Genomic DNA, 144,179 nt, shown 5'->3' with positions numbered 1-144,179 from the left:
CGGCTGCACAGCTTAGTATTGTAACACATGAATTTAGTCAGAGCGGGGCTGCGGCTGTGTGATCCAGCCATTGCCCCGCTCCTGAGTCCTGACAAGTGCACGCGCGGTCAGCATGATGTGATGCGACCAGCGCTGCACTAATGATTGCCGGAACTGAAGATAGAACATGGCGGGCGCACTACAAAACACCCCCATGTTCTGTCTTCAGTGCCGGCGCCGCCACCATTAGTGCAGCGCCGGCCGCATCTCCCCATGCGGACTTGTTGTCAGGAGCGGGGCAATGGCTGTATTACACAGCCACAGCCCCGCTCTAACGGCGGATATCAGAGAAACCTCTCATCTCCGCCGCTATTCCCCTCAATGCTGTGATCAAAGCTGACCGCAGAATTTAAGGGGTAAATGAGAAGGGGGATGCCCTTTGAATGCATCACAGGGAATTCCTGTGACGCGATCAAGGGATATACCACATATGGGCAGACAGCCCCGGGTCCATTGAAGGACCCCAGGGCTGTCTTACCATATTTCCTGTTGTTAGGGTATACTTAGTTATGTCCTAATAACTGTGTACTATCAGTATACAGGCTAATGTACTGGCATATAGAAATATGCCAGTACAATAAAGTTTAAAAATTAAAAAGTTTAAAAAAAAAGTAAAACACACACACATTTTTTTTTACAATAAATTACAATAAATACATTTAAATAAGTCTCAATACATCAAATATACACATGTTCGGTATTGTCCGTAATAACAGATTTATAGCGCCATTTATGATGTTTACGCTGTTATAAAATAAAATCTGCTTTCTTTCACTTATTAATGAGGCACGAGGTATTATGAATTTTGAACCTCCATGTGCCTCACATTAATAGTAATTAACCCCATCATGTACCTCACACACTAACCCAATGTTGTTCATTATGACTGTGAGAAACATGATGGGGTTAATTACTATTAATGTAGGTTCAATATTCATCACACCACGTGTCTCACATCAGAAAATGGAAGAATTTTTTTAATTATTATTATTGGCAAAGTATTGTTTTGGTATTGAGTATCGCAATACTACTCGAAGTATCGATTTAGAAGTCCAAATTCTGATATCGTGATAATCCTACTCTATACCTCTATACCACACGAAAGAGCCCTGTCAGCTTTGGAATACCATCTGTTTAAATATTCCAACTATGAAGACCAATTGAAGCAGTATATTCTTATGGCAACGGACTTCCTACTGAAACATAATTTTTCTTCATTTAATAACCAATCTGTTTTACAGTGTGTGGGCTGCTGCCAAATTTCCCCCTCACTAGCGAATATCTATGTGGGACGATGGGAGGAGTCATGAGATTATATATGAGATTATATATGATATATATTAGATTATATATATGAGATGGCATTCCAACACTAACCTAACCAGAGCCAAAAGTATCACGGACACAAAAAGAAGACAACAATATTTGTATCCTTCTAATAATCGAAAGAAATTAGAACACAATAAAATAGTGTTTTCCACAGATTTCAGTGCTGATTATAACAAAGTAGTCGATATTATTAGAAAATACTTACCGGTCCTTTATAGGGATGATTCTTTAGGGAAAATTCTCGATAGGGGATGTGATTGTGTGTCCAGGAACTCCATGTCTATTGGGAAATTGATTTTCCCGAGTGATTTCAATAGCCAAAGTGTTAAATAGGATTCCAGCTGGTTCACAATACATGGTTCACATAAATGTGCATATGGACTGCCCTTTTATTTCTAACATTACTGTATTTTTTTGGACTATAAGACGCACCCAGGAAAACAGAAAATAGGAAAAAATTTCATATTTTACGACTTTTGGAAAGAAAAAAAACTATTGGTTGAAAAAATTATTTGTTCGGTTTCACCACATTCTGAGAGCCATAACTTTTAGGGCAAGGCCCCACGTAGCGGAATTGCTCTGGAATTCCGCTGCGAACACTCCGCAGCGTTAATCCGCAGCGGACCCGTTTCTCCATTGCCTTCCACTGCTTTTTAGTAGTGTTCGTTGAGACGATGTGGAAAATTCCGCTGCGGAGCATAGGCTGCGGTGCGGAATTTGGTGTCCGCAGCATACAATGGTTGTTGCGGAGGTGTGGCCGACTGTTTGCGGACTCATTGCAGAATTTATCCATTGACTTCAATGGACATTCTAAGTTCCGCAATAAAGTCCGTAGATGTAATGTAGATGTTATGTGTGCTGCGGAGCGTATTGTTTTTTTTGTTTTTTTTTAACTCGTTTTATTAAAAGTAACTGTCAGAGTCAAACCATCACATACATCAGGATAACATTATACACTCAATATTACATATGTCAGAAGAATCAATACATACAGAAGGAATACTCGCAGGTACCCATGATGTTAGACCGTGGTTCGCAGACAACATATACATAATACAGATTGATCAAATCATTCTATCAAAACTTTTAATCCTGTACATCACTATAGTATGAATATGCCCCCGGTTCGATATTCTGCACTAACGCACCCATCCTCCTTGTATGACATAAAGCGAAGCACCTGAAAGTGTCCTCCTCCCGACCTCTTTACCCGCTCCCGCCCCCAGCTGATAGCCCTTGGACTGTACAGTGAGTGAGGTTCGATGAGCACCAACCATTCCAGATCAAATCAAATTTAGCCGGTTTCCCCCGGTGTTTATACACTATTTTCTCAAATGAAAGTATGTCATTGACTAATTTACGCTACTGTCGGGGCCCTATCTGCCATTCATCTCATGGCCACCGCCTTCCTTGCCATGAATAGTGTTTCTCTGAGGAAAGTCCTCTCATATATCGACCATTGTTCCTCATTGAGCAGTCCCAGCAGACACACCTTCGGCCTACAAGGTATCGTCCTCCCCAATACCGCTGTCAATAGTGCAACCACCTCCTCCCAAAAGCTAAGAATCCAGTGACAACCCCATATTAGGTGAATAAAATCAGCCCGTATCTCTCCACACCTATGACATTGTGAGGACGCCATTCTTCCCATACGATGTAATCTTATGGGAGTCAAATAACATTGGTGAATAATGAACAGTTGCACTAATTTATTGTTTGCCGCTGGTGAAACCAGCAAATGTGAACCCTGAGCCTCCCTCCATTCCTCCGCTGTGAGTTGTGGAATTAGTGCACGCCACTTATCCTCAGCCATAAGGGGCTCCACTCGCATTTTAGCCTCCAGTAGCAAAGAATAAATTTGAGAAACGGCTCCACGTGTAGACGGCGTGTTCAACCTCATCACCAAGTCGCAGCTAGAGTACGTCACGGAGTTCAGTGGAAATTGTGCTAATAGAGCATGATGGAGTTGTATGCAATATAATTCATCCCCCGGTGGTATATTGAATGCTGCCCGAATCTCACTCACCGTCATGACCAACCCGTCTTCCGTTAGCAATTGTGATAGAGCATCTACCCCTCTAGAGGACCAGTAACGTTTCCCCACCATCCCGTGCAAATGGGAAAAACTCTGATTATCCCACAGCGGACTCTCCGCCACCACCCCCACAACCCCCAGTAGCTCTTTAGCCTGTTGCCAGACTCGTCTGGCCAACTTATGCAAGGGTAACAGGGAGCGGTGTCTAAAATCATGCGGCTCCAATATCGGCCACAGGGTTTTCAAGCCCAACACCCTGGCTAGATGACACTCAGCATTAGTCGTTAGGGGGGGGGGGGGGAGACCCAAGAAGTCAAGTACCTGAGCTGACCCGCCAAGTAATATAGAAAAACATCCGGTAACGCAGCCCCGGCCTCATCTTTAGATCTCTGTAGAATCGACAGCTTGAGTTTAGATCCCCCTCCCCCCATACAAACGGCGCGAACAGCGAGTTTATTATTTTAAAGAATCTTTTAGGCACCAACACATCCATATGCTCCAACACATACAAAAACTTCGGCAGTACTATCATCTTTAATAGATTCACGCGTCCTGCCACTGACAAAGGCAGACCTTTCCACACCTGTATTTTATCCCTTAGGTACGCGACCAAGGGCGCTACATTTAACCCGTACGATCTAGAGCTATCCCTAGCAATGTTAATCCCCAAGTATTTGAACTCTGGTCTTACTGACAATCCGCAGAACTGGGTGCCCCATCCACAGTTATCCTGTCTCAAAGGCATCAAATACGATTTGGACCAATTAATTAATAACCCGGAATACCTTCCAAAAACGTTAATGAGGGATATGGCCCTAGGAAGGGTGGCATTGGGGTTCGCCATAAACAACGCCATGTCATCCGCATATAATCCTATCCGGTCCTCTCTGTCCCCTATTCTAATTCCCATATATGCAGGATCCCTCCTGATGTTAAGAGCCAGTGGTTCAATGGCCAATGCGAAAAGAAGTGGCGAAAGTGGGCACCCCTGCCTCGTGCCCCTATGGAGGCCAAAGGAAGGGAACAAGACCCCATTCACCAGCACCTGCGCTCGTGGAGATTTATATAACAAGGAGACCCAATTAATGAATCCATCCCCAAACCCAAATCTTCGCAGCACTGCCAGCAAATAAGGCCATTCTACCGAGTCAAATGCCTTTGCCGCATCCAAAGATGCCACAGCCCAGTCCTGCTGCTCCTCCCATCCAATCTGCGTCACCACCTGTACCCGTCTAATATTCTCTGAGGTGGACTTGCCAGGCATAAAGCCACACTGGTCTGAGTGAATGATCTCCTTTATCACATTACATAGCCTATTAGCTAGCATTTTAGTCAAAATCTTGTAATCCACTGTCAGCAGTGAGATCGGTCTATATGACCCACATTCATCTGGATCTTTGCCTGGTTTCAGCAGTACAATAATGGTGGCATCACACATGGATTCCGGAAGAGCAGAGCTCCGATAGCTATGCTCAAACAGGGCCAGCAATTGGGGGGCCAGCAGCTCCCCATACTGTAGATATACCTCAAGGGGGATACCATCCGGCCCTGAGGCTTTCCCCTTGGCCATAGACGCCATTCCCTCCAAGATCTCGTCCACCGTAAATGGAGCATCTAGCATTGCCACCCGCTCAGCTAACAATGTAGGAAACGATATTCCATCCAAATACTTCTCCAACTCATCCATCCTGTAATCTACATTTGAAGCATACAACTGATCATAAAACTGTGTGAATTGTTCGAGAACATCCCTCGAGGAGGTGTAGGTTCTATCGCCAGGCCCCACTATACCCATCACCAGGGGAGATCTAGAGCTGTTCCGCACCATATGAGCCAGAATTTTACCCGATTGATTGCCCAACTCAAAATGAGATTGTTTGCTGAAGAATAGACTACGCGAGGTCTTATCCCTCAAGACTTGTAGATACTGTCTACCCAAATCCAGCCAAGCATTCCGGTTAGCTGGTGTGGGATCCTGAACAAATGCCCTTTCCGCCTGTGAACATTTATATGCTAAGTCCTCCTCCTGCAGGGCGGAAGCACGTTTTACATAGGAAATGGAGGATCGGAGACATCCCCTCAAATAGGCTTTGAGGGTATCCCACACCAGCGACCGATTTTCCATCTGCTCATGTGCTTCTATAAATATTGATAGCTGATCCGGTATACGATCGTTTTGTTGAATGAGCTGAAGCCAAAACGGGTGAATTTGACCCTTTCCCCTTCTGCCTGCCTGTGGCCTTTTCAATGTTAGTAAGATCGGGCTGTGATCCGAGATCCCCCTCGGCAGATGATCCACAGAATCTACCTCCTGGAAAACCGCAGATGATCCAAATATATAATCAATTCTGGACAGCGCATTGTATTGTGGGGTGTGGCATGTGTACTCTCTGATCCCTCTATGTGTCGCTCTCCACAGATCAATCCATCCCATTTCCTGTACAAGGAGACTTAACTGTGAGGGCCCTCCAGGACCTCTACTCCCATTCCCCTGAAATCTATCTATTCCAGGGTCCATAACCAAGTTGAGATCCCCCATCATAATCACCCGGGCCCCCGGGTATGCTAACACAAATCGGACGGCTTCCTGGATTATTGCCAGTGAAGCTGGTGGAGGATTATACACTCCCAAGATCACATATGGACATTCATCAAGAACCGCGTGTAGAAAAATGTACCGCCCCTCTGGGTCCATGCTGGATTGTAGCAATTTCCAACGGAGCTCCACATGCACTAAGATGGCCACCCCTCTAGAGTACGAGGTGTGTGAGGCATGTCCCACCCACTGCACCCAGGGCTTACTCAAACTCCTCACAGTATCAGGTGTCATGTGTGTTTCCTGTAGACACGTTAAATGTGGACGCTGTCTCCGCACAGTAGAAAATATCATATGCCTCTTTTCAGGAGACCCCATTCCCTGGACATTCCAGGACATTAACCGTAATCCTGCCATTTCGTACTGCTAACACATTTTGGAGCACCGTAGCCCAGGATCCTATCCACAAGCTCCTGAGTGACCATTATCCCAACCCCGTCTGCAGTTCCCTCTATGTCTCGTAGGTGTACAATATTTATGCCAGTTTCTGCGGTAGTGTGAGTTGACTAAATATTCTTCATAACAACATCAAAAACATACATTGCTCAACAGGAACAAACCTTTGTAGCCAATACTCTAGGGGGTAGTGTCTACGGCTAGCGTATTTTTGCCGCAAACACACTATCTATATAGGTATAGCGTTTCTCCCGACCAGCAGCCTATCCACCAGATATTATAAAACATTTTAAAGCCTGACTCGTATTAACGGTCCCCCATCTCTCTTTTTCAGAACACATAAGGAAGAGATTATGAGGACTAAACTGCCCAGCTTATAACACGGACCTCAGGCCCCCCATAGTAGGTTGCAGATAACATGTTACAACATCACATCATTATCTTATAAGGATACTTTCCACTGGAACTTCTGTACTACATGCAATATGGGGTATCCATGAGTTCCATATATCGGCAATGACCTCCCAGCCCTCACAACCACAGCGATCAGCGTCGAGGAGATCGCCTATGCTTGCTCGTAAGCCATTCTTCCGCCTCATTTGGATCCGTAAAAAATATGGCTCGATCTCCATCCACAACCCGCAATCTAGCCGGATAGGCCATTGAATATGGAATCTGCATGTCCCGGAGTCGGCGCTTGATAGGGACATATGACGCCCTTTGTCGCTGCAAATCAGGAGAAAAGTCTGGATATATGGACACAGAAGCATTTTCAAATCGAATCCCTCCGGCCTTCCGAGCTTCCAACAGAACCGTGTCCCGATCTTTGCAATTCAACATCCCAGCAAGCAGTGGTCTTGGGGGAGCACCTAGAACTGGTAACCGTGCTGGAACCCTGTGCGCCCTTTCCACCGCATACGCCAACGAGAAGGAGGCAGCTCGAAAGATCTCCTTCAGCCATCTTTCCACGAATTCTCCAGGCCTCTGCCCCTCTGCCCTCTCCGGCAATCCCACAATGCGAAGGTTATTGCGGCGCAATCTATTTTCCAAATCGTCGGCTTTCTGGCGCCACAGATCAACTTTACGGTGCAAATCTTGAATAGCCGCCGGCATGTTAGCAGTAAGATCTTCCAAGGTGGAGATCCTGCCCTCCGTCTCCGTGACTCTCTCCCGCACATTTTGCAGATCCTGTCTCAATAGGCCCACGTCCACTCTCACCTCATCAATCTTAGCCGTCAGTGTCGTCCGTGTCTCGAGGATGGCTGTCAGCAGCTTATCCGATGCCTCCTGCAGCGTGATTTCTGCATCCTGTTCCGCGGGAGCATGGGTGGAAGTCCCAGCCACAGCTGCGGCCTGCACAGAAGAACTCCCGCCGGCGCCATCTTGGATCACCACGCGGGCATATGATTTCAGCTTTTCCGCCGCGTCCATCGCTTTAGGCGGGCTCATCTTTTTCCTGGAAGATATCCTCCCCTTCCTACGCAGCTGGTAAGGAATTTTGGCTAATTTCATGGATTACAGCACCGTCAGGAGGATTTTAGACAGGATGCTGGCCCGGAGCTATCGCCACACACGTCCTCTCACATCAGCAGCTGGCCACGCCCCCGCGTATTGGTTTTTTAACTTGAAATTTCTTCATTCTGGCTGGACCTATGTATTTCTAGGTCTACAGCCAGACTGAGGAAGTCAATGGGGCTCCCGTAATTACGGGTGACTACGTGTGTGCACCCATAATTACGGGTGACTACGTGTGTGCACCCGTAATTACGGGAGCGTTGCTAGGCGACGTCAGTAAATAGTCACTGTCCAGGGTGCTGAAAGAGTTAAGCGATCGGCAGTAACTGTTTCAGCACCCTGGACAGTGACTACCGATCACAATATACATCAACCTGTAAAAAAAATAGAAGCTCATACTTACCGAAAACTCCCTGCTTCTTCCTCCAGTTCGGCTTCCCAGGATGACGTTTCAGTCTAAGTGACGGCTGCAGCCAATCACAGGCTGCAGCAGTCACATGGACTGCCGCGTCATCCAGGGAGGTCGGGCTGGATGCCGAAAGAGGGACGCGTCACCAAGACAACGGCCGGTAAGTATGAAATTATTTTACTTTCACTAGGGAAAGTGCTGTCCGTTCTCTCTATCCTGCACTGATAGAGAGAAGGGAAGTACTTTCACCTCAATACGCAGCGGCTAGTCCGCATCAATTTATTTCCCATTTTGGGCAGATCCGCAACAGAATCTGTAACGCAGAGTCTGTGCGGCATTGATGCGGACAGTTGCGGAAGAATTCTGCCACGTGTGGCCATGCCCTTATGTTTTTTGATCGTTTGAGTGATGTGAGGGCTTATTTTTTTGCGGGACGAGCTGTAGTTTTTATTAGCACCATTTTTTGGTACATATGATTTTTTTATCCTTTTTTATTTCATTCTTTTTAGCGATATAGTGACCAAAAAATCAACGATTCTGGGGTGTTAAATTATAATTTTTTTTGCGCCGTTCACTGTGCGTGTCAAATAATGCTATATTGTAATAGTTTCGAACTTTTATGTATGCAGCGATACCAATTTCTTTTATTTTTACATTGTGCTTGGGGAAAAATGGGAAAAGGTTTTTTTTTTTACTTTTAATATATTTTTACACTCCTGAAAATGTATCTAAACTTTTTTACACATTTTATTAGATCACTGGTACAGAGGGGCGTGGCTTTGGCATGGCGGTGTGAGGACGCATCTTCTTGAGGCTCCGGACTCGGCTTACATAAAATCGGCCAAAAGGGCTCATTTACCTGGTCTTTGTGTGCGATGACGAAGGGGAGGCATCGTAAGAGTCTCTCGGCCACTCCTGGCACCTCTTCCATCGGCAGGTTCCTTTGTTCCAGGCAGGACGGAACATCTTCGCGGCGCTCCACCATTCCTCCTTCAGGCCGCAGTCGGACGCCGCCAGCACGTGGGCTCTCGCCGACCTCCTGCTCCTCCGGGCCGGCAAGTATCAGCTGCTGCTCCCAAGTCCATATTCCTGACATGGCGACTCCGGAGGTAGGTCAGAGCTCAGATGCCATGCCTGGGTCGGCTCCACCGGCCCTGGCAGATGACTTTCCTCCTCTCCAGCCCCAGTCTGCACCACGGTTGTATGCAGTTGTATGGTAAGTTGTATGGTCTAACCCCCATCATTGGGGCCTGGGTCACTGTTTGAATGTTACTTGTGCTTATTCTTCCTTTGCAGTGTTCTTCAAGAGATGCAGCTGTTGGTATTGGTGGTGATCCTGAACGGGACATTCTGCACAGTATGCTGGCTAGGGGGTGGATCTGCACCTGTTTAGCTAATCAGGGGCTGGGAGGTCTCCACAGTAGTTAGCCGGTTGAGTCCGGAGTTTCCTTGAGCTCAATTTGATAATCCTAGTCTATTTTGTAATTCTTTGAGGATCTGTTTCTTTCGCACCGCTGTCATTCTACGTTCCCCATTAGGGTCCCGTGTCGTTGTGTCGTGGTCGGAGGGTGTTTTTCCATCTGAGGACGACATAACACACGACGAGTTGTTGAGGGGTTTTGTACTCTGCTTTTAGAAGGGCTGTTTGGTTCCATTGCTCTGATACTTCTGTCCCTTTTAAGGGGTGTTTTTCTTTCTAACTTTCCTTCCTCTCCCATTATGTCTAACATTACCATTGTTTCCCTAAATGCACAGGGTCTGAACTTCACGGAAAAGAGGTCCTACATTCTCCGTCTTCTCTGGAAGAAAAAAGCGCAAGTGGCATTTCTTCAGGAGACCAACTTCCGGGCTGATTGTATACCGAAGCTTACGTACTCCCATTATACGGATGGGTATCATAGTGTGTCCCCAGATTCTAAGACTAAAGGGGTCGCCATCCTGATTTCACGCTCTCTCCCTTGGGAACATGTGGAGACTCGCACGGATGGAGCGGGAAGGTATCTCTTCATGAAAGGTAGGCTGGCTAACACTCTGTTCACGCTGGCCTCGTATTATCTCCCTAACTCTGGTCAGGTTGCCTTTCTGGAGCGGGTTCTGGTGGAGTTGGATGACTTTCTGGAAGGTACTCTAATACTGGGTGGGGATTTGAAATGTCCCCTTGGACCCCACATTAGAGGGCACTCGTCTTTATCTAGGTCAGCGCATCGTCGTATACGTCGGCTGTTGCATGAGCACCAATTAGTTGATATGTGGCGGCTCATGCATCCGTCGACAAAAGACTATACTTTCTTTTCGGCCCCCCATAACTCATATTCCAGATTAGACTATTTCTTTCTACGTCATACACATCTTTCCGGACTCACATCAGCCTCCATAGATGATATCACCCTTTCTGATCATGCTCTTATCACACTTACTCTCTCCCACCCAACGGTCCACCCTCGCCCCTGGCAGGGGCGCTTGAATGAATCGCTCCTGCAGGATTTGACGGTGGTGTCGGACATATGCAGAGACCTCCAGGAGTCTTTTGCCACAAATGTCTCTCCGGAGCTTGAACCACTTTGCATTTGGGAGGCGCATAAGTGTGTAGTTTGCGGTTCCTTCATTCGCATTGGTTCTAAACTAAAGAAGGAGCGGACTGCACACTTGTTGGATCTCTTGTCCCACATACATCTGTTGGAACAGTCCCATAAGGCCTCCCTGGACCGGGTTGTGGGGACGGAGCTGGGGCAGCTGAGGGTTCAGGTTCGTTCGCTTTGCCTTTCCAAGGCTAGGGCTTCCTAGGCTAAATGCAGGCGGCATTTTTATGAATTCAGTAACAAACCGGGTAGGACCCTGGCACAGGCACTTAGGAAAACCCGTTCTCGTACTTATGTTCCTCATATTCAAGCTTCCCACAATAGGCGTTGCAACTTCCCCATGACATTTCGGAGGCCTTTCGTGCCTACTACCACTCTCTCTATAATCTCCCTCTGGCCTCTTCATGCCCGGATGGAGGGAGCCATTTGGAGAAGATTGATGTCACGGTCACAGGGTATGTGGACCAACTAGGCCACTCCGCCGTAGCAGAGTGGCAGCTGACCAGGTCACAGTCTATACAAAAGTCTATAGTAGTTAGTAACACTTGGGTACCTGAACTAGTCCAGACAGTGGCTGTGGCTTCAGCACGGATGGAGGTCGGTGCAGCAGGTAGCACCAGACGTGGTGGGCAGTATCCGATGTGGCAGAAGACACTGGACGTGGCAGAAGACACTGGACGTGGCAGAAGACACTGGACGTGGCAGAAGACACTGGACGTAGCAAACAACAGCAGGTGCAGTAGACACGACTCCAACACTAGTAGGCACAGGCACAAGAACAGCACGGGATACAGGAACAGGTAACAGGGCACGGGTAACAACTGGAACGGGAAACACTAAGGGACCATTTGCAAGACAGACTTGGGATAAACTAACAACGCTCAGGCAAGGATCAGAACGGCTGGGGCCTTCTTATAGACCAGGAAATCATGTGGTTGATTATGATGATTGTTTTACAGGTGCGCGCGCTGGCTCATTAAGAGCGGGCACGAACGTGTGTGCGCACCCTATGGGACATAGCAGAGCGGAGCGGAAGTGAGCGCTGGCGTCTCCTAGGAAGGAGATGGGGACCAGCGCTCATGGCTTCGGGCATCGGGAGGTGAGTAAACCCGACGGCCCGTGGCCATGGACGCTACAATTATGTCATATCTTCGGAACTCTGGAGGCTCCTATTTCGTCGGATGAGTTGTCGTGGGCATTGAAGGACTCGCCAGCGGGGAAGACTCCGGGCCCTGATGGCCTCCCTTTGCAATATTATAAGGCCTGTTCGGACCGGCTCTCTCCCCATTTCCTACACGCCTTCAACTCACTTACTGAGGGGAGTTCCCTTCCCCAAGATACGCTGAGGGCTTACATTACGGTGATACCCAAAGAGGGGAAGGACCCTTCCATGTGCCAAAATTACCGCCCCATTTCTTTGTTAAACGTAGATCTAAAGTTGTTTGCGAAAATCCTGGCTCATAGGATGACTCCGCTTCTACAAAATGTTATACATAATGACCAGGTGGGTTTTATGCCTTTTAGGGAAGCTCGGGACAATACCACATGGGCAATTAATTGAATATATCAAGCTGCTGCCTCGGCTCTGCCCACTTTCTTTCTGTCCACGGATGCGGAGAAGGCCTTTGACAGGGTCAACTGAGACTTTATGCTGGCCACCTTACGGCATATTGGACTAGGCACTCATATGATGCAATGGATTTCGAGTCTCTACTCCTCCCCCTCGGCCCGGGTTAAGGTTAATGGTCATTTCTCCTCCTCCCTCGCTATTTCAAATGGTATGAGGCAAGATTGTCCCTTGTCCTCCTTAATTTTCATTTTATGCTTGGAGCCCTTCTTGTGCCATATTCGTTCCAATCCAGACATAACGGGGGTATCTTTGGGAGGAAGGTCCCATAAGGTCGCAGCATATGCAGATGACCTCCTCTTTTTTCTTACTGCACCCAGGATTTCCTTGCCCAATCTGATGTTGGAGACGAGTAGATACTCGATATTGTCCAATTTCAAGATTAACTACCAGAAGTCGGAGGCTCTCGATATCTCGTTGTCACAGTCTCTGGTGGAGGTCCTGTCTGAGTCCTTCTCCTTTAAATGGGCTAGGGATTTGCTTAAATATTTGGGGGTCCGGCTTTCCAGTGATCTGTCTTGCCTTTATGCGGTGAACTACCCTCCGCTTCTTCAACGTGTGAAGAGCGATTTGGATTCCTGGATGACGGGCACCTTTACCTGGTTTGGTAGGTGTGCAATATTTAAAATGAATGTTTTACCGCTGATTTTGTACCTCTTCCAAGCTCTGCCGGTTCACATCCCCCGCCCCTTCTTTCAAGCCCTGCTGTCCTTACTCCATAGATTCATATGGGTGGGGAAACCAGCCCGTATTGCCCGCTCCATGCTTTTTCGTGCTAAGTGTGAGGGCGGTGTTGGCCTTCCGGACTTTGTTTCCTACTATCAGGTCTCACATTTGTCACAAATTTTGGACTGGTTTAGACATACTGAGGTTAAACAGTGGTTGTCAATGGAACAGACCTTCCTTGCTGTCCCACTGCAGGCACTGACTTGGTTGAGCAAACACATTCCTCTACCGGCACGGACACTCCCGACTATTGGACCAACCTTGGCGGTTGCGTCCCTGCTCTTTCCCCAGAAGGAGATCTCCCTATCTACCTCCCCCTTGTTTCCTATCCTGGCCAATCCCGCGTTCCCCCTGGGACAAGAACGGGGTCCCTTCCAGCAGTGGTTGAGGGCAGGTAGGGGACATGCTGCTCATTTTAAACAGGGTGGGAATTGGATGTCTAGCCCACAGTTAGCGTCTTTGACAGACCCTCACTCCTTTACCTCCTGGCAGGTAGCTCAGTTGAGACATTTCCTCATGTCCTTACCTAACTCGTCGGAATACTCGCGGGATAGTTCCCCTTTCGAGCTTCTTTGCACCGGCACGGGCACAGTGCTTCATTCGCTGTCTAGACTTTATGCTCTCCTGATCTCTCCATCTAATCTTTCCACCCCTTTTTATTTGCTTAGTTGGGAGAGGGACTTGGGTCTAACATTTACAGCGGGACATAAGGAGAGTTTGTTTACAATGACACATAAATCCTCCGTGGCTAGCAGATTTCAGGAGGCTAAGATTTTGTCGCGATGGTAAAGAGTGCCTTCCAGAATGCATGCGATGATCCCTGCGGTCTCACCGTTGTGTTGGAGATGTGGAGACCATGTGGGCACAATTTAACACATCTTTTGTGAATGCCCGCAGTTGACAGACTTCTGGTCAGACGTGTGGCGCATCTTCTCCAAATTTACGGATTTCCCCCTTCCGTGTTCTTCGGCCTTGTTCCTGCTCTATCTGTGTGATGTTCCATTATCTATGTACAGATGCTCAGTGGTTCGTCATCTGGTGAATGCAGCTAGAGCATGCGTTCCCGCGCTGTGGAGACAATCTGTTGGCATATGGTTCGGCAAGATCCAGAAGATTATGAGAATGGAGGATCTCACGGCATCCATGAGAGGGACCCATGCTAAATTCCTCAAAACGTGGTATGATTGGATTAGATTTCAATCTTCTGTGGAGTTTAGCACCATTATTGCCTCCTGAGTTTAATTCCTAGGCCTGGTGTGTTATGTCAGTTCTCTACCCTTCCTTTTTTCCCTCAGCCCCCCTTTTCTTCGCTTCTCTCTCTCTTTATGTCCAGTTTTCTTACAGGTGGCTGCAGGTTCAGGATGCATAGGATGTCTTTTTTTTTTATAACGTTTTCATCTGCGCGTTGTTGTTTTTCTCGCATGTACTGTATTTACATATACCGGCCTGTGATCCATTGTCTGTGGTGCTCATGTCTGCACTATCTTATCTTATCTTATGTGTGTTTTTGAAAATGGAAAATAAAAGAATTTGAAAAAAAAAGATCGCTGGTACAATACACTGCAATACATGGATGAGTAACGGAAACAGCGTAACTCGCTGAGCTACGCTGTTTCCGTAGCTCTCTTAGTAGTGAATGGCAGTTACAGAAGCAGCGTAGCATGCTATGCTGTTTCCGTAACTACTATTCAGTTCTATGGGAGTTCCGGAAACAGCGTAGTTTAGCGAGTTACGCTGTTTCTGTAACTCTACCATGTACGCTGTTTTCGTAGCTACCGAGTTCCGGAAACAGCGTAGCTCACGGTGCTATGCTGTTTCTGTAACTCCCATTCACTTCTATGGGAGTTCCGAAAACAGCGTAGCTCAGCGAGCACTCTGCTATTTCCATAAGTCTCGACCCCCTAACCAGGAAGTGGCCGGGGGACAGCGGAGCTGGGTAAGATAGAACGGGGTTTAGAGGGCCCCATTCTAGAGATAGGTGCGGGTCCCAGAGGTGGGACACGCACCTATCTGACGTTTGACATATCCTGTGGATATGGCATAAATGTCCTTCATGGAAAGACCCCTATAAATAATGCGGTCGCTATTGACCGCGGAATTTAACTAGTTAAATGGCCAGGAACAGCGCCATCGCTGTTCCTAGCCGTTAGAGCTGCGTTTCAGCTGTAAAACACAGCTGACACCTGCAATGTATGGAGCGGGCTCAGCGCGTGAGCCCGCACCAAACATCATCCGCTCCCCGCTCCATGATGTGCCGGCGCATCATGTGTCAGGAAGTGGTTAAGTAAGACGCAGTCAGGGGGCCTGGCGCTGCCGGATCCCTTGACTGCCGACTATAAGACGCATGCACTTTTTAGCAAGATTTATTCTTGCTAAAAACTGCATCTTATAGTCCGAAAAATACGGTACTTCTTTCCACTCTTATGCCAATAATCAACAATATACCATAAAAACTTTCATTAACTGTAATACAACATATTGTAATGCCCATGGCCGCGGGCCGCAAGGTTTACTTACCTCCTGACCACCACAGCCATGGATCATTGAGCGCTGGAGCCCATCTCCTCCTCAGCGCGCGCACCTGAGTTAAAGCACCAAATTAGCCCATGAGCACCCTGGACTATAAAAGGATCTAGCCCCTTCCTGCATTGCCTGAGCATTGTTGTCGTTACCTATGTTTGCCTCTGCAAATGGTCCCTTAACCCCTTAACCCCTTAACGCTCCAGGACATACTATTATGTCATGGTAAGTGCATCGCTCGCGCTCCATGACATAATAGTATGTCATGGAGTAAACACGGCGCCGTTCGCGCGTGGCGCGTTCATGAGCTGTGATAGCTGCTGTTTCCGACAGCAGGCTATCACAGCTCAATGTGCAGGGACCGATCGCGGTGGTCCCCGCAGATTAACCCCTCAGAAGCCGCGTTCAATAGCGATCGCGGCTTCTTAGGGGTTAAGCTGCCATCGCCGGCCTGCTACACGATAGCTGCCGGCAATTGTGACTATGGCAACCGGACACCAAACAATGGCGTCCGGCTATGCCATCGACGGAATCCTAGTGGGTCCTGACAGAGTGAGGACCCACTATGCTTGCTGTCAGTGAGTAGCTGACATTTCTAATACACTGCACTACGCATGTAGTGCAGTGTATTAGAATAGCGATCAGGGCCTCCTGCCCTCATGTCCCCTAGTGGGACAAAGTAAAAAAGTTAAACAAAAGTAAAAAAAAGTTGTGTAAAAATAAGAAAATCAAAGTTTTAAAAGTGATAAAAGTAAAAATCCCCCATTTTCCCTTATCAGTCCATTATTGTTAATAAAAATATATAAACAAACAAATAAACTATACATAATTGATATCGCCGCGTCCGTAACGGCCTGAACTACAAAATTATGTCGTTATTTATCCCGCACGGTGAACACCATAAAAGAAAATAATAATAAACCGTACCAGAATCACAATTGTTTGGTCACTTCACCTCCTAAAAAATTGAATAAAAAGAGATTAAAAAGTCGCATGTACCTAAAAATGGTACTGATCGAAACTACATTTCGTTACGCAAAAAATAACTCCTCGCACGGCTTTCTTGATTGAAAAATAAAAAAGTTCTGGCTCTTAGAATAAGGTAACACAAAAAGTGAATGATTTTTTACAAAATGTATTTTGTTGTGCAAACGCCATAAGACATAAAAAAACTATAAACATCTGGTATCGCCGTAATCGTATCACCCCGCAGAATAAAGTGAATATGTCATTTATAGCGCACGGTGAACGCTGTAAAAAAAATAGATTAAAAAACAATACTAGAATTGCTGTTTTTTTAGTCACCACGCCACTTAAAAATAGAATAAAAACTGATCAAAAAGCCGCATGCACCCCAAGAAAACTACAATGAATTCCTCAAGGGATCTAGTTTCCAAAATGGGGTCACTTTTGGGGGGTTTCCACTGTTTTGGCATCACAAGACCTCTTCAAACCGGACATGGTGCCTAATAAAAAGGAGGGCTCAAAATCCACTAGGTGCACCTTTGCTTCTGAGGCCAGTGCTTCAGTCCATTACCGCACTAGCGCCACATGTGGGATATTTCTCAAAACTGCAGAATCTGGGCAATAAGTATTAAGTTGCGTTTCTCTGGTAAAACCTTCTGTTTTACAGAAAAAAGTGTAATAAAAAGGATTTTCTGACAAAAAAAAAAGTAAATTTCACCGCTACTTTGCTCTAAATTCCTGTGAAACACCTAAAGGGTTAATAAACTTTCTATATGCTGTTGTGAATACTTTGAGGGGTCTAGTTTCTAAAATGGGGTGTTTGATAGGGGTGTCTAATATATGGGCCCCTCAAAGCAACTTCAGAACTGAACTGTAACCTAAAAAAAAAAAAAAATGTGGCTATACTTCGCTTCTTACATTATACTGATAATGAGCAGCGCCCACCCCGAAATGACCCCAATTTTAACCGTTTGTATTAACTGAGACCCCTATTAGACCGTTTCAGTGCCCGGTTTTCCCAAGCATACACCCCCTGGAATTGTATTTCTATTGATGAGTCCTTGGTACATTTTAAACGGAGGCTTCAATTCCGCCAGTACCTGCCGAGTAAGAAGGTGAATATATTTTTTTTTTGAGGGGGTTATTTTAGAGACCCAGTAATGCAGCTGAAAGTTAGAGAGAATATGCGTAGGGGGGCCCAAACTGAACTTTTGCACCTGGGCCCATGAGCCTTTAGCTACGCCCCTGGGGAAGGGGGTTAATGTTTCCAAGTTCCCAGCATTCCCGTTCCTGCTTCCCGTATCCTGTGACCCATGCTATTCAGAACCAAGTGCCGTATAGAGTTGGAGTCGTGCTGCGCTAAGTACTACTGTCCTGTTACACCACACCTGGTGTCTGCCTGCTGCCAAAGTCTCATTTGAGCCTGTCTTGCTGCTGTCCACAGGTACACCTATTGAACTATAGACTTTGACCTGTGCCCTGTTGGCCAGCTGCCATACCGTTAAGGCGGTACGGCCTAGTGGGTCCACGCACCCAACCTGACACATACGTTGTCTATGTTGTCCATTGTGATACATGTAGACTTCAATACATAGAGTGTACGACGAGACCTTTGAAAAAACGCATTGGGGAACATTTGACAGACATTTATCACCCAAAAACGCAATGTTTCTGGAGCTTCAAAACACTTTTCAGAAGTACACCATGGGAATGTAACGTCTATTAAAGTTTTTCCCATAGAGAAGGTATTGAAACCAAAAAGAGGTGGGGATTGGAGGAAAATCTTATTGAACAGGGAAGCTATGTGGATCCTTATGTAGCGTCCACGGCCGTGGACCGTCGTTCCTACTCATCCCTAGATGTGCCCTATCGCCTGTATCCCGTGCTGTACTTGTTCTTTTCTTGTGCCATCTCTAGTGTGGAGTCGCGTTGTGCTATCTATTACGCCTGCTGTGTTACGCGAAAGATCCTGTCTATGCCTAGCTGTTACTACTGTCTGGACTATCACAGGTACCCTTGTGCTTGGTCTAATTAATATATATATATATATATATATATATATATATATATATATATATATATATATATATATATATATATATATATAAATAAATAAAAAAATATATATATATCTATATGTATATATAAAAATATATTTGTTAACTCAGTAAACTGTTGTCTGGCCAGCTGCCATCCCGGTGCGGCACAGTGCGTCCGCACACCCACCGATCATAACGCCTTAAAATAGACACAAGATTCCCTAGGGGCTTAAAGGGGTTTTACGGAAGCAATTAACTAATTTCTATTTCACTGCACGTATAAAAATAATGTAATTTGTAACATACTTACATTTTGATTTAATTTTCCAACACCCGATTCCAGCGCTGGTCACGTGATGCGTCTCCAGTAGCAAAATCCTTACTTCCGGTGCTAGCCCGTCCATGATCTGAGTTCTGTTTTCCGGCTGGCTCAATGTACAGGTACACTACTGTTCAAAAGTTTGGGGTCACCCAGACAATTTTGTGTTTTCCATGAAAACTCACACTTATATTTATCAAATGAGTTGCAAAATTACTAGAAAATATAGTCAAGACATTGACAAGGTTAGAAATAATGATTTTTATTTGAAATAATAATTTTCTCCTTCAAACTTTGCTTTCGTCAAAGAATGCTCCATTTGCAGCAATTACAGCATTGCAGCTGTTAATTTGCTGAGGTAATATGGAGAAATTTCACCCCATGCTTCCAGAAGCCCCTCCCACAAGTTGGATTGGCTTGATGGGCACTTCTTGCGTACCATACGGTCAAGCTGCTCCCACAACAGCTCTATGGGGTTGAGATCTGGTGACTGCGCTGGCCACTCCATTACAGATAGAATACCAGCTTCTTCCCTAAATAGTTCTTGCATAATTTGGAGAATTAAGAACAAGAATAGACTGTCGAGTTTCACATGAAAGCTCTCTTTTTCTAGCCATTTTGAGAGTTTAATCTAACCCACAAATGTAATGCTTCAGATTCTCAACTAGCTCAAAGGAAGGTCAGTTTTATAGCTCCTCTAAACAGCAAAACTGTTTACAGCGGTGCTAACATAATTGCACAAGGGTTTTCAAGTGTTTTCTAATCATCCATTAGCCTTCTAACACAGTTAGCAAACACAATGTACCATTAGAACACTGGAGTGATGTTTGCTGGAAATGGGCCTCTATACACCTATGTAGATATTGCATTAAAAACCAGACGTTTGCAGCTAGAATAGTCATTTAGCACATTAACAATGTATAGAGTGTATTTCTGATTAATTTAATGTTATCTTCATTGAAAAAAACTGTGCTTATCTTTCAAAAATAAGGACATTTCTAAGTGACCCTAAACTTTTGAACGGTAGTGTACGTCATTCCTGATGGCACTGTACACTGAGGGAAGTGGTGGACCGGATTCTCCCTTTCTTCTGATAGTTTCCGGTCTGCTGCTAGGGAAGAGAAACACTGCTAGTCTCTGAGCATGCGTGGCAAACACTGCCAGTTTCTCAGAGCATGAGTGGGTTCTACACTAGCAGTGTTTACCATGCATGCCCACTCCTGCGCTATCACAGCGCCTGCACGTCATTTTCTCCCCCCCTAGTAGAAGCCCGGAAACTATCAGAAGAATTCAGATATCAGGAGCCAGTTGCTCTGACAAGGACTCCGGCGCTGGGATTAGGGGATTACACAGAGACCCGGAGCATAGCCTATACTAGCGCTCTGCCCAGGACTCTGGCTCTGGGGAAGCCCCTGACGACACTCTCCATATATGGACAGTGATGTCAGGGGATTCCAAAGTCTCGGAGCTAAGCCTATACTAGCGCTCTGCCTGGGGAAGACCCTGACAATACTGTCCATATATGGACAGTGATGTCTGGGGATTCCACAGAGTCCCGGAGCAGAGCCTATACTAGCGCTCTGCCCGGGACTTTGGCTCTTGGGAAGACCTAGACAACACTGTCCATGTATGGATAGTAATATATGGACAGTGATGTCAGGGAATTCCATAGAGTCCCAGAGCAGAACCTATACTAGCGCTCTTGTCACGGTCACAGGGTATGTGGACCCACTAGGCCGCTCCGCCGTAGCGGAGAGGCAGCTGACCAGGTCACAGTCTATACGAAAGTCAATAGTAGATAGTAACGCTTGGGTACCTGAACTAGTCCAGACGGTGACTGTGGCTTCAGCATGGATGGAGGACGGTGCAGCAGGTAGCGCCAGACGTGGCGGACAGTATCCGATGTGGCAGAATACACTGGACGTGGCTGAAGACACTGGACGTGGCTGAAGACACTGGACGTGGCTGAAGACACTGGACGTGGCAGAAGACACTGGTCGTGGCAGAAGAAACTGGACGTGGCAAACGACAGCAGGTGCAGTAGACACGACTCCAACACTAGTAGGCACAGGAACAAGAACAGAATGGGATACAGGAACAGGTAACAGGGTATGGGTAACAACTGGAATGGGAAACACTAAGGGACCATTTGCAAGACAAACTGGGATAAACTAACAACGCTCAGGCAAGGATCAGAAGGGCTGGGGCCTTCTTATAGACCAGGAAATCATGGGCCGTTGATGATGATGATTTACTGATGTGCGCTCTCTGGCCCTACGGGACACAGCAGAACGGAGCGGAAGTGAGCGCTGGCGTCTCTTAGGAAAGAGATGGGGACCAGTGCTCACAGATCCATGGCTGCGGGCGTCGGGAGGTGAGTAAACCCGACGGCCCGTGGCCATGGACGCTACAGTATCCTCCCTCTTATGCCCCCTCTTCTTGGGGCCAGAGCGAGAGAGGAATTTTTTAATAAGAGCAGGAGCACTGAGGTTCTCTTCCGGCTCCCAGGACCTCTCCTCAGGACCAAACCCTCTCCAGTCCACCAAATAGAAAGTCCTTCCTCCTACCCTTTTGCAGTCCATGATCTCCCTCACCTCGAATATATCAGAAGAACCGCTGGGAGCAACTGTGGAACTAGAAGTCTTGCTGTAGCGGTTCAGGACCACGGGTTTCAGGAGGGACACATGAAAGGAGTTGCGGATTCTGAGGGTAGGAGGCAGCCGCAGCTTATAGGAGACCGGGTTTATCTGTTGCAGAATCTCGAAAGGACCAAGGAACCTGGGAGCAAACTTGTATGAGGGTACCTTCAGAAGTACCCTCAAGCGAATGTTCCGAGAGGACAGCCAGACTTTAGTACTCGGAAGATACTGAGGCGGCTCTCTTCTCTTTGTATCTGCCTTTCGCTTCATGCGATCGACTGACAGCAAAATAGAGGACCGGGTCTGTTACCAGATTTGCAGAAAGTCCCCATATGCAGAGTCAGCAACGGGTACCTGGGATGAAGTCGACACTGGAAGAGGGACTTTAGGATGTTGACTGCACACAATGTGAAATGGAGTAGAGGTGGTAGATTCACTTGTGTGGCTGTTGTACGAGAACTCGGCCCATGGAAGAAGTTGTACCCAATTATCGTGCTGTGAAGAGATGAAGTGGCGGAGATAATTCTCCGTGATCTGGTTGATCCTCTCAACTTGCCCATTGGACTGGGTGTGCTAGGCTGAGAAAAAGTCCAATCTCACATCCAGGAGTTTACAGAGGGCTCTCCAGAACTTTGAGGTAAACTTAACCCCCCGGTCGGACACAATGTGAAGAGGCAAGTCATGCAAACGAAAGATGTGTTGAATAAAGAGACTCGCCAGTCGGGGAGCAGAACGTAGGCCGGTCAGTGGGATAAAATGTGCCATCTTAGACCGTGACAGTGTTGCATCCTGCTGTAGGGGGAAGGTCTGTGACAAATTCCATTGCAATGTGCTGCCAGTGGGCATTGGGTACAGGCAGAGGTTGAAGCAGGCCGGCCAGCTTGGAGTGAGTAACTTTGTTAGAAGCACACACCGTGCAAGAAGAGACAAAGTCCAGAACATCTTTAGGTAACGTGGACCACCAGAAGTGACGAGCAATTAGGTCTCGGGTTTTATGCACACCAGCGTGCCCAGCTAGTTTAGCACTGTGTCCCCAGTGGAGAATTCTTCTCCTGTCTGCCAACCAAACAAAAGTCCTCCACGGAGGGATGTCTCTAACCTGCAGAGGATTAGCAGTGACAATGCAGGACGGGTCTATGATAGTCTGAAGGGACTCCACCGTGTCTTCCATCCCAAACGATCTGGACAGGGCATCGGCCCTCACATTCTTGTCAGCGGGACGGTAGTGGAGCAGAAATTGGAAACGGGTGAAGAACAGCGGCCACCTGGCTTGACGAGGATTTAGTCGTTGAGCGGACTGAAGGTAGGTAAGGTTTTTGTGGTTGGTGTAGATCAAGATGTCTCCACTCCTCCAGAGCCAATTTGATGGCCAGTAGCTCCCGATCTCCAATAGAGTAATTGCGCTCAGCAGAAGAAAAAGTCTTGAGTAGTAGCCACATACTACTGCCTTTCCTTTAGAGCTCCTCTGGAACAGAAGTGCACCAGCACCAACAGAGGAAGCTTCCACCTCCAATGAGAACTGCCGAGATACGTCAGAATGATGGAGGATCGAAGCTGAAGTGAAGGCTTTCCTGAGGCTAATGAATGCGGACTCTGCCTCTGGAGTACATACCTTGGCATTCACACCCTTCTTGGTAAGGGTAGAGATGAGAGCCCTCAGAGATGAAAAGTTTGGAATAAACTGGCGGTAGAAATTGGCGAATCCCAGGAACCGTTGTATGGCCCTTAGGCCTTGAGAACGTGGCTATTCCAGGACAGACTTTAGTTTCTCAGGATTCATTTTAAGACCTTGATCCGAGATGATGTAGCCCAGGAAGGGCAAAGACTTATTTTCAAAGACGCACTTCTCCAACTTGGCATATAATAGCGATCCTCTCTTAGTCGCAGAAGAACTTGACGGACATGCCTCCGATGGGTCATCAGATCTGGGGAGATAATTAAAATATCATCGAGATAAACTACAACACATATATAGAGGAGATCTCGGAAAATATCATTGACGAATTCATGAAACACTGCGGGAGCTTTACACAATCCGAAGGGCATCACTAGGTTCGTAGTGCCCATCACGGGTGTTAAATGCCGTCTTCCATTCGTCACCCCGGCGAATCCGGATTAGGTTATAAGCCCCGCGCAGATCCAGCTTAGAAGATATTTTGGCTCCTCGTATGCGATCAAACAGCTCGGATATAAGTGGCAATGGGTATTTATTCTTGACCGTGATTTGGTTGAGACCACGGTAGTCAATGCTGGGTCGAAGAGATCCATCTTTCTTCTTAACAAAGAAGAAGCCGGCCCCAGCCGGAGAGGAAGATTTTCGAATAAAACCCTCTCCAAATTCTCCTTGATATAGGCTGACATAGATAAAGTCTCTGGCAAGGAGAGAGGATATACCCATCCACGGGGAAAAGAAGCATTAGGAACCAGTTCAATGGGACAGTCATAATTCCGATGTGGAGGCAACGTCTCAGCTTCTTGTTTGCAGAAGACATCCGCAAAACTGGCATACTGAGATTGTAGACCGGAGAGTGATTGAGGCAGAGGGGGCATATCAGGACGGTCCTGTGACAGGCAATGGCTATGGCATCTGGAACCCCATTGAAGAACTTCTCCGGAACTCCATTCAAGAACCGTGCGTGTAGGCGGAGCCATGGCAGACCCAGCAAGATAGGATTGATAGCTTTAGGTAGTACCAGGAAGGTGATCTGCTCCGAGTGAAGAGCTCAGACCCGTAGTGTCAACGGCTCCGTGATGAGTATAATCGGATCGGGCAATGGTAGACCATTCACAGAGGCAACAGCCAGGGGTCTCTCCAGACGGACTGTGGGTAGACGTAAACGGTCCACTAGATCCTTTGGATGAAATTAGCGGCCGCTCCAGAGTCAAGATAGGCGGAGGATGTGACGTGTCTCTGGAGACGATGGCCACAGGAATCGATAATTTGGGAGAGGTTTTAACATTTGGAGACATTCCACCTAGAGTTGCCTCTCCAACCAACCCTAGGTACTGGAGTTTCCCGGTTTCTGTGGGCATTGGCGCTCAAAATGACCCTTAAGGCCACAATACATACATAGTCCAGAGGAGCGTCTGCGCTGCTTCTCCTGTTCAGATAATCAAACTCTGTCTACCTGCATTGGTTCTTCAGGTAGCGTACTAGGGGAAGGCAATAGTGGTCTCTGGACCGAGGGTGCTAGTCTGTGGACCCGGCTCTCCTGTTGAACCTCTTGAGTGCGCTCCCAGACTCTCATATCAAACCGGGTGGCTAACAAGATGAGGGCATCCAAGGTAGAAGGAAGATCGCGGGCTGCCAGTTCATCCTTGATGTGAGAGGACAGTCCCTGCTAGAAGGTCACCACCAATGCCTCATTGTTCCATGCCAGCTCGGCTGCCAGGGTACATAAGAAGATGGCATACTCCCCTACTGTGGAACCCTTTTGCTTGAGAGTGAACAGAGTAGCTGTGGCAGAGGATGTTCGACCCGGCTCCTCGAACATGGCACAAAAGGACTTCTGGAACAAGGCTAGGTCCGAGGATACAGGTCCTTGTTGCTCTAGATTGGGTTCGCCCATCGAGGGCCTTGCCAGGAAGAAGGGAGATGATAAATGCTACCTTGGCCTCCTCGGAGGGGAAGAGATGAGCCCGTAGCCTAAAATCAACTGTTCATTGATTAATAAATCCTCTACATGCTCTGGGATCACCGTCGTAGCGAGGAGGAAGAGGCAGAGAAACTGTGGATCTGGAACAAACAGGAGGAGCAACGGGCAGTTGCACAGCAACAGCCTCAGGAGGAAGAACCGGAGGTGGAACAGTGAGTAGATCCAGACGGACCAAGATAGAATTCACAGCCTCAAGGAGTTGATCCTGACGTGTGCGTAGGTCATGCATCTCCGTCTGTATCTTCTGGACTGCGGTCTTGGGCTGGCCAGCGGGTTACATGTCCTGAGCGTACTGTCACGGTCACAGGGTACGTGGACCCACTAGGCCGCTCCGCCGTAGCGGAGAGGCAGCTGACCAGGTCACAGTCTATATGAAAGTCAATAGTAGATAGTAACGCTTGGGTACCTGAACTAGTCCAGACGGTGGCTGTGGCTTCAGCACGGATGGAGGCCGGTACAGCAGGTAGTGCCAGACGTGGCGGGCAGTATCCGATGTGGCAGAAGACACTGGACATGACTGAAGACACTGAACGTGGCAAACGACAGCAGGTGCAGTAGACACGACTCCAACACTAGTAGGCACAGGAACAAGTACAGAACAGGATACAGGAACAGGTAACAGGGCACGGGTAACAACTGGAATGGGAAACACTAAGGGACCATTTCCAAGACAGACTGGGATAAACTAGCAACGCTCAGGCAAGGATCAGAAGGGCTGGGGCCTTCTTATAGACCAGGAAATCATGGGCCGTTGATGATGATGATTTCCTGATGTGCGCGCGCTGGCCCTTTAAGGCCGGGCACGAGTTTGCGCGCACCCTACGGGACACAGCGGAACGGAGCGGAAGTGAGCGCTGGCATCTTCTAGGAAGGAGATGGGGACCAGCACTCACGGATCCATGGCTGCGGACGTCGGGAGGTGAGTAAACCCGACGGCCTGTGGCCATGGACGCTACAGCTCTGCCTGGTTCTCTGCTCTGAGGAAGGCACTGACAACTGTCCATATATGGGCAGTGATGTCAGGGGATTCCACAGAGTTCCAGAGCAGATCCTATACTAGCGCTCTGCCCGGGACTCCGATCTGGGGAAGACCCTGACCATATATGTACAGTGATAACAGGGGATTCAACACAGTCCATGTATGGACAGTGATGTTAGGGGATTCCAGAGTCCCGGAGCAGAGCCTATACTAGCGCTCTGGGGAAGACCTTGACAACACTGTCCATATATGGACAGTGATGTCAGAGGATTCCACACACTGTCCATATAGGGACAGTGATGTCAGGGGATTCCACAGAGTCACGGAACAGAGCCTATACTAGCGGTCTAACCGGGACTCCGGCTCTGGAGAAGACCCTGACAACACTGTCCATATATGGACAGTGATGTCAGGGGATTCCACACACTATCCATATATGGACAGTGATGTCAGGGGATTCCACACACTGTCCATATATGGACAGTGATGTCAGGGGATTCAAAAGTCCCGGAGCAGAGCCTATACTAGCGCTCTGCCCGGGACTCCACTCTGGGGAGGACCCTGACAACACTGTCCGTATATGGATAGTAATGTCAGGGGATTCCACACACTGTCCATATATGGATAGTGATGTCAGGGGATTCCACAGATTCCCGGAGTAGAGCCTATACTAGTGCTCTGCACGGGACTCCGGCTCTGGGGTCAAATGAAGTTTTTTTTTTACCACTATGTAAGAGAGTGTTGCTTGGTACAGAACTGTTATGTTGTAGGTTTATCGTTATCTCTCACTGATCTAATGAGAGCATTAAAATGGCAACGAAGATTGTTTAAAGCTGGGTGTAGTAGGTGTGAGGAGTCCCTGTTGCTGGCGCATTGCACGTTGGGACACAAGCGGTGCATGCCGGGAACTGTATGATCGGAAGAGCAAGACAACGAACACACAGAGGTAAACAAACCTCTCAATGTAAACGAAAGGGAATAATGGTAAATTAAAAAATAAAAATATAGATAACGATATTCAGGAGGCATTAATAGATAAATTGAGAAGCGTTGCATTGATTAAAAAAAAAAGTCTTAAAGGGGGTTTAAGCCCTTCCCGCCCAATCACGTACAGTAACGTGATGGAAACTGGTGTCTTAACGCCTTTTCACGTAACTGTACGTGAAGGAGATGGAGTTAGCTCAGGAGCTGAGCCTGCACCATCACCGCCGGGTGACAGCTGTATGTTACAGCTGGCACCCTGAGGTATCGGCCAGGTCCGGAGCTAGCATCCGATCCGGCCGATTAACCCCTCAGATTCTGCATTCAATAGAGATTGCAGCATGTGAGGAGTTTTTAGCCACCGGCACCCTAGCAACGTGATCGCTAGGTTGATGGTGGCTGCAAAGGCGATCGGAGGCTTAATACTAACTGCCAGCAACGGAAGCCTCCTATGCCCCGCTCGGCGGCGGGGCATAAAATAGTTCCGATGACATCGGCAAGATGGCGACGGCTCAGCTTCCGGCTCAGAAGCTGAGCCGGCTTCATCAGCAGCGGGTGTCCGCTGTATGTTACAGCGCACACCCCGTTCTATCGGCAGGAACCGGAGCTAGCTCCGATTTCTGCCATTAACCCCTTCGATGCAGCAATCCATTGCGATCACTGTTTCCTAGAGATTTGTAGCAAATCGGCAGCCTGCCATGCGATGATAAGGCTGGCGACTGCTACTATGGCAACAGGAGCCATAACAATGGCCTCCTGTCTGCAATTACGGAAGCTGATTAGGCCCCGCCCAGAGGCGGAGCCTGATTGGCTTGCTGTCAGTGAACAACTGACAGTTCCCATACATTGCACTACATAGGTAGTGCAATGTATTAGAACATCAAACAAACAGTTGGACCTTCAAGTCCCCTAGTGGGACTAAAGAAAAGTGTAAAAAAAAGTGTAAAAAAAAGTAAAATAAAAGTTGTAAAACATACAATAAAAGTTTCAAGTAATAAAATAAAACACAATCTCCCCCTTTTTCCCTTATCAAGCCATTTATTATTGAAAAAAATAATAAACGGAGGGCGTGGCTTGGACATGGCGCTGACCAGACGTGCTGCTTGAGAGCTCCGTCCCGCCACTTCCCTAACCCGATCATAAGCACTGTTAGAAGCTGGAGTACATATACCTGATGGTGAGGAAATCCAAGGCAACCTCTGGGACCCCATATCAGACGAGACAGATGTCGTCGACCGGCTCAATTCAGCGTTTCCTCACGGACACGGCTGCTGGAGCTCCTTCCAAGATGGCGCCGCCGGAGGGGAGACAAGACAGCGTGGGGGACTCCGCTTGTTGAGGGGCTTTCATCTGTGTCCACCGCTGCTGCTCCAGGTACCGGTTGTACCCTCTCTTCTCCCTGTGGTCCTGTGGGACAGTTTCCACCCATGCTGGCTGGGGGTGAGCAATGTTCTCTTGGGACTGTCATGGCGTTTCCCGCTCTGGAGCGCTCGCCACATGGTGCCTGTCATGGCGGCCGGGTCTCACCTACTTTCTCCTCTTCTATGTCGGGGCCTTCATCATTACCCCCCATCTCCTTCAGCAATACAGCAGGCCACTCGTCTCACAGTCTCGCTGCCCCAGGGGATGATTTACAGGGATTGAGGCTACAGTTGTCTGCTCTACCCACTAAACAGGACATGGAGCGTTATATTAATCGCCTGGAGACCTCTTATAAATCTGAGATTCAATCGCTCACTAATAATCTCTCTCATTTGTCTGATCAAGTACAGCGTATGGATGGCAATATCTCCTCTGTCTCAGTGCAACAGGCTTCACATGCTGATCGTTTGGAGCAACACTCCCACCAGATTCACATGCTTTTTAATCTGTCGGAAGACCATGAAAACCGGAACCGTCGTAACAATATTAGACTCCGGGGTATTCCTGAGGATGTCTCCCCTGGGCAACTTATACCCACTCTACAGTCTATGTTTAACTCCTTACTGGAGCGCCCCGCTGATGATCCTCTGGAGTTGGATAGAGCTCACAGAACTCTCGGTCCTCGTAATCCGGATCCTGACAGACCTAGAGATGTTTTATGCCGAGTTCACTTCTTCGGTCTCAAAGAACGGATCATGAGGAAGGCCCGTGATAAAGGCGACGTTTTATTGAATGGTGTCAAGATCCAATTCATGTCTGATTTGTCTAGGATGACTTTAGACAAGCGAAGAGTGCTGCGTCCTTTGTTGGATGTGCTAAGAGAGCATGAAATTTCTTACTCGTGGGGACACCCCTTTCAGTTACAGGTTCGAAAAGATGGCGGGTGTCACGACTGGTTCGTGGACCCACTGGGCCGTACCGTCTTGGCGGTATGGCAGCTGGCCAACAGGACGCAGGTAAATGTTTATAGTTCGTATAGGGTACCTGTGGCAGCTCAGATAGTAGCGAGGCAGGCTAGGCAGGAACTTGGCAGCAGGTGGACGTCAGGTGTGGAGAGACAGGTCATGCGTAGATTACAGTACAGCACGGCTACAGCAAGCACGACACTAGATTCAGGATACAAGAACAGGAAACAGGAACAGGAAAACACTGGGAGCAGGAAACACTAGGGGGCCATTTGCAAGACAGACTAGGGATACAACAACAAGGCTCAGGCGTAGGAGGATGGGGCTGGGACCTTCTTATAGCCCAGGGTGCTCTGGAGCAATTAGCTCAAATCACCAACATGCTTCTTAAAGGAACAGTGTCGCCCAAATTTTTTTTTTCATGTCAGTTTTATGTTAGTGTTTTATTAAAAACGTTTTTATTTATTTGTGTGTTTGTGTGTTACTTTTTTCTATTTTTACACTTTTTCTTCCCTATGGGGGCTGCCATTTTTTTTTCCATTTCTGTATGTGCCGATTAACGACACATACAGACATGGAATACGGCAGCCACAGTCCCATAGGGACTGCGAACGGGCCCGTCCCATCCACTTCTGTGTACGCCGTCTGTGTGGGAACGGCGCATGCGCCGCTCCCACACAGACCAATTTGAAATGCGCGCCGTCCGGCGCCATTTTCTTGTGGACCGGAAGTCGCGCCCGGACATTAAGATTACTACTTCCGGTCGCGGCTTCCGGACTTGTGCACATGAAGCAGCGGCAGCAGACGGAGCGGACGGGCCGGAAGGAGCCGCGGCGGCAGGAGCAGGTAAGAGATTTCTATGTATGTTCGTGTTTACTACTGTATGTAAACCTACTACACTGTGTGTTAGCTCAAAAAATGGCGACACACAGTGTAGGAGGTTAGACAGTTCAATACCCTCGTTTCTCCCGGCACTAGCCAGGATAAAGGAGGGGGGGATTCTCAGAGCTCACTAGAGCGAGTTATTTTATCCCAATTTTGCAGCAAAAAGCAATGTGGTTGCTTTACCACATGCAATGCTGCAATTTTGGGAATAGCTCCATCTAGTGACCAGCGCTGGGAAATATTATAAATTAGAATCTAATTTATAATATTTCCTGACTCGTGAAAAAATAAAAAAAATTTGAACAATGTTTAATCACCTACACACTAACTGTTTAACTAAAAAAAAAAAAACATGTTTTGCTGGCAACACATTCCCTTTAAGTCTGGACTGAGCTCGTGAGCGCACCCTGGTGGTCATAGTGGAGCAGGACGGCCGTATGTGCAGACATCTCTTGAGAGAAGGGCGTCGACTGGATGGAAGGAGTTGGTGGTCAGCGACCATGGACGTTACAGCGGGTTGCTGATTGTTTGAGATCCCGGGGATATTCCGGATTTTTGTGCTGCTCTTCATTTGTTGCGAGTCTCTATACCTGAATGGCCTTATGTTCCTCAGCCGCCCTCGCGTCCACGATACCAAAGACGTGGCCGCTCCCCTGCCTCTCCTGTGACGCATAATGGTGGTCGGGATGCTGCTCCATTATGAGTCCTTCCTGCGGTATATTGTGAAGTCTGCTGTTGGTTCTTCAATTCGGCCTACGCCCTGTGAGGCTGTTGTTTGCTGCTCACATGTTCCTATGATGCACCTGTTGCCTGCTTAAAGGAACAGTGTCATCACAATTTTTTTTTTAATATGTTAAAGATGTTAGTGCTTTATTAAAAACGTTTATATTTATTTGTGTGTTTGTGTTTTACTTTTTCTTATTTTTACACTTTTTCTTCTCTATGGGGGCTGCCATTTTTTGTTCCATTTCTGTATGTGTCGATTAACGACACATACAGACATGGAATACGGCAGCCACAGTCCCATAGAGACTGCGAACGGGTCCCGTCCCATCCACTGTGTACGCCGTCTGTGTGGGAACTGCGCATGCGCCGCTCCCACACAGTCCAACTTGAAATTGGCGCCGTCCGGCGCCATATTCCTGTGGACCGGAAGTCGCGGCCGGACAGTAATATTACTACTTCCGGTCGCGGCTTCCGGACTTGTGCACTTGGACCAGCGGCAGCAGACGGAGCGGACGGGCCGGAGGGAGCCGCGGCGGCAGGAGAAGGTAAGAGATTTCAATGTATGTTCGTGTTTGTGTGTGTTTACTACTGTATGTAAACCTTCTACACTGTGTGTTAGCTCAAAAAATGGCGACACACAGTGTAGGAGGTTAGACCGTTCAAACCCCTCGTTTATCCCGGCACTAGCCAGGATAAAGGAGGGGGGGGGGTGCTGAGAGCTCACTAGAGCGAGGGCTTTTTACCCAATTTTGCAATGCTGCAATTTTGGGAATAGCTCCATCTAGTGACCAGCAATGGGAAATATTATAAATTAGAATTAATTTATAATATTTCCTGACTCGTGAAAAAAACAAACATGTTTTTCTGGCAACACATTACCTTTAATTTTCTTTTTCTTTTAGGTGGACTTTATGTTTTTTGCCATTTCTTGCTAATTTACAGCTCCTGCTGGGCTATCGACATTAATCCCATATGAATGTTTACTTCATATTTTTGAATGCCTAAATGTACATGTATGTTGTCAATAACTATATGGTGGGTGGTTCTTTATTGGGGTACTCTGCCTTTTTCTGACTGGGTCATGTACCTTATGCTATATGCTCTCTGTCCTTGGTCTTTGGCCCTAATATTTCGTTACCTGGTTTCCCTTCCTTTTCCTTTTCTTTTTCATTTCCTTCATCATTTCTTTCTTATCAATTCAGCTATATTTTATATTATTGCTGGGTTGGCGGGTGCAGGGTGCTGGCTAGACCTTGTCCTGACACTTCTCCTCTTAGGGACCCACTGGTTGTATCCAGTGTTTACTGTATTTGGATTGTTTCTCCTTGATTAGTTCAGGGAGTGGGTGATCATTTCACCCGTTTTGTTTGTCTTTGTTGTCGTGTTATCCCTTCCTGGTTTGTCTTGTCTCTGTCCCTGGTACGATAGTACACAGTATTGGCTTGCTCATTCTGACTACGGCGATATGGCACAGTTGAAAGTCTGTACCCTTAATGTTAGAGGGTTTAATGTCCCTGAAAAACGCTCACAGGTACTATATCACATGCACAAAGAGCGGATGCAGATCCTGTTTCTACAGGAAACTCATTTTCAGGTGGGCCATACCCCTCAGTTTACTAACCGGTATTATCCGGTTTGGTTTCACAGTGCCAACCCGGACGGTAAATCCAAAGGGGCTAGTATATGTGTCAATAAATCACTTGCTCATAAGACCATTGATATTCTGATCGACCCAGGTGGTCGGTTTGTCTTTCTTAAGCTGTCTATTAAGAATAAGATTTTCACATTGGCTAACTTTTATCTTCCTAATCAGGACCCGGCTCGGGTGTGTCGTGTATTTCTCAGGAAATTAGAGGAGTTTTCGGAAGGTGTTTAACTTGTGGGAGGTGACTTTAATTTAACTTTTGACTCCAGGCTTGATACCTCCTCGGGCAGGTCTGCTGTTCCTAAGACACAATTGGCAGCCTTGAAGACTACGATGCACTCTATGCAATTGATTGACGTGTGGAGGGTTCTCCATCCTCAGGTACGAGAATATACTTATTTCTCTCCACTGCACAATATGTAGTCGTTTAGATGCCTTTCTTTTTAGCCATCACTTGCTTACCTGGCGCCCTACTTCTGAGGTGGGCCCCATGTTTTGGTTGGACCATGCCCCGGTCTTTTTGTCCCTTACCTTCCCTGACTCGGCGCCTACGTTCCAGTCTCGGAAGCTTAATGATAATCTCTTACGTGATACGGTGTGTATGTCTGCCCTTAAAGATACGCTCAGCTTTTTTTTCGCGGTGCACGCCCATGACTCTACTCCGCTACCTTTACAGTGGGAGGCATTGAAGTGCGTGTTTAGGGGTGTCCTGATTCAGAACGGGGCTTGTTTGAAAAGGGAAAAAGGGGTAGCTATTGCGCGGCTCTTGGAGCGGATACAAGAGTTGGAGTCATGTCATAAGCGTGCTCCTTCCTCCTCACAGGTTTTTCTGAACTCACTACGATGCGAGAATCTCTGCGTTCTTTGCTAGACTAGTCGCATGCTAGATTTCGGGATCGGATGCGCAAACACTCCTACGAATTTGCAGATAAATGTGGTCGGACTTTAGCCCGGATTTTACATCCCCGTACGCAAGCATCGTATATTCCTTAAATTGCGTCTCCCACTGGCGGAGAGATTCATGACCCAGTCGGTATCACTGAATGTTTTAGGCAATATTACTCCACTTTGTATAATCTCAAAGGTCATTTTCAGGACATGCAGGCTGATGCGTTACGAGAAAAAAATTGATCAGTATGTGCAAGACACGGCCTTGCCGTCTTTGGAGGCTGGGGACGCCTTGGGACTTGAGGAAGAATTTTTGGAATCCGAAGTCTTACAGGCGATTGGAGATTCTCCTTTGGGCAAAAGTCCAGGACCTGATGGGTTCAACAATAGATTTTATAAGACGTTCAAGGATCAACTTGCTCCCTTTTTGACGAAAGTCTTTAACTCTGTGTCTTCCTCTTGTCCCTTTGCGCCTCAGTCTCTTGAGGCTCATATTACTCTCCTACCGAAACCGGGTAAGGACCCCACGACGTGTGCAAATTTTCGGTCCATCTCATTGATTAATGTAGATGTTAAAATCTTTGCGAAATTAATTGCAGCCAGACTTTCTCCGCTATTTCCGGGATTGGTCACGGATGATCAGGTAGGGTTTGTGCGTGGTAGAGAAGCCCGGGACAATACTAACAAGACCCTGCTTTTAGCATCTTATTGTCAGTCACGCAAGATACTGATGTGTCTACTTTCTGTCGATGACGAAAAGGCTTTTGATAGGGTACACTGGGTGTTTCTCCGCAGTGTCTTGAATCAGGTCGGCCTTGGCTCTACCATGGTGGCGCTATATCACAGGCCTACAGCTCGGGTACGAGTTAATGGTCTCTTGTCTGATTCTTTGCCTATTACAAATGGAACAAGACAGGGGTGTCTACTTTCACCTCTGTTATATGTGTTAGTCATGGAACATCTGGCCGTGACACTGCGGAATAACCCCAACATTCAGGGCGTTTGCATCGGGGCTCAACATCACAAGTTAGCACTGTACGCTGATGATCTTCTAGTGTACCTCACGACTCCAATGATTTCTTTGCCGTCTTTGACGGGGGAGTTTGAGCGATTTGGTCACTTGAGTAACTTCAAGGTCAATTATTCTAAATCGGAGGCGCTGAATGTATCTCTAGCTGCCCATCTTGCTCGGGTTTTCCCGTTTAAGTGGCAAACTGCATCTTTAAAATATTTAGGGATACATATCCCCACACAAATGTCTGACCTGTTTGCCCTGAACTACACACCTCTCTTACAGAATACCTTGCGAGAGTTGGAGGCATATGAGGGTAGGCGCATGTCGTGGTTCGGACGTATCAACGCGGTCAAAATGGATATTTTACATACATTTTTGTACATATTTCAAACTGTCCCCATTGTGGTTCCTGCGTCCTTCTTTAAGACCTTGCATAGGGCCATAACCAAATTTGTATGGGGCTCTTCTCGGCCTCGGCTTAGATTTTCTACTCTCAGTAGGCCCAAGGTGGAGGGAGGTGCGGGCTTGCCGGACTTTAAACACTACCATCATGCTGCGATTCTCATGAGGTTGGTGGACTGGTACCGTGCGGCTGCGGGTAATCAATGGGTGCGAATCGAGAATAAAATGTCCTCTCTTGCATCGTCCTCTTTACCTTGGTTGTCTGGTTTCCAGCGACCAACGTCCTCCCTGCCTTTCCGCACACGTCAGTTTCTTGCGGTATGGGAGCGGATCATTGGTACCCTGAACATTGCTCATCGTCCGGGCCTTTGACTCCTCTGTTTGATAATCCTTCCTTCCCTCCGGCGGTGGGTGTGGACACATTCCTCTGTTGGGGGAGACAGGACGGAGGATACTTGGAACAGACCCTTACATCTGAGGGTACAATTTTGTCGCTTGCTGCTGTTTCTGAGGCCTGCCCGGGGAGACTATCAATATGGTGGTCCTATTTTCAGCTGCGTTCCTATCTCTCTTCCATGGGTGATTATCTTGTGTTACTGCAGGGTAAGACTCCTCTGGAACATTATCTGTCTTTGACTTCTGCTCCTTCTCATGTGCTGTCCTATTTACATGGGATCCTCCAACCTGATTACTCCTCCTCCCAATTAACATTCACCACAGCTTGGGATGAGGAAATGGGGGTTTGACATTCTCAGGAGGATTGGGGAACTTCTTTCTTCCTGGCCCATAAGTTACCAACTTACTGTTTTGCTCAGGAGAAAAACTATAAAATACTTACCAGATGGTACCGTTTTCCATAGGATATTTCCTGATGTGTCTGCAGCTTGTTGGAGGTGTGGGGAGGCTCCTGGAACCATGTTGCACATTTGGTGGGATTGCCCCAAGCTCCGCTCCTTCTGGGAATTTTTTTTTTAATCTTGGCAACAAGCTTTTTGGTACTGACGTTCCTACCTCGTCTTCTGTTGGATTGCTTTCCATGGTCCCTGGATCACTCCCACACCTCAAAAATTGGATTTTTAGACATTTTCTGACTGCAGCTAGAACTGTCATTCCACGTCATTGGAAGTCTAGTACCGTGCCTTCCTTGAAGGTATGGGTAACGGAACTGAATGGGATTATGAGGATGGAGGAGTTAATGTCTGCTGATCGTGGTAAGTCCGAGGTTTTTGTTCGAACTTGGTCAGTATGGTCCGAATTCCGGGGGGGTCCTGATATGCCTCTTTGGTTGGATGGCCTCTATTGAACACTCATTTTGCCAAATTCTGTGTGCTTTTGTCCGTCTGTGTTTCCCTCCGTTGTCTTGTGTATATGTAATTTTGTGTTAGAATTTGCACTTAAACGTGTCATTACTAATCGTCTTTGGGACTGGTTTCCCTAAATATTGCACTACTTTTGCTGTAGTTATGGTATTGTTACTTAACATTAGATTTTATTATTTAGTTCCTCTTACTTTGATGTTTGGGAGGCTACTTCCTACCATTACTCATATGTTTTTGTAATATTTCTTACAATTTGACTTTCTTGTATTGCACTATGTGCCAACTTTTGCAATTTTTTGTAATGTTTTATCTGCTTTGTTTATTTTCTAATAAAAAATGTTTTAATAATGAAGAAAAGGAAAAAAATAATAAACCATACATATTTTGTATCACTGCGACCGTAAAAGTGATCAAAAAGTCGCATGTATCCAAAAATGGTGCCTATAAAATCTGTAACTCGTCTCGCAAAAAACAAGCCCTCATATAGCTCCATTGACGAAAAAATAAAAAAGTTATGGCTCTCACAACATGGCGACAGAAAAAATACAATAAAATTACTGTGGAAAAAGTTATAAAAAAGTGCTATAAATTAGGTATCGCCGGTATTGTATTGGCCCGCAGAATAAAGGTAACATGTAGTTTATAACGCATGGTGAACGCTGTATAAAAAAACCCTAAAAAACTATGCCAGAATTGCTGTTTTTTGGTCCCTTGACTCCCAAAATAAGGATAACAAGTGATCAAAAAGTCGCATGTACCCCAATATGGTACCAGTAAAAACGACAGCTCGTCCCGCAAAAAAACAGCCCTCATACCACTACGTCTATGAAAAAATAAAATAAGTTAAGGCTCCAATAAGTCAGGAAAGAAAAATATCCATTTGTGCAGCCTGATGGGAACATTTCTTCTGTTTCAAAAGGCGATGTATCAAGGCACTAAAATTAGGGAACCGGGGAGGGCCCAAACATATCTGCTGGAAACGAGGGTGCCCGAATTATACCAGGCCAACACTTTCCCGGCAAAATTCCCCAAACTGCAAAGGTGCGGAGTGTGGACCAAAAGGGGGATAAGGAAGAACATTTATCAGTGCGACACTGACCGGTGCAGAAAGGATTGTGTCACAGCATAACACACATCTATGGATTATTTTTTTTTTTTACCTTATTATTATACCACCTGATTATGCCCCTGATGTACTCTGCCCAGCTAACAGAATGCCCCACATTATAAACGGAAACACCAGTAAGACTCCAAACAAAACTATTAGCAAGCAAAATCCACGCTCCAAAAGCCAAATGGCGCTTCCCCCCTTCTGAGCCCTACAGTGTGCCCAAACAGCTGTTTACTTCCACATATATGGCATCGCAATACCCGGGAGAACCCTTTTAACAATTTTTGGGTGTCTCCCCCCAGTGGCACAAGCTGGGCACGACATATTTGCCACTGGATTGGCATATCTAGGAAAAAAATTTAATTTGCACCTTCAGCAGCGCAATCATTTATGGAAAAGACACATGGGGTGAAAATGCTCACTACACCCCTTATTAAATGCCTTGAGGGGTCCAGTTTCCAAAATGGGGTCACTTGTCAGGGGTTTCTTTTATTATTTCACATCAGAGCTTCTGCAATTATGAACCAATACTTTCTATGTCGCCAAATTAGGCCTCAATTTTACATAGTGCTCTTTCACTCCTGAGCCCTGTCGAATGTCCAGGCAAAAGATTAGCGCCACCTGTAGGGTGATTCTAAAACAGGGAAACACAGCATAACAATTGAGAGCTGTCATGTTATGGGGCACAAGCTGGGCACCACATATTGGCATATCTATGGAGAAAATCCAATTTTCACTCTCCCACATCGTGTGCACACGAATTTCTGCAAAACACCTGTGGGGTTAACATGCTCACTACACCCCTAGGTGAATACCTTGAGGGTGTTGTTTCCAAAATGGGGTCACTTCTGGGGGGGATCCACTGTTTTGGTCCCACAGGGACTTTGCAAATGCGACATAGCGACCAGAAACCAAATGAAGCAAAATCTGTACTCCAAAAGCAAATGGCACTTCTTCCCTTCTGATCCTTGCCGTGTGCCCAAACAGCAGTTTATGACCACGTGTGGGGTATTGCCGTACTCCAGAGAAGTTGCTTTACAAATGTTGGGGTTCTTTTTTTCTTTATTTGTTGAGAAAATGAAAAATTTTGAGCTAAAGCTACATCTTATTGAAGAAAAAGGATTTTTTTTATTTTCATTGCCCAATTCTAATAAAATCTATGAAACACCTGTGGGGTCAAAATGCTCACTACACCCCTAGATGGATTCCTCAAGGGGTGTCGTTTTCTCAATGGAGTAACTTTTTGGGCGTTTTCACTGTTTTGGTCCCTTAGGGGTTTTGCAAATGTGACCAGGCCTCCGCAAACCATTCCTGCTAAATTTGAGCTCCAAAAGCCAAATGGCACTCTTTCCCTTCTAAGCTCCACCGTGTGTCCAAACAGCCGTATATTACCACATGTGGGGTATTGTTTTACTCGGGAGAAATTGCTTTACAAATGTTGTGGTGCTTTTTCTCCTTTAGACCTTGTGGAAATTATAAAAAATTAGCTAAACCTACATTTTCTTTGAAAGAATGTAGATTTTCATTTTCACGGACCATTTTCAATAATTTCTGCAAAAAACCTGCGGGGTCAAAATGTTCACTATACCCCTAGATAATTTCCTCAAATGGGGTCACTTTTGGTGGATTTCCACTGTTTTGGCACCGCAAGAGCCCTTCAAAATCCGACATGGTGCCTAAAATATTTTCTAATAAAAAGGAGGCCCCAAAATCCACTAGGTGCTCCTTTGCTTCAGTCCATTGCACACTAGGGCCACATGTGGGATATTTCAATTTTGTGTGGTATAACTGCCCGTTTTACAAGCAGATACATTTAAATTTAGAAAAATGCACATTTTTGCAATTTTTCACTACATTTTGTTGTTTTTCACTAATAAATATTGAATTTATCGACCAAATTTTTCCACTATCATAAAGTACAATAAGTCACGAGTAAACAATCTCAGAATCGCTTTGATAGGTGAAAGCATTCCCAAGTCATTACCACATAAAGTGACATGTCAGATTTGAAAAAAATGGGTCTGGTCCTGAAGGCCAAAATGAGCTTGGTCCTCAAGGGGTTAAACTACAGGACAGACCTGATGTATATTTACTAATGGGTATTTCCAACGGCTATGGTTTGATCCTTAACCCCTTCCCGCGATTGGGCGTAACTGTACGTCCAAATTCCAAGTGATTTCCCGCTGCAATGGCTGTTACAGCCGATCGCAGCCATTTAACCCCTTCAATGCGGCTGTCAATGACGTCCGCCGCATTGAAGTGGTTTACAGAGGGAGGGAGCTCCCTCTGTACCCCCAGGGCCTCCCCGGGATGGATCGCGGGTGGCGATTGTTGCTATGGCAACCAGGAAGCCGTTACTAGGCTTCCTGGTTGCCAAGGTACGGTAGCCTATTAGGTCCTGCCCGAGGCAGGACCTAATCGGCTAACTGTCAAATGAAAAATGACAGTTACGATGCACTACACTACATAAGTAGTGCAGTGCATCGTAGCAGGGATCAGAAGACCAGATCTTCAAGTCCCCAGGTCAGTGTAAAAGAAAAAGTAAAAAATGTAAAAAAAAAATGTGAAAGAAAAATAAATAAATTAATAAATAATAAATAAATAAATAATAAAAACAACACTTGCCCTGTTTCCCTGATCAACTCCTTTATTATTAGAAAAAACATGAAAATATGAAAAAAAACTATACATAATAGGTATCGCCGCGTTCGGAATGGCCCGATCTATAAAAATATCACATTATTTTTACCGCACGGTGAACACCGTAAAATTTTATAATAAAAACCAATGACAGTATTTTATTTTTTGGTCATCTTGTCTCAAATTTTTTTTAATAAAAAGTGATCAAAAAGTTGCAAGTAACGCAAAATGGTACCAATGTAAACTACAGTTCGTCACACATAAAACAAGCCGTCCCGCAGCGATATCAACTAAAAAATAAAAAAGTTATGGCTGTCAGAATATGGCGACACTAAAACATGATTTTTTTTAGAAAAGAGTATTTTTATTGTGGGAACGTAGTGAAACGTAAAAAACGATATAAATTTGGTGTCGCTGTAATCGTATCGACCCACAGAATAAAGTTAACATGTTGTTTATACTGCACGGTGAACACTGTAAAAAAAACCAAAAAAGAAACGTGCTGAAATGGCTGTTTTTTGGTTTCCTCATCTCCCAAAAAATGGAATAAATAGTGATAAAAAAATCTCATGTCCCCCAAAATGGAACCAATAAAAATTACAGCTCGTTCCACAAAAAACGCGCCCTCACACACGCCCTAACGGAAAAATAACACGTTATGACTCTCAAAACGCAATGATGCAAAATGATTCTAAATGACGGCCCAGACTAACTTTTAGGTCCAGTAGAATTTCACTAAACACCTCACATCATCATTTGCTGGACCCCCCAGGTGGACCCCATGGACACAGCGGTGATGAGGAAACTTTAGGGCCTTGTGCGGCTTATAGGGCTGGTGAAGAAGTCAAAGATTAGGCAATAAGTGAGCGCAGATATTTTGTATAATACCCAATAAACCCGGGCTGTGCATAAAGGATTGGTTCAAAGCGTACCACACCAATCCATGGATTATTCATTCACCCCATTATTACATCATCCTATTATGACCTGATGCACTCCGCTCAGCTTATATATACCCTGATGTACTCCGCCCAGTTTACATATACCCTGATGTACTCCGCACAGATTACATATACCCTGATGTACTCCGCCGAGTTTACATATAGCCTTATGTACTCTGCACAGATTACATATACCCTGATGTACCCGCACATATTACATATACCCTGATGTACTCCACAGATTACATATACCCTGATGTACTCAGCCCAGTTTACATATACCCTGATGTTCTCCGCACACATTACACATATCCTGATGTACTCCGCCCAGCTTACATATACCCTGATGTACTCCGCCCAGCTTACATATACCCTGATATACTCCGCCCAGCTTACATATACCCTGACGTACTCCGCCCAGCTTACATATACCCTTGATGTACTCCGCCCAGCTCACATATGCCCCCACATTATAAGATAAAATACCACTAAAACACCAGGCAAAATCTGCGCTTCAAAAGCCAAATGGTGGTCCAACTGAGCCTGGTCGTGTAGACAAACGGAAATTTATGACCACATATGGGGTATTACTGTATTCTGGAGAACCCACTTAACAATTTATGGGATGTGTGTCTACGGTGGTACAAGCTGGGCACAACACATTGGGCACTGAAATGGCATATCTGTGGAAAACAGCAATTTTCAATCTGCAACATCTATTGTTTACTCATTTTTGCAAAACACTTGTGCGGTCAAAATGCTCACTACACCCCTAGATAAATTCTTTGAGGGATCTAGTTTCCAAAACGGGGTAATTTATCGGGGGTACCACTGTACTGATACTATAGCTCAATGCAACATGGGGTCAAAAAACGAATCTTGTAAAATCTCCACTCCAAATACTAAATGGCGCTCCTTCCCTTTAGAGCCTTGCTGTGTGTCCAAATAGCAGTTTATGACCACATGTGGGGTATTTCCGTACTCTGAAGAAGTTGCTTTACAAATGTTATGGTGCTTTTTCTCCTTTATTTGATGAGAAAATGAAAGATTTTGAACCAATGCTGCATCTTATTGGAAAATAATGTAATTTTTGTCATTTTCACTGCCCATTTCTAATAAAATTATATGAGACACCTGTGGGGTCAAAATGCTCACTACACCCCTAGATGAATTCCTCAATGGGTGTAGTTTGTCAAATGGAGTAACTTTTTTTGCACTGTACTGGTACCTTAGGAGCTTTACAAATGCGACATGGTGCCGAGAAATCAAACCAGCAAAATCTGTACTCCAAAAGCTAAATGGCGTGCCTTCCCTTCTGAGTCCTGCTGCTTGCCAAAACAGCAGTTTATGACCACATGTTGGGTATTTCCGTACTCTGGAGAAGTTGCTTTACAAATGTTATGGTGCTTTTCATCATTTATTTGTTGAAAAAAATAAAAATTTTTTTGAGGTAAAGCTACATCTTATTGGAAAATAATGTGATTTTTCATTTTCACTGCCCAATTCTAATGAAATCTATGAAACACCTGTGGGGTCAAAATGCTAACTACACCCCTAGATTAATTCCTCAATGGGTGTAGTTTGCCAAATGGAGTCACTTTTGGGTAGTTTCCACTGTACTGCTACCTAAGGGGCTTTGCAAAAGCGACATGGCGCAGAAAAACCAATCCAGCAAAATCTGCTCTCCAAAAGCCAAATGGCGCTCCTTCCCTTCTGAGCCGTGATGTGTATTCATACAGTACTTTATTACCACATATGGGGTATTTCCGTACTCTGGAGAAGTTGCTTTACAAATGTTACAGTGATTTTTCTCCTTTATTTGATGAGAAAATGAAAAATTTTTACCTAAAGCCATGCCTTAGTGGAAAAAAAAATGACATTTTTCATGTTTACTGCCCAATTCTAAGGAAATCTATGAAACACCTGGGGGGTCAAAATGCTCACTACACCCCTAGTTGAATTCCTTTAGGGGTGTAGTTTCCCAAATGGAGTCACTTTTGGGGGGTTTCCACTGTACTGGTACCTTAGGAGCTTTACAAATGCGACATGGTGCAGAGAAACCAATCCAGCAAAATCAGCGCTCCAAAAGCTAAATGGCGTGCCTTCCCTTCCGAGTCCTGCCGCTTGCCCAAACAGCAGTTTATGACCATATGTTTGGTATATCTGTACTCTGGAGAAGTTGCTTTACAAATGTTGGGGTGCTTTTCATCATTTATTTGTTGAAAAAAATGAAAAATTTTGCGTTAAAGCTACATCTTATTGGAAAATAATGTAATTTTTCATTTTCACTGCCAAATTCTAATGAAATCTATGAAACACCTGTGGGGTCAAAATGCTCACTACACCCCTAGATGAATTCCTCAAGCGGTGTAGTTTCCAAAATGGGGTCTTTTTTGGGGTGTTTCCGTTATTTTTGCACCACAAGACCTCTTCTAACCTGACATGGTGCCTGAAATATAATTTAAGAAAAGGAAGGCCCAAAAATCCTCTAGGTGCTCCTTTGTTCTGGGGCTTTTGTTTCAGGCCCGTAGCACACTAGGGCCACATGTGGGATATTACTAAAAACTTCAGAATCAGGGCAATAAATATTCAGTTGTGTTTCTCTGGTAAAAACCTTCAGTATTACAGGAAAAATTGATTAAAATGGAATTTCTGCAAAAAAAAAAATGAAATTTGCAAATGTCCCTCCACTTTGTTTTAATTCCTGTGAAACGCATAAAGGGTTAAGAAACTTTCTAAATGCTGTTTTGAATACTTTAAGGGGTGCAGTTTTTAAAATGGGGTGATTTGTGGGGTTCCTAATATATAAGGCCCTCAAAGTCACTTCAGAACTGAACTAATCCCTAAAAAAATAGGCTTTTGAAATTTTCTTGAAAATTTGAGAAATTGCTGCTAAACTTATAAGCCTTGTAACGTCCTAGAAAAATAAAAGTATGTTCAAAAAATGATGCCAATCTAAAGTAGACATATGGGAAATGTTAGCTAGTAACTATTTTGTGTGGTATAACCATCTGTCTTACAAGCAGATACATTTGAATTTAGAAAATGCTAATTTTTTGCAAATTTTCTCTAAATTTTGGTGTTTTTTACACAAAAATATTGAATATATCGACCAAATTTTTTCACTAACTTAAAGTACAATATGTCACGAGAAAACAATGTCAGAATCGCTTGGATAGGTAAAAGCATTCCCAAGTTATTACCACATATAGTAACACACGTCAGATTTAAAAAATGAGGCTGTGTCATTTGGTCCAAAAGCGGCTGGGTCCTGAAGGGGTTAAAGTTTCCGATAACAGCCCTTGGTTATACCTATTGTCCTATACATCTTTGCCATTTTCGTTTATGTCACAGCTACATAGCTTTTTGTATTTTCCCTATGATCTGTGTGGGACTATCTTCTCGGATGTTGGGTAATATAGTGTACGCCATCATAAAATTAAAAACATGGAATAATCCACCCGAGGTAAAAAAAATTACCCTCGATCCGTGCCTGACTACCACTACAAACTAAGGAACAACTTTGTAGTAAATTAAAAACTTCAGAAAGATTTATCATGAAATCTAATCGTAAAAAGCACCATATTCGTGGATAAATTGTATCAATTACATTTAAAAGTTCCTAGTTTTCCAATTACTAATGTAGAAACATAAATGTAGATTATAAATGACTAAAGAAATTAACTATGCATTACCCGTGTAATGGCCACGTAGAGGTTAATCTTTCTTCCATGGCCACACACCTTTTCAACTCTGGATCTATAAATTGGACCTCCCACAATAGGAGAGTAGAAATGACTAAGAACCGAGAGGTTCGAAACGGGTAAGCGCTCTCTGCCCGGGATTTTATTTATTTGATACCAATAAAGCAGCATTGTATTTTTACATTTCCTCGTGTGCCAGACCCATCTCTATATTTCTTGGATCCTTGCCTAACTCCGACATAGATCTCTTGTCCGAGCACCGATCAATACAAGGATGTGGTGTTTCTACTTTGCATCAGTGGTGAGCGGACCAACATTTTCTTGTGTTTATTATTAATAGAATGGTTTGGTGCTAACTAGCAATCTGGACACCTCGCAAAGTTTAGGTGGTCTTCTTCTGGTCATATATTATTCCTTCTCCTGCCCCGCCTTCATCTACCTGTGTCTGTTACGGTTTGTACACCACGTGTCTTTGTCTTTCTTGCAATTATAATCAAAATTAGCTAGAAGATATGCTTCTTTTCTACCTGATTTTTGGACAAAAATGAAACCAAAAAAACATGTTTAATAAAGTGAAAATTCGTATTTTATTAGTTTTATTTTTTTTATAATGTTATGAAAATTATACATATTAGAGTCTACAGAATGATGCATAAATCACAACTTTGCTTTCTTTTGGAAGAAACGAATGATTGCATTCATGCACTCCTCTGATAACCAGCGTTCCCTGAGGCGTTCACACTCTTGAACATTCACGGCATGTAGCTTTTCCTTTTCAGTCTCGCGAATCAGCTGCTTGGAGAAAGCCAAGGACTAGAGGAAAATGTCAGACGTAACAGTAAATTAGGATTATATAGAGATATATTATTTATAACCGGTATAATAAGCTATTTTTTTTTAAAAGCACATACATCTAAAATTATAGTCATTACCTACCGCATGCATAATGATTACTTGCTATTTTTTTTTCTATTGTCCGCCCAGACCAGAGCAATGATCATTGACAGCAGCTGATCTGCATTGCCTAATGGGATAATAGGGTAGTTTGAAATTCGCCTTCTCTTTCATCAGGCTGCGGTCTAGCCCCGCCTCCATCCTTTAATCCGCAGCTCTGCTTGGTCAGATTGGCTACCAAGTATAAGCAAAACCCTACCACAATCTCATCAGTGCATGTAAAGGCTTTCTCGATTATGTGATGCGCAGAATGAGTATAGACTACAAACAACTAAACTACCAGTGAAAAGATTAGCAGGTAAACGGTCACACATTCCGGATCGAATGTAGAATTAAATAACTCTACAGTGTGAATGTAATAATTTGATATTTAGTAAAGAATCAAGTGAAAATTTGTGCTATATCACAGGATTACCCCCTTGGCATATTTATGCTGTTTTTGTGTGTTCTGAAAGGCTGCCTTCTTAGGGTATATGTTCACACGAGGTCATTACGTCCGTAATAGACGGACGTATTTCGGCCGCAAGTACCGGACCGAACACAGTGCAGGGAGCCGGGCTCCTAGCATCATAGTTATGTACGATGCTAGGAGTCCCTGCCACGCTGCCCGACAACGGTCTCGTACTGTAATCATGTTTTCAGTACGAGACAGTTGTTGGGCAGCAAGGCAGGGACTCCTAGCGTCGTACATAACTATGATGCTAGGAGCCCGGTTCCCTGCACTGTGTTCGGTCCGGTACTTGCGGCCGAAATACGTCCGTCAATTACGGACGTAATGACCTCGTGTGAACATACCCTTAGGGTAAGCTCACACAGCTTTTTTCATGCAGAAAATTCTGCCTGGAAAAAATCAGCGCCGGTTTTTTGAGGTGTTATTGTTGGCTATTTCTTTAACCCCTTAATGACCAGCCTATTTTAAACCTTAATGACCAAGCCATTTTTTAAGTTTTTCCATCGTCGCATTCCAAGAGCTATAACCTTTTTATTTTTGCGTCGACATAGCTGTATAAGGTCTTGTTTTTTGCGGGACAAGTTGTATTTTTTAATAGCACCATTTTGGGGGACATATTATTTATTGATTAACTTTTATTAACTTTTATTTGGGGGGAAATAGAAAAAACCCTGAAATTTCGCCACTCTTTTTCGCGTCTTAAATCTACGCCGTTTACCGTGTGATATAAATAACACAATAACTTTATTCAGCGGGTTGTTACGATTGCAACGATACCAAATTTGTATAGATTTTGTATGTTTTACTACTTTTACACAGTAAAAACGCTTTTTGTTCAAAATTATTTGTTTTTGTGTCTCCATATTTGAAGAGCCGTAACATTTTTATTTTTTCGCCGATGCGGTTGTATGAGGGCTTTTTTTTTGCGGGAATACTTGTAGTTTTTATTGGTACCATTTTGGAGTAGATGCGACTTTTTGATCACTTTTGATCACATTTTTTTAAAGTCAGTATTCACAGAAAACAGCAATTTTTCCATAGTTTTTTTATAAAAAAATTTACGGCGTTCACTGTGCGGGTTAAATAATGTTATAGATTTATAGTCGGGGTCGTTACGGACGCGGCGATACCAAATATGTGTAACTTTTTAACTTTATTTAGTTTTTTTTAATAGTAAAGCATTTTGTATGGGGAAAAGCTGGGTTTTTCAGTTTTTTTTAAATTAACTTTATTAAACTTTTTTTTCACTTTTTTACTAGTCCCACTAGGGGACTTTAATATGCGATTCTGCGATCGCATTTATAATACACTGCAATACTTTTGTATTGCAGTGTATTACTGCCTGTCCGTTTAACACGGACAGGCATCTGCTAGGTCATGCCTGCGGCATGATCTAGCAGGCATTCACTCCAGGCAGACCTGGGGGCCTTTATTAGACCCCCGGCTGCCATTGGAGACACAGACACTCGGCGATCGTATCGCCGGGTGTCGGTGGGGAAGAGAGGGAGCTCCCTCCCTCTCTCCAAAACCACTCAGATGCGGTGCACACTATTGTGCACCGCATCTGAGGGGTTAAACGGGTGAGATCGATACTAATATCGATCTCACCCGGCAGAGCAGGGACGCTCCCTGCCCTCAGCTGCCTCTGGCAGCTGAGAGCAGGGAGATTTGACAGCTCCCTGCTCTGTTTACTTATTCCGATGCCGCGACGTAAAAAGTCTATGGCATTGGAATAAGGCCCGTTAGTGACCGACGTAGAAACACGATGGGCCGGTCACTAACGGGTTAACAGACAGAGGGAATAACCACGAGCGTTTTTTGGGTGAAAAACGCGTCGAAAAGCTCGTAAAAAAAAGTTTTTCCTGTCTCCCATTGATTTCAATGGGGTTTTTGAGGCGGAAAACGCCTAAAGATAGGGCATGTCGCTTCTTTTTCCCGTGAGCATTTAAAAAAAAAAAATCAATAGGAGGCAATTTCGGACGTTTTTTTGCCGTGGTTTCCGTGGCCTACTTTTTATTTGCATTGTTTTTTTGAACAATCTTTTTTTAGTTTTCTAGGACATTACAAGGCTTAGAACTTTAGCAGCAATTTCTCATATTTTCATGAAAATTTCAAAAGGCTATTTTTTCAGGGACCAGTTCAGTTCTGAAGTGGCTTTGAGGGCCTTATATATTCGAAAGTCCCCATATATCACACTATTTTGAAAACGGCACCCCTAAAAGTATTCAAAACCGCATTCAGAAAGGGTTTTAACCCTTTAGGCGTTTCACAGGAATTAAGGCAAAGTAGAGGTGAAATTTACACATTTTATTTTTGTCAAAATTCATTTGTAATACATTTTTTTCTGTACCACAGAAGGTTTTACCCACAGCTCAATATTTATTGCCGAGATTCTGCAGTTTTTAGAAATATCCCACATGTGGCCCTAGTGTGCTAATGGACTGAAACACAGGCCTCAGAAGCAAGGAGCACCGTGGATTTTGGGGCCTCCTTTTTTTTTTTTTATATATATATTTTAGGCACCATGTCAGGTTTGAAGAGGTCTTATGGTGCCAAAACAGTAAAGACCCCCCCAAAAGTGACCCATTTTGGAAACTACACCCCTCAATGAATTTATCTAGGGGTATAGTTAGCATTTTTAACCCATTTCTCCCGATTATAGCAATACCCCATATGTGGTATTAAACTGCTGTTTGGACCCACAACAGGGCTCAGAATAGAAGGAGCACCATTTGGATTTTGGATTTCTGATTTTGCTTTAATTCATTGGAATTAGTCTATAAATGTGAAAATCTACTTTATTTTGGGGAAAAAACTTAGAAATATTTCATTTTTACATGGAATAAAGGAGAAAAAGCACCCCAACATTTGTAAAACAATTTCTCCCGATTACAGAAATACGCCATATGTGGTAATAAACTGCTGTTTGGACACACGGCAGGGCTCAGAAGAGAAGGAGCACCATTTGGATTTTGGATTTCTGATTTTGCTTTAATTCATTGGAATTAGTCTATAAATCTGAAAATCTACTTTTTTGGGGGGAAAAAACGTAGAAATATTTCATTTTTACAAGGAATAAAGGAGAAAAAGCACCCCAACATTTGTAAAACAATTTCTCTCGATTACGGAAATACACCATATGTGGTAATAAACTGCTGTTTGGACACACGGCAGGGCTCAGAAGGGAAGGAGCGCTATTTGGCATCTGGAGCTCAAATTTAGCTGAAATGGTTTTCGGGTGCCATGTCGAATTTGCAAATCCCCTGAGAGGCCAAAACAGTGGAAACGCCCCAAAAGTGAACCCATTTGGGAAACTACACCACTTAAGGAATCTATTTAGGGGTATAGTGAGCATTTAGACCCCACAGGTCTTTTGCAGAATTTATTAGAATTAGGCCGTGAAAATGAATATCAACATTATTTCCACTAAAATGTTGAATTTTTTCAATTTCACAAAGGATAAAGGAGGAAAAAGCACCCCAACATTTGCAAAGCAATTTCTCCTGAGTACAGCAATACCCTACATGTGGTCATAAGTGTTTTTTCATTAGAATTAACCCTTTCCATTTTTTGTTTTTTCCTTTTCGTTTTTTTCCCTCCCCGCTTTCCAAGATCCATAACTTTTTTATTTTTCCGTCAATAGAGTGGTGTGAGCGCTTATTTTTTTGCCGGACGAGCTGTAGTTTTTATTGGTACCATTTTCTGGTACATACAACTTTTTGAGCACTTTTTATTACATTTTTTGGTAGAGCCAAGGTGACCAAAAAACTGTGATTTTGCAGTTTTAAACTCTTTATTTTTAATGGCGTTCACCGTGCGAGTTAAATAATGGTATATTGTAATAGTTTGGACAAACACCGATACCAATTTTGTGTATTTTTTTTTTACATTACTTTCGAGAAAAAATGGGAAAAGTTTTTTGTTTTGACATTAAATATTTTATTTTTTTCACTAATAATAACTATTTACTTTTGTTTTTACACATTTTATTAGTCCTCCTAGAGGACTTGAACCAGCAATCAGTAGATAGCTGTTACAATACACTGCAATTCTAATGTATTGCAGTATATTGTCATTTTTACAGGCTCCTGTAACAGCGCGATCGCTGTTCCTGTCCTTTAGCCCCGTGTGTCAGCCGTAATACACAGCTGACACACGCAGCGTATGGCACGGGCTCAGCGCGCGAGCCCGCTCCATACATCATCCCCCGCACCATGACGTGCTATTAAGTCGTGGTGCGCGAAGGAGTTCATGCGCAGCGGATGGTGCAGAGTGAAAATTAAAATTTTCCACGGATATGCCATTTTAGTGAAAAATATGTTATGCCTAGTTTGTGCCACTGAAGACAAATACCTCATAAAATATTAACCGGGTTCTCCCGGGTATGGCGATGCCCTATCGGTGGATGTAAACTGCTGTTTGGGCACGCTATGGGGCTCAGAAGGGAGGGAGCGGCATTTGGCTTTTGGAGCACAGATTTAGATTGGTAGTAGTTCTGTTTCGCGTTTTGTTATAATGTGGGGGGGCATATGTAATCTGTGCAAAGTACATCAGGGCATAATAAGAGGGTATAATAATGGGATAAATAAATAATAATCCGCAGATATGTGGCCAGTGTCGCACTGATAAATGGTGCCCAATCTTATCAGCTTTTGGAACACTGCACATTTTGCATTGCCATATTCTGAGAGCCAGAACGTCTTTATTTTTTTTCCAACGTTGCTGTGTGAGGGCTTATTTGTTGCGGGACAATCTGTAGTTTCCATTGGTACCATTTTGGGGTACATGCGATTTTTTTTGATCACTTTTTATTCAATTTTTTGGCAAGCAAGGTGACCCAAAACCATCAACTGACAATGTTTTTTATTCTTTCTTTTATAGCGTTCAACCTGGGCTATAAATGACACTCTACTTTAGTCTGCGGGTCGGTACGATTACGGCGATACCATAAGTATATCTGTTTTTTATGTTTTGCAGCGTTTTCACAATAAAATCACTTATTTATAAAATAAATTATTTTTTGTATCATTCTGAGAGCCATAACCTTTTTATTTTTCAGTCAAAAAAGCTGTGTAAGGGTTGTTTTTTTACGGGACGTGTTGTCGTTTTTATTGGTACTATTTTGGCGTACATGCGATTTTTTGATCACTTTTTATTCTATATTTTGGGAGGGGTGGTGACCAAAAAATAGTGATTCTAGCGTTGCTTTTTTGCTTATTTTTTTTGCGGTGTTCACCGTGCGGGAAAAATAACATAGTTTGGGTCGTTACAAACGCGGTGATACAAAATATGTGTACTATTTTTAACGTGTTCATTTTTTTCCTATAATAAAAGACTTATTATAGGAAAAAAGCATTTTTTGTTTATGTAACATATAACTTTTATTTTTACACTTTTTTAAAACATTTTTATTATCTTTTTTTTACTTGTCCAACTAGGGGACATTTAGTCTTGCAGCTCTGATCACTGCTGGAATACATTACATTACCTACGTAGTGTAATGCATTCCAACTGTCATTGTGACGTTACAGTCACTCTGACAGGAAGCCTAGGAGGACCAGCTTCCGGCTGGTCCTCAAAGGCTTCCGTACATGGCAGCACGGAGGCCATTGTCTGGCCTCCGGTTTCTGTGACAAGGATCGCCAGCCTCCGCAAATGCATGTGGGGGCTGCCGATCTGCTCTTAAACCTCTCAAATGTGGCAATCGCAAACGACCGCCGCATTTGAGGGGTCAATTGCCGAAATCAGCGGCGATGGGGCGCTCATCGGCAACACGGAGAGCAGGGCAAACACCCTACGCAGTTAACCGCCTCTGCAGTGTAGCGCCGCACGGCGGTTAACTGTTAAAGCGCGGACGTAACTGCACGCCCAGGTGCGCGAAGTTACTGCTCACCTGGACGTGCGGGAAGGGGTTAATGCACATTGGTGGATGCAGATCGCAGCACGGAAGCTGCCAGCCAATTAAAAAGGACAAAGCTAAATTTGTTGATCAGGATACACAGAATGTTCTTTGTTTGAGATGTCCTTTGCATAACATTCGATTATACACATGTGTTTCATTGCATAGCAAAGCAATGTTCTAATTGAACTTATTAAGATATAACACAATAATGTTTTTTTTCCTACAGGTTGGATGCAACGAGACCGCACAGAAAACGCTACTTGTGTTACATTTACTTATCCTTTGATTATTAGCTAATGTCCTCTCACTTACATTTTTGGGTAGCTCACCAAAAGCCCTGAGTCTCTCCCACACCTCCTTCTGGAAAGTGCCATCTGTAAAAACTTCAGTGACCAGTCCAAGCTTGCAAGCTTCATGTGCTGTCAGCAACTTATTAAAAAGAAGTACTTCTACAGCCTGTTAAAAACACATAGGACACCAATATTAGAAATATGACATTCTCATATTTCATTTGTAAATCCCCACTCTTCTTTTAGAGGCTCTGAAGTTTAACATCATGGACAAGTCAGTAATGTTGAACCATTAAGAAAGGGGTATATCCAATCTTTTAACACTTGTAGAATGCAATAAACCTGTTTATTTACCATCATGATTTCATTTTACATGCCTCTAGTTTGAGCCAAAATATAAATGATTTCAACCATCTGGATCATTTTCAGATTTGAGGATTTGCACATCAAGTAAAAGCTTAAGTGACTGTATAGAAGTTTAATAATCTGCACAGACTTACTATTTGTGTAATATATAAGAGGTATCATTTATCTAGCATCTGTTCATTCTTTGAAGTACTGTAAACCTTGGCAAGAAAGAAAGTTTCTGATATGTATATAGTGCCTGAAGGGATAGGCCTACCTCAAAATGATGCATAAGCTTTATATTGCATTTGCCTGCTGGGAATTTTTAATTTGAGGCTCAACGTAGGATTATCTTCAGTAGAATCTTGTTTTTTACTATGTTAATCTCCAGCATGTGGGAACTGAGATCATAAAGACTTTCAGGGGACATACATTTCTTTGGTTAAAGCATTTTTATTCTTCGCATCATTTTATAAATAAAAAATAAACTGATAACCTGGTAGAAAAAAATCATGTTGCCATCTGACTGTAATTAATATGCATCGAAAATCAAGATTTCAATTGAAAACCTCAAAGGACATTTACCATACTCAATGTACATTTACTATCAAATGTCTGTCCTATTTCTACTAAAGATTTTTAATTGCAGAATTCCTCTACTCATTATCACCATTACTCACCTTACTTAGACCCATAATACGTGGAAATGTATATGATGAACAACCCTCTGGGCTTTGTCCTAGCTGGCTAAAGGGAGTGTGAAAAGTGGCCTGCCAAAAGAAAAAAAAAAAGTGAGCAATATTTTTAGCATGGAAATAGAGAAAGCATAATACAAAATAAATTAGTAACAATAGAATTGGGAAAAAACGAAACATATTCTATGCACTAATAATAGTTCTTGTATAACATAAATAATTTGAACCAGCTGCAATATTCAACCTCCCATCAATTTCAATGGGAGTCGAACGCTTCTTTTTCCCGCTAGATGATTTTTTCAGCTAGCGGCAAAAAGAAGCCTCCTGCCCAATCTTTGGGAGGATGCTGCCTGAACCTCTCTGCCGACGGCAGGAATAATTTCACAGTGGATTTTGTGGCAGGACCCGCCAACCAAAATACGCCGTGTGAACTGACCCTACGAGATGTTGACACTTTATGTTTTTAAACATATATTTTTTTAGGTATTTAACGATAGTAGGTGTCTGCCTTAGCGCTGCGGTCAATGAAATCCACATTCCCACAAGTGATTGAGTGGGCATAAAAGCTGTGCCAGCATGATCAGAGTGACGTGAAGATACATCAAAATGTGGACATTTTTGAAAATATTTACACATTACATGAGCATTACAAACAATTCTACAAGAGGAAACTACACAATAGTAAGCCTCGATATGGATTAAGGATTAAAACAATGTAGCCCTAAACTAATTTACCTAAATCTCATTTACTTGATAGCACATCACAGAGTTGCATTTCCTAAGTTATTTTCTAATTATTCTAGAGATGCACAAAGCAAAGCAAAATGTGTTAAAAAAATTTACCAATAAAAAAAATCCACAGAAAATATTTTAAATGTACGTTTTCTGATGTGTTTGCCCTATCATGACCATCATAAAACATATGAAACTTACCCTGTCAGTGGCGTAGACTAAGTCAAACAATCCTAATATAGTCACTGAGATACCAACTGCAGGCCCATTTATAACAGCAATAAGAGGCTTAGGAAAATCAATAAATTTTCTGACAAATGCCCTACAAATGATAAATGGAATAAGCAAGAAAAAAAAAAAAGTATTAACAGATTACACAATAGTTTCAGAACAAAATAACATTATACAGTCTGAGCTCTCATGTCACTTAATTATTTTTTTTAATTATATTTCTGTCAAAATCTTTTAGGGATTTTTTTTTCCCTCAAAATATTTTACATTCATACTTATTCAACTCCTTCCAACTCCTTTCTTCTGGCTAGTTCACCAACTAAGTAATCTTTTACATCTTACAATATAATCTAGGAATTGTTGAGAAACCTTCGTCTGTATAACGAAATATATATAAATTATCAGCTGGTGCCATTTTATGTATATTGTAAATCACATGCTGCAAACATTACTTCATGCACTACATTTTATACCTGGACTATAACATATTTAAAGGGGTATTCCGGAACTAAAAAATTACATTTATTTAAATAAAACAATGAAAAAGATATAACTTTCCAATGTACTTACGTTTCATCAGATGGCTGTAGCGTCGTATATCCTCCTCCGTCGCCGTCCCCTTAGCAATGCAAAATCTGCACTTCCTGTGCAGACCCGTCCATTTGGTCTTCTGCCTTGCTTCCGGTTTCCGGCTTTCACACTGTACGGTTACGTCAAAAATGACGTAACCGTACCACGTGCTTCTTTATTGAATTAGAGCATGCGTGGTGAACACACTCCACCGCGCATGCTCTGTGAAATTATGTGGCTGCGTCTTCAGCGGCCGTGTATATTACACTGCGCATGCGCAAGGTTGAAGGTGTGTAGCGGTGTGTATACGAAGTTGCAGGAATAACGGCCGTTTCGGCCGTCTTCCCGACAGGTGCAGGAGCTGTGACAGCTGCTGTCTCGTACAGCAGCTGCCGCAGCTCCTACAGCGGGGACCGATCGCTGTGTCCCCGCTGTCTAACCCCTTAAAAGCCGCGTTCTATAGAGATCGCGGGTTTTTAGGGGTTAAGTTACCATCGCCGGCCTGCTACACGATAGCGGCCGGCGATGGTTACTATGGCAACCGGACACCAAACAAAGGCGTCCGGCTATGCCATCGACGGAAGCCTAGTGGGTCCTGACAAAGTCAGGACCCACTATGCTTGCTGTCAGTGAATAGCTGACAGTTCTAATACACTGCACTACGGATGTAGTGCAGTGTATTAGAATAGCGATCAGGGCCTCCTGCCCTCAAGTCCCCTAGTGGGACAAAGTAATAAAGTAAAAAAAAAAGTTAAAAAAGATGTGTAAAAATAAGAAATTAAAAGTTAAAAAAATCCCCCTTTTTTTCCCTTATCAGTCATTTTTTATTAATAAAAATATATAAATAAACGATACATAATTGGTATCACCGCGTCCGTAACGGCCTGAACTACAAAATTATTTCGTTATTTATCCCGCGCGGTGAACGCCGTAAAAGAAAATAATAATATACCGTACCAAAATCACAATTGTTTGGTCACTTCACCTCCCAAAAAATGTATTAAAAATAGATCAAAAAGTTGCATTTACCGAAAAATGGTCCTGATCGAAACTACAGTTCGTTACGCAAAAAATAAGTCCTCGCACGGCTTTATTGATGGAAAAATTATAAAGTTCTGGCTCTTAGAATAAGGTAACAAAAAGTGAATGATTTTTTACAAAACGTATTTTATTGTGCAAACGCCATAAGACATAAAAAAACTATAAACATCTGGTGTCACCGTAAGGCCGAGTTTACACGAGCGTGTGCGTTTTGTGCAAGCAAAAAGCGCGGCGTTTTGCGTGCGCAAAAAGCACTTAACAGCTCCGTGTGTCAGCCCTTTATGATGCGCGGCTGCGTGCTTTTCGCGCAGCCGCCATCATTATGACACTCCGTTTGGATGTTTGTAAACAGAAAAGAACGTGGTGCTTTTCCGTTTTCATTCATCCTTTACAGTGCTGTTGCGTGAATCACGCGCGTCCCACGGAATTGCTTCCGTGCGACATGCGTGGTTTTCACACACCCATTGACTTCAATGGGTGCGTGATGCGCGAACAGCGCACAAATATAGGACGTCGTGCGTTTCACGCAGCGGACATACGCTGCGTGAAAATCACGTACCTGTCTGCACGGCCCCATAGAGTAACATAGGTCCCTGCGACGCGCGTTGCAAAAACGTATAATACGCTCGTGTAAATGAGCCCTAATCGTATCGCCCCATAGAATAAAGTGAATATGTCATTTATAGCGCACGGTGAACGCTGTAACAAAAATAGAATTAAAAAACAATAGAATTGCTGTTTTTTAGTCACCGCGCCACTTAAAAATAGAATAAAAACTGATCAAAAAGCTGCATGCACCCCAAGAAAACTACAATGTATTCCTCAAGTGGTCTAGTTTCCAAAATGGGATCACCTTTTGGGGGTTTCCACTATTTTGGTACCACAAGACCTATTCAAACCGGACATGGTGCCTAATAAAAAGGCGGCCTCAAAATCCACTAGGTGCTCCTTTGCTTCTGAGGCCGGTGCTTCAGTCCATTACCGCCCGAGGGCCACATGTGGGATATTTCTACTGCAGAATCTGGACAATAAGTATTGAGTTGCGTTTCTCTGGTAAAACATTTTGTGCATAAACTTTCTAAATGCTGTTGTGAATACTTTGAGGGGTCTAGTTTCTAAAATGTCGTGTTTCATAGGGGTGTCTAATATATAGGCCCCTCAAAGCCACTTCAGAACTGAACTGGAAGCCCAAAAAAAATAATTAGGCAATACTTCGCTTCTATACGAACTAGTTAGCGATTCACAGTGTGATGAAGTAAGGGGAAGCAGCGCTTATACGAGCGGTGCACCCCCTTCAAACAGCCGATGACTTTTCAGTTCACAGGTAGCAGAGTTACATGATGGGGAATTTGTTTTCCTGTTGTGTAACTCTGCTACCTGTCAATGGAAAAATCAGCTGCCAGAGTGAAAAATGTTTCCACACAGAGGAGTACCGCAAAGAAACACCTGGGAATCAGACATGATGGACTAACATTTTTCCCTGTGGTGGATGACTTTTCAGTTGACAGGTAGCAGAGTTACATGAAGGGGAATTATTTTTCATCGATGGCTAGTTAGGAGCGCTGCTTCCCTTTAGTTTTTTCTTGCTCACTGTGAATCTCCGACACAGGATGCAGCGGCGATCCACAGGTATTGCTCCTTTTATCCCAATTCACATGTTAGAATTCAATTTTTTTTATTTTATATATATATATATATATATATATATATATATATATAAAAAATACAGTATTTAAAACTAAGACTGTATAAACAGTTAATATACATTTAGAAAACTTATAATTATAAAGACCAAACTTTACGTATCATCATATAGGGTCAGTGTTGTTTAAAAACGCAGATATCCAGTGATTTCAGCTTGTACTAGCAGTAATAGAATGAGAGCACCAAAATGAAGACTGAGATTGCAGAAGTTAGTAGAGCTGGGTGTAGTAGGCGGAGCAAGTGCACTGCTGCATGCACATTGCATGCTGGGACTAGAGCAGTGCATGCAGGGAGGAGAAACACAGGAAGAGAAGAGGAATGAACTTACTGAGCAAAACAAACCTCTCCAGGTAAACAATAGGGAGTAATGTTACTAAAACCATTTATTATCAAGAAAAAGCTAGACAGAGTGCACTAATATATTAACCCCTTAGCGCACCAGGACGTACCGGTACGTCCTGCATTGAAGTGCTTTAAGGCACAGGGACGTACCGGTGCGTCCTGGCTAAAAACTGTCACCCTGTCAAAGGACAAGGTGACAGAACTGTGCCGTCAACTGTTTATGACAGTTGATCGGCACAGTAAGACGGCAGGGGACCATTCACAGCGGTCTCCTGCCGGCGATCGCTGTGATTGGTCAGTCAAAGCAGACTGACCAATCACAGCTCTATGACGTGTGTATGTGATGACGCTGGCTCAGAAGCTGAGCCAGCGTTATCACCGCCGGGAATCAGCTGCCCGACGCCCCTCTGCAACGGCCAGGACCGGAGCTAGGCTCCGATCCGGCCGATTAACCCCTTCGATGCATCGATAAACGTGATCGATGCATCGAAGTGGCTTGTAGCCCTGTCGGCAACCACGATGGTTGCCACGGGCGCGGGTGTCAGCTGTTTGTCACAGCTGACATCGTGCCCTAACGGCCAGGACCGGAGCAAGGCTCCGATCCGGCCGATTAACCCCTTAGATGCAGCTATCGCTGCATCTAAGTGATTAGATCGTACCCTATAGTTGCTAATAACAACCATCGGCACCCGCGAGTGTTCTGATGGTTGCTATGGCAACCATAGCCTAACAATCGCTTCCTAGTACGGAAGCCTATTAGGCCCCGCCGGGAGGCGAAGCCTAATAGGCTTGCTGTCAGTGAATAGCTGACAGCTCTAATACACTGCACTATGTAGGTAGTGCAGTGTATTAGAATAGCGATCAGGGCTTCATGCCTTCAAGTTCCCTAGTGGGACAAAAGTAAAAGTTAAAACAAGTTAATAAAAATGTTGTAAAAAAGTAAAAAAAAAATAAGTTTCATGTTAAAAAACACTATAACAGCCTTTTTTCCTATAATAAGTCTTTTATTATAGGAAAAACCAAAAAACATAAATAAAAGTACACATATGTGGTATCCCCGCGTCCGTAACGACCCAAACTATAAAAATATCACGCTATTTTACCCGTACGGTGAACACCGTAAAAAAATTAAATAAAAAACTATTCCAGAATCGCTTTTTGTTAGTCACTACCCCTTGCAAAACAGAATAAAAAAAGGGATCTAAAAATTGCATGTACCCCAAAATTATACCATTAAAAAACGCAGCCCGTCCCGCAAAAAACAAGCCCTCCCGCAGCTTTTTTGACGGAAAAATAAAAATGTTATGGCTCTCAGAATCTGGTGACACCAAAAATAAATTATTTGAAACAAAAGTGATTTTATCGTGCAGACGCTGCAAAACTTAAGAAAAACGATATATATATATGGTATCGCCGTAATCATACCGACCCGCAGAATAACGTAAAATTGTCATTCATAGCGCATGGCGAACGCCGTAAAAAAAATAATAATAAAAATCATCAGAATTGCAGGTTTTTGGTCACCTTGCTTGCCAAAAAAATTTAATACAAAGTGATCAAAAAATCGCATGTACCCCAAAATGGTGCTAATGAGATCTACAGATTGTCCCGCAACAAATAAGCCCTCACCCAGCTCCAGTGAAAAAAAATAAAGACGTTTTGGCTCTCAGAATATGGCGATGCAAAATGTGCAGAGTGTCCAAAAGCGGATAATATCGGGCGCCATTTATCAGTGCAACACCGGCCACGTCTGCGGATTATTATTTATTTACCGCATTATTATACTCTCTTATTATACCCCTGATGTTCTCCACACAGCTTACATATGCCCCCACATCATAAACTGAAATACCAGCAATACCCCAAACAAAACAACTAGCGAGCAAAATCCACGCTCCAAAAGCCAAATGGTGCGCCCTGCAGCGTGCCCAAGCAGCAGTGTACGTCCACATATATGGCATCGCCATACCCGGGAGAACCCGCTTAACAGTTTGAGGTATTTGTCTTCAGTGGCACGAACTGGGCACAAAATATTGTGCACTAAAATGGCACATACCTGTGGAAATTTGCAATTTTCACTTTGCACCATCCACTGAGCATTCATTTCTAATAGAAAAAAAAAAAACCTGTGTGGTCAAAATGCTCACTACACCCGTTAATAAAATGCCTTCAGGGGTGCAGTTTCCAAAATGGGGGTCACTACTTGGGGGTTTGTTTTACTATTTGACCCCAGAGCCCTGCCGTTGTGGGCTAATGCTGCGAAAATCACCAAAATTGGTCTCACATGCGCCTTTCACTCCTAAGCCGTCATATGTCCAGGCAAATGATAAATGCCTTGAGGGGTGTAGTTTACCAAATGGGGTCACTTTTGCCGGGTTTGCAGTATTTTGGCCCCTCAGTGGCTTTTCAAATGTGACATGGGGCCGCAAACCATTCCAGCAAAACTTGAGCTCCAAAAGTCAAATGGCGCTCCGTCCTTTCTAACTTCCGCCATGTGTCCAAACAGCAGTTTATTACCACATATGGGGTATTGCTGTGCTCAGAAGAGTTTGCTTTACAAATATTGGGGTGTGTTTTCTCCTTTATCTGTTGTAAAAATGAAAAAATCTGAGCTAAAACGACATTTTATTAGAAAAAATTTAGATTTTCAATTTCACGGCATAATTCCCATAGATTCAGCAAAAACCGTGTAGGGTCCAAATGCTAACTATACCCCAAGAAAAATTCCTTGAGGGGTGTAGTTTCCAAAATGGGGTCACTTTTGGGGAGTTTCCACTGTTATGGTCCCTTCAGGGCTTTGCAAACACGGCATGGCACCGAAAACCATTCCAGCAAAATCTGCGCTCCAAAATCCAAATGGCCCTCCTTCCCTTCTGAGCCCCGCTGTGGGTCCAAACAGCAGTTTATTACCACATATGGGGTATTGCCTTAATCGGGAGACATTGCTTTACAAATGTTGGGGTGCTTTTTCTCCTTTATTCCTTGTAAAATCTAAAACATTGTATGTTTTTCCAGAAAAAAAGTAGATTTTCATTTTCACAGACCAGTTCCAATAAATTTAGCAAAAAATCTGTGGGCTAAAAATGCTAAATATAACTCTTGAAAAAATCCTTGAGGGGTGTAGTTTCCAAAATGGGGTCACTTTTGGGGAGTTTCCACTGTTATGGTCCCTCCAGGGCTTTGCAAACACGACATGGCACCGAAAACCATTCCAGCAAAATCTGCGCTCCAAAATCCAAATGGCCCTAGTTCCCTTCTGAGCCCTGCCGTGGGTCCAAACAGCAGTTTATTACCACATATGGGGTATTGCCGTAATCGGGAGACATTGCTTTACAAATGTTGGGGTGCTTTTTCTCCTTTATTCCTTGTAAAAACGAAAACATCGTATGTTTTTTCAGAAAAAAAGTAGATTTTCATTTTCACAGACAAGTTCCAATAAATTTAGCAAAAAACCTGTGGGCTAAAAATGCTAACTATACCCCTAGAAAAATTCCTTCAGGGGTGTAGTTTCCAAAATCGGGTCACTTTTGGGGGGTTTCCATTGTTTTGGCACCACAAGACCTCTTCAAACCTGACATGGTGCCTAAAATATATTCTAATAAAATAGAGGCCCCAAAATCCACCAGGTGCTCCTTTGCTTCTGAGGCCGGTGTTTCGGTCCTTTACCGCACTAGGACCACATGTGGGATATTTCTAAAAATTGCAGAATCTGGGCAATAAATATTGAGTTACATTTCTCGGGTAAAACCTTCTGTGTTACAGAAAAAACTGTATTACAAATGAATTTAGTAAAAAAAAATTGAAATTTGTAAATTTCACCTCTACTTTGCTTTATTTCTTGTGAAATGCCTAAAGGGTTCAAATAATTTCTGAATGCTGTTTTGAGTACTTTAAGGGGTGCAGTTTTTAAAATGGGGTGTTTTATAGGGGGTTTCTAATATATAAGGCCCTCAAAGCCACTTCAGAACTGAACTGGTCCCTGAAAAAATAGCCTTTTGAAATTTTCTTGAAAATATGATAAATTGCTGCTAAAGTTATAAGCCTTGTAACGTCCTAGAAAAATAAAAGCACGTTCAAAAAACAATGCAAACATAAAGTAGACATATAGGAAATGTTAACTAGTAACTATTTTGTGTGGTATAACTATCTGTTTTACAAGCAGATACATTACAATTTAGAAAAATGCAGATTTTTGCAAATTTTCTCTAAATTTTGGTGTTTTTTACAAATAAATATTGAATTTAACGGCAAAATTTTTTCAGTATCATAAAGTCCAATGTGTCACGAGAAAACAATCTCAGAATCGCTTGGATAGGTAAAAGCATTCCGGAGTTATTACCACATAAAGTAACACATGTCAGATTTGAAAAAATAGGCTGTGTCCTTAAGGCCAAAACAGGCTGTGTCCTTAAGGGGTTAATAGAGGAACATTGCATTGATTTAAAAAAAAAAATAAAGTATTGGAAAACCCCTTTAATTAATAAAACACCGGAAGAGAAATGTTTGTACAAGTTTGTGAATTAGCGAGTTCATGCATTTTAAAACTTATATTCTCACTGTAAAATGACTGCTGAATCCCTAGCCATCTTCTCTTTGCCTTCAGGTGGTATACTGGTAAAATTGTTCAAGTCATTGCCGCTGCAAAAGTAATCACCATACCCTATAAAAAAAACATTAAAGAAAATTGTAAGTTGAATTTAGGAGGGGTTGTCTTATCAAAACAGCCCCTTCTCTAAAACGAGGGCCAAGTGACCCCCGGTGATCAGCTGTTGTCCCCATTGTATGGCCAGGGGAAGTTTCATCTGGCCATAGAATGAATAGATGACTACGTAATACATAGCTGGGCTGAGCATGTCCGTGCAGAACCCACTCTTACTTAGTGGCGAGCTGCTCGAACAAAGAGGTTCTGTGACATCCATATGACTTATTAGGGCATGTGGAAAGAGTTTGTCTTGATGAGACAACCCTTTAAACAGACCAAGAAGAGGATTGATGTATATATTAATTTTAAACTTCCAACTATTGTTAATGTGAAACATGTAATTAAGATTTATCAGTATGTTAAATATGCATTGCACTTTAAACCAATTTTGCATAAATCAATAGTTTAAGTCAATATAACAAACTTGGTATTATATCTTATTTCTCCACTTATTACGCCCCCCCACTAAATGTTCACTCTTTCCAAATATACTGCTATATCTATCTCCTGAAGACGAGACGTACTATCAGCTCACTTGGGTATCAGGTCACAGCTGCCCATAGAAGACTATAGCGAGGGGGAGGAGGAAGCAGTAGCAGAGTGTGAAAGGCAGAGAGACACAGACACTGTAGCAGCTTTCATTTAGTGTTTTATCTCACCCCAGTGGTGGATTCACAGCTACGCTGCTTAGTACTATATGATGTCCTACATGCTGATTCTATACGTGTGCTACAAAGAGATTGGAGAGCAGGTTGTTTTATTCCCTAAGTTTGTGGTGTATAGAAGACACGATAGCAGTTAGGCACCACCTACTAGCTCAGGAAAAACTGAGAATTAGAGATAGAGCCTGCAGAGAAAACTGCTAAAAATAAAATGCAGGATACCAGTTATATTGTCCAGAAATTATGTTTTTCCTCATGTACACACGACTGCTTAGTCTGAAAAAGTCACTTGAAACAACATGTACGCTTTAAAGCGTATCTAACCTTGCAGAATAAGCTGTCATATGTGTGTACATGAGGAATAACATTATTTCAGGACATTACATGATTTGTATACTGCATTTTTTTTTTTTTTGAAGTTTTCTCCTGTGCAGAGTCTAGTTCTGATTCTCAATTGCCTCTGAGATAGAGAGCAGAGCCTAACTGTTATTGTCTTCAATACAATGCACATATAAAGAGGAGAACCTTGCTCTCCTATTAGTATCACATATATAGAAGCTGCAACAGCATGGATTACATTATACAGCAGCAATAAGCAGTGTAGCTGAGAATTCAGCACTGGGGTGAGATAAAACACATACCAGCGAGCTGCAACATGTCTGTCAGTGTCTTTTCACTCGGCTTCTGCTCCCCCACCATGGACTAGTATTGGCATCTTGTCTGTGCCTCTCCCTGCTCCCTTCTCCATAGACTTGTATTAACATTGTGTCAGTGACTATCGGTCTATGCTACATTCGCCTGCTCCCCTCTCCATAGACTTATATGGGCAGGCAGTGAAGAGACACACCCCTACCTTCTGCAATCTGTCAATTCTACTCTGTAACTAGGTACAGATTACAGGAAGTGGCAGTATCTTCACACAAAATTTGCATGCACAAAAACAACTAAATTTTAACAGTGAGTAAATTACAAACTTGAGATAGATATAGATATATATATATATATATATATCAGGTCTGCTATTAGATTAGCATAAGTTGTTTAAAAAGTTAGTTTAGTTAACTGTAACGTTAAACACATTTAGGTAATACAGACCTCATAGAGGCGTTCTCGCTCTAGAGGACATTGAATATGTACTTATTAAATATGTTACTATTTTATGGAAATAATACAATAGACTTTTATACCTTTTATTCACGGCAGCAACCACCTTTTTAGAATGAGGACTAAAACTCACATTTTACTTTGTTAAAAATATAATGCACACAAAAAAATGGATGTGCTTAATCAAAGTAATAGTAAGTATATAAAAACATGTATGTGTTTTTACTCATGGTTATTGACATTGTAACTTTTCACATAAAGATTGTCAAATTAATGAGCATAGTAAGGATCTATGACGTTTAGCCATAACATTAAAACCACATTGTGTTGTTCCACCTCATGCCACTGTTATGGTATAAATATATGTATAATGTATCTGGGGCCCCAAGGAGTGAAATGTTATAGAGGAGAACATGTGTTACAATAGAATGGGTATTTTAGAAAGGTTAAGAGAGGAAATAGTTTGCAGCTGCTTCTGCCGTCTCTTGAAATTGCGAACAGATGGTGGTCAATCACTTGACCAACCCCCCTAAGCATAAAAGGAAACCTAAGGGAATACCTTGTGTTCCACCAATGGGTTTTATGGGAAAGAAGGATGTAAGGATTGAATATACAGATGACTCATATGTTATGGAATGTTCTTTGTTCTGATGCTATAAAAGCGACCACTACGGTTAAATAAAGTCAGAAGGATTTTTACTTTGAGAAACGTCTCAGTGTATCTGTTGCTTCTCCGAGCTCGCACCCCCCCACCTGATTTGAACCTGCATGGAGATCAAGGCGTAACGTGACTCAAATTGCGATCACAGAAATTGGCGCCCGAACCAGGGACTTGACCAGAAGGACGGCACCCCACCTAGGGGATCTCCCGGGACTAGAGTGGCGACCACCCGGACGAAGGAACGTGCAGACCACTGCTGCAGCAAGGTAAGAAGACTTAATTCTTACAAACTCTGCTCTGCACCTTCCTGTCTGGTAGGTCACCTTCCCGGTAGTACTCCTGAGGGATAGAGGGGCCACATGAGGGTATTTTTAGTGTAAAAATCTGGTCAAGTCTATATGTAATCCTACCCTCAGGATAAAGTGCCTGATCTCCATGACAGTATTTGTATGAATGTTGTAGAAACCCAGTTTTGTGTCACAAATGCATTTTAGAATAAGGAAATTGTTTTTGGAAAAAACTTCAGATAATCCGGCAAATTACCAAAAACATGTGTACATGCTTCAGGTGACTACGGGGATTATGATAGGCTAAATTTTAGCCCGAAAATCGACAATTTTCTGCAATCTGATAATCCGGCAAAATACCGAAAATGTGTGTACAGCATTGAGGTACTTGCGGGGATTATCATGCACTGATTTTCAGCTCAAAATTCCAGAATTTTCTGCAATCCGATAATCCGGCATGTCAAATGAACAGCTTGATTTTACGTTTTCCTTATTATTTGGATCAGGAATATTTGTCATATTACTGTTATGGTGTGGAGGATATCTCCTTGAGTGGTGTTTAAAGTGAATAAGAAGAAAGTAAGCTAGTTATAAAAGGAATTTAATTCTCTGGCCAGAGTAGAAGAAGGTTTAAAAGGGTTTTGAGGGGATAAGTAACTGTATAAAATAGGTGAGAAAGGTAGTGTGGGACTTTCCCTAACAGCCAATAGCCATAGTGTTTGTTAGTGAAGATAAAAACTGAGAGAGAAGGGTAAGAGTCCCCTCCATCATAGCAGGGCTATGGGAAACAGTCACGGCAAACGAGAGTTTGAGGTATGGCATATGGGTGAGCAAGCACCTGTTAAAAGGGTGTAAGCTTACTAGGGGATCGTAAATCCAGAAATTCACCTATCAGGAAAACTACCCCCTACATAACTTAGGGTCTGCCTATAGGCGACCACTTATAACTAGACAATGGGGAACTGGTGTCCCTATTAAGTACGGAGACTAGAAACTGTCTAAAACAGATGAGAATGGAATTCGTCTGTCAGCTAGAATCTGTAATAAGAGTAAGTACGGAAATTAGAAACTGTCTAAAACAGATGAGAATGGAATTCATCTGTCAGTAGCTAGAATCTGTAACAAGAGTAAGTACGGAAACTAGAAACTGTCTAAAACAGATGAGAATGGAATTCATCTGTCAGTAGCTAGAATCTGTAACAAGAGTACGAGATGAGCACCCCAAAGGACAAACCGCCAAACAGGTAGTAGCAGAAAGAGAAGGTAAAAAGGCAACACAGGGAACAAAAAATAAATAAATAAATAAAAAAAAAATAAAAAAAATTAATGAAAGCATGTGGTCTAGAATCCCATGGACGGTTAGACGCAGAAAAATGGAATGAATGTTGTGACACAAAACGTGGATGGCTGAAAGATGAAAAGTGTCAGAGGAAATTCATATTTTATAAAGTAAAGTTTAAAGCAAAGGAAGTTATAGAAGTAGTAGTTGTTTTAAAGTTGCAAGTGACCTTATAGTAAATTCCCATATGGTATAATTTAGAATCAACTAGTGTGATAAGAGAAGGGGGAGGTGGAGAACAGCTGCTAGTGAGATAAGAAATGTAATCTTGTTCTTGAAATGAATGGACACAACATTAAATGCTGATATAGATATTTTGTATGACTTTGTGTCATATTGTATGTATTAGAAAACAGGACCAGCCGACGCCCGGTAATGGCGTCCGTACCTCATGTTGAGTGTGTCCTCATTGTTGGTGGGAAACCCCCTGCGCACTGTTTCTAATGGGAGAGGCTGCCCCCCCCCCTGCCCCTGATGTGGCCACGCCCGGCCCATCCAAATCAGTATGAAATAATCACCTTGTTAATTTTGTCATTTGTAGTGTTTTTTCTATTTACAGAAGTTCCAGTCTAGTTCACTGATGAAACAACACGTCATCATAATATAGAGATGGTGGCCGACAGATTGTACGGTTAAACATTAACGTAGCTAATTCCTATACAATGGTGTGATAAATGATTGCAGATACGTATGTTGTTTTGCCGGCATTGAAAGTGTTAAGATTGTGAGAGAAGAAGTTGTGAGAAGCTGCGAGTTTGTGACCCCCCTCCCTCCCCCCTAAAGTGTGCTGTGTTTGGGAGGAGGAGGAGGGGGGCTGACTGGGTGCAGTCTGCAGGGCTGATGAGACAAAGGGATCTCAATATGCACTGCTGAGATATATATATCAGTAATGTCTACAAACCGAAATACATTTCTTCTCTTTTGCGCAAGCGCTGTTGGTTATAAAAGTTACGATATTTATGTGTTATGATGTGATCAGATTTCATGTGTTTTGATAATTCAGATGTATTAAACTACAGATACTGTGAGACACGGGGGTTTTGAAAATGTATGTGCCCCCACCGTTATACTGTTTATTGGTTTGCAGTAATTAATGTTATCAGAGATAATATTTTCTGTTTTATTGAATAACTAACTACAATTGTTCTATTTTTGATTTCACACATGAGTTATGTTATTGTAAAGATCAAATGTTTGTCAGGAAAAAGGCATTTTTGTTTCAGGCTGTTGTACATTACAGGAGGTTAAATTAGTGTTATGTTGAGATGTAGTTTTGAACTCTGCTACATCACTCTCGCAGAGTCCACAAAGGGGGGAAGGGTGAAGGAACTGATCAGGTACAATTTTGGTTTATGTGTAAGAGACCATCCCCCTCCAGCAAAGTTACACAGGAGGCGATGTGACGTCACTCACACGAGTTTTTATGGATTTAGATGAGGGAGAAGGCAAAACAAAACTTGTCTGGACATTGTTAATTTGATGTAAAGTTTTTGGGAATGTTTTATTTTTATTTGTTTTTGTATTAATCAAGTATTTGCAGAACCTGATAAAAGTGAGATTCTCAAAGTATTTTGGATTATCAGCTGAATGAGGAGGAGTTGTGTTTGGTAGCGGCTTGTGACACCAATCCATGGAGTACCTCTACGCAATCATATACTTTGTACTGGACTGAACAAAATGGACATGACACTGCGGTTCTCACACAAAGTCATGGACCACAGCAGCGCCCGGTAGCATGTTATTCAGCTAGACTAGACCCTGTGGCCCGAGGTTCCCCATCATGTGTGAGAGTTATTATTGCTGTAAATTCAATGCTAAACAAGGCCTCAGATTTGGTCCTGGCATTTCCACCACATGATATTACTGCTATTCTAACTCAAGTACAACCTAAGCATTTGTCCACTGCAAGACATTTGAGATTAACCTGTGCTCTTCTTCTTCCTGAGCAGGTTACTTTACACCGCTGTACTACATTGAACGCAGCTACCTTACTGCCTTTGGAGCAAGGGGGAGAAGACGTAGGTAAAGTATGGTCACAATTTTTGTCTGAAACTGATGAACATGATTGTATGGCCCAGGAAACAGTGGGGTTCGCACATGTAAAAGATACCCCACTCCAAAACCCAGACCTAATACTCTTTGTGGATGGTTCAAGGTATTGTGTAGAAGGATCTTTTCTTACAGGATATGCAGTAACCACCGAAGATGTAGTCCTAGAAGCAGCCTCCTTACCAGCGTCCCGCTCAGCACAAGAAGCGGAGCTTAAGGCCCTGGCAGCAGCATGCCAACATGCAGAAGGAAAGACAGCAAATATATACACCGACTCTCGATATGCTTTTGGGATTGCACACGATTATGGCCCCATATGGAAGGCTAGACAGTTTTTGACCTCTGCAGGTACACCTGTAAAGAATGCAGACTTTGTAAAATACTTGATGGAGACCCTGATGTTACCCACAGAAGTAGCAGTAGTAAAAATTAAAGCTCACACTAAGGTGAGTTCACCAGAGACAAAAGGGGAAATGCCCTGGCAGACGAAGCGGCAAAGCAAGCAGCACAGAAGCTACCCGTGTTAGCAGCCGTATATCAGATAAAAGATCCAGAGGAAACAAGACCAGCTGTAAGCCCGGAACTACTGCAAAAACTTCAAGGACAAGCAACAGAAGAAGAAAAAGACAAGTGGACGGCCCAAGGAGCAACGCTACGAAAAGATGGCCTCTGGCAGTGCCAGAATGAACTGTGCCTGCCTAAGACAATGTTCCCAATGATGGCCCAGATAACACATGGAGAGACACACCAGTCAAAAACGGCAATGATGGACTTGGTTAACAAAACCTGGTATGCTCCAGGGTTTAGTGTGATGGCCAGCAGTTTTACACAAGGATGCATGATCTGTGCAACACATAATATTGGAAGAACTGTAAAAGTACCACAGAAGCACACACCCAGACCTATATATCCGTTCCAGAGACTGCAGATAGACTATATTCAACTACCCAAAGTTGGTACCTATGAGTATGTGCTTGTTTGTATTGATCTCTTTTCAGGATGGCCAGAAGCTTTTCCAGTAACCAAAGCTACAGCCGTAGCCACAGCAAAGAAACTGATCAACGAGGTGGTGTGCAGATATGGAGTTCCAGAGATGATGGAGAGCGACAGAGGAACTCATTTTACGGGTGAAATCATGAACTATGTGTTGTCAGCTCTAGGCATAAGTCAAGCCCTACATACACCATACCATCCACAAAGTAGTGGGAAGGTTGAGAGACTAAATGGGACTCTCAAATTGAAAATCCAAAAAGTAATGGTAGAAACCGGGAAACCATGGACCGAGTGTCTACCATTAGGCCTCATTCACACGGCAGGGTTTCCCGGCCGGGTGCCGGCCGTTCATAAATCGGCCGGCACCCGGCTGCATTAGGAATGATAGACCCCTAATGGGGCTATTCACACGACCGATTTTTTGACGGCCGGAAAATCCGGCCGTCAAAAAATAGGACATGCTCTATCTTTGCCCGGGCACCCGGCCGCCCGGCTCCCATACAAGTCTATGGGGCCGGGTATTACACGGCCATCACCGGAATGTGTTCCGAGTGATGGCCGGGTTTCCCGGCGCTTGCGCTCTATCTCCTCCTCCTCACAGCGCAGAGTGCATGTGAGGAGGAGGAGTTGATGCCATTCTGGCATCGCTGTACACTGTGTTGCAGGGCCGGGGTGTACAGCAGGTGGAGGGAGCGCTGCGCTGGCTCCCTTCCCCTGCTTGTTAAAAGCACCCTGGCTCGGCGACACCTTCGATGGCGCCGCTAGTAGTAGTAGCAGCAGCTGCTGCTGCTGCTGCGGCTGCTACTACTGTAGCGACGCCACTATAGCAGAGCGGGGAGGTATCTCCCCGCTCTGCTATGTGCTAGCCGCACTTTAGCTCCTTGAAGGAGCGGAATCCCCGTGTTTTCGGGGATTCCGCTCCTGGACAGAGCGCTTGATGTCTCTGTCCATATCTGGGCAGTGACATCAGGGGAAACTCCTGAAGCGGAATCCCCGAACACATGGGGATTCCCCTTCAGGAGCTGCCGCTGATGTCACTGTCCGGATCTGCCCGGCCCGGCACGGATGCATAACTTTATGCAAACCGGCCGGGCAAAATGGCCGATTTTACCGGCCGACACTCGGGCTCGGACCCGACCCGGTCGTGTGAATCCCGCCTTAGCCTTGTTCTCAGTAAGATACACGCCCACAAAAAGAACAGGTCTCAGCCCATATGAGATCTTATTTGGGTCGGCTCCCAGATTAGGATGTTATTTTCCACAGGTGCTCCAAATGCAGTATGGTAGACTAACAGATTATGTATAAACGCTGAACAAACAATTGACCAAGGTGTATGCACAAGTCTTTGCTTCCATTCTAGATCCCGATTCAGTTGAAGGGACGCATAAGCTAGAACCAGGAGATTGGGTCGTTGTCAAAAGACACGTGAGGAAAAGTCTAGACCCAAGATTTGACGGACCGTTTCAAGTCCTTTTCAAGTCCTACTCGTTACAAGCACCTCAGTGAAGCTCGAAGGAAAGGCAAGCTGGATTCACACCAGTCATTGTAAAAAGGTTCTTCAGCCAGAAGAATGAAGATCTTTGCGGTTGTTGCGGCGGTTGTTGCGTGTGCTCTTATACAAAAAGGCAGAACTGCTACTCCTGTACACGTAATCAGTACAGAATCACTGGAACAGTTCAGGACAGTGTGGGCGAATGCCACAGTGGATAGAAAGCAGGGTAACTACACCTGTAAGGCCAATGACCCGTGTTATACTACAAATGTGACTACAACCGAAGGGACTTGGAGAAAAGGACCACATGGAGGGACTGTGTACCTTCACATAGACAAAACAGCCAACATTAGCATACAAGAAGAGACGCCGGGGCTGTTGTTTTGTTGTTATGAACCAGATTTACAGTATCTATAGAAATATACAACCAGTAAAAATAGAAATGAAATGATAAATAAGATTTATGAAAGATGCAACAAGGAGAGGCTCAACTCTACGATTGTAATAAAAGAAACTGATGGGATGATATTATGTATGAATAATAGTCAAATAAGAAATAGAAGATATTTTGTATTCTTGATAACAATTTTAAGAGATAGTTTTAAGCCACATATAACAGTACAAAGTCTGGAAAGAATCCCACACACTTGTAAGAGCGCTGTAACCCAACAGCAGAAAAAGAATGTACACTTCAATATTTCCTTCCCTGAATCCCCCAGCTGTCATAGACAAAAAAAAAAGAGAATGGTATGACCCGCTATTAGGAGGGGTAGGAACGGGATTAGGAGTATTGAATGGTATACAGGTAGAAACAGTTATGAACAAATTAAACTCAGTGGGAGACGACACATCTACTGCATTAAGGATAGGTGCCTCATGGTTACCTACTACCTTTGCCATACAACAGAAAGGGTTAGCTATAGATGAACTGTTCCTAAATGTTTTCAATGAAAGTATGCTAACCGAATATAGAACATTACAGAATGTATCAACTTTTGTAAATTGGACAGTATGTACGCTTAAAACGATGTGGCAACAAGAACAGATGAATAATTTTAAGAATAAATTGTTTAGTAGTCATGTTAGGCAATGGACAGACATTCTGCCCATAGGAGAGAGAAATGATACGTGGTTATTGTTCCAGCCTGAGTATACTGAGTGTACACCTAAATGGTGCGCAGGAAGACTAATAGCATTTCATGTGAAAAATCCTACTCTATTATGCAAATTTATTGTTATGCCAATGGTAATGATTGATCCGGTGACATTATTAGGACAATATTGTATCCTGGAAATGAAAGGAACACACATAGATTCTCAAAATAAGACAAGGAATATAGATTTGTGCCAGTTAACAGAGCATGGATATGTATGTAATCAACAGTCAGGGATATATGAACCCTGTCTAATGCAGCACCAGGATAATGTATGCGCACTCACTATAATCCCAGAAGCTAACCTACAGGTTTATATTGAAGTAGGTCCACAGCATGTATGCTTAATAACTAACAACAAGCAGACCCTTAGCCAGTTTAATCTCATAGGACCATTTTCAGGATGTCTATACAATGTGACGCATTTGACTTGGGGGAACCAAACTATAGTGTTCCTGCCTACTTTAGAAGAAATAATGTCCACTATATGGGTACCTGAACCTTTGCCCTATGGAAATTTTAGTTTGCCACTGGAAGAGTTAAAACAAGTGTTACAAAAGTCTAAAGACGTAAAGAAATTGATAGCAGCCCATAATATAACTCTAAGTAAAGTGAAAGTATTGGCTACAATAGCAGCTAAGGAAGTAATAAATTTATCGTCAGCAATAAAAGATGCTAGTGCCCATCATTGGTATGACATATTTACAGGATTTTCCCCCACTGCCACTAAGATACTGCATGTGTTATTCCAACCCTTGATATGTTTCATAATATTGTTTATATTGCTTACATGTTTCAATTGTTATACATTTTGCAAAATAAGGGAAGCATTCAATCAGAGGCCTATACATTATGATGAAAGAGTGTTGTGAGATTACCCCACCTACATACCTGTGTGAATCAAGTGAAGAAATGGATCGAAGCCTTGCTATCAGGAGATAGAAGTAGCATTGGAATTTAGGTGTTGGTAAAATCACAAAAGGAGGGATTGTTATGGTATAAATATATGTATAATGTATCTGGGGCCCCAAGGAGTGAAATGTTATAGAGGAGAACATGTGTTACAATAGAATGGGTATTTTAGAAAGGTTAAGAGAGGAAATAGTTTGCAGCTGCTTCTGCCGTCTCTTGAAATTGCGAACAGATGGTGGTCAATCACTTGACCAACCCCCCTAAGCATAAAAGGAAACCTAAGGGAATACCTTGTGTTCCACCAATGGGTTTTATGGGAAAGAAGGATGTAAGGATGTAAGGATTGAATATACAGATGACTCATATGTTATGGAATGTTCTTTGTTCTGATGCTATAAAAGCGACCACTACGGTTAAATAAAGTCAGAAGGATTTTTACTTTGAGAAACGTCTCAGTGTATCTGTTGCTTCTCCGAGCTCGCACCCCCCCACCTGATTTGAACCTGCATGGAGATCAAGGCGTAACGTGACTCAAATTGCGATCACACCACCAAAATAGCTCTAAACTCGTTGAGGAATGGACTCCACAAGGTGTCATGATTTTTTTTTTTTTTACATATTGCTTTTAGTATGATATGAACATAAATTTTATTTATTTGTGTTCGTGTGTTCTACTTTTTACTTTTTTCTTACTTTTACTTCTCTATGGGGGCTGCCATTTTTTTTTTCATCTCTGTATGTGTCGATTAACGACACATACAGAGATGGAATACGGCACATACATCCCCATAGAGAATGCGAACGGGAGCCGTTCCATTCTCTGCAGCGTACGCCGTCTGTGTGGGAACGGCGCATGCGCCGCTCCCACACAGACCAGAACTAGGCTCGTTAGCAGAGCGAAATCCGGCGCCATTTTCATGCTGCTGCCGGACAGTAAGATGACGACTTCGGACCGCGCCTTCCGCCCATATGTTCAAGGTAGCGAAGACGCAAGGAATAGGAGCGGAGGCGGCAGGAGCAGGTAATTTATGTTTGTGTATGTGATGTGTGTATTATGTTCGTGTTATACTGTCTGCTGAGCACTGTATCTAATCCTCCTACACTGTGCAGTCGCTCAGAAAATGGTGGCACACAGTGTAGGAGGTATGAAGATTCAAACCCCTCCTTCTCCTGGAACTAGCCAGAATGAGGGGGGATTGTGTGAGTACACTAGATCGAGTGTGTCTACCCCAAATTTGCAGCATAAAGCAATGAGGTTGCTTTACCACATTGACCATGCTGCAAGTTTGGGAACTGCTCCCTCTAGTGACCAGCACGTGGAAATGTTATAAATTAGAATCTAATCTATAATATTTCTGGACTTGTGAAAAATGTAAAAAAATTAAAACAATGTGTAATCACTTAAATAATAATTAGATGCCAGTAGACTAGAAGTATAAGAAAATGAAAAAATACTTTATTGAGGATAACATGTAAACATACTATGATAAAAAGAGAATCCATAAACCAACAGGTTAAAAAGACATACAAGCCATGCAGCTCATGAGGTGAACAGGTTGTATAAACGAGGAATGAATGAATAATAAATGCCTGGTTGTATAAACTATCACTGTATGTGTTAACACGCTAAATCCTGCCCACAAAGGTTTAAAACAACATTAAATAGACATGTGCCATGTAAAGTAATTAAAGTAGATAACAAATATGTATGAAGATTGCAGAAAATAAACAGTGTTAACAAGTGAAACAATATTGGAGCAGATTGCGACAGTTGAACATACCCATGATAAGTCCAGGACTAGATGCACGGCAAGATGTCCGCCCCTTGCCGTGCATCTAGTCCTGGACTTATCATGGGTATGTTCAACTGTCACAATCTGCTCCAATAAAGTTTCACTTGTTAACACTGTTTATTTTCTGCCATCTTCATACATATTTGTTATCTACTTTAATTACTTTACATGGCACATGTCTATTTAATGTTGTTTTAAACCTTTGTGGGCAGGATTTAGCGTGTTAACACATACAGTGATAGTTTATACAACCAGGCATTTATTATTCATTCATTCCTCGTTTATACAACCTGTTCACCTCATGAGCTGCATGGCTTGTATGTCTTTTTAACCTGTTGGTTTATGGATTCTCTTTTTATCATAGTATGTTTACATGTTATCCTCAATAAATTATTTTTTCATTTTCTTATACTTCTAGTCTACTGGCATCTTCTTCTTTAGGTTATATATTTATGCTTTGGATGCTTTTGTGGGTACACGCCCCAGGATCTAGCTCACACCTGATTACTTGTTTGCTGACAGCTGCATTGCATTTCTCTTGGGCTGATCAGATCCATGCTGTGCTTTTCGGCTATATACTTAAATAATAATTGTTTAACTAAAAAATAAAAAAAAAAATAATTTCTAGCGACACATTCCCTTTAAGGTCTCCTGTTGTATCGGGCCCAAAGACATTAGCAGCAGATCCTATAGGTTTTGCAAGATGCAAAGTGTCTCAGTCGATTGGTCTTGTTTTTTTTTTGTATATCCTATAGATGCTTGATCGGATTTAGATCTGGGGAATTTGGAGGCCAAGTCAACACCTTGTACTCTTTGTCTTTGTCATGTTCCCCAAACCATTCGTGAGCAATTTTTGCAGTGTGGCAGAGCGCATTATCCTGCTGAAATTAGCCACTGCTGCTGTTCTTGGTTTGCAACAATGTTTAGGTAGGTGGTACGTGTCGAAGTAACATCCACATGAATGCCAGGACCCGAGGTTTCCCAGCAAAACAATGCCAAAAGCGTCTCACTGCTTTTTCCGGCATGCCTACTTCCCATATTGCATCCTGGTGCCATCTCTCCTCAGATAAGAAACACTCAAACCCACCCAGCATGTCCACATGATGTTAAAGAAAATATGATTCATCAGAAGAGACCACCTTCTTCTGTTACTCCATGGCCCAGTTCTAAAACTCATTTACCTATTGTGGGCGTTTTCAGCAATGGACATGTGTCAGCATGGGAACTCAGACCGGCTTGCGGCTGCGCAGCAAGCTGCGATGCACTCTGTATTCGGACACCTTTCTATCATAGAAAACAAAAGTGGAATATATAGGCGCTCTCTAGGGCAATATCGTCTTGTTTAATAGTATTGTTCAGTAGAATGCAAAGAGGTAAAGTAGTGAAAAGCTACTAACCTGTGGGAGTTGTGCTAAACGTTACGACCAACTCTATAGTGCAATTTGAAAGAAGCTATGCCATCTATATCAAAAGCTGCAGCTGTCAGTAGGAGATCCTCCGAAGGATTTCCTAGGACCAGAAGGTTAGCACATGCAAAACAGGTATCAACAAAACAAACAAAAAAAACCTGTAGAAAAGGCACTGCTGTATTGCTGGTCAGGAATAACAACAATGTCCTCCGGCTAGTTTCAATTGTTATATCTGAAAAGCAATATAGCAGCACTTTAAGATATAGGAGTATTTTGGGCTTTTACCTGTAATAGACCTTTCTATCATAGCCAGTAGTAACTTTTTCATCAATTTGTGCTACAGTAGCTCTTCTTTGGGATTACATCAGACCAGCTGGCCTTTTCTCCCCGCGTGCATCAATGAGCCTTGGGTATCCATGACCCTGCTGCCACTTCACCGGTTGTTTTTACTTTGGACCACTTTTGGTAGGTACTAACCGCTGCATACTGTGAACACCCGACAAGACCTTCAATTTTGGAGATACTCTGACCCAGGCGTCAAGCCATCACAATTTGGTCCTTGTCAAAGTCGCTCAGATCTATACGTTTGCCCACTTTTAACACATTAACCTCAAGAACGGACTGTTCACTTGCTGCCTAATATATCCCACCTTTTGACAGGCGCCAGTGTAACTAGATAATTAACCCCTTAGTGACCAGTCTATTTTAGGCCTTAATAGCTCTTTGAATGTGACGATGGAAAGACCAAAAAATTGCTTTGTCATTACTTTTTTATTTTTCGACATAGCTGTATAAGGACTTGTTTTTTGTGGGACAAGTTGTGTTTTTTAATGCCACCATTTTGGGGTACATATCATTCATTGATTTACTTTAACTTTTTATTTGGTAATGGAAAAAAAAAACTGAAATTTCGCAATTCTTTTATTGCGTTTTAAATTTGCACCGTTTAACGTGTGGTATAAACAACACCATAACTTTGTTTAGAAGGTTGTTACGATTGCGGCGATATGTTATGTTTTACTACTTTTACACAATAAAAACACTTTTTTTTTTCAAAATTATTTGTTTTTGTGTCACCATATTATAAGAGACATAACTTATTTATCCGCCGATGCAGCTGTATGACGGCTTATTTTTTGCGGGACGACATGCCGTTTTTATTGGTACAATTTTGGGGTACATAAAACTTATTATTCACTTTATCACATTTTTTGGAAGGCAGGATTTATAGTTGGGGTTGCTACGGACGCTCGATACCAAATATGTTTCGCTTTTTTTATTTTTTTTCCATAACAAAGCATTTTGTAAGGGGAATTTTTTTCTTTCATTTTTCTTTTAATTTGTGATTTTTCTTTATTATAAATTGTATTAAACTTTTTTTTAGTTCCACCAGGGGACTTTACTACGCAATATTTTGATTGTTTTTATAATACATTGTAATACTTCTGTATTGCAGTGTATTATTCCTGTCAGTGTAAAACTGACAGGCATCTATTAGGCCATGCCAACGGTATCAATGCTAATTTAGATCCCGCCCGGTAGAGCAGGTGCCTGGGTGACTCTAGACAGCCTGACACCTGCTCTAGCCGGCACAGGACACTTGTGCCTGGCTTATATCACAGCACCACCTTTTCACGGCGATGTGGCATAAGTACACTTAATGGCCGTCGTGAAAACACAGATTAGCGGCCATTATTGTTATTCACTTCACCTGTCAGTGGTTTTAATGTTATGGCTGAACAGTGTAAAGGTCCAGGAATAAACATACCAGTCAATACGGTAATAACGGAGTCATCTTTCGCAGCTTCATCTAAAGCCAAACCAATTTCCTCGTACATCTGAAAAAAAAAAAGACCAATTGTGGTATAGTAAGACACATGATTATTCAGAAGCTAGATAGCCTTAACCCCTTAAGGACGCAGCCTGTTTTGGCCTTCAGGACACATTTTTTAAAATCTGACATGTTTCACTTTATGTGGTAATAACTTCGGAATGCTTTTACCTATCCAAGCGATTCTGAGATTGTTTTCTCGTGACACATTGGACTTTATGTTACTGGCAAAATTTGCTCGATACATTCAGTATTTAATTGTAAAAACACCAAAATTTTGCGTAAAATTGCAAAAATTAGCATTTTTCTCAATTTAAATGTATCTGCTTGTAAGACGGATAGTAATACCACACAAAATTGTTGCTAATTAACATCCCCCATGTTATGTGAAACTAAGTAACTTACTAATGTACTTTAATTAAAAATTCTGTACTATATGGTGCAGTTCAAACCTCATGAATTATTCAGGAAGTGCTGGAGCTTTTCTAATAATGTTGACGCTCCGACACGGCCTCACGTGACTGAGCTCTTGCTTTATGTGCTGTTCGTGAACATGACCGCAAGGAGCTGTCACATTGCCTATTGCTTGAGTCCCGAGCAAAGCATCAGCTAGCGCTTTGCTCGTGACTCCAGCACTGCTCCCGACGTCCATATTTGGTCAACTCAGGGGTTTCCCATCGCTGGAGTCCCCGAGCAAAGCATGAGCCGATGCTCTGCCTGGGGACTCCACAACTTCTGCCCATGTCATTGTCACTGTCCATATATGGACAATGATGTCAGCAAAACAGTACTGGAGTCCCGGAGCAGAGCATCAGCTGATGCTCTGCTCGGGGACTCCAGTACAGCTGCCGACGTCATTGTCCATATATGGACAGTGACAATGACATGGACAAAAGTTGTGCTCTGCTCGGGACTCAAGCAATAGGCAATGTGACAGCCACTTGCGGTCATGTTCACGAACAGCACATGAAGCAAGAGCTCAGTCACGTGGGGCCGTGTCGGAGCGTCATCATTATTAGAAAAGCTCCAGCACTTCCTGAATAATTCATGATGTTTGACCTGTACCATTTAGTACAGAATTTTTAATTAAAGTGTATTAGTAAGTTACTTAGTTTCACATAAATATATTATTGCAATGCAATTTTTGGTCCCCTGATAGCCCCTTTAATGTGCTTCTGATATCTTGAATTGCTTAGTGTAAGTGGTAATACATTCTTATAGCTTTATCTCTTAATTTTAATGGGCACCATTTAATGCCTCATTTCCTGAAGGAAAAATATGCATTTAGGCACCACATCCATAGGCAATTACAGTGGATCATGAAGGGCCCCTCAAGCTGCATGGACCCACAATCCATAAACCGGTTGACCAACCACACAGCTCCTTAATTTTAATACATAAAAAGATGCACAAATTATATATCCATCAAAAACATTAAACAAATAATAGTGACATAAACAGAATATTTATCTTACCTGCAATGTGATAGCATTTTTCTTTTCTGGTCTGTTCAAAAATATCTTCGTTATATTGTCTTCACTAACAACCTGTAATGTATCATATTGTTCACGAGTGCTCAATGATGCGGAATCTTTCAAAGGGGCTTCAGAAGAGACCAAATTGTTAACAAGTTCTACATAGGACTTTCTGGCTTCATCCTAAAAATTTATACAGAAAACAAAAAACAACATTACCAACGTCCCTAAATAATGGCACTACATTATAATATATTGCTTCTAGAAACAGTTTATATCTCTGTACGACATCCAGGAATAGGAGTGTGACAGAGAAACCCATAGTTTTAGAAAGCCATCAAAATCAGGCAGAACTTACCTTTCTTGCTGTCAAAAGACGGCGTGTAAAAAAGACGCCCGCGTCAAAGAAGTGCATGTCACTTCTTGAGATGTACTGGAGCCGTTTTCCATTGACTCCATGGAAAAACAGCTCCAATTACGTCCGTAATGGACGCTGCGAAAAACGCCTGCACATGTCATTACGCCTGAAATTCCGGAGCTGTTTTCTCCTGAAAACAGCTCCGTAATTTCAGCTGTAATGGACCCTGCTGTGTGAACATACCCTTTCAGTGACCGCAAAGTCTAGTCTCCTAACAGACTTAACTATGGTGACTGTGGTACAGACAATAACTCATATCCAGGCCTGGGTGAAAACAGGGCAGGGAGGCACCACCCATGAAACCAGAAAAGGAAGATGGCTCTCAGTCCTGGGCTAAGTTGGGATGACACCTGCTTAAAACGAGATGGAATGCAGAGAAGTAGGGAACAGTGGTAATGTACATATAGCTAGGGAGTTTGTTGAACTGTTGAAAGACAGTTTCAATTAAAGGGGTTATTCCCACCTTCCCTAGGATATGCCATTACTTTATTAACGGTGGGCGCTCAACCTCTGGGACTTCCACCGATCCAGGGACTGAAGGGGGCCACAGTGCAGATTTAGTGCACAGTAGGAACTCCCTGCCACCTGGCTGTGCAGGGAAAACCAGTGAAGGGAGCGCTGCTGCCCCTTCATTCTCGGGATCAGCTTGCTACAGATGCATATTTATGTGTTATAAGACAACTGGGTTACGTAACACACCATGGGGTCTCAGGAGGTTGCAAAAAAAATAAAAATATGGACCCAAGAGGGACATCTTGTCTGTTGCATTTCACAGGAAGATGCCTCCAGCCAATTCTTTACTATAAAGCATTACTCACTAACTATACATGGTGTGTGATCTTATAAGTACAGTAGGCCACACAGTAGAGAGAGCTGTGATGAGACTTTTTACTGGCATTCTTAGGAGGCCATTATCCTTTGCACAAATAGGTCTGTCCCTTTTATAGGCCGTGGTCTACACTACGGAATCACCTGACAGGTATCAAACCAGTGGTGTTACACAACACTCGAGTATAGCAGCTCTATTTGTCCACCAAGCCAATTATCTGCATTGTATCTCATGCGTAATGACATCTACTTAAATAGTATAGCGCCACCTGGTGTTCACAATGTATGGAAATGAGCACGCCTTCGAAAAGCTATGATGAATGCAAGGACTGTTGATACGCAACATTCACAGCTAGATTCTGGGGAATATCTTATGTAGAAAGCTTGATGTAGCAGCACAAGCCTCAGAAATCATAACTTCAGGCACGAGACTACGATGTAACCTGTAATTTAAAACGAGATTACGCTTGCCTTGCTGTAAATCTCACACAAACGTTACAGAAGTGTCAGGATTGTGAATAGACATCACGTCCTGGCTGGAGGTAATGCATATTCATTGTCAGGACACTTGAGTAACGTTAGTGTGTGTGTGTGAGTGTGCATGTGGCTGCACATAGTGATCTAGTAAGAACACTATGTGCTGTGTAAATGAATAGAGAGAAGTGTATGACGCTGATTGGTCACTGATTGGTCAGCATCATACACTTCTCTCCACAATGCCCACTTGGTCAAAAAGTAAAACACGCCCAGCTTTTCATTAAGAAACTCATTAGCATAAAGCTAAAATAGGTCATAACTCCGTGAAAAATGATCGGTTTTCTAAATAAAAAACACTGCTGTTATCTACATTACAGCGCCGATCATATTATGTAGAAGATAGGGCATTTATAATGTGGTGACAGAGCCTCTTTAACCCCTTAGTGACCACTAATACGCCTTTTTACGTGATTCACTACTGGGCTTTAGGCTAGGCTGACGCCTTTTCACGTCAGCCTAGTCTAAGTCCTGCACGGGTCTCCCGTGCAGGCAGGAGCCGGGGCTCTGCTGTCTGATGACAGCTGAGCTCCTGCTCCAACGCCCGCGATCGAAGTTTACTTCGATCACGGCCGTTTAACCCGTTAAATGCCGCCGTCAATAGCGACCGCAGTATTTAACTTTGTTTACAGAGGGAGTGCGCTCCCTCTGTCACCCATCGGCGGCCCACGAATGCAATCGCGGGTCTCCGATTGGGGTGTCATGGCAGCCGGGGGACTGATAAAAGCCCCCAGGTCTGCCCTGGACATATGCCTGTTAGGACGCGCCGGAGGCACGTCCTAACAGATTGCCTGTCAGATTTACACTGACAGGCAATAATGCTCTGGTATACGAAGTATACCAGAGCATTATAGCAGCAATCGGAACATCGCACAGTAAAGTCCCCTAGTGGGACTAATAAAATCAGTCATCAAAGTGAAATAAAGATTATTAATAAAAAGTACAGTAAAAAAATAAATAAAACCATTTTTTTCCATAAAAAGTGGTTTTATTTAGTAAAAGTGTAAAAAAAAATAAAAGTACACATATGTGGTATCGCCACGACCGTAATGACTCCATTAATAAAGTTAATATGTAATTTAAACCGCAAAGTGAACACCGTAAAAAAAAAACAACGCCAAAAACTATGGCGAAATTGCAATTTTTTTCCATTGCCCCCCAAAAAAGTCATAATAAAAATGAATCAATAAGTCCCATGTACCCCAAAACAGTACCATTCAAAACTACGTCTCGTCCCGCAGAAAACAAGCCCAAAAAATCACTACATTGATGGAAAAATAAAAAAATTACGGCTCTTGGAAAGCGACGATGCAAAAACAAATAATTTTAGTTCAAAAGTGTTTTTATTGTGCAAAAGTCGTAAAACATAAAAAAACCTCCACATATGTGGTATCGCCGTAATCGTACCGACCCATAGAATAAAGGTCACATGTTAATTACGTCGCACAGTGAACGGCGTCAATTTAAAAACGCATAGAACAATGGCGGAATTTCAGTTTTTTTTTATAATCCCCCCCAAAAAGGTTAATAAAAGTTAATATAAAAATTATATGTACCCAAAAATGGTGCCATTAAAAAGCACAACTAATCCCGCAAAAAATAAGTCCTCATACAGCTATGTAGACGAAAAAATAAAAACGTTATAGCTCTTTGAATGCGACTATAGAAAAACGAATAAAATAGCTTGGTCATTAAGGCCTAAAATGGGCTGGTCACTAAGGGGTTAATGACCAAGCATTTCTATTTGTTTTTTCCTCCCTGCCATTCAAGTCATAATTTTGTTTATTTTTACTTCGACATAGCCATACGAGTGCTTGTTTTTTGCGGGACGAGTTGGATTTTTCAATTGCACCATTTTTGGATGCATTTATGACATTGATTAACTTTTATAAAAAGAAAAAAACATTTGGGAGAGAATTGAAAAAAAACCCCAGCAATTCCAGAATTGTTTTTCGCGTTTCAAATTTACACCGTTAACTATGTGGTGTAAATACTACGTTACCTTTATTCTATGGGTCAGTGCAATACCACATATGCATAGGTTTTTTTATGTTTTACTACTTTTGCACAATTGAAACACTTTAAAACAAAAACTATTTGTTTTTGCATTGCCACATTCAAAGAGCCGCAACTTTTTTATTTTTCGCCGATGCAGCCATATGTGGGCTTTTTTTTTTTCGTGGGACGAGATGTAGTTTTCATCTATTATATATTTTCCAAAGCGTTGGAATAGAAACATGCAGTCCTAAATCAACACTATATAAATCTGTAATGTATATATTGCTTCATTTCATTTCTTTTGCGCTTCCAATAACATTATTTACACTCTAGCAATTAAATTAATATCGAGAGGTAGCAATTAAACTCATACTGAGAGGTATTTAAATAGTGAGCTTTTACTCTATCCATTACCGTAAGTCAACCTCCCGAGCAACGCCAGGTATAAAAGCTAGCTGGCATTATTTTGGACTGCATGGGACTTATTGATTAACGTTTATTTAATTTTTGGGGGGAGGGGGGAGATTGTAAAAAAAAAAAAAAAAAAAAGAACCAATCTCGACGTAGTTTTTGTGTGGATTTTTGGACAGCGTTCACCGGGCGGTGTAATTAATGTGTTAACTTTATTGTTTGGGTAGTTACAATCGCTGCTATACCAGATGTGTATTTTTTTAATTTTGGTTTTACACCTTATGGAAAAAAGTGGTTTTAATTTTTACTGTAATCTTTTTATTGTTTTAATAAACTTTATTTAACGGTTTAAATTATTTTTTTTAGTGCCACTAGGAGACTTTACAATGCGATGTTCTGATCACAGATAGAATGCTTTGATATAGTCAGTAAACCAAAGCATTATTGCCGGTCAGTATAAAAATGACAGGAAATCTATTGGGCCACCCCTCTAGCTCGGGCTAATCGGCATATAGCCATTTATTGGGCCCCTGACTGCTATAGCAACACGTCCGTGGCCATCGATCGTGTTCGTGGGCCGCCAATGGGTGACGGAGGGAGACCCCTCTCTGTCAAACCACTTAAATGCCGCGGTCAATATCGAACGCAGAATTTAAGCAGGTAAATGGCTGGGATTGGAGGTTTTTCCAATCCTAGGCGTTGCGGCGGCTGCCCGGCTGTCATTCACAGCCGGGCTCCTACAGTGATAATGCGCGAAAGTGTTAATTAAGTATTTGGCAGAGTTGTTATTTATCATTACGATTATGTTGTGGAAAATCCACGGATTGTCATAGCAGATTTTAGCTTTTGCAATTCATAGAGTGAAATTCGCAGCACAATTGTCGTGGATTAACTGCAGATTTGCCACGGTTTCGTTACAAAATCCATGATAGATTTTTTTTCTGCCACTTCTGAAATCAGTTTAACAGGTTCGTAAGTAATTAATAACAAATGTCATTTTTGTTTATTGTATAGTTAGATGGAGTGTAGCGAACATTACATAACACATTGCCCAATTCATACAAAAACATTATAATCAACTTTATAAAGATTACCACACATGATAAAGTTGAATAAAAAAAAATTCATCCCACAAATTCAATCAATGATACAATTTAAGCATTGTGTCAGTAATTTCTGGACTTAATCTTCTTTCAATAATACTTAAGAAGTTTTCTCACTCATGGCATAGTTCCTACAATACATATTCATGCTTTTGTACATGCTTGGTTAATTAAACAATGGCCTCAAGAAACTACATTTGTTGTAGAATGTCAGGTCACATGAGGAATTAACCCCTTAATACCGCACATGTTATGGGCCTTAAGGACTAAGCAATTTATTTTTAAGTTTTTTCATCGTTGCACTCCAAGAGCCACATTTTTTATTTTTTTCCGTTGATGAGGCCATCGATTAGCTTTTAGGATTTTTTTTTATTTGAGATGGGATACAATAAAATAGTTCAACCATTGTGTTCTGCATTTTTTTTTAACATGTGGTAAAAATAAAAGTTATTTAACAGACCTAATTTAACTTTTTTTTTTTTTTTGGTCCCCCCCCCCCGCCCTGAAGTGGCCTTATAGGTAGAAGCTCGTGGCAGACCTGGGGGCCTTTGTTAGGCCTAGGCGATTATGACCTAAATCACAAAACAAAATCACGATTAGTTGAACATGTAACCTCCATTAAGATTAATTAATTATTTAGGCCACAGCCCTTTTGCATACCACGCTCCCTATTTGCATGCTAACGTCATGTAATATTTATCCCCTGAGCCTGCTGTATATAATATACCCGACACTGCCCACACACAGTATATTGCCTCTTAGCCCCTAAAGCTGCCCTCCACAGTATAAAATCCCCCATAGCTGTCTCCTCATAGTGTCTCATAGCTGCCCCCACACTGTATAATGCCCCACAGCTGTCCCCACGCAGTAAAATGCCCCCATACAGCCCCAAAAGTGCCTAATAAAAAACACACTCCCAACCCCTGTTCCAACGACGAGTGGAGGAGGTTCCTCTGGTTACACGGTGTAGAGTGGCTCGATGACGTCACTGCCTTGCGCCTATCTGCAACGAGCCGTGAGCGTCCGGCAATACATAATGAATGGTAGAGCAGGGGCTGTAAGGATTCATTGGATTCAACTGTATCTGTTTCCTGAAGACGCAAATACAATTGAAGCTGGGGGAAAAAAAAAAAAAATGCGCAACTTGTCTGTTAATTGCGCTGAATTTCGTTTTTTTCTTCAAATAATTGCCTAGTCCTAGTTAGGCCCCTGGCTGCCTTGTCAACCCATTGGCCTCCTCCCTGTTAAACATCTAAGATGCCGTGATCAGTAGCGACTATTATTGGCCCACTATCAGTGCCCTGATGTCTAAGACTGTTAGAAACAGCCTGGGCATCGAGATTGCACAGCGCTGCAATCGTCTTTTGAAGAACCACTGTAAAAAGATGTTGCATCAGAAGCCATCCCCTAAACGGCCGTAGTGAAAACACAGTAGTTGAGGGGTTAAAGCACATCCCAGGGTTTTCCATTAGCAATTGTTCTGAGATTTTGAAAGGGCGTGATAAGTCCCCATTCTTTAACGGACGCAGCCCTGTTTTAGCCTTAAGGCTCAGAGCCCATTTTTTAAATCTGACATATTTCACTTTATGTGGTAATAACGTCGGAATGCTTAAACCTATCCAAGCGATTCTGAGATTATTTTCTCGTGACACATTGGGCTTTATGTTAGTGGTAAAATTTGTTCGATATATTCAGTGTATATTTGTGAAAAATTGCAAAATTTAGAGAAAATTTTGAAAAAATACAATTTTTCTGAATTTAAATGCATCCGCTTGTAAAACAGATGGTTATACCCCCCCAAAATAGTTACTAGTTCACATTTCCCATATGTCTACTTTAGATTGGCATCGTTTTTTTTTTTTTTTTTTATTTTTCTTGGACGTTACAAGACTTAGAACATAACCAGCAATTTCTCATATTTTTAAGAAAATTTCAAAAGCCTTTTTTTTTTGAACCTGTTCAGTTCCAAAGTGGCTTTGAGGGGCCTATGTATTAGAAACCCCCATAAAACACCCCATTTTAAAAACTAGACCCCTCAAAGTATTCAAAACAGCATTTAGAAAGTTTTTTTTAACCCTTTAGGCATTTCAGAGGAATTAAAGCAGAGTGGAGGTGAAATTTGCAAATTTCATTTTTCTTGCAGAATTTCAATTTTATTCCATTTTTTTTCTGTAACACAGAAGGTTTTACCACAGAAGCACTACTAAATATGTATTGTCCAGATTCTGCCGTTTTTAGAAATGTCCCACATGTGGTTCTAGTGTGCTCGTGGACTAAAACACAAGCCCCAGAAGCAAAGAAGCACCTAGTGCATTTTGTGGCCTCTTTTTTATTAGAATATATTTTAGGCAGCATGCCAGGATGAAGAAGTGTTGAGATGCCAAAACAGTAAGAATCCCACAAAAGTGACCCCATTTTGGAAACGACATCCCTCAAGGAATTCATGGATGGTTGTTGTTACCATTTTGAAAACACAGGTTTTTCACAGCACGTATTTGAATTGGGCTGTGAAATTAAAAAAATTAAATATTTTCCAATAAGATGTCATTTTTGATCAAAATTTCTTATTTTCACAATAAATAAAATACCCCATTTTGTTGCCCAATTTGTCCTGAGTGCGGCAATACCATTTGGGCCCATGGGAGGGCTCAGAAGGAAAGGAGCGCTGTGTGTTTGTTGGAGTCCAGATTTTGCTGGATTGGTTTTCGGGTGCCATGTTGCATTTGCAGAGCCCCAGAGGTATCAAAGCAATGGAAACCCATCAGAAGTGACCCTATTTTGGAAACTACACCCCTCAAGAAATTGATTTATGGTTGTTGTTACCATTTTGACCGCACAGTTTTTTCACAGCACGTATTTGGATTGGGCTGTGAAATTAAATAAATGTAAATTGTCATAAGTGTGGCAATACCCTATTTGTGGTGATAAACTGCCGTTTGGGCCCATGGGAGGACTCGAAGCCCCTGAGGCACCAGTACAGTTGAAACCCCTGAGAAGTGACCCCATTTTAAAAACGACACCCTTTAAGACATTCATCTAGAGGTGTAGTTAGCATTTTGACCCCACAGGTACTGTGTAAAAGATAATGCGCAGCAGATGGTGCAGAGTGAGATTTGCAATTTTTTCTATATATATATATATATGCCATGTCAGTGTCCGATATATTGTGCCCACCATGTGCCACTGCAGATATACACTCCATGAACTGTAATGTGGGTTCTCCCGGGTATGGTAATACCCTACATGTGGCTGTTATTAGCTGCCTGGGCACACGGCAGGGCTCAGAAGGGAAGGACCACCATTTGGCCTACTGGAGCTTTTCTGGTGCTAAGTCATGTATGCAGAAGCCCCTGAGGTACCAGTACAGTTGAAACCCCTGAGAAGTGACCCCATTTTAAAAACTACACCCCTTAAGACATTCATCTAGCGGTGTAGTGAGCATTTTGACTCCACAGGTATTGTGTAAAAGGTAATGCGCAGCAGATGGTGCAGTGTGAGATTTGCAATTTTCTTTATATCTATGCCATTTCAGTGTCCAATATATTGTGTCCAGCATGTACCACCGGAGATATACACCCCATAAACTGTAATGTGGGTTCTCCTGGGTACGGCAATATCCTACATGCAGCTGTTATCAGCTGCCTGGGCACAGAGCAGGGCTCAGAAGGGAACGATGAGGGGGATAAGCTGTGCGGAGTGCGTCAGGGTAGATTAAAAATCTAAGGGATGTTCAATTTTAAAACACTTTCATACAGAGCCCTGGTTTTTAGGGACACTGATATATCGTGTCCTCCCTTATCCCCCTCTTATAGCAGACTTTGCACCTCCTTTGACTTTTTCCCTTCTTGCCAGTTTGGGGAACTTTTTCTGGAAAGTGTTGCCCTGGTACGATGTGTGTGGCCTCGCTTCCAGAAGTACTGGGTGCCCCCTTCTTGGTCCCTAAAGATTAGGTTCTTGATAATGAGGATCTACCTACTTCTTGTATTGTTTGATTAGTCACTGACACTATTTAAATGATGTATGGACATGTATTCATTGCTTGAGAACGACTTCAATGAGAAGGTGAAACGTCGCCTACACACTGCGTGAATAAAGACCGTTTGTTTGTATCATATACCGGTGTGCTGCCTCTTTCCTTGGGAAGACTCCTTGGGATTTTGCATGGCTTTGTTTGGTGGGATCCATAGTCCAGTTCCTTGAGGTTCAGCACCCACTATCCTCTAATATACAAATTCCAAACAGGACAAGGTAGGAACTGCACAGTAATGTACCATATCCTTCTTCCTAATCCCCACTTTGTGTGCTCTGTCCCCCCAGGGACCAGAATTATGCGCAGACTATATTTACATGAAACATAAATTAAATGTCTACAGTAAAAAAAAAAACAACACTTTTGGGATGGTTTTTCCAATTTTAATGTGACTGTTAGGGAATTATAAAAGACAAACCATGTCCATATGTCCTATTAGGGCATATGATTATCATAGATGGGGGTACTGAGCTCTGGACCCCCTCTTTAAGCAAGAGCGGAGAGCTAAAGAAAACTGTCTGCTGCTCTGGAACCCTGTGTGAGACAATGTATTACATGGTCACTCATTTGGGCATTTTGCATAGAATATGTAAAGAATTGCCAATTATATACTGCTGTAAATGCAGCCAGGGCTGTAGACAGGAGGTATGGGGTGAACGTTTTGAAAAAGGCAGCATTTTTCGTTATATAGTAGTGCATGGTTTTGTGCATTTCTCTTATAAGGTGTACTTTGAGGGCACATATAAGATTATCAAACTGGGGTTATTCAATTTGGTAAAAAAGACGGCTCAGAGGAGATCTAGTGACAATGTACAAATATATCAATAGACCGTACAGAGCGAATGTATGGCCTGGAGCTGAAGAGGCCCATGGTGCAAGGCGTGGTGAGTATAAGGAGGCGTCTGACCTAGGGCATTAATATATATATCTATATATATATATATATATAGAAAAAAATATAGAGCGCAGTAACGGCACCAGGACTTCAAGATAGATGAAAGCAAAAGTGGATTTATTTCACCTCAACACAGCAACGTTTCGGTTCAACAGGAACCTTTCTCAAGCCATAACAAACTGAATAAAGTGTCAAGCATTTATAGGAGGAGCATACATCAATCGATAATAAAGCAATTATATGTATAAATCCATCAAAACATGTATGGAGCATATGTACATATTAAATAAAAGCATTTTATACAGTGCACATCACTCTACCACTGTGAAATATATAGGAAAAATGCAATATATATACAAAATGTGGTAAAAATTACAAGGGATACTGTAAATGAGGGCAATTTCGGATAATTGGAAGCAGGCAGAGGCTAATTGCAATATAGCACACATGTACTCACTGTAAATCAATCTGTAGAGAGAATGGAAAGTGCGCCCGACACACACATGTGTGTGTCTAATGCGCATGTCCCAAGATGGCGCCCAAACCGGATGTTATATCCGGTGGACCGCATCAGACAGCAGGTTCCCACTGCGCACGCGTCACAGCGGAGCTTGCGTTCCACCGCTCCTGCGCATGCGCCAGCCGGGATACAGCTAATTAGTTAAGAACCTATGAATATCTGTGTATACCATAATGTCCAAAATAGGATTGGGACAGAAACTAGGACACACTTATCCATCCACATAAAAGCATATCGATATAAGTCCATAAAAATAGAACGACTATACCAAATGCATATGTGTACATAGATGCAGTGCTGTAAATGCAGTATATGGCCCCCTAGTGGTAAAAAACCAAATCTACACGTTATGTTCTCTCAATATGATGTGATTATAATCACTTAATGGGACTGCTACGTATAATATATAAAGGGAAAATACACTCCAAACATGGATATCAAATAATCCCAGTAGAATAGTGTAACAAAGAGAAACACATTGAACCAATATTTAAATGGAGAAATGAACTAACGTTTATTAGAATTAACTGGGAGGAATTACATACATGAACCGCATTGCAACAGTATGGTCCGGATACACAGTACTTCCAGGTTATAATTGAATTTAGCTATCTCAAAAGAGCCCTACAAAAATATATTCCAAGTGTAACGTTGGTGCTTTTCAAAGAGAGAAGAGAACTTCTGCCGCTTTCCAATATCTCTCAAAATTGCTTAACAAACAGTTATGTATCTAAAACGTGGGAAAAAAAAGAGAAAAAGTGCATTAATATACAAAATATGCAAGTTTAAAAAAAATATATAAAATATATAATATAGTATGTATATTCAAGGAAGGTCAACATGGGACCTCACTTGAACTATACATAACAGACACAAATTATACCTTTGAGAACGCCAACCCATCCTATCTTTATAGGTCCACGGGAGAAAATGAATACGTAGTCACTAACTCAAATATGTGGGCCACAAGGATATTCTATGTTCAACCCCTTAGGAGACATGGTTTCTAGTCTAAAAATCCACTCGAGCTCTTTTCTTTTGAGCATTAACCCCCTGTCACCACCACGTCTAAGCTGAGGCACCGAGTCAATGATTCTAAATCTCAGCTGTGATAAACTATGCTTCTTCTCAACAAAATGTCTCGATACTGGTAGATCTTGTCTCTTAGTTTTGATGTTTGATTTGTGATTTCTTATCCTGAGGCGTACCTCTGTAGTGGTCTCACCAACATAGTGAAGACCACAGGGGCAGCTGAGCAGATAAATTACATATGATGATTGGCACGTAAAAAAACCTTTGATATTTATAGGTTGGTCATTATGTGGGTGATTAAAAATGCCACCCTTGATCATCATATCACAGATGTTACAACCAAGACATGGGAAGCACCCATATTTCGGGGGGGCCAGAAACATCTGGTTTCTCCGATGCGACCCAATATCGGCCTTAACCACACTGTTTTTGAGTGTTTTACCTCTCCTATAAGCCATCATAGGCCTCTCCCGGAATTCGGTAACCCTCGGAAGAGCTCTTTCCAACATCTTCCAATCCCTCCTCAGAATCCCACCAATCTGTGGGCTTAATGAGGAGAAAGTGGAGATAAATGGCAACCGAACATTCTTTTTAGTAGCAGTCTGACCACCAAGAAGGTCTTGCCTATCCAACAAATCCACCTTTCGTCTATTGAGATCCAATACATAGTCTGGATAACCCCGATCTGAAAATTTCTTACACATTTGGTTGAGTCTTGAGGATAACTTATCCTCCTGACTCACCACCCTTTTAACTCTGATAAGCTGACTATAGGGTAATGACTTTAACAGCATACTTGGATGCCCACTAGTGAAATGTAAGAGATTATTTCTGTCAGTTTTTTTAGAGAACAGATCAGAAACCAATCTATTATTAATAATGGAAATTCGAGTATCCAAAAATTCAATAGAACTTGTAGAGAAAGACATGGTAAATATTATTGTGGGATTTAAATCATTTAGAAATGTAACAAACTCCTGTAATTGATTCATTGAACCGGTCCATATGAGGAAGACATCGTCTATGTATCTCCACCACCGCAGCACTGAACTGAAGTGGTGGGACACATAGACAAGGCCCTCCTCAATACTCCGCATAAAAATATTGGCGTATGTAGGGGCCATATTGGACCCCATTGCCGTTCCTCTTTTCTGTAGATAAAAAGTATCTCCTACCAAAAAGTAATTTTTCACAAGAATAAATTCCAATAACGATCGAATAAACCCAATTTTATCGTCAGAAAAGCCAGATCTCTCTAGATAGAAGAGTGAGGCATCAATACCCTCCTGATGGGTAATTGAGGTATACAGACTCCCTACATCAAGGGTAACCAGAACCGACCGGTCAGGAATCACCAAATCCTGAATCCTGACCAGGAAGTCCGAGGTGTCCCTGATATAGGAGTCTGCACCAATAGCAAATTCCCTAAGAATTTTATCCAAAAATGTTGCAGCTGGGACAAATAGGGAATCACTCCCCGAGACAATAGGTCGTCCAGGGGGCCGAGTGGAATCCTTGTGAATTTTAGGCAATAAATAAAGGACAGGGGTCACAGGGAATTTCACCTGTAAAAAATCATGTAAATTCCTGTCAATGATTTTGCTCTTAAATGCATTGCCGATCAGGATATCTAACTCACGTAAATACGCGAACTTAGGGTCACCCGAAAGAACAGCATAGACATTATTATCATTCAGTTGTCTGGTCATTTCTTCCAGATAAAGGGAGGTGTCCATAACAACTATGGCACCCCCCTTATCTGCCGGTTTAATGGTAAGATCCCTGTTACATATCAATTCTTTAAGCGCCATATTTTCTGAGTGTGTCAAATTTCTCTGAATATACTGACCACTCTGCACTTTCCTCAATGAATTTATCTGTTCTCTAACAAGTAAGATATACGTTTCAACAGCATGGATATTTTGGGGAGGTTGAAATTTGCTTTTATTAAATAACCCATAATCCTTAAGATGGAGCATCTCACTAGCTGAAGTTATGGAAACAACATCAGCCGATTGAGGCTGTTCAGAGAAATACGCTTTAAGCCTTAATGATCTAAAAAAACATTCAAGATCTAAATTCAATCCAAACCAATCTACAGGGTTATTAGGACAAAAAGATAGGCCACGATTGAGCACTTTGACCTGTAAATCGGTAAGTATACATGACGAAATATTCACCACTAGATCTGGGGATTTTTCTTTCTGGTCTGGTATTGCCGTGTCCCCCGTGCTGGAGTCGACCTGCCTCTGGTTCTGTTGGCACTCACTCTTCCTCCTGTGTTTCCTCCCGCCCCTGCGGGTTCGCTTTCTCCCATAATGGGGGTGTCCATGTTGTCCCCTAAAAAAGGAACATTATACTGGTCATCAGAAAATTCTGAATCCGTGACGTATGGCTCGGCTCCCCTTTGTCTTCTTCTGGGTCCTCTTTCGATCCTCCTGGGACCCCTTAGGTCAGCATCTTCGCCCTGCCAGCAATAAATTTTGCCAGTGGCGTAATCATCTAGATCTCGCTGCCATTTCTGGCGTTTGGTCTTCTCAATATCGCCACGAAACCTCTGTAAAAATGCAGAAACTTTCTCTCTCAGGTTTGAGAAATCTTGTGTGGACATCATCTCTCTCAGCTGGGCCTCTTTCTCGCTCAGACGTATTTTCACCAGATCGATTTCTTTCTGTAAGAACTCCAGGTTCAACAGCAAAAGATCTTGGGAATACTTGTTTGAGATAGCTTCAAACCTCTCCTTAAATGCTGTATTGGCAGGAAAGAGATTGGGCCTCAAATGTGAGCGCATGCCACGCGGTATACGGAGACATCTATAATACTCGCCAAGTGTTGATAGGTGTAGCTCAAGGGAAATCACTCTCTTAGAATCTGCCTCCCATTTTCTCCGTACGTTTTCAACGGTGGGAACACTTAGAAAGGTGACATCTCCCGATAGACCTTGTAGGATACGGTCAGCGTCCTCTCTGGTATAAGTAAAAACTTGAGGCGTAATCACACCTATATCCAGCTCATCTTCAGTAGACATAATTGAAAAAATAAAAGCAGGGTGCACGTGTTCGATTCAACCAAACACAGTCCAGAGTAGATGAACACAGCACTCCAATGCTATAACAAATCAGGCCATGTGCACGTTACCTGGGGGTGAATCAATTCCCCAAAATCCAATAGAGAAAAATATAGAGCGCAGTAACGGCACCAGGACTTCAAGATAGATGAAAGCAAAAGTGGATTTATTTCACCTCAACACAGCAACGTTTCGGTTCAACAGGAACCTTTCTCAAGCCATAACAAACTGAATAAAGTGTCAAGCATTTATAGGAGGAGCATACATCAATCGATAATAAAGCAATTATATGTATAAATCCATCAAAACATGTATGGAGCATATGTACATATTAAATAAAAGCATTTTATACAGTGCACATCACTCTACCACTGTGAAATATATAGGAAAAATGCAATATATATACAAAATGTGGTAAAAATTACAAGGGATACTGTAAATGAGGGCAATTTCGGATAATTGGAAGCAGGCAGAGGCTAATTGCAATATAGCACACATGTACTCACTGTAAATCAATCTGTAGAGAGAATGGAAAGTGCGCCCGACACACACATGTGTGTGTCTAATGCGCATGTCCCAAGATGGCGCCCAAACCGGATGTTATATCCGGTGGACCGCATCAGACAGCAGGTTCCCACTGCGCACGCGTCACAGCGGAGCTTGCGTTCCACCGCTCCTGCGCATGCGCCAGCCGGGATACAGCTAATTAGTTAAGAACCTATGAATATCTGTGTATACCATAATGTCCAAAATAGGATTGGGACAGAAACTAGGACACACTTATCCATCCACATAAAAGCATATCGATATAAGTCCATAAAAATAGAACGACTATACCAAATGCATATGTGTACATAGATGCAGTGCTGTAAATGCAGTATATGGCCCCCTAGTGGTAAAAAACCAAATCTACACGTTATGTTCTCTCAATATGATGTGATTATAATCACTTAATGGGACTGCTACGTATAATATATAAAGGGAAAATACACTCCAAACATGGATATCAAATAATCCCAGTAGAATAGTGTAACAAAGAGAAACACATTGAACCAATATTTAAATGGAGAAATGAACTAACGTTTATTAGAATTAACTGGGAGGAATTACATACATGAACCGCATTGCAACAGTATGGTCCGGATACACAGTACTTCCAGGTTATAATTGAATTTAGCTATCTCAAAAGAGCCCTACAAAAATATATTCCAAGTGTAACGTTGGTGCTTTTCAAAGAGAGAAGAGAACTTCTGCCGCTTTCCAATATCTCTCAAAATTGCTTAACAAACAGTTATGTATCTAAAACGTGGGAAAAAAAAGAGAAAAAGTGCATTAATATACAAAATATGCAAGTTTAAAAAAAATATATAAAATATATAATATAGTATGTATATTCAAGGAAGGTCAACATGGGACCTCACTTGAACTATACATAACAGACACAAATTATACCTTTGAGAACGCCAACCCATCCTATCTTTATAGGTCCACGGGAGAAAATGAATACGTAGTCACTAACTCAAATATGTGGGCCACAAGGATATTCTATGTTTTTTTTCCCACGTTTTAGATACATAACTGTTTGTTAAGCAATTTTGAGAGATATTGGAAAGCGGCAGAAGTTCTCTTCTCTCTTTGAAAAGCACCAACGTTACACTTGGAATATATTTTTGTAGGGCTCTTTTGAGATAGCTAAATTCAATTATAACCTGGAAGTACTGTGTATCCGGACCATACTGTTGCAATGCGGTTCATGTATGTAATTCCTCCCAGTTAATTCTAATAAACGTTAGTTCATTTCTCCATTTAAATATTGGTTCAATGTGTTTCTCTTTGTTACACTATTCTACTGGGATTATTTGATATCCATGTTTGGAGTGTATTTTCCCTTTATATATTATACGTAGCAGTCCCATTAAGTGATTATAATCACATCATATTGAGAGAACATAACGTGTAGATTTGGTTTTTTACCACTAGGGGGCCATATACTGCATTTACAGCACTGCATCTATGTACACATATGCATTTGGTATAGTCGTTCTATTTTTATGGACTTATATCGATATGCTTTTATGTGGATGGATAAGTGTGTCCTAGTTTCTGTCCCAATCCTATTTTGGACATTATGGTATACACAGATATTCATAGGTTCTTAACTAATTAGCTGTATCCCGGCTGGCGCATGCGCAGGAGCGGTGGAACGCAAGCTCCGCTGTGACGCGTGCGCAGTGGGAACCTGCTGTCTGATGCGGTCCACCGGATATAACATCCGGTTTGGGCGCCATCTTGGGACATGCGCATTAGACACACACATGTGTGTGTCGGGCGCACTTTCCATTCTCTCTACAGATTGATTTACAGTGAGTACATGTGTGCTATATTGCAATTAGCCTCTGCCTGCTTCCAATTATCCGAAATTGCCCTCATTTACAGTATCCCTTGTAATTTTTACCACATTTTGTATATATATTGCATTTTTCCTATATATTTCACAGTGGTAGAGTGATGTGCACTGTATAAAATGCTTTTATTTAATATGTACATATGCTCCATACATGTTTTGATGGATTTATACATATAATTGCTTTATTATCGATTGATGTATGCTCCTCCTATAAATGCTTGACACTTTATTCAGTTTGTTATGGCTTGAGAAAGGTTCCTGTTGAACCGAAACGTTGCTGTGTTGAGGTGAAATAAATCCACTTTTGCTTTCATCTATCTTGAAGTCCTGGTGCCGTTACTGCGCTCTATATTTTTCTCTATTGGATTTTGGGGAATTGATTCACCCCCAGGTAACGTGCACATGGCCTGATTTGTTATAGCATTGGAGTGCTGTGTTCATCTACTCTGGACTGTATATATATATATATATATATATATATATGTACTACCGTTCAAAAGTTTGGGGTTACCCAGACAATTTTGTGTTTTCCATGAAAACTCTCACTTATATTTATCAAATGAGTTGCAAAATGACTAGAAAATATGGTCAAGACATTGACAAGGTTATAAATAATGATTTTTATTTGAAATAATAATTTTCTCCTTCAAACTTTGCTTTCGTCAAAGAATGCTCCATTTGCAGCAATTACAGCATTGCAGACCTTTGGCATTCTAGCTGTTAATTTGCTGAGGTAATTGGGATAAATTTCACCCCATGCTTCCAGAAGCCCCTCCCACAAGTTGGATTGGCTTGATGGGCACTTCTTGCGTACCATATGGTCAAGCTGCTCCCACAACAGCTCTATGGGGTTGAGATCTGGTGACTGCGCTTGCCACTCCATTACAGATAGAATACCAGCTGCCTGCTTCTTCCCTAAATAGTTCTTGCATAATTTGGAGGTGTGCTTTGGGTCATTGTTCTGTTGTAGGATGAAATTGGCTCCAATCAAGCGCTGTCCACAGGGTATGGCATGGGGTTGCAAAATGGAGTGATAGCCTTCCTTATTCAAAATCCCTTTTACCTTGTACAAATCTCCCACTTTACCACCACCAAAGCAACCCCAGACCATCACATTACCTCCACCATGCTTGACAGATGGCGTCAGACACTCTTCTAGCATCTTTTCAGTTGTTCTGCGTCTCACAAATGTTCTACTGTGTGATCCAAATACCTCAAACTTCAATTCGTCTGTCCATAACACTTTTTTCCAATCTTCCTCTGTCCAATGTCTGTGTGATTTTGCCCATATTAATCTTTTCCTTTTATTAGCCAGTCTCAGATATGGCTTTTTCTTTGCCACTCTGGCCTGAAGGCCAGGATCCCGGAGTCGCCTCTTCACTGTAGACGTTGATACTGGCGTTTTGCGGGTACTATTTAATGAAGCTGCCAGTTGTGGACCTGTGAGGCGTCTATTTCTCAAACTAGAGACTCTAATGTACTTGTCTTGTTGCTCAGTTGTGCAGCGGGGCCTCCCACTTCTCTTTCTACTCTGGTTAGAGCCTGTGTGTGCTGTCCTCTGAAGGGAGTAGTACACACCGTTGTAGGAAATCTTCAGTTTCTTGGCAATTTCTCGCATGGAATAGCCTTCATTTCTAAGAACAAGAATAGACTGTCGAGTTTCACATGAAAGCTCTCTTTTTCTAGCCATTTTGAGAGTTTCATCGAACCCACAAATGTAATGCTCCAGATTCTCAACTAGCTCAAAGGAAGGTCAGTTTTATAGCTCCTCTAAACAGCAAAACTGTTTACAGCGGTGCTAACATAATTGCACAAGGGTTTTCAAGCGTTTTCTAATCATCCATTAGCCTTCTAACACAGTTAGGCCCCATGCACACGACAGCAAAAAACCTCCGTTTTTGCGGACCGCAATTGCGGTCCGCAAAAACGGAGCCATTCACTTTCATTGAACACTGACACCTTTCCGTAGCACTATGGAAGGGTGTCAGTGACGTGGAAATGTTCCGGGAATTATGGAACATGTCCGTTCTTTCAAATTTTGCGGGCCGTGCTCCCATACTTTGTATGGGAGCACAGCCCGAAAATGTGGCTGTCAGTCAGCGGCCGGCCGTGCCCGCAATCGCGGGCCGTGATTGCGGGCACGGTCGTGTGCATGGGGCCTTAGCAAACACAATGTACCATTAGAACACTGGAGTGATGGTTGCTGGAAATGGGCCTCTAAACACTTATGTAGATATTGCATTAAAAATCAGACATTTGCAGCTAGAATAGTCATTTAGCACATTAACAATGTATAGAGTGTATTTTTTTATTCATTTAATGTTATCTTCATTGAAAAAAACTGTGCTTTTCTTTCAAAAATAAGGAAATTTCTAAGTGACCCTAAACTTTTGAACGGTAGTGTATATATATATATATATATATATATATATATTCTTCCTCTGGTCTGGGATCTGATTGATTTAGGGGTCTGAGTTTATTTATGTTGCTATAGAGGCTTGGGATGGCAGCAGAAACGAGGGGCCAAAGAGGTCTTGGCAAGAAACTCTGCAATCGTTTTAAAGAGGACCTGTCACCTCTCCTGACATGTCTGTTATAGCAAATCCATGTATTCCCTATGAGATAACAATTCTGGACCACCTTTTACTTAGAACTCTGTGTTGTGATGTTCCTTTGTTATTCTTCCTGTAAATGTATGAATAATGTCTGGTCTACAAGGAGATTATTTGTAATGCAACTAATTTTTTTTTTAACTATACAGCTGAAGTACATTGACTGGCATGTCTGTCCTTAACCGGTTGATTAGTCTTTTCTATGTTCCACTTGTATTTTCCTACTTGTGTTAATGGTGTGTTAAACGTGGCACAACAGTCGCAAGAAATCCATTCAGATTTTACATTCACTTTCATTTACTGCAATGCACCCAGAGAAACAATGTGATAGCACAGCGATCTTTGGCCCTGCGACCTTTATTGCGGTTAAAGTCCCTGTGTAGCCCTAGCCTAGAGTGAAAATCACTGCGGCGCTTGTTGCAGTTTTTTTGCCGTGGATTTTAATCCTGGATTTGCCTTTACTAATCACTGCATATCGCCAACACTACACAAGACCTGCTGTTTTGAAGATGCTCTGACTCAGTGGTCTAGCCATCACAATTTGGCTCTTACCAAAGTGGGTACTCATTTCATTTTGCTCAGGGCCATACTTTGTCTAAAGCCGGCCTTGGTTGAGGCCCCAGAATCAATTCCATTGGTCAGCCGTAGGCACCTCAGTCCGACACTGCCCAGGGATTTATTATGATTGCCACATTTGGGGTCAGGAAGGAATTTTCTCCCCTAATACAAGGCAATTGGCAATGGCCTCATATGGGTTTTTGCCTTCCTCTGGATCAACACTGTAGGATTAGAAGATAGACTTGATGGACCCGGGTCTTCTTTTAACCTGATCAACTATGAAACTATTCACATAGCTGTATCATGTTTCATACAACCTCAGAGTTGAATGGTGCTATAATATGCCACTCAGAGGGTGCAAAGGAAAAGTAGAGTAGTTGCCTATGACAACCAATCAGTTTCCACTTCTAGTTTTTTCAGAGGCCGTTTGAAAAAAAATGTAACCTAATTGGTTGTCATGGGCAACGTCTCCAGCTTTCCTTTGGACCAGTTTTGACACATCTCCTACATTCTGAGAGCCATAACGTTTTTATTTTTCTGCCGATTTAGGATTTAGCCGTGTGAGGGCTTATTTTTTGCGGGGTGAGCTGCAGTTTATATTGGTACCATTTTGGGGTACGTGAGACATTTTGATCACTTTTTATTTCATTTTGTTGTGGGAGAAGAAGGGACCAAAAAACAGCAATTCTGATGGTTTAAATTTTTTATGGCGTTCACCGTGTGGACTAAATAATGATATATTGTAATAGTTCAGACTTTTACGGACGCGTCAATACCAGTTATGTTAGCTTTTTATTTTTTTTTTACATTGTGCTTGAGGGAAAATGGGAAAAGAAGGGTTTTTTGAGCGTTTAATTTGAAAAAAAATTTTTTGATTTGTTAAAAAAACCTTTATTTTACTGGTTTTTACTTGTCCCCCAGGGGACTTTAACCAGCGATCGTTAGATCGCTTGCACGATATACTGCAATACTAATGTATTGCAGTATATCGCGATTCTGACAGTCTCCTATGAAGCCCTGCCAGAGGCAGGGCTTCATAGGAGTACAAAGATGGCGGACCTGGGGGAGTTCGTCAGGCCCCCAGGCAGCGGTGCCAACCAACGGCTCCCCCCGATCTCGCCGCGGGGGGCCATTGGGATGTTACAAGGGGTCGCCCCCGTCTTTAGTAATTTAAATGCCGCGTTCGCTATTGAACGCTGCATAACGGGTTAAACAAGCAGGATCGTGCTCGAACGGGATCCCGCTCGTTACCCGGAATTGTCGGCTGTAACACACAGCCAACACACTCGCTCTATGGAGCGGTCTCAGCCCGTGAGCCCGCTCCATATTCCCCTACCCGGCGTGCGCTGTATATATACGCCGGATGTCGGGAAGGGGTTAAGAGGGAGAACAGTCCTGTAATACAGCGCTGCACTGAACACCAAATCGCGGCACAGTGCCTACGGCTCCATAGTCTCTTTCACACAGTTCTGTCAAGTGCTTGAGCCCGAAAGAGAAGTAGTAATAAGACAGTCTTCTTACCTTTGATAAACTCCCAAGTGAGTTCCATGCATCCCACTTTGCTTTATTTACAAAGTCCAGCATGCCAGGCTTAGGAGTATTGCAAGAACCTTGTGTTGCCTTAAACGGAAAAAAAATATGAATTTTTTTCTTTGAGAGCAAAATCATTGGACAACATCATCCAGACTGCGCCATATCATTATTATATGAAGATGTGTAAAGTTAAGAGCCTGTGTAGACATTAACAAGCTTTCAAGCCAATTAAAAAGGTTTTCCCAACAAATATCAGACATAAAATAAATGTTTGATTGGTGGGGGTCAAACATCTGGGGGCATCACTGTTAAAATCAATCGGTTGCCATCATCTGGCTTGCCTTCTCTCAGGAGACACCGGGTTGGGTCATTGACTATTTTACATATTAGTGAGATTACCAACGGATAGGTTTAAATATATTTGTAGGTAAACAATCATTTATCATCTGTTTTATAGCCATGGATCAACTGAAATATTATAGCGATCATCAGTCCCTACAGCTCAGATCTCTTTCATCTTTGTTAACACTTCATGCACAGACTAAGGCCTCATGCACACGACCGTAAAAACTCCCGTTATTACGGGTCGTAATCACGACCCGTAATAACAGGCTCATAGACTTCTATTGGCGACGGGTGCCTTCCCGTTTTCTCACGGGAAGGTGCCCGTTCCGTTAAAAAAGATAGAACATGTCCTATTTCTGGCCGTAATAACGGCACGGACAGTCCATAGAAGTCTATGGAGCTCTCGTAATAACGGGTGGCTACATGTGTGCACCCGTCATTACGGCAGCGTTGCTAAGCGACGTCAGTAAATAGTCACTGTCCAGGGAGCTGAAAGAGTTAACTGATCGGCAGTAACTCTTTCAGCACCCTGGACAGTGACTACCGATCAGTATAAACCTGTAAAAAATAAAAATAAAAGACGTTCATACTTACCGGCAACTTCCTGCTTCCTCCAGTCCGGTCTCCCGCCCGTTGCCTTGGTGACGCGTCCCTCTCGACATCCGGCCCGACGTCCTGGATAACGTTTCAGGCCATGTGATCGCTGCAGCCAATCACAGGTCAATCACAGGCTGCAGCGGTCACATGGACTGCCGCGTCATCCAGGGATGTCGGGCTGGATGTGAAGAGAGGGACGCGTCACCAAGACAACGGCCGGGTAAGTATGAATTTCTTTAACTTTTATTACAGAAAAGGCTGTCCCTTCTCTCTATCCTGCACTGATAGAGAGAAGGGGCTGCCGATTAGTGCAGTGCTATTTTGCCGCCAAAAACGTGCTCGTAAATACGGGTGGAATACGTGTGACACCGGACCCATATTTACGAGCACGGGTTCGTAAATACTGGTGCAAAACGGGTGGAATACGTGTGACACCGGACCCGTATTTACGCCAGTATTTACGGGTGGGAAAAAATACGGTCGTGTGCATGAAGCCTGAGACCTTATTCACACGAACGTGTATTACGTCCGTGCTACGTGCGTGGATATCACGAGCGTCACACAGACCCATGTTAGTGAATGGGGCCGTTCTGACAGTCAGTGATTTTCACGCAGAGTGTGTCCGCTGCGTAAAACTCAAGACATGTCCTATATTTGCCCGTGTTACGCGCAGCACGCACCCATTGAAGTCAATGGGTGCGTGCAAATTGCGTTCGGCACACGGAAGCACTTCCGGACGCCGCGTGTGAGTCGCGCTACAGTAGTAAAATAAATGAATGAAAACAGAAAAGCACCTCCTACTTTTATGTTTGTAAACATAAAAACAGAGTGTCATAATGATGCCGGCTGCGCGAAAATCACGCAGCCGCGCACCATATGCTGATGCCACACTGAACATTGTGCGCGCGCAAAACGGACACGTTCGTGTGAATAAGGCCTAAGTGCGATCCATATGTGCAGATGAAAAAAACAAATCCTCATTTACCATAATTTTACTAAAGCTACAGTCTAACATTGAATTACCTGCTTAAAAAGTGCATACAATTTCAATTTTATGTCATTGCCAGGGTCCTTTTTCAGGATCTTCAAGTCATTCTGCGATTTCTCGAAGTCTTGTTGATTGGTATTCATACGTCCTGCTGTTGTGTGTACCCCAAGTGCTGGAACGCCACACCATTTACTGGTTCTAGTGCAGAGACATCAACAAGATACATTAGAAAAGCAATGATCTCATTAAAAGGTTATTCCCATCTTATAAAGTCATTGCATATTGCAAGGATAGGCCATCACTTTTTGATCGGTGGTGGCCTGATCGACATGGAGAATGAAGGGGCTGCAATGCTGATTTAGTGCTGCGTCCTTTCACCGCTCGTCTGTGCAGGGAACAGCAGCATTGCGCCATTCACTTGTTCCAGCGTTACTTTATTTTCTACAGAATTTAACTCCTTCTTTATGTTTTCAACACATTTTTGCTACTTTCTAGTAAAGTAAAATATCTCCATTTGTGAGTTCTAGCCTTCCTTACTTTTAGGCCTCATTCACACGCGTATCCGATTCACGCGCGTGATTCGGGTCCGTGTGTGTTGCGTTATGCATCAGTGTGCTTTGTGAGGGGCATGCGTTATTCACGCACTCGCAAAGCACATCATTTTTATTAGTTTCAACTGAATTGATGCTCAAATCACGCACCGCTCACACATGGTTTTCACGCACCCATTGACTTCATTGGGCTCGTGGGTGCGTGATAACGCACCACTATAGGACATGCAGTGAGTTTCATGCAGCGGACTCTTGCTGCGTGAAAAATCACGCATGTGTGAACGGCCCCATTGAAATCAATGGGTCCGTGTGCTGTGTATTATTTCAATGCACAGCACACGGACGTGATTCACGCTCATGTGAAAGGGGCCAAAGCCACAATTCCTCAGGGCCATTCTAGTATGGCTGTGTCCAACTTGTTTAGTTTCACGAGCGATATAAATCTCACAATTATTAATTAAAGGGGCGGGAAATATGAACGATATCAAGGAAATTAAAAAAGGGAGAGGAAAAAAGCAAGGGGTCAAGAAAAGGGAACGGGAGACAAAGCGAAGGGTTGGGAGGTGATGAGAGGGTCTGTTCACCTATACGTCTTGGAGGACTTCCCGATGTATACAGTCATGTGCCTATAGACTTTAATAGCCAAATGTGTGACAAAACATAGCCAGTTTTTCTTTTAACTTTATTGCGAAACAGTCGACTATGCATTTTTATTACAATGAATACCCAAAAACACTTCGGCTTAGACTTTGGAAGCGAAGCGTCGTATGGCCAAAGACCGCAGTGCCATGCTGGCTGCATCACAGTAATGAAGGTAAATGCGGCCACATTACGCACCACAGGTTGCCTGGACCGCAACACAACAGTCGCAACCAATCCAAACGTGATGGATTTCTTGCAACAGTCAAATTGCCACCGCCGCCGCCTGCAGGTCACAACGTGGCCACATTCACTTATATTACTGCGATACAGCCAGCACGACACTGCGATGACACAACGACCTGTGTCCCTAACCTCAGGCATAGGCTTATTGTTGTGTTGGTGTCTGAGGCATACTTATTGCCACACTTCAAACATGCGTGCCAAAGATATGCCCCGAACCACGAATATGATGTGAACAGAGACATAGGGGGTAAAGGTCACGAAATAGAGCCGTTGAAAAAATGAGAATCGGAGAGAAGTCGGGAAAAGAGGGAGAGAAGTAAAGAAAGTGAGACAGATATAGGGAGGTGCAGAAAAGGAGGGGACGGAGAAGGACAAATTGCGTGACAGGAATGTCTTTTCTCCAGACTACTTCCATTTTCCCGGTGACAACTGTCCTCCCGGCATGACTCCAATGTGATAGAGGTCACATACATATGGAAGTGAGAAGGGGTCATCCCATTTATGCTTTGTTGCAGCAATTTAGGATTTGTTCATTGTAAAAAAAATAAACCGAAGTCTGAGGAAAAGTCCTCCCGCACTTCAGTAATAACAATACTATTTCTCGTACAGCCAGCTGTAGCATACGCTGCTCCATCCCACATAGACGTCCGCGCTCACCTGACTATTCTAGGAAACGGGAGCCGCAGTGAGCGCCGTGCAAGAAATAAGGAGGCAGCCATAGAAAAGCGAGCGCCTGTCACTGACCACCACTACAAGTGACAAAGTGCAAGCCCTCCTCTTCCTCCCTGCGACGGATCACAAGAGCCGCGGCTGCACAAAACAGACGGGACATGTAACGCCCACCCTGATTGGTCAGTGCTGGAAATTCAATAGCTTCTAGATTACGAGCATAATAGCGCAGCTGCGCCCTCTGCTGGTTTTAGATAAATATTACTGGAATAATAACGTAGGTTGGAATTACACTTCCAGTCACTGGGGTGAAAAAGTTTTTTTTTTCTTGGGATTTAGAAAAAAATAATTCTGAACAGAAAAAATAGAAATAATTATTAGCACAGAAAAAAATTGGTGGGTAATAATGGGGGTTAGTGTTAGCCTCTGCACCGGCTAACACTAAGCCCCGCCTTAGTAATGGACGCTGTCAATAAACCAGCCACCACTACTAAGGCGGTAGTAATAAAGTTTAAAAAAGATACTAGAACACAGAAAAAATATTTGATTGAAATAAAAAGCCCCCACAGAGAGGGGCGTGGCTAAGACCTGGACGGGAGAGGACGAATTACAGCGAGGCTCCGCTGGCACCGAGCTATAGCTTTGGTCATCCTTTGTTTCAGAGATGCAGGCTGAGAGGCAGACATTACCGCTATACTCCCTCATCGCTGGGGGACATTTTGATACCTTGGGGGCCTAGTAAAGGGGCTGGATCCAGAGCCACGGCACCCTATTCCCCCTGTGGCTGAGGGCAAAAGCCCTGTATTGGACACTGACATAGGGATCCACCGCCACTATATCCCTTTTGCCAGGGGAATTGACCCCTACGTTACCTGGTGGAGACACAAACTGTCCGCAGCCTATACAGGCCAAGAAGTGGGGGCCCAGTGGAGAGGAAGGGTCCCCGGACTAAATTTTACAGCGGTCTGTGCAAGCAGTGGCCTACTTCCTACCATTTATGTGGAGACATAGAACACAGTCTACTCCACCTGCAACCAATATCTGTGCCTGCCTGCACCACTGTACTTGTGATGTACAATATATATATAACTGAAACAACAAAAAGAGCAGAAGGTTGGAGCAGCACTGTGAACAAAAGCCTAACTAGGCTGGTGCAAAGCTTCAGAAATAAAGGAGTGACCTCTCCTTATGCAGTAGATATCCAAAGAAGAAAACACGAAGCAGCACTCAAAAAAAAGGGGAATTTATTTATCCAACATACGACCGCAACGTTTCACCTCCTCTACGAATGCATTTTCAAGCTTGAAAATGCCTTCATAGAGGAGGTGAAACGTTGCGGTCCTATGTTGGATAAATTAATTCCCCTTTTTTTGAGTGCTGCTTCGTGTTCTCTTCTTTGGATATAACTGAAACAATATCTTATTCTTCATAAGACAACCTATATACTTTACATTTTGATGTGCTGATTGCAAGATGATATCGCCACCTAGTGGACACTTTCCATTAATACAACAGACTGTTACAAAGTGGATCTGTCCCTTTCTAAATACAGTTGATTTGGACCCCAAATTGTGGGAGCATTCAATAATCTTTACTCTTGCTATCCGCCAACATTTCAGCATAGCAGTTTTGGCGACGCAAAGCCAACTCACGGAATACCATGACAAAGCCTCCCTCAGCAACGGCTGTGGCCGAACTTAAGGCCTAGGCCTGTTGCGTCAAGATCTACACAATGTCTGGGACAGAAATAAAGAAGCTGAAAATCATATCTCATCGTTGGAGGATACTGTGGCGCCATTGCCGGAGAGAGTGTCTACTTTGGAGAGGAAGAATGATCTATGGCATAAAAAAATGTGATGACATGGAGAACAGACTTCGCCGCAACAACCTTAGGATCCTTTGATTTTCAAAGAGTGCAGAGGGCACAGATCCAGCAGAATTTCTGGAGTGCTGGCTTAAAAGCACATTTCCGGAGGCCGCATTCTCCCCAGCTTTTGCAGTTGAAAGAGCTCATCGGGTACCTGCCCGTAGTCTGCCACCTGGAGCACCATCTTGACCTTTGCTGGCTAGGATGCTTAACTGGAGAGATCGGGATCTTGTTCTCCAATCCGCAAGCAGGGGATTCGATTTGAAAATGTGTCCATTTTGATATTTCCGGATTTCTCTGCAGAACTACGTACAGTAAAAAATAGTGTAGTACCGTGTTAGCCAGAGACAATATGCAATGTTAAATACTTTTGTGTCAAAAAAGACAAAAGTATAGTAGGTATGATACCTTTATCGGCTAACCATAAAAGTTCGATATGCAAGCTTTCAGAGCACAGAGACTCCTTCATCAGACAATTTACAAATGAACTACAGAAGAAAAGAGCAACCTTCGTACCTGCTAAGCGGAAACTACGTGAGCCTAATGTGCCATACTCAATGGCATATCCCGCGCGACTCCAAATTGTGGATAGAGACAGGGACGTAGCTAAAGGCTCATGGGCCCCGATGCAAAAGTTCTTATTGGGCTCCCGCCCACTGCAAACTTCTCATGGCCGACGGCCAACAGCTTTCAGCTGCATCGCTGGGTCTCCTAAGTGACCCAACAATGCAGCACTAGCAGCCAGGGGCGTCACTAAGGACTTAAAATGTCAGGGGAAATAGCCCCAATACATATACCCCCAAAAAAGTGTGTGTGTGTGTGTGTGTGTATATGTATATGAGACAGCATATCTATAGCACTACGACCCTATAAACTATGGATAGGATTAGATACAGTGGCTCAGCAAACAGTATCACACATGATAGGATTAGATACAGTGGCTCAGCAGACAGTATCACACATGATAGGATTAGATACAGTGGCTCAGAAGACAATATCACACATGACTGGATTAGATATAGGGCCCAGCTCGCTGACATTGCGGCTCCAGTGCTGGACCCAGGAAAGGTAAGAATAATAATTGTTTTGCTTTTTTATGTGTTACTAATTATTTTCTTGTGGTTTTTTTACAGGTTCGATCGTTGGACTACGTCGGATTCGAGGACTACTTCAATGACAACGGTTTTTTATTCTCATTAAAATGGTTAATGAGGGTTGCGTTTTTTTATTTCAATAAAATATTTTTTCTATGTCCTTGTATAACTTTATTATTACCACCTCAGTAATAGCCGCTGGATGATTGACAACCTCCAATACTAAGACGGGGCTTAATGTTATGCCAGTGCAGAGGCTAAGACTAACCCCCATTATTACCCCGGTACCCACCGCCACCAGGGGTGCCGGGAAGAGCCAGGTACGATCGAGTACCTGACCATCTGTAGTGATGGCCGGCACCGGGGCGGCTGCAGGCTGGTAATATAAGGCTGGGGAAGGCCAAAAACAGCAGCCCTCCCCACCCTGGTAATGCTAGGCTGCTGCTGCTGTGTTGTATCTGGCTGGTTATGAAAATTGGCGGGACCCCACATCGTTCTTTCCAATTACAATTTTTTTTTTTTTAAATGACGTGGGGTCCCCCCCATTTTTCATAACCTGCCAGATACAATAAAGCAACAGCAGCCTACCATTACCAGGGTGGGAAGGGCCGCTGTTTCTGGCCTGTCCCAGCCTGATAATACCAGCCGGTGGCCGACCATCACTACAGATGGTCGGGTACTGGATCGTACCCCACTCTTCCCAGCACCCCTGGTGGCGGTGGTAATAATGGGGGTTAGTGTTATCCTCTGCACCGGCTAACACTAAGCCCCACCTTCATAATGAACGCTGTCACTCAGCCAGCGGCCATTACTAAGGCGGTAGTAATATAGTTAAAAAAAAAGCCACAAAGACATAGAAAAAATATTTTATTGAAATAAAAGAAAAACACACAACCCTCATTAACCATTTTATTGATAATAAAAAAAGCCGTCATTGAAGTAGTCCTGGAATCCGACGTAGTCCAACGACCGAACCTGTAAAATAACACAAACACAACAAAAACGATTAGTAACACATGTGGTAGGCTTAGATACAGGGCCCATGTGTGATTCTGTCTGTCAAGGTAGGCTTAGATACAGGGCCCATGTGTGATTCTGTCTGTCAAGGTAGGCTTAGATACGGGGTCCAGCAGACAGTTTCACATATGGGCCTTGTATCTAAGCTTACCATGTGGTTATGCTAAGATGCTTAGATATAGGGCCCCAGCAGACAGTAATGTTATACAGTATAAGATTTCGGTCTGCTGGGGCCCTGTATATAAGCCTACCATGTGGTAGGCTTATATACAGGGCCCATCAGACAGGATCACACCTGGGCCATGTATCTAAGCCTACCATGTGATTGGCTTAGATACAGGGCCCATGTCACGGACACTGGGTTTGTGGACCCACTAGGCCGCTCCGCCGTAGCGGGGAGGCAGCTGACCAGGTCACAGTCTATGTGAAAGTAAGATAGCAGACAGTAATGCTTAGGTACCTGAAATAGTCCGGACGGTGACTGTGGCTTCAGCACGGATGGAGGCAGGTGCGGAAAGTGGCGCCAGACGAGCAGATAGCACTTGACGTGGCAGATGAAACTTGACGTGGCAGATGACACTTAACGTGGCAGATGGCACTTGACGTAGCAGATGGCACTTGACGTGGCAGATGGCACTTGACGTGGCAGATGACACTTGACGTGGCAGATGGCACTTGAACACGGGTAGGCACAGGAACAATGCGGAATACAGGAACGGTAACAGGGCACTGGTTACAGCTGGAACGGGAGACACTAAGGGACCATTTGCGAGACAGACAGGGAAAGACTAACAACGCTCAGGCAAGGATCAGAAGGGCTGGGGCATTCTTACAGGGCAGGAAATCATGTGGGTTAATGAACATTGTTTTCATGTGCGCGCGCTGGCCCTTTAAGAGCGGGCGCGAGCGTGCGCGCACACCCTACGGGACCCGGCCGGACAGAGCGGAAGTGAGCGCTGGCATCTCCTAGGAGGGAGACGGAGGCCAGCGCTCACAGATCCATGGCTGCGGGCGTGGGGAGGTGAGTGAACCCGACGGCCCGCGGCCATGGGCGCTACAGCCCAGCAGACAGCATCACACAATCTGTGTTCCTGTCTCATGGGCCCTGCTGTTTTGAAGGGGCCGCAGCACTCGTACGACATCTGCTTCCCCTTCATTTCCCTTACTTGCTCACACTGTGAATCGCCGACACGGATTCACAGTGTGAGCAAGTGACCGGAATGAAGGGGAAGCAGCTCTCGTACGAAAGCTGCTTCCCCTTAATTTCATTTACTCGCTCACACTGTGAATCGCTGACACGGATTCACAGTGTGAGCAAGTGACCGTAATGAAGGGGAAGCAGTTGTCATACGAGTGCTGCGGCCCCGTTCAAAACAGCTGATTGGCTGGCTCCCGGAAGTCGGACCCCGCCAATCAACTTCAGCAGACAGGGATATTAATCTTACCGTCCTCTTCAGCCACAGCGGATGTCCTGACTCTATCCAGGATCAGGATGCTGTGCGCGGCGCATAGCGTTGTGACCTCATTCGCTGTGCACAGCACTGTGACGTCAGGATCTCTGCTGCGCTCTGGAACCAGGTAGATAAGTACTGTCAGTTACTATAGTAACTTTTTATTGATGTGGTGCGGGGGGCAGCGGGCCCCCTGGCATCGGGGCCCGGTCTCAATTTGCGACCGCTGCGACCCCTATAGCTACGCCACTGGATAGAGATAAAGTCTTGTTTTTCCAAGATCCGGCTGAAGTGGAAGAATGGTTTATGTGTCACCCTCCATCTGGTGGGCAGTGATCTGGTAAAATGTATCTTTACTTCTGCTTTAACTTTTACCTATTTGGCATCTATATACCTTGAACTTTAACTAGCCTTTATGATTTCTGTACATATCCTTCCCGAGGTGGACTGTTTTCTCAGAGCAGTATGCTATGTACATGGGCTGTATTGACCCCTTCCCGCCGCAGCCATTCCCACGATGAGCTGCTGGAGGGGGTCGCCCGCCTCTTTCTAACTATTTAAATGCCGCAATCGCTATTGACAGTGGCATTTAATGGGTTAAACTAGCACGATCGTGCTCGAGCGTGATCCCGCTCATTACTGTGAAATGTCGGTTGTAACATACAGCCGACACCCACATCGTATGGAGCGGGTTCACTCCGTGGACCCGTTCCATACTTCCCCTACCCGGCTATGACGTATCGATACATCAAAGGTCGGGAAGGGGTTAAGGCATTTAAATATTACCTATGTAGATAAATACTTGATGACCAGCGACTTTACTACCTGGTAATTGATATTATATTGCATACATTGCTGTTATTGCTTCTGGTGGATGCTCTACACTGAAGACGTACTGGAGCCGTGCCTTTATGGTTATATGTTTTCAAACGTACCACTTGGGTCAGTAGTAATATGGAGGCACGGCTACCAGTAAGTATACATGTATTATTATTTTATTTTACTTGTTTTCTTTCTCTATATGTTTTACCTGATGTTATAAGTCACAAGAGAATAGTCTTTTGCTTGTGGGACAACTAACACCTTTCTTTTTCGTTTCACAAGCAACCCCTTTACTTTGCCGCACACTTCTATACGAGTTACAAGTTCCTTACTGTACACTTGTAGGTCCCGAGGGCGTCTTGAATGTTCTTGGGCAAGTGCATGTTATAGAGTATGGACACCGAACTTCTGTGTACTCTTTGAGATTTACAGAAATATGGATACACCTAGTCTTGCATATCCTGTCCGTCATATTGCTTTTCATAAAGATGGCTAACTTGAAATTAATGTTAGGGAATGTAAGAAATTGAATCCTAGGGGACTGGGCCAACCGAGCAAAAGAATCGCTGTCTTCGACCACCTTAGACAATTATCACCACATATTATATGCCTACAAGAGACCCACCTAACATCTACTACAGTTAATTGTCTTCATAAGCCCTCGGTACAATGGTCCAAGCACTCCACTCACACTTCCTACTCCAGAGGGGTATTGCTACTAATACATAGAAGTTTAAGATGGGAAGGTCACCGCCGATCCTGATGGACGGTATATATTTGTACACGCTTATGTAAATTGCTCGCCTTATGTTATACTGGGATTGTATATACCCCCGGCAGCAGGTATGTCTATACTCCATCAGCAATCTTCTCAGTTCAATACCCTGCAGCTAAGCTAGTATGCATGGGAGATTGCAATATGGTACTGAATCCGGAACTCGATAGGCTACAGATGTCCCAGAATGTAAATAGTGTTCCGTCAGGGGAAACAGCATTGAGGAGATTTCTAGCTGAGGTGAGGTGGATTGATTTATGGAGATGTCGACATACCTCTGAGAAACAATATTCCTGTCATACACCGGAAAGGGGAGCTTTGTCTCGCATAGATTATGTTTTTGGGACACCAAATGTAGCTGTGACGGTCTCAGATGTTCGTTATATTGTTAGGGGTCTGTCAGACCATTCCCCACTATACTTAGAATTACAGACCCCTAGATCTGACCGTTGCTCAGGGTGGAGAATACATCCCTTTTGGCTTACATTGATAGGTGAACAGGACAGAATACCGGACCAATTACAAATCTTTATAGACTCAAATAATAAAACAGTCATTTCCCTTGTGGTCTGAGAGACGTTGAAGGCATATCTTCGGGGATGTCTTAGGTCGTCCATCTACTTCAACAAGAGGGAATCTGCTAGGCACGAGGAGAGGTTGGACCGAGAGTGTATGCTTAAAGAACAAGAATTTGTTTTAGATCCCAGTGAATCCAAGAAAAAAGCATGGTTAGGAACGGGTCGACAATATCTGGCATTGTTACAGGATAAAGCACAAAGGAAATATTTCTTCTCCAAACAATCCTACTTTGAACTAGGTAACCAAACTGGGAAGTTTTTGGCTCATATTGTGCATCAAAATAATGCTTCCCCAGTGTCACTGGGCGGGGTGTGGACCCACTGGGCCGTACTGTGTAGCGGGATAGCAACTGGCCAAACAGGTACAATGCAATATCTATAGTTCAGAAAGGGTACCTGAGGCAATGTAGACAGTAGCGGTAGATTCAGGCTAAGATGAGGCTCCGACAGTAGACAGACACCCGGCGACACAATAGATGCAGCGGAGGGCACAACATGATTCCATCTCTTGACGGCACAGAGGCACGGTAGCACGGGATACAAGGTACAAGCAGCAGGAACGGGTAACACTGGGAACTGGAAAACAGTAGGAGACCATTTGCAATGACAAACTTTAGGTAACACAACAACGCTCAGGCAAGGATCGAGAGGGCAGAGCCCCTTTTATAGTCCCGAAGCATTTTGGGCTAATTGCAGTATTCTGCAACTGTGCGCGTACTGGCCCTCTAAGGGCGTGCACGCGCGGGCACGCGCGCCCTGCGAGAGACAGTGTCCGGACCAGGAAGTGAGTGCCGGCGTCTATCAGGAGGGAGATGCCGCCGGTAACTCACTCATCCATTGCCACAGCCGTCAGAGGGTAAGTCAGGACGACGGTCCGCGGCCGTAGTCGTTACACCCAGCTATTCTTAAAATTTCATCAGCACAAGGTGAAGCCCTCTTATTGGGCTATATGCAGGCGACCTTATTTTATTCATGGCGGAACCAGATATTTCCTTGCAGAGGGCTATTCACCTTTTAGATGAATTTGCTAAATTTTCGGGCCTTCGTATAAACTGGAGCAAATCGGCTTTAATGCCGCTATGGGATTCAGATTGGCCCTCCGTATACTGTAAGCTGCCGGTGGTAGATGTAACGTCCGTGGTCTTAGACCGCAGACTCCTATCATCCTGCAGACGTCTTCCACCCCAGAAATGCCAGCACATACGGCCGTCCTGTCCTGCAGTGACCACTAGGGTGCGCGCTCGAGCTCATTCCCGGCCTTAATGGGCCAGAGCACACACAAGTTTTAGATTGACTGATTGCTCCCATGATCACCTCGGACCATATGAAGGGCCCTGCCCCCTCCTTCATTGCCTGAGTGTTAATCTTTGCTAATGGTCCCTTAGTGTTTTACTGTTCCCAGTGTTCCCGTGCTACATTGTTCCTGTGCCGTAGAGAGTTGGAGTCGTGTTGTGTCGTATACTACGCGTGCTGTATTTGAGCGCGCCTGGTGTCTGCCTGCTGACAAGGTCCCATCCGAACCTGCCATCACTACTGTCTGTATTGCCACAGGTACCCTTATTCGAACTATTGACTTTGTCTTGGTATCCTGTTTGGCGAGCTGCTATCCCGCTACGGCAGTACGGCCCAGTGGGTCCACAAACCCATCGTGACAATATGCTCAGGCCATGGACCCCGCTGGTCAACCCAAGACCATGACGACGTCACAAGTGAGACCTCCAGTCTCGACAGGACCAAGTCCTCCAGGCATTGAATATTATTGCACATTGGCTGGATATGCAATGTGCAGTTCCACCCAGCACCTGGTCCTATTGCCTCTGCTGTTCCTCTTACTAAACCTCCTGGCAGTACGGACCATCCGACTACACCTCCTGGCAGTGCTGACCCTTGATTTTCTCTGCCACTACCTCATCGCTATGATGGAGACGCGAAGACCTACAGGGGATTTCTGAACTTCAGTCTGTATGCCAGAGCATTTTCTACGGACGGCGCAAGGGTCGCTTTCATCGTCTCTCTTCTCACTGGCAGAGTCCTAGCATGGGCGGACCCTATCTGGGAATGACAAGCACCAGAGATCCGTGACGTCCAGGGGTTCCGACTGACATTTCGCACGGTGCTTGAGGAGCCTGGACGAGTCTCGACGACAGCTGCCTCCCTGCTGAAACTTCGCCAGGGAGACACTTCCATGGGCGAGTACGCCATTCACTTCTGCACCGTGGTGGGAGAATTGTTATTGAACAATGAGGCCTTGGTCACTACATTCTGGCAGGGACTGTCACCTAAGATTAAGGACGAGCTTGCCGCCCGAGATCTGCCATCTACCCAGGATGACCTCATCCTTCTGGCCGCCCGAAGTGACATAAGAATCCGAGAACGATTCCAAGAGGCTCGTCAGGAGGGAGGACTCCCTAGTCCGACTCCTACATTGCAGGAACTTCCTTTGCCCTTATCAGCTGTTCCTCCAAAGGAGTCTTTGAAGATGAACCATCAAAAAGCTGTCTATCCAGGAGAGACAACGCAGATGCACCTCGGGACTCTGTCTATATTGTGGCCTCGGAGGCCATCTTGTGCGTCTGTGCCCCAAAAAGACCCAGAGCCTAGGGTTGGTTGGAGAGACCACTCTTGGTGAAGAGGGACTTTCTTCTAAATTGTTCATCCCCGTGACCATAGTGTCCGGTGAAAAGACGCACCGGGTCTCTGCCTATCTGGACTCTGGCTTGGCAGCTGACTTCATTCAGAGAGACCTGGTGGATCTTCCCCAGTTACCCACAACCCCCCTGGAGAGGCCTTTGATCGTTGCCCCAGTGAATGGACTGCCTCTGCCAGACCGGATTGTAGCTGTGACCAAACCACTGAAGCTCCAAGTGGGAGCCCTTCATTCCGAGCTCATCTCGTTTTTTGTCGTGTCCAAGGCCGTCAACCCTGTGCTGCTGGGCCTGCCCTGGCTCCGACTACATGCCCCAGTTCAGGGGAGGTTCTCCAGTGGGGTCCAAGTGCCTCAACCGCTGCCTGGGGCAGATCGATCCGGCCAAGCCTCCCAGTCTCAGTCATTGGCAGGATTTCCTTCTCACTATTCACAGTTTGTGGATGTTTTCAGCAAGAAGGAGGCGGAGACGCTGCCCCCACAACGGGTGTATGACTGCCCTATTGAACTGGTTCCTGATGCATCCCTTCCCTGTGGAAGGGTATACCCTCTCTCCTTGCCAGAGACTCAGTCTATGTCCGCCTATATTAAGGAGAATTTAGAGAGGGGTTCCATACGAAAGTCCCCCTCCCCGACCGGGGGCAGGTTCTTCTTTGTCAAAAAGAAAAACGGATCTCTTCGACCTTGCATCGACTACCGGGGCCTCAACCAGATCACGGTCAAATATAGATATCCGTTGCCGCTGATTTCAGAACTGTTTGACCGCATACGAGGAGCCAAGATTTTTTCCAAGCTAGACTTGTGTGGGGCTTACAACCTAATCTTCTTGACGAATGGAAAACGACATTTAACACCCGAGACGGGCACTATGAATACCTGGTGATGCACTTCGGTCTGCGTAACACTCCCGCGGTCTTCGAAGAGTTCGTTAATGACATCTCCAGGGAGGACTTTTGTGTGCCTTACTGACAGAGGGAGAATCCTTCACTGGGGGCACAGCTCCAAACTGGCAGGTTACACAGTGCCCGTAAAACCTGAGACCTGATTGCCCGTAATTTCTGGGGGCCCACTCTGCCCAAAGACATCATGGACTTTTTCATGTCCTGCACGGTGAGCGTGGCTAACAAGGTTTCTCACTCCAAGCCCGCTGTCCTGCTCCAGCCGCTGCCTGTGCCCAATGCTCCCTGGCAGCAAACAGCAATGAACTGGACCTGCTGGATGTAGTACGGTCTGGGTGGTGGTGGACTGATTCTCAAAAATGGCTAATTTTGTTCCACTGACCAGCCTACCGTCTGCTTCTCGACTGGCCAACCTCTTCATCCAACACATCTTCCGCCTGCACGGCTTACCTTTGCATATCGTGTCTGACCGGGGGTTCAGTTCACCTCAAAACTCTGGAGAGCCCTCTGTAAACTCCTCGATGTACTGTTGGACTTTTCCTCAGCCTACCATCCCCAGTCCAATGGTCAAGTCGAGAGGATCAATCAGATCATGGAGAACTACCTACAACACTTCATCTCCAGGCAGCATTATGACTGGGTGCAGCTTCTTCCTTGGGCCGAGTTCTCTTTTAACAACCATACAAGCGAGTCCACAAGAACCACACCATTCTTAATAGTTTACGGCCAACACCCACGAACCCCTCTCCCGGTGTCAGTTATGTCCCAAGTGCCCGCAGCTGACTCTGCATTCAGGGATTTCCTGCAGATCTGGTAGCAAAGCCGATCCTCTATTCTGCTGGTGGTCGACCGCATGAAACGAAAAGGCAGACACAAGGAGAAGAGAGCCTCCCCAGGTTCTTCCAGGTACCATGGTCTGGATGTCCTCCATGAATATCCGGCTGAGGGTGCGTCATACAAGTTTGCTCCCAGGTACCTCGGACCTTTCGAGATCCTACAGCAGATCAACCCTGTCTCCTACAAGCTGCGGCTGACTCCTACCCTCAAGATCCCCAACTCCTTTCATGTCTCCCTCCTGAAGCCTGTGTTCCTGAACCGCTACACCAAGACTCCTAGTCCTTCAGTTGCCCCCAGTGGTTCATCTGATTCATTTGACGTCAAGGAGATCTTGGACACCAAAAAAGTAGGAGGAAGAACTTTTTATTTGGTGGATTGGGGGGGGGGGGGGTTTGGTCCAGAAGAGAGGTCCCGGGAGCCAGAGGAGAACCTCAATGCTCCTACTCACGTAAAGAGGTATCTCCCCCGCTCTGGTCCCAAGAAGAGGGGGCATAAGCGGGGCATACTGTAACACCCATGGCCACGGGCCGTCGGGATTACTCACCTCCCAACGGCCGCAGCCATGGGTCTGTGAGCGCTGGCCCGCATCTCCTCCTCAGGAGACGCCAGCGCTCACTTCCGCTTCATTCTTCTATGTCCCATAGGGTGCGCACGCACGCTCGTGCCCGGCATTAAAGGGTCCACATACCCACAGATCGTGACACTGACTATTTACATTCTTACAGACTGTGCCACGTTCCACAAGTACTTGAATAACCATTTTCCTGTTCCTTCTGTTTCCTGTTACTTCTCTCACAGCGGAGTGTCTAGTGCTCACCCTTTTCCCTGTCTTTTTGATGTCGATATCAGCCTCGCCGCTTTCCCAGTAATAACTGAGCCAATAGACTTAGTTACTGGCATGTGATCACCATGATTACCCCTTTAATGCTGATCATGGTGCTGACAAATCAAGGGGGCTTAACTTTGTCACTTCCCTGCCAGCCACATCATTGGGGTTGCCAGGTCTGATTGTTTTATATGGACAGCCTGGGGCCCAACAAATGCCTCCAAAACGTTCAAGCATATGCATACCTTACGTGTCTAAATTTAAATTCTACATGACATTATATTCCTGCCTGTACATATAAAATGTACAGGCATTAATGTAATGTCATATAGAATTTTGACATTGCATTATACACTGAATGGCCACTTTATTAGAGACACCTGCCCTTTCAGGATTGAAGCTTCCCCGTATTTAAGTTAGACACATGCAGCATAAAATCAAGTGAGTGAGTTTTCCATGGATCAGTTTCAGTGGGAAACTACAATAGAATGGGAAATCTAATGATCTAAGCCACTTCAAACGAGGCATGGTCATTGGATGCTAGACTAGCCAGGGCCAGTTTTCAAAAACTGCCAACCTAGTGGGGTTTTCTCATGCAATGGTGTTGAGAGTATACCGAAAATGGGATGATCAAGGAAAAACATCCAGCGAAAGGCGATCTTGTTTATTAGAGGAGGATGTCAAGAAAGGGGTCAGAGGAGGATGTCAAGAATTGTTCTGACGAACAGGCGGGGCACAGTCAAGCAAATTGCAGCTGAATACAGTGCTGGTGCTCCAACTAACTCGTCTGAACGTACAACTCGTAATTCCTTTGCACAGATGGGCTATAACATCAGATGACCAGCTTGAGTACTGTTGGTGTCTAAGGGAAACAGAAAGGCAAGCCTTCAGTGGGCAAAAGTGTTTACCCTATGGCAGAAAGACACTTTAGCGCTAACTGTGAGTAGATATCCTGTCCGCATGGGCCAATATAGCCCAGCCTTGATACTTTGTATATTATCACTCTGTAATTTTACATACATTAATGCTTCATACACAGTTACAACTTGACAATGGTCCAAGATGGACCGAAAAATTGTCAGATAAATTTGGATTAATGTTTATTATATAGGAACCCATCAGATGGAATACATGCGCATGTTTTTGTTTCTTCATAAATTGTGACTAAAACATGGAACTTATTGCACGTGGGAATGCTATCCATACAACACTAAGAAAGGATTAACGGCATACTATATGTAGATATAGTATGCCGTTAATCCTTTCTTAGTGTTGTATGGATAGCATTCCCACGTGCATGTACGTGATGGAGATCATGCGGGCACAGAAGCTGTGCCCACACGATCGCGGCGGGAGCCCGGCTATGACTAAGAGCCAGGCTCCCACTGCAACTTTAGAGATTTAAGAAACCTTCAATCTCAGCCGTTTAACCCATTAAATGCCGCAGTCAATAGCAACCGCAGCATTTAAATCCATCGGTGGCTCGCAAATGCGATCTCCGGCTGCCAATGGGTTGCCATGGCAGCCGGATGTTTAACAAAGACCCCCAGGCCTGCCCTGCCTGTTAGGCTGTGCCAGAGGAATGGCCTAATAGATTTCCTGTCAGTTTTACTCTGATAGGCAATAATGCTTTGGTAAACTAAGTATACCAAAGCATTATATCTGCGATCAGAAGATTGCATGGTTATGTCCCCTAGTGGAACTTAAAAACATAATTAAAAACAGTCAAATAAAGTAAAAATAAAATAACCATTTTTTTTCCATAAAAAGTGGTTTTATTTAATAAAAGTGTAAAAACAAACATGAAAAGTACATATATGGTATCGCTGCGATCGTAACAACACAAAGAATAAAGTTAATACATTAATTCAACTGTATAGTCAATGCCGTACAAAAAAACATTCTAAAAACAATGTCAAAATCGTTTTTATTCTGCATTCCCCCACCAAAAAAATATAATAAAAGTTAATCAAAAAGTCCCATGCAAGCCAAAATAGTAACAATAAAATCTACACCTTGTCCCGCAAAAAACAAGCCCTCATATGGCGATATCAACGGAAAAATAATACAGTTATGGCTCCTGGAATGCGGTTATGCAAAAATGTATTATTTTTGTTTAAAAGGTTTTTTATTGTGAAAACGTAGTAAAACATAAAAAACCTAAACATATGTGGTATCGTTGTAATCGTACCGACCCATAGAATAAAGGTAACTTGGTATTTGTGCCGCATAGTGAACGGCGTAAATTTAAAAAGCAAAATAGCGTTTTTTTTTCAATTCCCTTCCCCCAAAAAAGTTAATAAAAGTTAATTAAAATAATATATGCACTAAAAAATGCTGCCATTGAAAAACACAACTCGTCCCGCAAAAAACAAGCCCTCATACTCCTATGTTGACATTAAAATAAAAGAGTTATAACTCTTTGAATGTGAAGATGAGAAAAATAAAAAAGAATGCTTGGTTGTTAAGGCCAAAATAGGTATTGTAGTTAAGGGTTAAAGAATCCTTCAGCAGAGCAACTATAACAAACTGGTGTGTGGTACTGTTTCTTTTTGACAAGCCCAAAATTGTCTTGATTCTTAAGGGGTTAAGTAGACGGATACGTGTTGACTTTGAGGTGTGCAAAAGGACTTTCCTTGACGTCCTCAGCAGCAGCAACCATTCTATCCTCCTAGAATATAGGACAGGTGGTATCAATTTATTTGAATTAATTGGCTACCCTATAAGAGCTAGCCTCACAGCTGGTCACGTCTTGTTTTTTTCTTCTGTCCTTTCTCTGAAAGGACAGGTGGTGTGTAAGCGGGTGATGCTGCCCCTTTAAATTGAACTATCTGGCCAGTGCAGCCTCCATGTTTGTTGGTACCTGCGTTCTGTGTTTCCCCCTGTGTGAGGTGATGTTTACACCTATGTGTTATCTGTTGCATGCCTGCCATGTTATGTGCAGTCACTAGGGGTTACTGCAGCATGAGTGAGATAGAGCTGCCTGGCAGGAAACAGGAAGGAGCGTGTGTGTGTGTGTAACACACAGGGAAGTCAGAGAGGACTGCTGCAGCTTGGTAGGAAGGGAGTATGGCCTCCCAGTGCCTGAGCCTGGCAAGAAGCTGCAGGATGGAGGTCCTCCCTACAAGAGAGGGAATGTGGGGGAACAAGGAGGTTACCCTGTGAGTAGTTGGAGACGCCTAGGAGGAATTAGAAAGTGGCGTCCATGTTGGAGTATGCCCCAGAAGAGATAAGTGGGGAGATGTCTGTTGCTTGTACTCCTGCTTTATAAAGAAGAGACCTGTCAAAAGGTGAATTAATGTAAAGCAACGGCAATTATTTTGAGCGGTCCTTAAAGAGACGGTACCCGATTCAAAGACTTGGACTTAGAACTGTGGGAGCTTGTCACTACGTGGACTGGTACCATTCTCTGAGTGTTGTGTGAACAGTACACGATGTGCACATTGCACGTACGCAGCTGAGGGAGTCGGGATCCGTGAAGGTAGTGGTGTAGCAGCCACTGGGAACCACGGAGGGACAGAGCATTCCTCCAAAGTGACTGGTGCAGCCTAGGCGTAGCAGGGCAGGCTCTGGGTAGAGGCTAGCCCCTTAGTGACCCGTAGCGGCACGGTGGGAACAGGCTGTGGAACCTGCAGTCACTTTGGTGTAGCCCGTCTTGGTTAGAACTCCCGCAAAGTGGAGAGCCCAATCCCATTTTAGGACTGCTCGTGTTGTTTGCCACTTGTTTAAATAAAACCAATTTAAACTGCTGCCCTCTGTGATTATTGAAGTGCCACTCCTTACATTTTGGCGCTGCGAGCAGGGTCACAGAGGAAAATGGCGCAGTCAGCAGCTGCTGATGACCCGAACATAATGTTCCTGGAATTCGCTAAAGAAATTGTGGACTTAGTGAAAGAGCTTGCAGCAGAGATTGGCTGACCTAAATGGGCCAGTGCAAGTATTGGAGACCGTACCCATAGATACAGGGGTAGTGAAGCTGAGCCTCGCTTGTGCTGGAGGTGCAATCGACTTGGACATTTTGCCAGGGAATGCTGGGACCCAAGGGGCCATAGAGAAAAAAACGGCTCACATCAAACAAATAAGTACTACTGCTGTGGGCAGAGCGATGGAAAACCCAAATAGAGACCAATCTACATCCTTGCACAGACTTTCTAGTCGCTGCTTCATGGAACTGGCAGGTCAGCCGATGAACCGGCAGTTTAACCAAACCGGAAAGAGAGTTCTTGCCACCAATGTACAAGGGACATTGAGGTGGTTCCACATACGCAAAGGATACGGCTTTATTCACCGGAACGACATCAATAGTGACGTGTTTGTCCACTGGACTGCTATAAACTGAAACAGTACACACAAGTGGTCTCATAGCCTCTGGAGTGGAGAGCTGGTGGAGCTTGATGTGGAAGAAAGTAAAAGAGGAGTAGAGGCTGCCAATGTGACAGGTCCCGGTGGGGCCTTGGTGAAATGGAGCAGAACTACTCCTAATAGAAGGCGTTCCCGTCAGTGTTCGTTTCGGGTAAACGAGGCTAGTGCCTCTGAGAGTTCAAGAGATAAAGACTTCGTTGTTGCCACCGGGCCGAGTCAACAAGTCATCTACTCAGGGCTGCCCTTGGATGTGCAAATGCCTAGAGTGGAGTGCGGCTCTGAGCATAGGGTGATAGGCACATGACACATTGACTTATCTGTTCACCCCAGTGAGCGAAAGGTCCAGTCGTTAGCAGTTGCTCCACAGCCGGGGGAGGCTTCAAAGGTCATGAGAGTGGGGGAACCATTGTGTCAGAAGGCTCCTATAGAATCTGCCCTCCTAGCTGTTCAGTGAGAGAGTCCAATGCCAGCAGATGCACAGACTGAGGTGAGGCTGCCGAAGGTGGAGAAGCCCCAGAACGACACTGAAGTGAAGAAATCTGCTCCACAAGAGTATGAGACTGTTACCGCAGCACAGATGAATGCCTGGTTCGCCTCTGTGAGTGCAAGGGACTGCACTCGAAAAGCCCTGGCGAAGTGTAAGCGGGTGATGCTGCCCCTTTACATTGAACTGTCTGGCCAGTGTAGCCTCCATGTTTGTTGGTACCTGCGTTCTGTGTTTCCCCCTGTGTGAGGTGATGTTTACTCCTATGTGTTATCTGTTGCATGCCTGCCATGTTATGTGCAGTCACTAGGGGTCACTGCAGCATGAGTGAGATAGAGCTACCTGACAGGAAACAGGAAGGTGTGTGTGTGTGTGTGTGTGTAACACACAGGGAAGTCAGAGAGGACTGCTGCAGCTTGGTAGGAAGAGAGTATGGCCTCCCAGTGCCTGAGCCTGGCAAGAAGCTGCAGGATGGAAGTCGTCCCTACAAGAGAGGGAATGTGGGGGAACAAGGGGGTTACCCTGTGAGTAGTTGGAGAAGCCTAGGAGGAATTAGAAAGTGGCGTCCATGTTGGAGTATGCCCCAGAAGAGATAAGTGGGGAGATGTCTGTTGCTTGTACTCCTGCATTATAAAGAAGAGACCTGTCAATGGGTAAATTAATGTAAAGCAACTACACTTATTTTGAGCAGTCCTTAAAGACACGGTACCCGATTCAAAGACTTGGACTTAGAACTGTGTGAGCGTGTCACTTCGTGGCCTGGTACCATTCTCTGAGTGTTGTGTGAACAGTACACAATGTGCACGTTGCAAGTACGCAGCTGAGGGAGTCGAGATCCGTGAAGGTAGTGGTGTAGCAGTCACCGTGACCCACTGAGGCGCAGAGCATTTCTCCACAGTGACTGGTGCACCCTAGGCGTAGCAGGGCAGGCTGTGGGTAGAGGGTAACCCCTCAGTGACCCGTAGCGGCACGGTGGGAACAGGCTGCGGAGCCTGCAGTCACTTGTTTAAATAAAACCAATTTAAACTGCTGCCCTCTGTGATTATTGAAGAACCAACCCTTACAGGTGTCTCCGACCGAGAAGCGACAGGGCTGGGAAGTATATTTTGATTAATTTATGTTCTATTTCTTTATTGTTTATTGTACACACTTATGCATGTGTGCGTAAGTGTGTGTTTGCCTTTCTTCCTCACCTTGTTCCCTGTCTTAGGATCTGTTCTAAGGCCAGGGAAAGGAGTTGCCTGTTAAACTTATAAAAAAAAAACATCAGGCTTACCTGTGATGGTTCAGGAGGTGAAACTTCCGCTGCATTAGTCCGGTGACGTCTGAGTGTAGTGTATCATGCCGCCAGCGCCATTTTCTTGTAGCCGGATTGTTACTGCGATGCAGGATTTACTGCGCATTGCCTATTCTCGGCCGCTGATTGGTCATCCGCCGAGAAGGGACACTAGTGAGCATTATTTAAATCAGCCAGGGACGTTCAGCTCTCTGACCGCTCTTCCTGACTGATCCTGGACAATTCTCCCTATCTTAAAGTACCCTTTTTTTGCTGAAGCACAAAGTTTTTTTGTTGTTTTTTTTCTAGTAGGCTGATTGCATATTCTCTATCCACAGATGTCTAGCCAAGGCTCTGGGGATAGGGGATCCGTGAGGAAATCCGCTTGGAGAACGCAGGGCATGTGATATTCGGCTGCCAGATAGTAGCGAATATTTTTTCTGCGCTGATTGCAGATCCAACGAATTTCCCATGGAAGACCAAACTATGTCCAATAAAGAAACGTTATTATGGATGAAAGATTTTGTTCATGACTCCGTCTCTGAATTTATGGAATCCTTCTCCCATGATAGGGAAAAATCAGGAGAATCATCTCAATCCCATCACAGACCGAGGCCGTTAAGGGAAGGTGTGTCATACCCTAGGGAGTCAGACATTGTGGATGGTTTCAGGGTCATCGATGAAGTTAACACTTCCCCATCTGAAAGTGACGATGACCAAGAAATAAATCTCTTCCCTATAGAAAAGATGTCCTGACTCTTTAAAGCCATCCATTCAGATGAACGGGTGCAATATGATGGAATAGGGGAAGATGGATTGCCCCCAGAAAGTTAGGGCATTCAAAGTTGACTCCATCACCAAGAAATTAATGGTCATTGAATGGAATTCCCCAGACAAGGGTCCCATTCTATATAAAAGGTTTAAAACAATGTTGGTTATTGACGAGAAAGAGGATACGGAATGGGGGGAACCCCGTAATGTACTTGTTGTGATTGCAAGACTCTTTAGACGTACAGTGGTTCCCAGTGAAGACGGTTCAAATTTTCATGATCCTATGGACCTCAGAATCAATAGGGCTTTACGAAGAGGGAACCTAACGTCCACAGCTCAAGCACGGATGGCATTAGCCTCTTCTACTATCGAAAAGAATATGAGATCATGGCTCCCCCAGATGGAGGAAGACATAGACAATGGCGTTCCACAAGACGACATTCTAAAAAGTTTTAAATATGTCTCGTTAGCCTCAGATTTTCCTTGCGACGCCATGGTTCGGCAGTCCAGATTTCCAGCCCGCACAATGGCCCTATCAGCTGGTAGGAGATCCCTCTGGATAAAACCATGGGGGGCAGATGTTTACTCTAAGAATGCACTTTGCTCCATGGAGTTTCAGCCTAGTAGGCTGTTTGGGGCGGAATTGGATTCCCTAATGGAGAATCTATCTGACAAACAAGGTAAGTCTCTCCCTCAGTCATGGAAACGTGAATGGAGAGCCTCCTTTCGTGGCCAGCCTATAGGTCAAAGCCAGGGAGGGAAACAAGATAAAGGGGAAAATTTCTCCTCAACCAGTATACAATGCTCCCAGCAAGGCGGCCTATAGACGTCAGAGAGGTTGGGGAAGAAACCATCCAGCCCCTGGCAGGAAGCTGGATTTCTGACGCCAGAGACATACCTGTAGGCGGAGGATTGTCATTCTTCTACCCCAATGGGAAAGGTCTATAAAGGACCTTTGGGTGCTAGACATAGTAAAAAATGGCTACAAGATAGAGTTCATATCGCACCCCCCAGACAGATTCCTTGCCACTTCAAAACTTGCCAATACGAAACAGTCTCTCCTAGAGAGGGCTATTCTAGAGTTTATAGATATGAAAGCTCTAGAAAAGGTTCCCACCGTGGAACTCCAGACAGGAGTTTACTCAAAAGTATTCTTAGTTCCAAAGCAAGCGGGAAAATGGAGAACAATAACAGATCTCAGATATCTAAACAAATTTATACACAGAACAAAATTCCGTATGGATACCATCCGTTCGGTACTCTCTCTACTGGACGAAGGGGATTTTCTCGCCACAATAGACCTAAAAGATGCGTATCTCTGTGTACCGATTCATCCAAGATGCAGGAAATTCCTGAGAATTGACATCTGGATACAGAGAGAGTTGGTACATCTACAATTCACGTCTCTGCCCTTCGGGATATCGTCAGCCCCCTACGTGTTCACCAAGGTCACGGTGGCAGAAGTAGCCAGTTTCAGGAGGAAAGGTATTTCCATAATACCCTATCTGGACGACTGGCTGATAAAAGCCAATTCAGAGGCAGCCCTCAATACCCATTTACAAATCGTTCTGTCACAGATTCAAGCATTGGAATGGTTTATCAATGGGGAAAAATCCCATATTCAGCCATCGCAGGAAAAACAGTTCCTCTTGAATACTCGACAGATGATGATCTACGTTCCACTAGAAAGACGGTGTCGTATACAAGAGGCCGCATGGCATCTCAGCCAGATCAGTCCAGTATCAATTCGTCGGTTCATCCCAAAGGTCTTACAGAAGATCAAACGGGAACTGGTCTCGACAATTGCCATCTGCCCTTTCTGGTAAAAAAGAGCGTGGTTCTCCCTACTTATGTCAATGAGCAAGGGAGTCTTCTGGGTACTGCCTCAGAGTCCATCCCTTGTGACACAAGGCAATCACTATTGTCCCCATCTAAACCGTCTCCAGTTGACAGCATGGAGGTTGAGAGCTCCCTTTTGGCCAACTCAGAACTGTCAGAGACAGTCATCAACACCCTTTTACAATCTAGAGGGATTTCGACCAACAAGACCTATGACAGGATTAGGTTGGCATTTCTGAGATGGGTCAAAGACTACCGACTGTCCTCCTCCTCCCCATCCATCTAGAACATACTGGATTTCCTACAGGAGGGTTTTGACAAAGGGCTCAAGCCAGACACAATTAAAATACAGATATCTGCACTATCAGCCTTCTTAGGCAAGAAACTATCGTCTGAACCCCTCATTCAGAGATTCGTAAAAGCAGTCCAGAAGATCAGACCAACTGTAACTGATCCAGTTCCTAAGTGGGATTTATGTGTGCTGCTCAATCACCTCTGTGAACCCCCGTTTGAGCCCTTACAGTTGGTGTCATTGAAATACCTATGGCTAAAAGTCTGTTTTTTAGTAGCTATAACAACAGCCAAAAGGGTCAGTGACATACAGGACGTAGGATCGGCTGAGCCTTATCTACTTTTTCTTCAGGACTGTGTCCTGATGAGGACATTACCTTATTTCACCCCAAAAGTGCCTTAATGCCAAAACATTAACTAACAGATTGAGTTACCCGTGTTCTGACCAGGGCCATCATCAGGAGAAGAATGGAAACTGCACTCATTAGATGCCAGTAGATCCTTAAAAACATATATTCATCGATCCAAAGAGTTTAGAAAATCCGACCGTCTTTTCCTATAATTTCAAGGCCAGAATAAGGGCCAAATATCATCTAAGTCATCCCTGTCCAGATGAATAAGGGAGGTGATTACTATCTGCTACATTCAGGCTGGCTTCCAAACTCCACAGTGCCTCAGAGCTCACTCTACTAGAGCCGTATCCACGTCATGGGCAGAGAAAAACTGCATTCCAATCGATCAGATTTGCAGAACAGCCTCGTAGACCTCTCCACATACTTTTGTAAAGCATTATAAGCTAGACATCAGAAGAGATGGAGAAACGGCTTCTGGTTGAGCGGTGATTTTGTCCGCAATTCAAGAACACCCACCCTAAAATGGTTACGTGCTACATCCCCATGGGTGCTGCTGCTGAGGACGCCAAGGAAAGTGTAATTTCTACTCACCGTAAATTCTCTTTCCTTTAGTTCTAGCAGCAGCACTGCTTCCCCCCAATAAAATATCTACTTTATGTTTAATTCAGTAGACCTTGAGTCGGTGTGTTTATTTTTCTTTTACTGTTATAAATACACAATGTGACCAGCTGTGAGTCTAGCTCTTATAGGGTAGCCAATTAATTCAAATAAATTAATAGCACCTGTACTATATTGTAGGAGGAAAATAGAATATGCCCATGGGTGCTGCTGCTAGGACTAAAGGAAAGAGAATTTACGGTGAGTAGAAATTACACTTTTCTCTTTCTCTTACATTTAGGGTTACTATTAAGGCTACACAGCCTAGTAGCTCAAGATCATAAAAGATATTTAGGTCGATGAGTTTTGTTACACAAGGATATTTGTCACTTTCTGGTCCTACTCGCCATGTTTCTTTTAAGGGTAAGTGCACATGTAGGGGAAATGCTGCAGTTTCTCCGTCCGGATTTTCTACAGCATAATACAGTACCAGCCCAATAGTTGAGATTTCAACAAATTTCATCTACATGTTGTGGAATTTTTCCACACAGAAATTAACTAGCGGTGCAAGTTTCAAAATCTGAAGCATGTTCATTTCTGTGGTGGATTTTCTCTACAAATTTCCCCCCTTTCAATGAAACCGTGAAATCTTCAGCAAATTCTGCAGCAAAATTAACGCGTTAGACAGATTTTCTCCATGAAATGTGCAGGCGATTTAGTGGCGGATATTTCCACCGCATGTGCACCTACACTAAACTGTGCACCCTTGAAAGAAAGGAAATAAAACAACATACTAATAACTTATGGTTAACCAAGAAAAAAAGCAGCTGTACCTGTCTGTGGCGTTTGGAATTTAAACTTTGGAAATGATCATTTCCACAGCACACAGCTTAGAGGGTACAATGGCTATATGTACATGGTACATATAAATTAGACAAATGTAGTGGGTGCTAGAAGAGGAACAGTATATTAACTGAAATTCTTCACCAATGTCACAAATTATGGGATCTAGGTACATTCTCAATCTTTGGGATAACTTTTCTTCTACTGCACAAAGCAATTGTAAGAGCTACGGGTCTTCCTCGTGATATTCCAGGGATCATTATTTACATCACCTTTTGGGTCCATACTAGTATTCCCATGATTACAACTTTAACTTAACAAATTCCTAATAGTAGAATCTTATTGGAGTCACAAAGTAACTTCCAATCGGCATGGTGCCCTGGCTGGTTGTCGGTGTCCCTAGAGAAGTGAATGGGGGTTTAGTGATGAAGAAGAGAAACGAGTGCTTACTTACCACTACAAGGTTTCTCTGGAATTACAATAGTTTTCCAGGTTTAGGTAATGTCTTTCTCAAGCTCTTTTAAGTATCTTTGTTAGCATCATGTATTGTTAGTTATTTATATTCATCAAGGGTCAAGGTACTTCAGGGCATTTGCCATATTATTTTTTATAGTGAAAAGTATATTCGCTGATTATGTGGTAACATAAATTAAATATGATGTTCCTCAGTTACTTTCTCTACTGCAAACGATAAGTGTCAGGAATAATACAGAGCACTGAATAAGCATAATAAAAGCAATCTAAAAATGCAAGAACAGCTGTGAATTTACAATTCTATCAGTGCTGTCATTTTTTCTAAGGTTTTTCAAATTTAGTAATCTTAACTCAAATCAGACAGCCAACTCATCATTATAAAATCTGACCATTTTCTTTTTATGACTGCCCATTTCGTAGTAATTGCTGTAACCAAAGGGGACATTCAGGCCTAGACAGGAAATATAAATTATAAAACCCCATATTAACAGCTACCATTTTCTTGAAAGACACATAACTCTCAAAATATTGGCCCCGCAAGTCAGCCATCAAGAATTTTAAAATGATGCCCATCTGTCTGATTTTACATTTATGCTATTTATTTTTATAATATAATGTAACCTTCTAAAAAAAATATGATTTATATGAGTGATGAAGAGACAGATAAAACATATTTTACATGACTAAATAAAGGCAGATTACATGACTACAGCATATAAAGGCCTATTTCTGTAGGCTTCAGTTAGCCATGCCCTATTAGTTACACTCTTATAGTTGATATTTCTATTCTTGCAAATCTTCTTGTAACTGCTTTGTTTCTTTTAAGATTTTGGTATTCATTTTGCAAGATAAATGTTACTCACCTCACCCTGTAGCAGCAGCCCTAAAAGTAAAGAACTCTCTTGATACCCTCGCTTGTGAATTAGGGTACATTCTGTCTAGTTAGTATTGTATTTTGTACAGTGGAAACCCCCCCAAAGTGACCTCATTTTGGAAACTACACCCCTAAAGCGTTTTTTCTAGGTGTATAGTTAGCATTTTAACCCCACAGTTTTTTTTGTAGAATTTAGTGGAATTAGTCTGTGAAGATCAAAATCTACTATTTTTTCTGCTAAAACATAGAATTTTTTCATTTTTACAAGGAATAAAAGAGGAAAAGCACCCCAACATTTGTAAAGCAATTTCTCCCAATAACGGAAATACCCCAAATGTGGTCATAAACTGATGTTTGGACCCACAGCAGTGCTCAGAAGGGAAGGAGTGCCTTTTGGATTTTGGAGCTCAGATTTTGCTGGAGTGGTTTTCGGTGCCATGCCGCGTTTGCAACGCCCTGGTGGGACCAAAACAGTGGAAATCCCCCAGAAGTGACCCCATTTTGGAAACTACACCTCTCAAGGAATTTTTCTAGGGGGAATAGTTAGCATTTTGACCCCACAGGTTTTTTGTAGAATATAGTGGAATTAGGCCGTGAAAATTAATATCAACATTTTTGTCCACTAAAATATAAAATTTGTACATTTTCACAAGGCACAAAAGAGAAAAACCACACCATAATATAAAAAACTATTTCTCCCTAGTACAGCAATAACCCATATGTGGTCATAAATGTTTTTTTTTATTAGAAATTAATTAACCCTTTCAGGACCGATCCTTTTTTGCTTTTTAATTTTTGTTTTCCACTCCCCGCATTCCAAGAGCCATAACTTTTTTCTTTTTCTGTCAATAGAGTTTTGTGAGAGCTTATTTTTTTGCAGGAGAAGTTGTAGTTTCTATTGACATCATTTAAAGTACCATATTAATGTACTGGGAAACTGAAAAAAAATTATTTGCGGGCTGAAATTGGAAAAAACTGATTCCTCCATTGCTTTTGGGGTTTTGTTTTTATGTCTTTCACCTTACGGTAAAAAACAACAATTTAATTTTATTCTGCGTCTCAATACGATTACGGTGATAACTTTTTATATTTTGGTCGATTGTGCAGTGTGAGGGCTTATTTTTGGTGGGACGAGCTGTAACTATTTTTAGTAACTTCAGCTCCCAAAAAATTTAATAAATAGGGATCAAAAAGTTGCATGTACCCAAAAATACCAATAAAAACTACAGTTTGTTCCGCAAAAAACAAACCCTCACACAGATTTCTTAAAAGAATTATGAAAAAGTTGTGGCTCATAGAATATGGCGACACAAAAACTAAATATTTATTTTAAAACCGTGATTTTATCGCTCAAACACCGTCAGGCATAAAAAAACGATATACATATGGTATCGCCGTAATCGCATCGACCAACAGAATAAATTAACCCCTTCCCTCTTTGGCCACTTTTGACCTTCCTGACAGCCTCATTTTTCAAATCTGACATGTTTTATTTTATGTGGTAATAACTCCGGAATGCTTTTACCTATCCAAGCGATTCTGAGATTGTTTTCTCGTGACACATTGGACTTTATGTTACTGGCAAAATTTGCCCGATACATTCAGTATTTAATTGTGAAAAACACCAAAATGTAGCGAAAATTTTTAAAAATTCGCATTTTTCTCAATTTAAATGTATCTGCTTGTAAGACAGGCAGTTATACCACACAAAAATGTAGCTAATTAACATCACCCATATGTCTACTTTAGTTTATCATCGTTTTTTGAACATCATTTTATTTTTCTAGGACATTACAAGGCTTAGAACTTTAGCAGTAATTTCTCACATTTTCAAGAAAATTTCAAAATGCTATTTTTACAGGGGCCAGTTCAGTTGTGAAGTGACTTTGAGGTCCTTAGATATTAGAAACCCCCAATAAGTCACCCCATTTTAAAAAATGCACCCCTCAAAGTATTCAAAACAGCATTTAGAAAGTTTCTTAACCCTTTAGACATTGCGCAGGAATTAAGGCAAAGTAGAGGTGAAATTTACAAAGTTCATAATTTTTTTCCAGAAGTTCATTTTGAATCCATTTTTTTTGTACCACAGAAGGTTTTACCAGAGAAATGCAACTCAATATTTATTGCCCAGGTTCTGAAGTTTTAGGAAATATCCCACATGTGGCCCTAGTGTGCTACTGGACTGAAGCACTGGCCTCCGAAGCAAAAGTAGCACCTAGGGGATTTTGGGCCTCCTTTTTATTAGAATATATTTTAGGCACCATGTCAGCTTTGAAAAGGTCTTGTGGAGCTAAAACAGTGGAAAACCCCCAAAAGTGACCACATTTGGGAAACTACACCCCTTGAGGAATTTATTTAGGGGTGTAGCAAGAATTTTGACCTGCCAGGTTTTTTGCAAACATTTTTGGAACTAGGCCATGAAAATGAAAATCTACATTTTTTCAAATAATATGTAGGTTTAGCTAATTTTTTTTCATTTCCAAAAGAACTACCGTAGAAAAAGCACCACAACATTTGTAGAGCAATTTCTCCAGAGTAAAACAATACCCCACGTGTGGTAATATACGGTTGTTTGGACACACGGCAGGGCTTAGAAGGGAAAGAGCGCCATTTGCTCTTGGAGCTCAAATTTAGCAGGAATGGTTTGCGGAGGCCATGTGACATTTGCAAAGCCCCTGAGGGGACAAAACAGTGGATACCCCCAACAAGTGACCCCATTTTGGAAACTACACCTCTTGAGGAAATTATCTAGGGGTATAGTGAGCATTTTGACCCCACAGGTTTTTTGCAGAAATTTTTGGAAGTAGGCTGTGAAAATGAAAATCTAAATTTTTTCAAATAAAATGTAGGTGTAGCTAATTTTTTTTTCATTTCCACAAGGACTAAAGGAGAAAAAGCACCATAAAATTTGTAAAGAAATTTCTCCCGAGTAAAACAGTACCCCACATGTGATAATAAACGGCTGTTTGAACACACGGCAAGGCTGAGAAGGGAAAGAGCGCCATTTGGCTTTTGGAACTCAAATTTAGCAGGAATGGTTTGTGGTGGCCATGTCGCATTTGCAAAGCCCCTGAGGGGACAAAACAGTGGAAACCCCCAACAAATGACCCCATTTTGGAAACTACACCCCATGAGGAAATTATCTAGGGGTACAGTGAGCAGTTTGACCCCACAGGTGTTTTACAGAACTTATTGGAAGTAGGCCATAAAAATGAAAATCTACATTTTTTCAAAAAGGTTTAGGTATTTTTTTTTCATTTCCACAAGGACTGAAGAAGAAAAAGCACTGCAACATTTGTAAAGCAATTTCTCCCGAGTAAAACAATACCCCACATGTGGTCATAAACATCTGTTTGGACACACAGTATGTCTCCGAATGGAAGGTCACCATTTGGAATTTGGAATGGTTTCTGGGCGCCATGCCACACTTGCTGAGCCCCTGTAGTACTAGTACAGTGGAAACACCCCAAAAGTTACTCCATTTGGGAAACTGCACCCCCTGAGGAATCATCTAGGGGTATAGTGAAAATTTTGATCCCAAAGGTTTTTTCCTGAATTAATTAGAATTAAGCCATGAAAATGAAAAATATATTTTTTTTCCAACAAGATGTAGTTTTAGATCAACATTTTTCATTTTTACAAGGAATAAAGAAGAAAAAGCACGCCAACATTTGTAAAGAAATTTCTCCAGAGTACGGAAACACCCCATATGTGGTTATAATCAGCTGTTTACATATATGGGAGCATTCAGAAGAAAAGGAGTGGTATTTATCTTTTGGAGCGTAGATTTTGCTGGAATGGTTTGCGGACGCCATGTTGCATCTGCAAAACCCCTGATGTACCAAACAAAAGTGACCCCGTTTTAGAAACTACACCCCTAAAGGCATTTATCAAGGGGTGTAGTGAGAATTTAGACTCCACAGGTGTTTTTCAGAAATGAATACGCAGTGGATGGTGCAAAGTGAAAATTGCAATTTTTCCACTGATATGCCCATTCATCGCACAATATGTTGTGCCCCTGGAGAATCTTACCCCATAAATTGTTAAGCGGGTTCTCCAGGGTATGGTAATGCCTTACTTGTGGCCATAAATTGCTGTTTGGGCACACTGTAGGGCTAAGAAGAGAAAGACCGCCATTTTGAGCATGGATTTTGCTTGGTAGTAGTTCTGTTTGGGGTTTTGCTGGTATTTCAGTTTATAATGTGGTGGCATATGTAAGCTGTGCGGATGTACATCAGGGCATAATAAGAGGGTATAATAATGGGGTAAATAATATAATTATCCATAGATGTGTGTTACGATGTGAAGCGATCCGTTATGCACAGGCCGGTGTCGCACTGATAAACGGTTTTCTTTCTTATCCCCCTTTTGTAACACTGCACTTTTGGGGACTTTTTCTCTTTCGTAGTTTGTGAAATATTGCTGGGAAAGTTTTGCGCTGGTATAATACGGGCACCCTCGCTTCCAGCGGATGTGTTATGTCCCTTACCTTTCCTAGTTCCTAAATACCAGGGCCCTGAAACTGAAGGAATGTTCGCGTCCGGCCTGTGCATTGAGATATTTTTCATCACCGCATTACTAGTGCCATAACTTTTTTATTTTTCAGTTGATTGAGCGGTGTGCGGGCTTATTTTTTGCGAGATGGGCTGTAGATTTTATTGGTACCATTTTAGAACACATACGACTTTTTGATCACTTTTTATTTCACTTTTTGATAAAGGAAATTACTAAAAACAAGCAATTCTGGAATCGTTTTTGATTGTTTTTTTTTCGGCATCCACAGTGCGCCCTAAATTACATGTTAGCTTTATTCTGCGGGTCGATACGATTACAGCGATACCAAATTTATATAGTTTTTTTTATGTATTGCAGCTTTTGCACAACAAAAACACTTTTTTTATAAAATCATTTGTTTTCTGTGTCGCCATATTCTAAGACCCATAACTTTTTTATTGTTGCGTGCACAAAGCGGTGTCAGGGATTATTTTTTGCGGGACGGATTGCCGTTTTTATTAGTACTATTTTGGAGTAAATGTGACTTTTTGATCACTTTTTATAGAATTTTTTGGAAGGAGATGTGACCTAAAAACAAAGATTCTGGCGTTGTTTATCATGTTTTTTTTTTTACCGCGTTCACCGTGCGGGATAAATTACATAATAGTTTTGTAGTTTGGGTCGTTACGGAGGTGGCGATACCAATTATGTATAGTTTTTTTATTTTTTACGTTTTTTCCCATAATAAAAGACTTACTATGGGAAAAAAAAGTCAGTTTAGCTTTATTTTTATTTGAAATGTGTGTTTTTATTGTTTTTACCCTATTTTATTAACTTTTTTTTAACTTTTTTTACTTGTCCCACTAGGGCACTTGAGGGCCTGATGCCCCGATCGCTACTCTAATACACTGCACTACATATGTAGTGCAGTGTATTAGCGCTGTCAGTTATTCACTGACAGCAAGCCTATGAGGACGCGCCGCGGGCTCCCGAGTCTCCCGTACAAGACAGACTCGGATGCCATTTTCTGGCATCCGATTGCCAGAGCAACACAGCGATTGCAATATTGAGCGCAGCATCTGAGGGGTTAATCAGCCAGATCGGAGAGTAGCTCCGGTCCTGGCAGTTACAGGAGGGTGCCAGCTGTATAATACAGCTGTCACCCCGCGGTGATGGTGCCGGCTCTGCTTCTGAGCCCGCACCATCACTGCGACGTAACTGTACTGCGCTTTGCGGGAACACCTTCCCGGCAGCGCCGTATATATACGGCGGATGTCTGGCAGGGGTTAAATGTAATTTATAGTGCACGGTGAACTCCATAAAAAAACATAAATAAAAAACAAAAGACGTTTTCACGGCCCAATTCCACTAAATTCAGAAAAAACCTGTGGGATTAAAATGCTCACTATACCATTAGATAAATTCTTTTAGGGCTCTGGTTTCCCAAATGTGGGTCAGTTTTGGGGGGTTTCCACTGTTTTGGTTCCTCAGGGGTTTTGCAAATGCGACATGGCACCCGAGAAACAATCCAGCAAACTTGAGCTCCAAAAGCCAAATGACGCTCCTTCCCTTCTGAGCCCTGCCATGTGTCCAAACAGCAATTTATTACCAATTTATTATGTGGGGTATTTCCATAATCAGGAGAAATTGATTTTCAAACGTTGGGGTGCTTTTTCTTCTTTATGCCTTGTACAAACTGATAATTTCTAAGTTTTATTGGAAAAAAATGTAGATTTTTATTTTTACAGTCTAAGGCCGAATTCACACGAGCGTGTGCGTTTTGCGCACGCAAAAAATGCGACGTTTTGCGTGCACAAAAAGCACTTAACAGCTCTGTGTGTGATGATAAAAGGGTGCGCGGCTGCGTGTTTTTTGCACAGCCGCTATCATTATGACACTCCGTTTGTATGTTTGTAAACAGAAAAGCACGGGGTGCTTTTCTGTTTTCATTCATACTTTTCACTGCTGTTGCGCGAATCACGCGCGTCCCACGGAAGTGCTTCCGTGTGGTGCGCATGATTTTCACGCACCCATTGACTTCAATGGGTGCGTGATGCGCGAAATACGCACAAAGAAGGGACATGTCGTGAGTTTTACGCATCGGACTCACGCTGCGTAAAATTCACGGACTGTCTGCAGGGCCCCATAGACTAATATAGGTCCGTTTGAGGCGCGTGAAAATCACGAGCGTTGCACGGACGTATATCACGTTTGTCTGAATAAGCCCAAAGTTCACCACTAAGTTCAGCAAAAAACCTGTGGGGTCAAAATGCTCACTATGCCCGACTATAAATTCCTTGAGGGGTGTAGTTTGCCAAATGGTGTCCTTTTGGTGGTGTTTCCACTGTTTTGGCCACACAAGACCTTTTCTAATGTGACATGGTGCCTAAAATATATTCTAATGAAAAGGAGGCCCCAAAATCCACTAGGTGCTTCTTTGCTTCTGAGTCCGGTGTTTTAGCCCATTAGCAGACATGGGGCACAAAAATGGATTAAATTGGATTTTCTTTCAATTAGAATTTTTATTCATTTTTCAAAAACAAACAATAAAGAATACACTTCCAAGTACAACAGTGTAACCAATCAGCGTAGGATGTAGGTGAGGGAAAAAGGAGGGGGAAGGAAAAAGACAAAAGTACCTGAGCACAGAAATGCAAATATAAATCAGCAGTCAATATCAGTAGCAATGAACAAAAAGTAAAATTGGTTATAGTAATGAACAATTAGGATCTTCCAGAAAGTCAGTATACAAAATATAAATACAGTAATTAATACACCACAAGTGAACAGGAAATACTATGAGGATACCATAGCTTAAAAAAGTGTCCACGGCAACCAAGGAGCCATATTTGAACGACCTCCAGGGAATCTGGCACAATATAACTGTTCCATCTTGCAAGAATGAGTCACTTACTGCATGTATCACCTCCTGTTGAGGGGGTGATAGGTAATTTCCAATGCCAGGCAATAATCCAAATTGGATTTTCTAAAAAAAAAAAAAATGAAATGTATAAATTTCACCTCCATTTTGCTCTAATTTATGTGAAACACCTAAAGGGTTAAGAAACTTTCTAAATGCGGTTTTGAAAACTTTGAAAGGTGCAGTTTTTAAAAATGGGTAACTTATGGGGGTTTCTAATATATAAGGCCCTTAATGCCACTTCAGAACTGAACTGGTCCACAAAAAAATAGGCTTTGGAAATTTTCTTGAAAATGTGAGAAATTGCTGCTAAAGTGCTAACCTTTGTAACGTCCTGGAAAAACAAAAAGGATGTAAAAACGATGCCAACATAAAGTAAACATATGGGATATGTGAACTAGTAAATATTTTGTGTGGTATTGCTATCTGTTTTACAAGCAGATACATTTAAATTTAGAAAAATGCTAATTTTTGCAAATTTTCTCTAAATTTTGGTGTTCTTCACAAATAAATACTGAATTTATTGATCAAATTTTTCCATGAACATGAAGTACAATATGTCACGAGAAAACGGTCTCAGAATCGCTTGGATAGGTAAAAGCATTCCCAAGTTATTACCACATAAAGTAGGACATGTCAGATTTGAAAAAATCGGCTGCGTCCTCAAGGCCAAAACAGGCGGTATGCTGAAGGGGTTTATGATGTATCACCTCATATACAAATTATCTTTGTGTAACATCTTAAATGTTGTGCTCTATTCTAAATCATTCATTTGTAAACTTGTCTGAAGAAGGAGCCTGTGTGCTCTGAAAGCTTTCATGTATAATTTTTCTCGTTAGCCAATCATACCTACTATACTTTGTCTTTTTTGACGCAATAGTATTTAACATTGCATATTGTTTCTGGCTAACACGGTACTACACTATTTTTAGTTTTAGCTCAAAATGTTTCATTTCCACAAGGAATTCAGGAGAAAAAGCACCCCAAAAATTGTTAGGCAATTTCTCAAGAGCATGGCAATACCCCATATGTGGTCATAAACTGCTGTTTGGATACATGGCAGCGCTCAGAAGAGAAGGAGCGACTTTTAGCTTTTGGAGCCAAAATTTCTCTGATGCCATGTTGCATTTGCAAAACCCCTGAGGTACCAGTACAGTGGAAATCCCCAAAAAGTGACCCCATTTATGAAACTACACTCCTTAACCCTTTCAAGACCAAGCTCATTTTGGCCTTCAGGACCAGCCTCATTTTTTCAAATCTGACATGTGTTACTTTATGTGGTAATAACTCCGGAATGCTTTTGCCTATCCAAGCGATTCTGAGATTGTTTTCTCATGGCATATTGTACTTTATATTAGTGGAAAAATTTGGTCAATAAATTCATTGCTTATTTGTGAAAAACACCCAAATTTTTAGAAAATTTGCAAAAATTATGATTTTTCTAATTTTAAATGTATCTGCTTGTAAAACAGATAGTAATACCACACAAAATAGTTACTATTTCACATATTCCATATGTCTACTTTATATTTGCATAGTTTTTTGAACATTATTTTATTTTTCTAGGACGTTACAAGGCTTAGTACTTTACCAGCAATTTCTCACATTTTCAAGAAAATTTCAAAAGGCGATTTTTACAGGGACCAGTTCAGCTCTAAAGCGGCTTTGAGGGCCTTATGTACTAGATAGACCCCATATATCACCCCATATTAAAAACTGCACCCCTCAAGGTATTCAAAACAGCATTCAGAAAGTTTCTTAACCCTTTAGGCGTTTCACAGGAATTAAAGCAATGTAGAGGGGAAATTGACAAATTTTATTTTTTTTGCTGCAATTCATTTGCAATACATTTTTTTCTGTAACACAAAAGGTTTTACCAGAGAAACGCAACACAATATTTATTGCCCAGATTCTGCCGTTTTTAGAAATATCCCATATGTGGCCCTAGTGTAAAAATGGACTGAAATACCGGCCTCAGAAGCAAAGGAGCACCTAGTGGATTTTGTGGCCTCCTTTTTTTAGAATATATTTTAGGCACCATGTCGGGTTTGAAGAGGTCTTGTAGTGCCAAAACAGTGGAAATCCCCCAAAAGTGACACGGTTTTGGAATCTGCAACCCTCAAGGAATTTTTCTAGGGGTATAGTTAGCATCTTGACCCCACAGGTATGCTGCTATATTTATTGGAGTTTGCCTGTGAAAGTGAAAATCTACTTTTTTTCTGAAAAAATATAAAAAAAAAAGATATTTGCAAGGAATAAAGACTAAAAAGCACCCCAAAACTTGTAAAGCTACTTCTCCCGATTACAGCAATACCCCATATGTGGTACTAAACTGCTGTTTGGACCCACGGCAGAGCTCAGAAGGGAGGGAGCGCCATTTGGATTTTAAAGCGCAGATTTTGCTGGATTGGTTTTCAGTGCCATGTCGCGTTTGCAACGCCCTGGAGGGAGCAAAATGGTGGAAACCCCCCAAAAGTGACCCCATTTTGTAGACTACACCCCTCAAGGAATGTTTCTAGGGGTATAGTTAGCATTTTGACCCCACAGTTTTTTTGCTGAATTTAGTGGAATTAGGCCGTGAAAATGAAAATCTACTTTTTTCTGAAAAAAAATAGAAATGTTTAATTTTTACAATGAATAAAGGAGAAAAATCACCCCAAAATTTGTAAAGCAATTTGTCCTGATTACAGCAATATGCCATATGTGGTAATAAACTGCTGTTTGGACCCACGGCAAGACTCAGAAGGGAAGGAACAATATTTGGCTTTTGGAACTCAAATTTAGCTGGAATGGTTTTCGGGTGTCATGTCGCATTTGCAAAGCCCCTGAGGTACCAAAACAGTGGAAACCTTCCAAAAGTCCCTTTAGGGGACTGGAACGAGCGATCATTAGGTCGCTGGTACAATACACTGCAGTACTCATGTATTGCAGTATAATATCATTTTTACAGGCTCCTGTAACAGCGCGATCGCTGTTTCTGTCCATTAGTCCCGGGTGTCAGCTGTAATACACAGCGGACACCTGCAGAATATGGCACGAACGCAGCGCATGAGCCCGCTCCATATATAGCCCCCCGCACCACGACATGCTATTAAGTCGTGGTGCGCGAAGGCGTTAATGCGCAGCGGATGGTGCAAAGTGAAAATTTAAATTTTCCACTGATATGCCATTTTAACACACAATATGTTGTGCCCAGTTTGTGCCATTGAAGACAAATACCTCATACAATGTTGAGCGGGCTCTCCCGGATATAAAATATCATATATGTGGACGTAAGCTGGTGTTTGGGCACGCTGTGGGGCTCAGAAGGGAGGGAGTGCCATTTGGCTTTTGGAGCGCAGAGTTTGCTTGGTAATTGTTCTGTTTGGGGTTTTGCTGGTATTTCAGTTTATGATATGGGGGTATGTGTAAATTGGGCAGAGTACATCAGGACATAATAAGAGGGTATAATAATTCGGTAAATAAATAATAATCCGCAGATATGTGGCCAATGTCGCACTGATAAATGGCGCCTGATCTTATCAGCTGTTGGACACTGCACAATTTCTGTGGCAGAACTTTTTTTATTTTTTCTTCACCGGAGCCGTGCGAGGACTTATTTGTTGCGGGACAATCTGTAGTTTTCATTGGTACCATTTTAGGGTACATGTGATTTTTTTATCAATTTTTATTATATTTTTTGGGCAAGCAAAGTGACAAAAAAACAAATTCTGACAATGTTTTTTGTCTTTTTTTTTTTTTACACTTTTCACCGTGCGCTATAAATTACATTTTACTTTATTCTGCGGGTCAATACGATTACGGCGATACCAGATGTATATCTTTTTTTATGTTTTGTGGCATTTGCGCAATAAAATCACTTTTCGATAAAATTATTTATTTTTTGTGTCACCATATTCTGAGAGCCATAACTTTTTTATTTTTCAGTCAAAAAAGCTATGTAAGGGCTTGTTTTTTGCGGGACGGGTTGTCGTTTTTATTGGTACTATTTTAGGGTGCATACGACTTTTTGATCACTTTTTATTCTATATTTTTGGAGGCTTGATGACTAAAAAAATAGTGATTCTGACATTGTTTTTTAATTATTTTTTTTGCGCTGTTCACCGTGCGGGAAAAATAATATTATAGTTTTATAGTTTGGGTCCATACGAACGCGGTGATACCAAATATGTGTACTTTTTTTAACATTTTCATTTTTTTCCTATAATAAAAGACTTATTATAGGAAAAAAAGCATTTTTTGTTTTTGTAACTTTTATAACTTGCTTTTACACTTTTATAAAACATTTTTATTACTTTATTTTTTACTTTTTACTTGTTTCACTTGAAGACTGGCAGCACTGATCGCTTCTATAATACATTACACTACCTAGGTAGTGTAACGTATTATAAACTGTCAGTGTGACGCTGAGGCTGGGTTCACACGACCTATTTTCAGACGTAAATGAGGCGTATTATGCCTCGTTTTACGTCTGAAAATAAGGCTACAATACGTCGGCAAACATCTGCCCATTCATTTGAATGGGTTTGCCGACGTACTGTGCAGACAACCTGTCATTTACAGCTGTCAAACGACGACGCGTAAAAATACAGCCTCGTCAAAAGAAGTGCAGGGCACTTCTTTCAGACGTAATTTGAGCCGTTCTTCATTGAACTCAATGAAGCACAGCTCAAAATTTACGGCTGTCAGAGAAGCCTCGCAAAATGCGAGGAGGAGCAATTACGGCTGAAACGAGGCAGCTGTTTTCTCCTGAAAATAGTCTGTCATTTCAGACGTAAAAGCCTGCTACCGTGTGCACACACCCTCAGAGTCACACTGACAGGAAGCTTATGAGGACCGGCCTCCGGCTGGTTCTCGTAGGCTGCTGTGCATGGCAGACCCGGGGGCCGTTGTATGGCCTCCGGTTCTGCCTTATAACCGACTGCAGCACCCGCAATCGGTCCCCAGGAAAGTTTGTTGTAGCAACAAACTTTCCAGTTTGTTGTAGTAACAAACTTTCCAGTTCGTTGCTACAACCTGCAGGACCAGAGGCAGGGGTTAACAGCGCGATCCGGGTGTCAGCGCTACTCTGAGACACCCGGATCGCGCTTTTAACACCCACCGTGAATTCACGTCGGCACTGCACAGAGCCCAGCAAATGCCGACGTGAATATACAGTGGGCGGTCGGGAAGCGGTTAAGGAATTAATCTGGGGTGTAGTGAGAATTTTGACCCCACATGTATTTCAGCGAATTTGTTAGGATTGGACTGTAAAAGTTAAAAATATATTTTTCTTTCAATAATATGACGTTTTAGCTCAAAAAAATGTTTTCACAAAGAAAAAGGAGAAAAAGCACCCCAATGTTTGTAAAGCATTTCCCCCTGAGTAGAGAAATTACCCATATGTGGTCATAAACTGCTTTTTGGGCTCACGGCAGGTGCTCAGAAGGGAAGGAGCGCCATTTGGCTTTTGCAGCGCAGATTTTGCTGAATTGGTTTCTGGGGGCCATGTCACATTTGCAGAGCCCCTGAAGTACCATTACAGTAGAAATTCCCCAGGTGTGATCCCATTTTGGAGACTATACCCCTCAAATAATTAAATTAGGGGTATAGTGAACATTTTGACCCCTCATTGGTTTTATAGATTTTATTAGAATTCGTCTGTGAAAATGAAAAATAATTTTTTTCCAATAATATGTAGTTTTAGCTCATAATTTTTCATTTCCACACGAAATTCAGGAGAAAAATACAAACCACA

General features: G+C 43.1%; 1 protein-coding gene across 1 annotated transcript; it reads right to left on the bottom strand.

Annotated features, from left to right (window-relative positions):
- Positions 1-45,516: 45,516 nt before the first annotated feature.
- LOC142651680 (enoyl-CoA delta isomerase 2-like) lies at positions 45,517-106,200 on the bottom strand. The gene is made up of 10 exons (XM_075826675.1): positions 106,043-106,200; positions 103,985-104,147; positions 102,008-102,106; positions 80,074-80,256; positions 78,536-78,605; positions 62,768-62,870; positions 54,524-54,644; positions 53,576-53,665; positions 52,573-52,716; positions 45,517-45,766 (listed from the first exon to the last, which is right to left on the bottom strand). Exons 1-10 carry the CDS (start codon positions 106,102-106,104, stop codon positions 45,611-45,613), a joined length of 1,191 nt encoding a protein of 396 aa, XP_075682790.1. The 5' UTR covers positions 106,105-106,200; the 3' UTR covers positions 45,517-45,610.
- Positions 106,201-144,179: the final 37,979 nt, after the last annotated feature.

Source organism: Rhinoderma darwinii, chromosome 5 (assembly GCF_050947455.1).
Source record: "Rhinoderma darwinii isolate aRhiDar2 chromosome 5, aRhiDar2.hap1, whole genome shotgun sequence".
NCBI classification, from domain to species: Eukaryota; Metazoa; Chordata; class Amphibia; order Anura; family Rhinodermatidae; genus Rhinoderma; species Rhinoderma darwinii.
The sequence above is the reverse complement of the archived record's forward strand: the minus strand, read 5'-3'. Positions and strand labels throughout refer to the sequence as shown.

Bases quoted from the DNA above. Each gene is read 5' to 3' on its own strand.
- LOC142651680 (XM_075826675.1), bottom strand. From the start codon at position 106,104: ATGGCTGCCTCCTTATTTCTTGCACGGCGCTCACTGCGGCTCCCGTTT. The intron at 80,257-102,007 runs GTAAGAAGACTG...ATAAATTTTTAG, and splicing joins CACTTGGGAGTTTATCAAAG to GATGAAGCCAGAAAGTCCTA. The intron at 78,606-80,073 runs GTAAGATAAATA...TTTTTTTTTCAG, and splicing joins AAAATGCTATCACATTGCAG to ATGTACGAGGAAATTGGTTT.